The 144,179-nt window shown below is 42.4% G+C and overlaps 4 protein-coding genes across 10 annotated transcripts in view; 3 read left to right on the top strand and 1 right to left on the bottom strand.

Moving 5' to 3' along the window:
* Nucleotides 1-26,472: 26,472 nt before the first annotated feature.
* LOC306821985 (forkhead box protein N3-like) lies at nt 26,473-87,648 on the top strand. Of its 3 annotated transcripts, none has more exons than XM_079340662.1 (6): nt 26,473-26,946; nt 52,901-53,500; nt 66,874-67,025; nt 74,995-75,083; nt 82,380-82,488; nt 83,756-87,648. In XM_079340662.1, exons 2-6 carry the CDS (start codon nt 52,919-52,921, stop codon nt 84,303-84,305), a joined length of 1,482 nt encoding a protein of 493 aa, XP_079196788.1. In that variant the 5' UTR covers nt 26,473-26,946; nt 52,901-52,918; the 3' UTR covers nt 84,306-87,648. The 3 variants fall into 3 exon arrangements, with proteins under 3 accessions (XP_079196788.1, XP_079196790.1, XP_079196789.1); XM_079340664.1 differs by having other exon boundaries at nt 26,479-26,946; nt 74,995-75,053; XM_079340663.1 differs by lacking the exon at nt 26,473-26,946 and adding an exon at nt 37,388-37,514.
* Nucleotides 87,649-90,604: 2,956 nt separating this feature from the next.
* gtf2a1 (general transcription factor IIA, 1) lies at nt 90,605-98,493 on the top strand. Of its 2 annotated transcripts, none has more exons than XM_079340704.1 (10): nt 90,605-90,846; nt 92,476-92,577; nt 93,169-93,397; nt 93,664-93,728; nt 94,814-94,889; nt 95,071-95,195; nt 95,504-95,608; nt 95,825-96,109; nt 96,231-96,320; nt 96,807-98,493. In XM_079340704.1, the coding sequence occupies exons 1-10, from the start codon at nt 90,817-90,819 to the stop codon at nt 96,912-96,914; spliced, it is 1,215 nt and encodes a 404-aa protein (XP_079196830.1). In that variant the 5' UTR covers nt 90,605-90,816; the 3' UTR covers nt 96,915-98,493. The 2 variants fall into 2 exon arrangements, with proteins under 2 accessions (XP_079196830.1, XP_079196829.1); XM_079340703.1 differs by having other exon boundaries at nt 95,071-95,213.
* A 4,956-nt stretch (nt 98,494-103,449) lies between these two features.
* Nucleotides 103,450-126,814, bottom strand: tshr (thyroid stimulating hormone receptor). The gene is made up of 10 exons (XM_079340649.1): nt 126,373-126,814; nt 118,919-118,990; nt 117,767-117,841; nt 114,596-114,670; nt 113,889-113,963; nt 113,255-113,332; nt 112,592-112,660; nt 110,937-111,014; nt 106,838-107,026; nt 103,450-106,359 (listed from the first exon to the last, which is right to left on the bottom strand). Exons 1-10 carry the CDS (start codon nt 126,537-126,539, stop codon nt 104,922-104,924), a joined length of 2,316 nt encoding a protein of 771 aa, XP_079196775.1. The 5' UTR covers nt 126,540-126,814; the 3' UTR covers nt 103,450-104,921.
* A 417-nt stretch (nt 126,815-127,231) lies between these two features.
* cep128 (centrosomal protein 128) overlaps nt 127,232-144,179 on the top strand; it is a 43,883-nt gene continuing 26,935 nt past the window's right edge. Inside the window, exons 1-17 of one of the 4 annotated variants that reach the window (XM_079340617.1) lie at nt 127,233-127,644; nt 127,745-127,969; nt 128,189-128,275; nt 128,519-128,651; nt 128,869-128,990; nt 129,325-129,416; nt 130,335-130,407; nt 131,003-131,113; nt 134,415-134,501; nt 135,930-136,004; nt 136,179-136,326; nt 138,431-138,570; nt 139,768-139,839; nt 140,124-140,309; nt 140,481-140,534; nt 142,127-142,315; nt 142,642-143,091. In XM_079340617.1, coding sequence (XP_079196743.1) covers nt 127,817-127,969; nt 128,189-128,275; nt 128,519-128,651; nt 128,869-128,990; nt 129,325-129,416; nt 130,335-130,407; nt 131,003-131,113; nt 134,415-134,501; nt 135,930-136,004; nt 136,179-136,326; nt 138,431-138,570; nt 139,768-139,839; nt 140,124-140,309; nt 140,481-140,534; nt 142,127-142,315; nt 142,642-143,091 — 2,172 coding nt within the window. In that variant the 5' untranslated portion in view covers nt 127,233-127,644; nt 127,745-127,816. Of the gene's footprint in view, nt 127,970-128,188; nt 128,276-128,518; nt 128,652-128,868; nt 128,991-129,324; nt 129,417-130,334; nt 130,408-131,002; nt 131,114-134,414; nt 134,502-135,929; nt 136,005-136,178; nt 136,327-138,430; nt 138,571-139,767; nt 139,840-140,123; nt 140,310-140,480; nt 140,535-142,126; nt 142,316-142,641; nt 143,092-144,179 lie in introns of all 4 variants that reach the window. The other 3 variants (XM_079340618.1, XM_079340616.1, XM_079340619.1) reach the window with 3 other exon arrangements.

Below are 144,179 nucleotides of genomic sequence, written 5' to 3'. Positions count from 1 at the left end.
TGATATATTTCCAACTGATACAAAAAGGTGGATCTTCCAACATCCCAGTAGTCATTTTGCTATAATTTCTTACAAGGATGAGACAACTAAACCGATGAACTGAGGGGAAATTTGGGAGTTTAACCAAGCCTCATCAATCAAAAGCACATCTTGTTGTGTCCAAACAGCCCTGTCTGGAAACTTCCTTTCAAATGCACACATGCTGCATCACTTCTGGTCCTAATAATATGCTTTAACCACAGTCTGCATGCCATCTTACACAAAATAACTTTCCTCTGGGGTCAGCGTCTGTCTCTTTTGCTCTCTGTGTTGTAAGCTCTGTACACATTTGCTGTCATGTCTGACCCACTTTTTCCAGCCAGTACAAAAGATATTTAACATGTGTGAGCTTGTGCAAACAATCTCCTAGAGCCCTTAACCACCCTTTTTCAATTTTAGCGTGAATGCCCTTTTTCTTACATGTTGGTTTTGCTTATGGCTAAGTCTGATTTTGGTTTGTGATGGACACATTTTATTAATTGAATTCGTCATCCTACATCTGTTCAGCTACCAAAGAGGTTTTTCAGAATTTTTTTTATTTAATGTCACTTCTTCTAGCTTTAGCTTTTTTTCCTTTAATTGTGGTTTTGGCAAACTGCCTTGTGTCTTTCTCTGAGAGTTAACATAAGCAGTGATAAACAGGACTAGGCAAGTCTTACTATGTGCAGCGGTTTGCTGATGCCTGAAGTTGTTTTTCAGCACAGATTTCTTTTCCATGATAGTCTATTTAATATATAGAAAAGTGTATATATAATTATACCGCATTTTCATCCTCACTTGGCCTCTTACAGTGTTAAATGGATATTGCTTACACAAATGCCCATTGGAAGAATCTGCACACAGTAGCAAATATAGAACACTGCTGCATCTGGATTTAGCACAAAAGTGAAATCAATAGGATTCTGGACCCTCTACCCCCTCTCTCCCATTTTTGCGTGCGTCTGTCTCTCTTTCTCTCTCTCACACACACACACACACACACGTTTTCCTCTTTGCTCCTCTCCATCTTCCTCAATCCTCCCTTCTCACCCTCCTGTTGGAGGCAGACCATGCAGGCAGGCTCAGGTCCATGGGAGGGCCTCTCCACCGCAGATAATGGTCCATTCCACTCATTTTGGCTTCCTTTTATTTGTTCACATCAACATCAAAGCGTTGCACATTTCCCTCTGTTGCGGAGCAGGGCTTTAAGTCTTTGACTGATCTGCCTCGTTCACTCGTCGAGTTGCCCTTGTGGTGTCCATCCCTCATCGCAACACTCACATACAGAGGCTTTATGCGTACGTATGTTAAAACACACACACACAGGGGACAATGAGCTCTCAGATATAGAGGACATGCATGAAGGCTTACATACAAAAACCCACACACGCTTTTGAGTTAGGTTTTGCAGGATTTTTATGGAGGCATTGAAACACAAATCGGTACAGAATTCACAGCAGGGCCATCTCTTGGCCCTCTCCCATTTCATTATTCACCACACAAAACATCACATATACGCTTGTTATGTTGGTCTAAAGATGCCAAAGTTGCCTGATTTGTCTATTGTATTGTTTGAGTTGTCTGTGTAAATTGTAGATGGGTAAATGGACTTGAGCTTGTATAGCGCTTTTCTAGTCTTCTGACTACTCAAAGATTTTACACCGCAGGACACACCTAAACATTCACACCCATTCACACTGATGGCTGGTTATATGGCCCATCAAGTAAATAATTCTATTCATACACATTCACATGCCCCCGAACGCAGCAGCAATCCACTTCCTGCTGCATGTCAACACCAGTTTTCTTCCCCGATAGAGCATATAGTCTTTGTATATCTCCGACCTTCTTGGCCAGTTTGTCCAGTTTTCTTCTTAGTATTTACATCCTTTATTTTCGGACCCTTTCTGTAGTCTTTTTTTTTTTACCCTTTTGGACTCAGCCCTTTGCCTGATGTTTTGTATACATGTGATTTTAAATTGTTTGTACCGATGTTGATTTTAATTAAAGTGATTTTGAATTTACCAGTCACTTACTTTTAAAAGAGTATTACTTGGCTTCTTGAGAGTCCGGCATCTTGTTGGAATTGGAGTGCAATGAATGAGATATGTTATTGTGCTCAGTACATCCCTCTATAAAGTAGATACATTCATCTGCTGCATTTGCAAGAAGCTTCAAAATAGGACAGCCATCGACATGCCCCCGCCTGTGTTCCTTCCCTCCTGTGTTAGTTTGTTTCATCAAAATGTTTAATCTCGGTTCCTTCCTTTGTTCTTCACCTGTTTTGTCACACTGTTAGATGGATTTTTTTTTTCATTCATTTTCTTGCACAACACAAAAGTTTACAAAGTAAGCCATCATTTTTATTTGTATTAATAAGCGTCATTGTCTGCCTCTGGGTGCCCTCCGTTTTACAGAGGATTCTTGACAATTGTGAATAAAAGACATACTGAAACAATAGGACAAAAAGTACTCAGCACTTTGATTCTGAGCAAAATTTAGAATAACTGTAGAGCCTAAAATTAGGTTAACTAATTGGACAAATGGTTTTTGTTTAAGCTGACAATTTACATTTTTGCAAGACAACTACTACCTATCTAGGTCTGTCATACTTCATCTGTAATGATGCAATACACAGTATTTATTTAGATTTAACTTTGCCTCCTTCATGTATTCTCCATGCCTTTGCTATTATAAAGATGTTTAGAATTCATGCAGCATGTGCTTTAGTAGCACATTTCCATTATGAAATTTGTTTATGAAGCAGGAAATTCTTCTCATGCAAATTTGGGTCTATTGCAGATTTTTTTTTTTTCATTGTTCATCACATTAAGTACAACTACCAAAACCTGTTATCAGCCAACATGATGAAAATGGCTCATCCTAATGAAAGAAAAAAAGGACAGTAGCTTTGATTTTTGTTTTCTATTTTGTGGAGATTGTGGAGGTATCTAAAAACTGAACTAAGTGTTAGCTTTTCAGTTAGTCGGACCCCAAGTACAGAAACTGACACTCGATATCAAAAGGTTCAAAAAGGGTAGTTTAATGTTCCAAGAAACACAAAAAATAAGCAGGCAGAGAGGACAGGGAACTTTTGGAAAACAAAACTGAATCAAATCATCACACAAAGTTCCTGTTAAAATATTCCATTGAAAACAAGTTCTCCCATCAGCATTGTTGAATACAATTGTGATTACCCTCAAGCATTGGATTACACCTATAGCTTTTTTCCACATTAGGGCAGTTTAGGTCAGAACCTTCTTCAGTGGTGCCCCATTGCAGGGTGGTGGTCTTGCTCTGGAGTTCTTACATTGGGACAGAACGGTTAGTGCATGAAAGTTGGCATTTCCCGCTTAAGGGATAATTCATCCATTTGCATTAAGCTTCGTATCGTTAGAAACCTGTTAGCATTTTTGAATGGTCATGCAGCCATGACCTGCAGTGCTGTGCATTCTGGGAGTTGTTGTCTTTAAAGCCAAAAAGACACTTTCTGCTGTTTCTCAGTCAAGAAGGCACCAACTTTCAATGTTTTTCACATTTTCTAATACATATATGACCCAATGTCGAAACAGATTCAGGTTTCAATGGGTGAACTATCCCTTTCAGTAGTTTCCATTGTACAGTCTGATTTTAGCTCTTCTGGTCAAATTTACAAGTATTTCTTGAGGTCTATTTATAGTAACAGATTTTTCTACTGAACAGTAAATATTTCTGACTGATGTGCACTGGGAACATTCCTGTACTGGAAAGTGTTACTATGGCAACTATGAACTGCTATAAGAAGTCTAAGCTGTGTCATTACAGAGTTAAAAAAGTGTTTTGGTGCTTTCTATGCTCCTGGTTTTAAAGTACCCATTCATATTTCCCACTGATAATGATACATGACTCACAGTGGAAGCCCTTGTGGTTGGCTTTGAACCATCAATGAATCACCGGTAAAGAAGATGAAGAGCTATGTCAGAAAAGTGTCTGGCTCTTTGATAAAATGTCAAAGGTACAAGCTTGTTTACTTAAAACGTCAGGGGAGAAGTGAATCACGATGAAGATGCACTTAAGTTAAAAAAAAACAACCTCAGATCATAGACCTCCAAAACCGTATAGCCTATGTGCTCAGCTACCAGTGAGCCAGCGCTAAGATACATTAGGTTCATCTTAAATGGTGCCATGTTTTTTTCTAAACTTCTGATTTGTCTCCCCCCCCCCCCAAAAAAAAAAAAAAAACCGTTGAAGAAGATGCATGACATGAAAGCACCCTCAAAAGCGAAGCCAAAACATTTGTAGTTCCCCCTACTGGCCGACTGTAGTACAGGTTATAAGCCCCACGTCCTCCATGTTAACAGATGGGACATGCCTCCAACGAGAAGGTTAATACTATTCAAATACAGTTTTTCATAAGAAAACTCTGTCAAGTACATACAGCATTAGTTATCTGTTACTGTCATGAAGAAGAGCTCATCATAGGAATGAGTTTGCTAAACCCGTTCTCTCTTTAAGAAAATGTCTTCAGTAATGAAATGTTACCAGGAAACAAGGACGTTTCCTGGAGACAGTCAGCATAGCAAAATAATTTAACTTACATTTAAGAGTATGCTTGGTAAGCATGAGCAGTAGATAAAAAACGTGCTCCGCTTATTATCGTTTTCCATGTGCTTGTTCAGTTTCCCTCCAGAAAGTGCCGTCCGAGGGTTTAATGGTATGTTACGGAGGGTGTTGAGGCTCAAGCGCAGAACAGAGAACACGTAGAACCAAGTACAAAATAATAAATTTATTTATAAACACAAAATAAATTCCACAACAGAGGACGCTCAACCCTAAACAACAGGCGAGGAAAAAACAGGCTAACTGCTGAAAAACAAAAGAGCGACTAACAGCCGGAGATAAAATTAAAGCGTCGTGCTAACACGAGTTAAACTAAGTTACCCACAAAGCAGAGGCAAAGCCACGAACTCAAAACACGAGTCGAGTTGACGGACTAAAAACTAACACTAGCTGAGGTATACTCAAGGAGGGGGAAGCAAGGCTGGTGGTGATCCGAACTGCCGATGATCCGTCGTGCCAAATCAGGGGTTTAAGCAGAGTAGCTCCGTGCTGTAGTGAAGTCGAGCTCCGTGGCTGCAGGGGATCCAAGGTGACTAAACACGGTCCGGCACTGGACAGCAGGCTGGAGGCTCCTTAAATGCAGACTGCTGCAGCCACTAACTCTGCTCAGCTGCGTCTCATCTGCTGATCAGTGATTAGCCACACCTGATTGTCAACACACCACCAGCCGAGTGCACGCCCTCCTAAGAGCAAAGAGAGAGACAAGAGAAAGAGGAAGAGAACTGCCACTAACCACTGGCAGAGGTGGAGGGCGTGACAGTACCCCCCCCTCTACGTGCACCTCCTGGAGCACGTGCGCAGCGACCAGGATTCTCCCGATTGAAATCCCGGATGAGTGTAGCATCGACGATGTGGCGTCTTGGAACCCACATCCTCTCCTCTGGGCCATAACCCTCCCAGTCCACCAGATACTGGAATCCCCGCCCACGGCGCCGAGCATCCAGAATGCGACGGACGGTGTAAACAGGCCCGTTATCCACCATCCTAGGTGGAGGTGGGGGACGGACCGGGGGGGCTAGGTTACTCTCCTTCACAGGTCTTAGCTGCGAGACGTGAAAGGTAGGGTGAATTCTCATGGTCGCTGGTAGCTTCAAACGCACCGCACTGGGATTGATGATCCGATCTACTTCGAAAGGTCCGACAAACCGTGGTGCCAATTTCCTTGACTCCACCCTTAAGGGTAAATCCTTGGCCTTGAGCCAGACCTTCTGACCTGGGATGTAGGCAGGGGCGGGAATCCGACGACGATCTGCCTGTCTCTTCATCCTCAGAGAGGCTTTCGATAAAGATGCCCTGGCCCGCCTCCAAATCCGTTCACACCTCTTCATGAAGGAATTGAGCGAAGGAATGTTGATCTCCCGCTCCTGGGCTGGGAACATGGGTGGTTGGTATCCCAGGGAGCACTGGAAAGGAGATAATCCCGAAGATGAGTTAGGCAGAGAATTGTGCGCATACTCAACCCAAGGAAGCAGGCTACTCCAGGTGGTCTGGTTCTCCGCCGTCATGCACCGGAGGAATGTTTCTAACGACTGGTTAGTCCGTTCAGTCTGACCATTTGATTGCGGATGAAACCCAGACGAGAGACTGACGGTGGCCCCCAAGGCTGTGCAAAACCCCTTCCAGACTGCCGAAGTGAACTGTGGTCCACGGTCCGAAACGATGTCCGTAGGGATGCCGTGGAGACGAAACACATGATTAGTTAATAATTCCGACGTTTCATGAGCAGAGGGCAGTTTGGTTAATGCCACAAAGTGTGCAGCCTTGGAAAACCGGTCCACAATGGTGAGTATAGTGGTTTTACCCTGAGATTTTGGAAGTCCGGTGACGAAATCCACAGCAATGTGTGACCAAGGGCGATGAGGTACCGGCAGGGGTTGCAGGAGTCCGGAACTGGGCTGAGAAGAGTTCTTGTTCCTGGCGCAGATGGTACATGCAGCCACAAACTCCCTAGTGTCTTTTTCCAACGATGGCCACCAAAACCTCTGACGGATAACCTCCACCGTGCGTGCCACCCCAGGGTGACAGAAAACCTTGGAGGCATGGCCCCATGACAACACCTGAGGACGGACAGAGTCATGAACAAACAGATGATTTGGGGGCACGTTACCTGGAGCAGGATGTTGCTGCAGGGCCCGGATGACTTTGGCCTCAATGTCCCAAGTCACGGCAGCCACAACACGGTCCCTGGGAAGAATGGGCTCCAGTTCACCCGAGTCCTCCTGGACTGAAAACTGACGAGAGAGTGCGTCAGGCTTGACATTGCGGGACCCAGGGCGGTAAGTGAGGGCGAAGTTGAATCGACCAAAGAATAATGTCCACCGAGCTTGGCGAGCGTTGAGTCTCCTGGCTGAGCGAACATATTCCAGGTTGCGATGGTCGGTCCAAACAATAAACGGCTTCTCCGTGCCCTCCAACCAATGTCGCCACTCTTCCAAAGCAAGTTTAACTGCCAATAACTCCCGGTTTCCGACATCATAATTCCTCTCTGCTGGTGACAGACGTCGAGAAAAGAAGGCACACGGATGTATCTTCTGGTCGGAGGTGGAACGCTGGGAGAGGACAGCTCCTACGCCAGAATCAGAGGCATCAACCTCAACGATGAACTGTAGGGCAGGGTCGGGCTGGACCAGGATAGGAGCAGACACAAACCTCCGCTTGAGGTCCTGGAAGGCACGATCAGCTTCAGGGGTCCACTGGAAAACTAGTTTGATGGAGGTGAGTGATGTCAAGGGTGCCGCAACCTTGCTGTAGTTCCTGATGAAGCGTCTGTAGAAGTTAGCAAACCCGAGGAACCGTTGGAGCTGCTTGCGGTTCACAGGCACTGGCCAGTCCTGTACAGCAGATACCTTCTGGGGATCCATGCTCACCTCCCCAGCAGAGATGATGTAGCCCAGGAATCCCACAGTAGCAGCATGGAACTCGCATTTCTCCGCTTTAACGAAGAGGCGATTCTTCAAAAGGCGTTCCAGCACCTGATGCACATGACGGGTATGTTCCACTGCATTCCGTGAGTAGATGAGGATGTCATCGAGGTAGACAAAGACGAACCGCCCAATCATGTCTCTGAGAACGTCATTTATGAGGTTCTGGAAAACAGCAGGTGCATTGGTGAGCCCGAACGGCATCACCAGATACTCGAAGTGACCCAGGGGGGTGTTAAACGCCGTCTTCCATTCGTCCCCTTGTCGGATGCGTATGAGGTGGTAGGCGTTGCGCAGGTCCAGCTTGGTGAAGATGGATGCACCGTGAAGGGGAGTGAAGGCGGAGTTAATGAGCGGCAGAGGATAAGAATTCTTCACCGTGATGTCATTAAGACCCCGGAAGTCAATGCAGGGGCGAAGAGTCTTGTCCTTCTTGGCCACGAAAAAGAAACCTGCCCCCACTGGAGAAGATGATGGACGAATGATCCCAGCAGCGAGGGAGGTCCGGATGTACTCCTCCATAGCTGTGTGTTCTGGCTTAGACAGGTTATACAAGCGGCTGGTGGGCATTGTGGACCCAGGAATGAGATTGATGGCACAGTCATATGGTCGATGAGGGGGGAGTGAGAGAGCATCCTCTTTGCTAAACGCTGGTGCCAAGTCGTGGTACTCACGGGGAACCAAATCCAATTTGATGGTAGGTAAAACGGCGGTTGCAGATGGCGTGGCAGGGGTTAGAGCTGACTGGAGACAGGAAGCGTGGCAGGCAGGATCCCAGGAGATGATTCTTCTTCTCTTCCAGTCAATGTGGGGGTTGTGACACTGGAGCCAAGGAAATCCCAAAACCAACGGAGGGCAGGAATGCTCAATCACAAAAAATGAAATGGTTTCACAGTGATTTCCGGCCAGCAGGAGAGAAACAGGACTGGTTTTCAGAGAAATTTCAGAGAAGGGGAGGTCATTAAGGGCTCGAACCTTGAAAGGTCTCTCCAGGCGTTCCAGAGGAATCTTCAACCGAAGAGCGGTCTGATGGTCCATAAGGTTCTCCTCAGCCCCGGAATCAATCAAGGCCAGAATCTCAGATGTGCAGGATTGTTGACAAATAGATGCGGTTACCTGGAGACGTTGTGGGGAAGGAGCAGAATATGTGACTTGGCTCAACCGTACCTCCCCGCTTACGGATGAGCCCGTTCTTTTCCCAGCCGCTGGGTGCAGGTGGCCAGGACATGACCGCTCTTCCCGCAGTAAAGACAAGCATTAGTCTCCCGGCGGTGCTGTCTTTCCTGTGCCGATAACGATGCTCGTCCCAGCTGCATGGGTTCAGAGTCGGCCGGTAGAGAGTGCGACGAGGCCTGGAACATACGAGGGGAGAAGACTGCCGGATTGGTTTCAGCTCGTGACCCTCGTTCACGGCGTCTCTCTCGTATCCGGTTATCGATGTCGATCGCCAGGGTCACAAACTGATTAAAGCTGGAGCTCTCCTCCAACGTGGCCAGTTTGTCCTTTAATTCGTCGGAGAGTCCAATGTAGAACATGCTTTGGAGGGCTTTATCATTCCAACCACTTCCTGCGGCTAAGGTCCGGAACTCCACAGCGTAGGCAGCAACACTCCGTCCTCCTTGTTTTAGGCCTGCTAACCTGTGGCTAGCCTCCCGTCCCTTCACTGGATGATCAAACACTCGCTTCATTTCTGTGATGAAGGATGGGTAGGAGTTGCAGATGGGATCTTGTTGCTCCCAGACCGAGGTTCCCCACTCCCTAGCCTCTCCAGACAATAACCCGATTAAAAAGGCGATTTTAGCACTATCGGAAGAGTAGGACTGTGGCTGAAGTGTAAAGACTAACGACACCTGGGTTAGAAACGCCTTGCAGGTACCTAAATCTCCACTATAACGTTCAGGTAACGACGCTTTAGGTTCACGAGATGACGCATTAACCGGAACATTACCCAACAAACTGCCCGAGCTAGACGGAGCTAACTGAGCTAGTGCATTGGTCAGTTGTGCTACCTGTGCAGATAACTGATTGCACTGCGTGGTTAACAGTGTGACCTGGTTATTAAGTGTAGCATTATGTTCGATTAGTCTGCGAATATCGGTGTCATGCTGACCTAAAAGCGTACCTTGATTCGACAATGCGTGTTGAATAGCGCTACTCTCACGGGCTGTGTCCGACCCAGAGTCTCTGTCTGCTGAGCTCATCTTGGCCGGACCGTACTGTTACGGAGGGTGTTGAGGCTCAAGCGCAGAACAGAGAACACGTAGAACCAAGTACAAAATAATAAATTTATTTATAAACACAAAATAAATTCCACAACAGAGGACGCTCAACCCTAAACAACAGGCGAGGAAAAAACAGGCTAACTGCTGAAAAACAAAAGAGCGACTAACAGCCGGAGATAAAATTAAAGCGTCGTGCTAACACGAGTTAAACTAAGTTACCCACAAAGCAGAGGCAAAGCCACGAACTCAAAACACGAGTCGAGTTGACGGACTAAAAACTAACACTAGCTGAGGTATACTCAAGGAGGGGGAAGCAAGGCTGGTGGTGATCCGAACTGCCGATGATCCGTCGTGCCAAATCAGGGGTTTAAGCAGAGTAGCTCCGTGCTGTAGTGAAGTCGAGCTCCGTGGCTGCAGGGGATCCAAGGTGACTAAACACGGTCCGGCACTGGACAGCAGGCTGGAGGCTCCTTAAATGCAGACTGCTGCAGCCACTAACTCTGCTCAGCTGCGTCTCATCTGCTGATCAGTGATTAGCCACACCTGATTGTCAACACACCACCAGCCGAGTGCACGCCCTCCTAAGAGCAAAGAGAGAGACAAGAGAAAGAGGAAGAGAACTGCCACTAACCACTGGCAGAGGTGGAGGGCGTGACATGGTATGAGAGTCCCCCCCCCCCCCTACACACACACACACACACACAAACACACACACTCAAACACACACAGCCGCTCATATGGATGCAAAAGACACAATGGCAGAAGATCAATTACCGATCACAAGATAGTAGCTTCTTCTTTTTCTCTTTCTTTAGAAGTCAACCTCTGCAGTTCTCTCTTAATTGGCCCCTAATCTCTTCTTCTCCATATTCTCTTTCTTCCTGTCTCCTCCATTGGCTTTATTCTGTCCGTCTGAATATCTGTCCTGTTTCCGTCTTCCTCTCTTGGCCTGTGTCTCTCTGACCCTCGTCTGCCCCATTTCTCCCCCTGCCTCTCCTGACATTGCTCCTAATTACAAAACACACAGGGGCCATTAGCGCGGACCTCCAGCCGGCGTCTGTCCCTTTATCCATTCATCCCCTCCCCTCTGTCGCTATCTCTCCATCTCTGTCCTCCTTCTTTCTCCGTTGTTGGTCAAAAGTGGCTTTGTGTGGGACCCGTTGGGCGAACAAAGGCAGCGGGCTGCAGCGGTGCTCTGAAAGGTCACAGTGATGTAGGGCCCTTGGTGCTGCCGCCGGGGTCAGGTCTGTCTAAATGGGGATGCACTTAACGCTCACACAGCCAGCATCAGGGCATTTTGAAGGAAATACATTTTGTCTCTGTGGTGCTTAAAGGGGAAGACCACTCAATGTAAAGCATTTCTCATTGTCAACTTAGAAACATCAACAGCTTCTTACCAGAGCTCCCAACTATAAACTCCTCAAAGTGTCACTTTGAGCAGATTGAGTTTGTAAGTGTAACCACGCTCATCTGGCTGGTTCAATAAACCCCTCGACTCTGCGTTGTGTAAAGAGCGGGAGGCTTGGTTGTCTCTTCACACTGCAATTTATTGTCACGGCAAGTCCGTCTGAACGGGAACAAAATAAATGCCGATCATTCATTTGGCTCGCACACAGGCAGCACACACGGCACGTCTCTCAGAATGATACAAACTTATAAAAACATTTCTGCAAAAATATGACGTACCTGAACGGGAACAGAATAAATGCTGGTCATTCATTTGGCTCGCACACAGGCCGCACACTATAAAACAAATTCAACACGAGGTGAGTTAGCGAGCTTGTTGTCATGGTAACATGTTATCGCACAGAAAATACATTTAACAAACAATAATCTAATAAAAAAATATACATACACATCACAGTGTATTTATGAAACCACAAGTGCTACTAACGACATTAATACACAATATTTGTACATTGTGCTGCGCGCAGCCACATAGCATGGCACGTCTCTCAGAATGATACTCGCTACGGTTATGACTGTATATACTCAACCTGAGGGAGGGCGCTATTGAGCCAATGATAAAAATAAACAATCGCATATGTAAGTGGAATAACGCAATAAAAACTCTGTTACATAAGCTTATCAATAAATGTATGTTACCTTAAGAAGGTAAAATACATGCACATTTGAAATGTGTCATGAAGAGGAGAAACTATTCAATGTTCTGCGTCTGTCATATTCTCAATACTCTTCATGTATTTACAGTATTGGAAACGGTACAATAAGAAACAACTAATTTTTGCTTGTTCTCTGCTAATTACACTTTATTGGAAACAAGATTACTGCTCATGAAACTTTAACTTTCAAAGGTTTTTTTCATAAACAAAAGAAATGTAATTGTGTCTGTTTCGTCATGGTGCTTTTAATGGATCAGAACAATGTTGCCCAACTGTAAATGAAATGATTGTAGGAGTTAACATTTTCAAATACATGTTGCCATCTTTGCCAATCTTATTGATTATAACTATTACATACTCAGAGTTTTAAAACCTTGAAATTACATTACTCCCTTCTTCTGTATGCCTCAGTATTTATACTTGATTCATTATCAAACATTGTCTGATTCTGGATACATAAAATAATACAGAGACTTTTAAATTAGGGTTACCCATTACAACTGAAACGCCTCTTTCCAGAGAGAAAAGATTGATGGTTTAACGGATGGATGTAGAATTTGGTCTCAATCAGATACGATGATAGAGAATTAGCTTCTGATGCTTCAGATGTCACTGAAGCTGTTCATTGCGAATGGACTTGCAAATGTTGAACTTCTTTCTATTCTGACTTACAAGACAGACTTTCTCAGAGACACTGCTGGTGTGTAACCGAGCTGTGTTTCTCGGAAATTGAGCATCATGTAGGAAGACGAGCTGTTTAAACGACCTGCATTCATTGTCCTCTCTCTCTCTTGTGAATGACTCTCTGTGTTGTGTGCTCTGAGTGATATTTGTGTTAGGCTGTACGCCTTGTGTCAGGGACTCCGGAGGACCAAGAAAATTGAATCCCATTAGTGTTCTATTCAGCCCGCGTCTCTGGATGTGCACACAGCGCTATCTGAGCTCTGTGCCATGTGTTGTACTCTGCAAGCTCGTGCATGAGTAGCATGTCAAACTAGCCAGCTGTGCTCAAGTGGGCTCAGTTGCATTACCGTGCAGCCTTGACCCCGGGTGCGATGCGTGAGACGAACATCCGTCGAGCTCCTGTTGCAGATGCTGCAGCTCCCAATCATCTCAGCAATCGCAGGCTAGATTGATGCAACTGCCTGATGTTTCATGGCTTTATTACAGAAGATGAAAGTGAATCTCTGGAAGAGAGGGGGAGGGAGTGATAGAAGGAAAAAATTGTAAAAGCTGTATTCCTTTTTTATTAAATGAGAGCTTTCAGGAGCTCGTAATGAAAAAGAAAAATTACATGCAGCAACTGAGTGATTCTTTTTTTTTTTTTTTCCAAAAAAAACACATTTTTGAAATTGGCATGACTTAAATCAGGAAGAGTTAGAGGCTTAACAGAGATTGACCCCCCCCCCCTCCACACACACACACACACACACCACCACCCACCCATGAACATAACACACAAATCCACACACACAACCCCAATCCAAGCCCCACTTCATTTTACCCAGCTCGAAGCAGCAGATGGAAGGCGTCATTATTGCTGCAGCCCTGGGAATGACACACGCAATGTGAACACACACACGCAAACACAAACACACTCTGATGCGTCTAAAAATAAAAACATAAACCTGGGGTCATGAACTGCAAACTGTTCCCACAATTAAATATACCAGGAGAAGGAGACATGAAGCCTGTGATGTACAGTAGCACAATTATCCACAAACATACACACACCTCTGCACACACACACAAATACACACTCATATATACAGTATAAACACATGTGTAACCCATGCGAGACAGCCATCACTATGTCTCTTCAAAACCATAAGCTCGTTGGTTTTGTTTATTGTTTGTCTCCAGGCACTGGGAGGCCTTTTAACACACACACACACACACACACACACACACACACACACATACACACAAACACACACATTTACGCAGGCGCTCCAAATTGTTCGATTAAGTGGGTCATCCTCTCCTACAGTCTCTTGAAAAGAGAAAAGAGCTTTTTTTTGTGCGTTTCTAGCCGAGAGGCAATCGCACCCTTGCATGGTTTTGGCTGCACCTTTTAAGAGTATTTATGGAAATGACAGAACAGCACTCTGGAGGGCTGCACGCTGCTAGCTTGGTTAATGTGTGTTTGTGCGTCTGTGTTGCATGTGTATCCATGTGTGTGCGTGTGTGTGTGTGTGTGTGTGTGTGTGTGTGTGTGTGTGTGTGTGTGTGTGTGTGCGTGTGTGTTCACAGGGAGGATTTAAAAGCTCACTTGTGGGAATGTGAGCCGGTGTCTGCAGCTGCACACAACAAATGATACATCCACATGTATGGTGTTTCATGATGGATTTTTTTTATTCTTTATTTATTTTGGGGGTGATGAGCCAGGTTTGTATTACTCGAAAATTGGACTGAGATGTGACTCCGCTGCACATTCAGCGAGAGCGTACAGAAACCGACCTGTCACTGCAAATGAAAGCCAAATATCTTCGAGCCGATCCACTTTGGCTGTCTGAGTGAGAGACACTGATAGGGAAGGAGAAAGGGAGAGAGACAGGGCTGAAGAGTCCATCTCTTTCTCCCACGTCTGTCTCTTTGTGGCAGATCAGACTAACTATCTCTGAGTATTTGGACTCGCCTCAAACAGACACAGCTGCACAGGAACTGAGATACTGCTTGAAAATAAGCAACACTAAAAAATGGTTGATGATGGATAAATCATTTCCCATGTTTGGTCAGTGGAGGAAGTGAATCTGACAAAAACAACCAATACATGACCAAAGAAATCTATCTATCTATCTATCTATCTATCTATCTATCTATCTATCTATCTATCTATCTATCTATCTATCTATCTATCTATCTATCTATCTATCTATCTATCTATCTATCTATCTATCTATCTATCTATCTATCTATCAAACCCCCCTTACCGCGGTGGTGTCCCTTTACCAGCTGTGGGTGCGATTGAGAGCTGTTGAACCTATGAAGTTCTCAGCTGCTCTAAAAGTTGTGAAAAACTTTGGGAAAAAATTGGGGAGTGCAGAATACACTTGTAACACTTGAGGAAATGCAGTTTTCAGCACCTCAGTGTTGAAGAATCAACACTGAGGTGCCGAAAACTGCATTTGTCACTTGGATAAAACTCGACTTAACTCAACACCATTTATACAGCACTTCACACACAACACAGTTGATCCAAAGTTCTGAACAGCGTGATATAAAGAAAAACATAAAAACAAAGCAACAACAACATAATAAGACACCCTTTGAGTCCAGTGTAGCACAAGACTAACAGATCGATGGAATTTTGTTTGCTTGATGGGTTATTGAACGTTAAAAGAAAATGATTACAAGTATGTTTTAAGGCGTGTTTTGAAAACATCAATAGTGGGTGAAAGGTTGGAGGTAGAGAGCTCCATAGTTTTGGTCCTGCAATAGAGAAGGCACGATCTCCACTGAACTTTGTCCTTGATGTGGGTGTTGACAAAAGGTTTTGTGAAGATGATCTAAGATGTCTTACTGGCTGGTATAGAGAGACGAGTTCTGAGAGGTAAGCGAAGTTGAGACCATTTAATGCCTTAAACACCGAAAGAAGTACTTTAACATCAATTCTTAGTTTGACCAGTAGCCAGTATAATAAGGCAAGTACTGGAGTTATGTGGTCTCTCTTTTTTTGACCGTGTAAGGACTCTGGTTGCTGAATTTTGTATAAGCTGAAGACAGGATAAACATAAGTGAGATAAAACAAAATAAAGTGAATTACAGTAGTTGATGAGGGTGGATTTGAATGCATGAATAACTTTCTCCAGGTCAAAAAAACAGAGGATTGGTTTTTAGTTTGTCAGATTTCGGTACTGAGTCAAAAATGATGCCAAGATTTTTTTTACCTGAGATTTAATGGACTGGGACAGTGGGCCGAGATGAGGTGAAATTGAATCTGTCAAGTTCTGTGGACCAACCAAAATAACTTCTGTTTTATCGTTGTTGAGATGGAGAAAGTTTGTAGCCATCAAAGATTTTATGTCTTGAAGACAATTTGTGAGGTTTGTGAGTTTGTTGTGGTCATTTGGCTCGAGGGCGAGATAGATCTGTGAGTCATCAGCGTAACAGTGCTTAGATGTATTGTATTTTTGAAATATGTGGCCTAGTGGGAGTAATTATCAAGTATGGAACCTTGGGAAACACCAAAGGGATTGGGGAATTTGTGTTACACACATTATTTGATCATCAGTATTAAGATAATTGGGAGCAATTGTTCTTGTATAAGGTACAGTGTAAAATCACCTTAATGATTTTTTTCAGTTTTCTTTACTTTTTCACTTTTGGCCTAAAACTTTAAGAGAAATGTGTGTACTCTCTCTGAACATTAACACAATCCCAGAACAAGTCACCATGACGGACTTAAAGCTCCTTGTTTATTTTGTCAGTTATTGTAACCGTTGAACTGTTTGATTTACATTCCTCTCCGGAGCTTATAGCGTTGTTGCGAGTGATGCTGGGTTCAAAGGTGATTGATGCACATTTAACCAAGTTTTGGTTTGAAGTAGATTTTTCAGATTAGCTTTCCCATATAATGTGATTTGTGTTAAGCACAGTGTCCTCTGAACACTTAAACAAATAGTCATTTTTGGCTTTTTCCCAGAGTACATGTTGTTCTTTGAGGGTTCTTCAAACTCCTTTGTACAGGAAACCCAAACATTATTCACAGGAAACGTTATATTATAGTTATATTATCAGAGTTTCATGAGCTTTGTCATTTTGAAAACATCACTCCTCACAGCGACATAACAGATACGTTTCATACCAGTTTGTCCTAAGTAGACAACCATCCAGCTGGTACAGTGACAGAGATGTATGGGACCTCATGAGAAGATGGATGTATATTCAAGGGCTTTATGACTTTGTCACCTCTACTGTTGTGGAATATTTGGGCGACAGTCTTTTTTTTCTCACATATGAACGCCGGTTAATATCTAGATCATTTCAGGAGGACTGCTTCAGAAATATTCCCGATTTAGCTGTTCCCATATTCTCCCCACAGCTGTAGACAATTCGTGTTAAACAGATGGATTGCCTTTTTGAAAGCCACTTCATACGGTATGTGTAGATTTTAGAAATTTCCAATTTCATTTCGCCAGAGTTGGACTAAAACCTAAGACAGTAAATAACTGTAAAGCAAGTCTTACGAGTTTTTCAAACTTTTGAACGTTTCTGGCTGTGTGCAAATAAATGTAGCAATACACAGGTGTTGTGTGTTTCACAGCAGGTCAAATGTATTTCGCAGCAGGTGAAATATTTAGACAGTTGACTTTCAGGGAAACCTTACTGAGGATCCATAGGGGCTTAATGAGAGATACATTTAAATAAATTGATGTTCATTGATAAATGAACAGAATTAGGCTTGTTCTTACTAAAAGACCTTTGTGAACCATCCCGTAACATTGTGATCATGATTGTAGTGATAATGTGCAAATGCAATTTTGGCAGCCTCAGACATTATCATCATTATCATTATTATTATCATCCAATGAAACACGTTCTTAAATGTTTTTGTCAGAGCCTCATGAAACAGACAGCCTTTTTTAGCCGTCACAGTTTTTGTGTATCAACTTTCTCCCTCGACTCAGTTTTAAGATATTTTTTGAGGGCATTTTTGGCTCCATTGGAAAGGACAGTAAAAGAGAAACAGGAAACGCAGGCAGGAGAGAGCAGCGAATGACGTACAGCAGAAGGCCGAGGCGGGATTCAAACACACAGCCGCTGCAATGAGGAATAGCCTTATGGAGTGTGCAGTCTGTTCTATTGGCTATAATATAAAACAAATAATATTCGAACGAAGGACCGCACTATGTTGTTTTTAGAGGAAACGTAAAATAATTTGGGGAAAAATAACGAACGTTTTTTTTACCATAAATTGGGAAGTTAAAATTCTACGTATATTTTGTAATGTTATTCTCAGTTGAAAGACAAGATGTAAAATGGTCTCATAATTGTTAAAGCAGGAAGGAGATGTTGGTATAAGAGAAATGTCTCTCTGTTAGTTATAGCAACTGTAAACCATGTGGGTGACTTCTACAGTTGTCTCTCTATACTAGAAACAAATGTAGGTGGTCACACAGTAGGTGGTTTCATGTCATTATATAAAAAATGTTTTTCACAACAGTGAGGTGGAAAACAAGGACATCACCTGGACTGTGGAACAAGAATACTTCAACTACAACATCTCAGTATAAGACTTCTTTAAATCATGCATGGAGACACCTGAGTGAAGTTGTGTGTGTAGCCTACCTTTGCAGCATATGTCTGCACTCCAGCAGCAAGGTGGACATGAAGCTGAGAGGGAGTGTGAAGGGCACAGCACCTCAAGAGGAATGACACAACACATGCATGCACACACACACACACACACAAACACAAACACATATACGTACACATGAATACACCTCCTCTCCTTTCTTTTCTTCTCTCTCTTCGATGACTCATCCCACCAAGGGACAGCGGGGCGAGGGAGAGGGGGGCTGGGGGGTGAGGGAGGGAGGATAGAGAGAGGAGATGGATGGGAGAGAGTGAGGGAGTGCGACAGTGGAGGGAAAAGACACTTTTTGATTCACAGAGTAGCCATATGGCATAAAGTGCTTTCCTATTGACCTTTTATTTCAATGCTGTGCTAATCCGATTGTTGTACCAGTGGAGAAGTTATCCCCAGCCAACATGCTGCAGGATTCTCACCAGTCCCAAAAGATGTCTTGCAGAGGATTCCCTTTGCCGTGTCTTTACGTTTTAATCTCTTTGCATTGCAGCTCCTCAGCTAAAAACAACAGAAACCCTACAAACCAGCCTTACAACCCGCTGAGCTTTGCCTCAGTCTGCCCCGCTCTGCTCTCCTCATCTGATGCTATCTTTAAGAGAGATCCTAAACGTCCTCTGCGATCCAGGTCTGTATCTGAGTATCACAGACTGTAGACCCAATTCTTAACTCACCTCAAATCCCATAGTCTCTAATGTCTTTATCTTATGGTGTTAGGGTATTTGAGGAGGTAGATAGACTCCAGAGGAGCCGGGGATGTTGTCACAAGAGGTGATTATACGGCACTGAAGGAGGCATGCTATTGAGCTGGGTGTTTTGCAGGGGATAAGGGTGTATTGCTGAGGATATGTCTGTATTGCTGACGGCTGCAAAGCCTACTGATAGTTGAGTGGTCAGGTCCCATGTGCCTGGGGAGCAACATACAGCAGAAAACCCACTGCACCATCAGACTATCCTTGAACACTTTGAGGTTTCTCATCAGTTAGATAGGTTGTTATAGAAATGATCAAATCTTGACCATTGATTGGTAAGAGATTGGATAGATGATGTTCAGGCAGGTCCAGCAGTGAAAAAAAACCCCATTTCAAATTACTGTATATAGATGGAAGAGGCTTCTCCAATTCTTTCAACTGAACAAATGTGAGGCTGAAAACCCGTGCACTGACATAATGCACAGCAGAACAGATTCATGTGTTGGTTACAAGCAACTCTCACAGTGATGGAAAGTTCAATGACGGTCTTTTGTTCGTGTTTGTTATGTGTTCTTTTGCCCTTCATCTTCTCTCCGATAACCTGATGCACACTGCACCGCAGGACCTGCATGTGTCGCCAGAGCTGTCAATCATGGTATTTTACCCCTTTATTTTTATAGCATCAAATAACAAATTAAGACTAAACTTCTCATAAAAGAGAACAGTCAGAAGAATCCAGAAACAACGTTTGGTTGTATAACCATAACATCGAATAACTGTTTGAAACATGTTGTATCTGTTAACATGGAGGAGGAGGTGGAGCTTGTGACATACTGCAGCCAATTAGTAAGGGGAACTCTAACCTCCTGTCTCACCTCCTGTCCCCACTGAAGAGTACACAATCCTTATATCTGTCTCCCCAGACATGCTAAGCCTTCTTCACGTCGGTCTCCTTTTTGTTTACAGCTGCTCCCCAAGGAGATCACCTGAGTAGAGTATTAAATTGATTCAATGATTTTGAAGTGTAGAGTCTTTGAACCAAGGTGTGTTTGATGACCAGAATTTCCAATTTTTACATTTTAATCTGGTGTTATTGAGAGGAAGCAGAGAAATATCTTACCCAATATGCAACAGTTTACCCTTATTGTTGTGGTGCAACCTGATGTTTGAATTGGTTTGGAATTTAAGCGATGTAGTTTGAGCCAGACCTAATAATACACGTGATTTTATTATGGGATGTATGTCATAGAATTAGTGTGAAATATCCCAAATGGACCTCAATTTAAACCCTGGACTGCTCCTTGAGTGTTAAAGCAATAAGTACCTTAAATGGGTTCATGTTCACAAATCAATTTCCTCATCAGTGTTTACTGCAGCGTGTCAGTCCATGGCACGCAATTTTATGTTGAAAATGACCGTTTTTCAACTTTATGCTCCTTTTCCTGCTTTTGGTCATTTTTACTGCTCTCACTTTGCCCCGTAGAAATGGCAGCAGGATTCAAAGTGCTGCTAGATTGCCTCAGATAATGCAATGCTCTCAGGCGGAGCACAAGTGTATGTGTGTGTGTGTGTGTGTGTGTGTGTGTGTGTGTGTGTGTGTGTGTGTGTGTAGGGTGTGTGGGCCTGTCTGGCCACAGCTGAGGGTAACATTTCTGCCCAGAGATTTAAAATGATCCCCAAAAAAGTCAGACAGCAAGCCCAGTCAAGTCCTCACAGCGTGCTGCCAAGCTAACCCTCGAGAGATTCGTCTGTGCTTATTGGACAGCAATACAAATCATTTCCAGCTTCCTATCTGTAAATCTGTGCTCTAATTTTTTAATTATTTGCAGGAAAATGAGGTCCATCGCCATAAAATGACAAGGTCAAAAAACAGTTGTGATTATCTTCATAACTTGGTAATGATTAGATAACTTGCTTTGGTGCAATTACACCAGAAACTGGTACCAAAGAGTTAGCTAATGATGTAAAAAAAAAAAAAAACCTGAAGTTCGGCAACAGCTAATACTAACATCTTTCTTTTTTGGGAGGAAGGAGGAGCTTCTGTTTACCACCTCTGCAGTTTGTTTACAGGATTGTGCATCATCCAAGTATTCTTGAAAAGAGACCAAAGAGAACCTCTCCAGACTAACCTGATTTGTATGTTGCTGTCTGTTGCTGTTTTTTGTTGTTGTTTTTTTGCTCAATTTGACAGAAAACAAATTCAAAAATCAAAATGTTTCACTTTTTTTTAATAGACCTTTGTCTGATTTTTTTTTGTTAAGAATCCCTGATTTTTTGGGTAAAGGAAAAAAAAGTTCCCCTATGACTGTAGAATTATATATTCCTGGCAGGACCAGACCGCCAGCGGCTTGGAGTCAGCATACAGAGAGTTCCAGCCCAGCCAGCTGCTGAGAGCTGCCATCCCCAGAAACAGAGACCTTGGCAGGGGACAGTGTTGAGACACACTGGGTCCCTTCCTCCAGCCCGGAGCCCTGTGAGTCCTGCTCAGTGAAGGAGAGAAGAGAGCCCAGCCCAACAGGAGGCTTTGCTTGTAAGGCCCTGAGCGTTGCTGAGTGTGTACTTGTCAATGTGTGTATGTTTGTGTGTCACTTTGTCTGCAACAGTGCATGCGGTGTTGCGCCTTAAATGTGTGCGAGCGCAGCAGCAACTCCAGCATCAGCGAGATTTATAATGTGGCGCACGCGTGAGTGTGAACGTAGATTCTGTCACCCACCGGGCCTCACACACATTCCAAAATAAACGGCTCCCACCAGGATTACTATCGATCTGTGTGTAACACTTGGCTGCAATGGGAAAGAGAGCGAAAAGGAGAAACCTTACAACTTCCTCTCTCTCTTTTAACCTGGCACCTGAGGAATGTTATGTGTCTGCCTGTCTCCAGACAAAAATGTAAAGGATGATTTGGAAACACAGTCCACTAAACTGTTACAATGACAAACCACTGCTAGCTGTCTTTCTGATATGTCAGACAAAAGTGTAAGAGAGAAAAAGAGGAATGGTTAAAGTTGACAAGGAGACTCCCTCTCGCTTATTTTCCTTCTCTGAAGTCAGAAAAAATCTTTTGCTTGTCAGACTTGAGCGAGAGACAGGGTGGGGAAAAAAATGGTGAAAAGCAGAGAAATACACATTCGGAGACAGACTTGTGAGAAGTAAAGTGGCTGTTTGATTGACAGTCGATAGGTCTGCCTGTTTTCTGGCATAGACAGGATTGCTGACCCGCCCCCCTTTCTGATCGAGGCCTCTGGAGAGACAGGCCAAGAAGGAAGACCCATTTAAAGAATGAAGGATCATGAATAGATAGACACCTTCCAGGCCAATCACAACCTCTGATCAGTGTGTGTGTGTGTGTGTGTGTGTGTGTGTGTGTGTGTGTGTGTGTGTGTGTGTGTGTGTGTGTGTGTTTGTGTGTGTGCGTCTAAGTAATACATTATTGTATGTGTGCATGCCAATGTTACGTTTAGCATTTTACCCCGTTTCACCCTGCTACCATTAAACTTAATCTCTAAACCTTAATCCTACCAGAATGACCACTGCATTTTATTGGTTGTAGCATGTAATGTCCAGCTTGATCCTGGTGGAATAACTGGAACACAAGACTTTCATCATTTTAATCAAGTCTTTTTTTTTCTTGTGTGGATGTTGGTGTTATACGTTGCAGAATACAGCAACAAACAACAAAAAGTTAGTCACCCATATAGCAGATATTAAATGGCACATAGTAATGCTTTCGGTCAGTAATCTTTCATATCAATCAATCATTTTGTCAATAGTTTGACCCTATTTGCACCAGGTACTACAGTCTTTTTCTGTGTTATATAGATCGAGAAAATTGTTTCTGCAACCAAATAACATACTTCTCAAACTTCCTCTCCCCCTGTTGACTATGTCGTTGGCTGCACATCACCCCAGTGAGTGGCTGAGATCACAGATGTTCCAGCGAATAGTACCTCATAATCAGCGAAAAACAAAGGCATAAATAGTTGATCCTTTCACAGAAGTATCCTCATCCCTTCAGATTTTGTCCATGAATATAACAAAAAAAAAATCCATAGCTGCTTTCACACTTGCAAGAAACTCCCGAACAACTGGCTGAATTTATTTATTTTTTGTTACTCCTGCCAGCTCTCTTGTAGAATTTACTTTGTTACTCACCCTGTGTCTCATTTCAGGTCTGTCGGCTGCATGCCCTTCCTCCAGTGTTTCCCGGTCTGCTGATTACCTGATGTGTCTCACCTGCGTCTTGTTAACTCCACCCCCTGTTCAGTATTTAATGTCTGCCTTCCCCTCACGCTGTGCCAGTTCGTCTTGTTCTGTGTGTCAGCGGTCCAGCATTATTTTCTGTCTTGAAATCTGATCTGATCCTGTTAGTTTTTTGACCATGTCTTTTGCCCGGCGACTTTGTTACCTTTGCCTGGATTTTGGAATTTTGTGTACAGACCTTTGGACTGAATAAACGGATTGAAACTGCCTGCCAATGTTGAGTCGTTGCTTTTGGGTTTTCTGTGTCCATCCGTGACAACCAGTATCTTCTTCTTAGCTCTTTGGTTGACATTGTGGTTCTGTGAAACTACATTTGGTAATGAAATGAAGTCACATTTTCCTATAATAGCGTCGTACAGATAGATAGATACTTTATTTATCCCGAGGTAAATTCAAGATAGTACACTCTGTTACTTTTATTGCCACTTTCGTATCTTTCTCTAGCTGTGAGGTGCATACGTGAAAACCTATCAGGAGGATTTCATGGACACTCTAACTGAAATTCTCTAGAAATATTCAGGATTGCATAAGTAAGTCTTGTGATAAGGGACGTCCCTGGTCAAGGCTGTCATCGAGATTAAAAATGTTGGACTATGTGGTGAGTATAGGGACACCACTTGTACTTAACTTATTTAAGGACCAGATGGCTCAAAGACTGGACAAACAAGCTCTCATAACTCCCTGGTAACCTTGCAATTGCAAATTGCTCATCAACTGTCCCATGCCCAATGGATCCAACCAACAATTAGTTGTTGGAAAAAAAAAAAAATTCTTGTACCCCTTTCAAAAAACAAAAAAACATTGGATAACACCATTTGGATGTGTTCATTTGAGTTCATTGTGGTCTTCATCCAGATGCAGCCTAAATGTTAACATCAGGTGTAAACAGCAACTCATTGAGTGCTTAAGCACACAGTGTCAGAAAATAATTGTTTATATCAGCAACACAAGTAGACAGCACGTAGATTTGGCTCATTAAACACTGAAGACTGATAATTAAACAGCAAGACTCAGTAGTCACATGTACAGCACACACTTGACTTGGGAGGTTTAACCACAGTGAGCGCTAACTGGATCTGGAATTTAGCCAACTCTACAACATCAAAACCAAGCCAAATCTGCTACATCTGCACCTATACCTGAGGCAAAACACAAAGAAACACTCTGTAATTGCCTTGACAACATGTACAGACTTAAAACATGCAGATCACAAGAAAGGGGCCCTATTTCTTTGCATAATTTGTTTTGTTTTTTACATGAAAACACTGACCAGTTCACATATCTGTTACCACTTGTTGATTCAAAAAACATTACATATTTCTGAGGGTAACCTCCCTTTTAGGATTCTGCCTTTCTTTTTTAATTAGCTCGCTTTTCTCATCTTTTTCCATTCCCCCTCTCTTCTGCTCTTCTGTTCAAATTGTCAGAGATAAGATCTCTCCCAATCGCAAACTTTGGAAGACATCTTTAAGATCTCTATATCACTTCAGCTTAATTCAGCCCTCGAGGCTCTCAATACAAACACACAGAGACACACTCGTACACATACGGCCTCCCACTAATAACCCGGGCAGGGAGAACCTGCAGCCTTGATTTGAGAACTCGTAAACACGCTTCTTTCTCCCAACAATTCTCTTTGATCTTTGTCAAACACAAAGCTGTTTCCTTGGTGTATGTTGAGCTTCCTTCTCTCACCGTGAACATGCACCAATGCACTTTTCCCTCTTCGATCTCCCCACCCATAAATAAAATGAAAGCACATTTGGATTTCCTGACTGGAGGCTTTCAGTAGGGCGATCACTGCCACGTCTGTCAGATCCATTAATTCATGTGTGCAAGGACGTTCTGGTTAACTGTTTTTTCAGGCAACATGTTTACGTGTAAAAGTACGCAATTGTGCATATCCAATCAAATTGTTTTATTTTTGGCAACATGTTGGAGAGAAAACATGCTTTTGTTTAATGTATTTTAAGTGGTAAAATTGGTTTAACACAGCACTCAGCAAAACCTCCTCCTGAAAATTGATGCGCTGGATTTTTACCTAAAAATGAGATCAAGCTTTCGTCTTAAGGATTCCCTCTTCCTGTTCACAGTAAAAAAAAAAAAAAAAGTCCTGTCCTTCAGTTTCTGGATCCCATAGTCCATAATGATCTGATCTCTGTCTCCCATAGGCGGGCCGTTGCTATGGCAACCTGATGACGCTCTGAGGAAGGACAGGAGGGAGAAAAGGGAGGGAGGTGCAGGGAGATGAGGAAGAAGGTAGCTACACCAAAGATTGATTATGTTTGAAAAGATGACTCACTTAGTTGCGAAAAATGTATGCCATCTGTCATGTTTGCTGCAATTGCTTTAGACAGAAATGAAGTTGTGTGAAAAGTGAAAATACAGGGAATGTTAATGTAGCCTACTTTTGAGGGGGAATAATTAAAAATAGATTGTCCAACACAATACTATGAAATTTAAGACACAGCTTTGCAAGACCTTGCACAGACGAAAAAAATAGGATTTACTATCCAAACAAACAGAGTAGACAAAGCTCTGAAGTGATCATGTGCAGAGGACATGTCCCCTCCATCCTCCATCTACAATGGCACCTCCACCCTTGCATAGATATCCGCCTCTGCTTCTGCCTTACTGTTGCCATAGCGACCACTCTGGTTAAGACTCACAACAACTTACTGACAAAGAAAAACCCCTACATTTTACCCTTGGATATTAACCACTCAAAATAGATCCTATATGTTTTGAACAGCACCTTAATATATCATTAAACATTCATGTCTGTTTTCCAGCCAAATACAAACAATCAGATTTGTATGGTGTGCAAATGTTGACCTTGATATATTTTGCATTAAAAATCAGGTTTCTGCAATATGATACAGCCTAATACAATTAATTAATTATTAAAACACAATACTTAACATGGCTTGATTTACATGACTAATTTTATTCACTTTATCATACAATCTAAACATAATAGATACATCATTGGCTTTTTGTAGGATTGTCGGAGGGTGAGTGTGTTTATGCATGCAAAACACTCGTTTTTAATTAATTCCATCTCATTCAAATAAAGCCTAAACACTAGATTATTGTTTTATTTTTATTTTTTTTCTATTTACTCTTTATCTGAAATAATTCTATTTTCATGTTTTTTCTATTAATTTATTGTAGCTATGCTAATAAAAAAAAAAAACTGCAGAATTGTTCACAAAATGCGGGAGTCGACTCGTGTAAATCATAGACGATCTTTGGCTCTACCGTCCGTACACAATAGCATTCTTTCAGTGAACCGGGCTAGCGCTAGGACCCGGGTCGGGCACCGGGGGAAGTCCTCTGCTGCTAGCGGGGCAAGGCAGAGCGCACAAACACACTCATACACTTGCACTCACACGCACATAAACACACACGTGCACACGCGCTCACTGAGCTCTCCCCAACAGAGGAGAGAGAGCGCGAGCGCAGAGAGGGATAAACCGAGGGAGAGAGAGAGAGAGAGAGAGACCATAGGAACGCAGCGGCTCGTATGTGTGTGTGCGTGTGTGTGTGTGTTAGGTACGCTCGCTCGGAGGTAGAAACGACTCGCGGGGCGGATATGGAGGGGCTCGGGAAAAACGCTGGGAACTGACCGAGCACCGAGACGAAGAGAGGGAGAGAGAAGGGGAGAGAGAATAGAGAGAGAAAGAGAGGAAGGACGGACGGACAGCGCGGAAGGAAGGAAAGGAGGAGAGGAGGAGAGAAGTGTGACAGCGAGGAAGACTGTGAAGAAGGGGCTCGTCTGGAAAACAGAAGGATCCTAAGGTGACTTTATGGCGCTTTCATGGCTATACAGGTCTGGCAATATGGTGTGTGTGTGCGCGCGCGCGTGTGTGTGTGCGGGGTGTTGACATGTGCTGCATGGCTCTGCACTTAAAGGGAAGAGTGGAGGTGTGTGTGAGGAAGAGGGAGAGTTGAGGCATGTGTGTGTGTAGTCTATATATACATTTGTATCTGTGTGTGTGTGTGTATTCATTTTTCACAAGCTAAAAAGGTTGGCCAAAGTGTGTAAGCGAGCAGAGCTGACCGCTATAAACTGGAGTGAAGGGATCAAAAGGAGTGGATACTTTTCAGGGAAAAGTTTTCTTATTCATACACACAGACACACACACACACGCACGCACACACACACCTTAGTTACTTTAATTTGAGGCAAAGCAACAAAAAAAGGGGCCACACTTCGTCGTAATAAGGCAGTCATGAAACCTCTCTTTCCTTCCTTCCGTGTGTGTGTGTGTGTGTGTGTGTGTGTGTGTGTGTGTCTTAACAGAGTTTTTGTGTAGCATGGTAACAACACAGTGTTTGGTTGGAGACCACAAAGGCAGCACAGGATGAATTTAGTGTTTCCCAAAAGCTTGATTTGACACTGAAAGAGTCTTGATCTGTAGTAGCAGCTTCTTTTGTGTGTGTGTGTGTGTGTGTGTGTGTATTATAGGTGTTTGTGTGTGACAGCAGAGCGTGTGTGTGCCATAGAAGGCGAACAGGTTGAGGGGAGGCAGATCTGATCAGACGCACAGCAACAGAGGAGAGAGCGTGGCACAGGCTGAGCAGCAGCACATTGGATTACACACAGCCGAATACACACACACACACACACATTCACACAAGCTCAGTGGCCAGCAGAACAGCTGGGAGAATTGTGTGTGTGTGTGTGTGTGTGTGTGTGTGTGTCAGTGCCTGAGAGCGTTTTCACTTAGTGCATGCGGCTGCCTTTGCACGTGCAGGACTGTTTGCTTCTGTGTTATCTTTTGCTACTGTGTGTGTGTGTGTGTGTGTGTGTGTGTGTGTGTGTACCCGTCTGAGGCTGTGTAAATATGTATGTGCAGGGAAAGAATGTTCTGTCATCTCTTCAGACAGACGGCGTGTGTCTACCCAAACCCCCCCCCCCCCCCCTCCTCCTCCTCCTCCTCCTCCTCTTCGTTCCCCTGATCTGGAGTCAGGAGGTGGAGGAGGGTCGAGGAGGAGGAGGAGGACGGTCGTAGCGATCAGATGACTGAGAGAGAGGGAGATGAGGAGATTAATCTGGTGGCGAGAGATGAAACCGAGACAGAGAGGAAGGAAAGGAACGGTGGAGATTTGAGGACAGGAAGAGGAGGAGGAGGAGGAGAAAGCGGAGGAGATGGAGTGAAGGAGACGCGGGCTGACATGCTCTCACCGGGAGCGCTCATTCATAATTCACCTCCATGGCAAACGTTCATTCACATATTGACCCCCCATGGCTGCGCTCAATGGAGTTCTCGCCCCTCCACCTCTCGCCGTCTCTCAATGGACACCCCTGTGGAGCGACGTTCAGTTAGCCCGCTTCTTTTTCACTTTGGAGACAGTTGAGACTATGAGAGAGCGAGAGAGAAAAAAGGCTCTGTTTTTGTCCGTTACGGCTCCTTTGACACTTTTTTTCCGCCGTTGGAGGCTGTGATGTGAGATTGTGTAAATTGAATATTGAATCCAGACTCCACCCTAGACGCAGATAATTGGTATGGATGGCTCAGTGGGTTGTTGCTCTCAGTACAACTGTTGTTAGTCGGACTCCCTGAACGCAACTAAAACCATCCATAATGGATCCATAATTCATGTGTGAATGTGTTCAATAGTCTGCGTTTTGAATAAAAGCATCAGACGGCTTTCTTGTCTGCCAGCACATTTTAATGTCTGATTATATTAGCTTGCCTTTAGCAGGACTGTGACCCACCGCTGTGCACCGGTCAGCCGAGACCCATCAGCCATATGGCAGAGTGTCGAAAATGCACAGTCAGAAAAAAAAAAAAGAAAGTGTACCGCAGAGGTACATGAAGTTCTTATAAAGGTGAACGAATCAAAAGAGCAGGTTATCTGTGAAAGACGTAGGTATGAAGGACTGTTTGCTCAGAGGGGAAGAGAGAAGAGGAAGAAGTGTGGACAGGACGTCTTTGTAAATCAGTTTGTAGTGTTTGGATATATAATGCTGTACAAACTTCTATCTCAGAGACGAGGCCCATGCGCCGTGGTCCTGTCACTTCTGTGTGACTCACAACCAGTTAGCTACTTGCTAACTTTTTAAACAAGAGTCAACCCGGGTGTGATAGTGACGAGCTGAGCGGGGACATGTCGTAGCAGAGTTGGATATTCTTCCATCAATTCTCCCCTGTTGCTTGTCCGTGTCCTGGGAAAAGGACAGTGCTCTAATTAAAAGGCCAGCTGAGTATGTAAACTATAGGGCGGGTACCACCAGAGGCCCCAAGATACGATATTATCACGATACTTGAGTCCTGATACAAAAGGATGGAGATTTTTAAATATACTGAGAATATACATGAAATTGTGATATATATATTCTGTACTGTGATTTAACTTTTTGAACTGCGTATTGTGCCCCTGAAATGAAAACTAAATCAAGAGCTGTTTTGTAAAATCTTAAAAATGAAACTCTGAATCTGTTCATCAAAGTCAAAGGCTTCAAGCTCCTCACAATCTGAACAGTTTTATTTCAGTCTGATGGACGTACACTGGACACAAACATGTTTGGAAGTTCACTTTTAACAAATCAACTTCTTTAAATTGAACTGTGCAAACATTTCAGCTATAAAGAGTCTAAAAAAGCTCATTTTAAATAATGGAACTATCCATACTTAGCGGCCATCATATAATATTGCAACGTAAAATATCGCGATTCTATGCTGTGTTGATTTTTTTCTAATCTAAACTGAGTGATTGAGCTCTGAGGAAATACTGTAGGTGATGTTGTGTTTAGAGGAAATTTCCAGATAAAGCCCGATGACAAGAACAGGGTGTAACTTGAAAGCTGTTACTGAACTGTTATTTGCACAAACGCTGATGGAAAAGTGTCGCTGGAGTCCCTCCAAAAGGAGCAAAGCAAATGTGCACAGCGATGTATTATTCAACTTTTGGAAGGCGTTCCACTTGTTACACCATAAAAAAACGGAGTCCATGCAGGGTAACCTAATGGACTTCAGAAAACTAAGTGTAGCTGTGCTCCTTTTCTCCCTGTTCGCTTTTTATACCGTTTTTCAGACTCAATGTGAGGATCAAGTTTTGGGAGGAATTTGCAGCACTTGGTTAATTTCGTGTTCTGATTCATGCGATCAAACATCTGCAGAGTGGAAACACAGGCAGCCTAAGTGGCCGAGATGGCTGAGAAGAATAATGCTCCTCTGTATCCCCCAGGTTCTAATTGTCTTCAATAGGCCTCCTGCTGATTTGAAATGGACTCATTGTCCACAGTGCTGGGCACCTCTGCTCAATTAGCCTCTCTGTACTTAGTCGTGCTGAGCTATCGCTGGTTGCATCCTCACACACACACACACACACACACGCCACATAAAGTAAATGAGCACTGAAACACACAGGCATTAGAAAGACGTCAGTGGGTGTAAAAATAGAGCTAATAAATAGAGGAAAAACTGTTTTATGTTTACAAGGGCTGATGTCATGTTTGGTTTAGATCCATAGCGGAGGAATCGCTGGGCAGCTGTGGCGAGCGGCCGCTCCGTTCGCTGCTGTTTTCCTTCGCTGCTTTTCGAAGGAGCGGAGTTCACAGAGTTTAATTTTGTGTTTTTCTTTTGTCTACGTGTTTGTGCTTGTGTGTTGTTTTCATCGGCGGAGGCATGCACACAGTGACGCTGCTGTGGTTGCCAAGCAACACAGGAACGTGGGTGGAAGGATTTCCTGTCCCTAGGAAGCTTTGTTTATAAGTGAAGGGGGGAGAGAGAGAGAGAGTGTGTGTGTGTATGTATATGCAATGCACATGTGTGTAGATTTCCGTGTGCATTTCAGCAGTATGCTTGAGTGCTTGTGTTTTAATGCACTCTTTGTGCTACAGAAAAGTCACTCAAGACACACACTCTTCACACACACTGAAAAGGGAAAAAAAACCAAACCTCTTTCTAGTCTGTTGAGTTGGATTTGTGTTGCATAACTCCTTCAGCCAGGTCTGTCTCCTCCTCTTCTCCCCAAACACTCTCCCTCATGTCACAGCCGCCGTGCTCACGCCAGGCCGCCTCCCTGCTAATGATGTCATCACCATGCCTTATTTTATGTCTCCTCTCACACATGAGATTGCAATTATGTGTTCTTGCCCTGCATGCGATTACAAAAACACACACACACACACACACACACACACACACACACACAGCATGCCTGTCCTGCAGGCGTTGGACCCTGTGATTACGTAATTTGACATTGAGTGAATGGGATGACGTCAGCTTTGCTCACTCTGACTCGCCTGTCTTTCTGGCTAGCTACAGTGATGTCATAAGTGGATGCAGCCATACACAGTTAATGTGTGTGTGTGTGTTTGTTGGCATGTATAATTGTGTGCGAAGACAAAAATGACCTCAGGAACCATCTGATTTATATAATGTGATTACTCCTCCCCCTCTTTCCCCCTTTTTTATCCCTTAAAGTAGAAAGACTTCACAGCTAATAGATACTTTATTGTTCTGTGTTTTCTCAGCAGCGTGAGGTGTTTAAAGGTCATATTGTGAAAAATGCATTTTACCACAACCCCCCCAATTATAAATAGTCCATCCTCATGTTTTTGCCTGCTCCACTTTTTAGAAAAATGTGCTTAAACAGGCCGATTGGCGAGGTTCCTTTTATGACATCACAAGGGGAAGTCAACAATCCTCGAGATGAGTGACGGTCCCACAGTTAGGCGTTTGCTCTCCCCTCTCAGTCTGTTTTTCCACAGAGTAGAATAGGGCATAGTGCGAGAAAGCCCAAGCCACGTCTCCTTCTGGAGAGGGGGCGTGTTCATATACATCTCATTTGCATATTTAAAGCTACAGACACAGAAACAGCCTGTTCTAAACAGGGCCGATATAGAGGGGTTTATAGACCTATAATACAGGATCAGAGTGGATCTTTGAGAAAGACATTTCAAAGACATGTTTTTGGGTAACTCTGAGATGTATTTAAACTGGTTAAAAAATAATATAACATGTGACCTCTAACAACGCACACTTAACACATGCACTGCTGCAGCCTGTTGCTTTCCCAGAGAGCTACATCTATTTAACCAGTATCTCTATCGCCTTGTTGCCCTCCATCTGCGACTGTCTGACCTTTGTTGATTCTCAGTCTGAGACTTAGCAAACTATCGCAGGCAGGCAGTGAATGAAAGGAGAGAAGAGATCACGCCGGGTCGTCTCAACAGATACTGTACGTGCCAGCTCTTATTTTTACGAAACGAAAAACGCCGTGTCACGGAGAAAGAGAGGGAAGTGATTCGCTGGTTCTTTAGCTCCAGACAAAAATATCTGTTTTTAGCTCCGTGTATGAGAAGAAGAGTGCTCTATTTGTGTCTTGAGTTGAATAGACCGCCTGTTGCTTTTGCGGTTGAAGCTCTGAACATCAGCCAGCGTCGGATAGGAGAACTGGGAGTTTTTTTAGCAGACCTAAACGCACACACGTAGATGTATAAAAAACAATTTGCCTTTTTTTATTTTGTCCTCTCCGTCTTTCTCTCTCTAACCTCAAACCGCAACAAAATCCCACAAGACGGTGACTTTAAAACCGAGCACAAACACACATGCACGCATTTTGAACACACACACAACCACAGAGGCACGTAATATGCAGATTTTCCCAATAAACTGATTAGCATTAGCTCGGCCCCTTCTAAGACCAAACCACAAACGCTCTACTGTACATTCCTGTAACCAAAACAACGGCTTAACACTCCACTGGATGATTTGACACCACTGCACAAACTCACTGCACACACAAACGCAAGAAATAAACACAAAGACAAAAGTCACAGAAAACACGTTACACCACAAATGAATCATAGATGCAGCCCCGATGATATCAGCGTTCAATTCAAGACGTAACAGTTGGACAGTTGGCTGTACACAACTAAAGTAGTAATACACATCACACACTCGCACAAAACCATCAACACGCAGGCTAACCCCCATCCCCCTAGGAGTCTTAGGGCCTTAGTCAGCGTCTGTGTGTCCATGCGTGGGCCTGTTCCCTGGCAGAGTGAGAGGAAAAAATACCTTCCCATATGATGTAAACACCAATGTCCCTGTGTGTGTGCGTGTGTATTTGACTGGCATTCCCTGAGATAGGATTCGCTCTCTGTGACAGCTTTCCAAATTATTCCACAACACGGTGCACTTTCTTTTTAAAGATAAGTTTCGTTGCCATCTCTGCTTTGTTCCACTGCACACAGTGGAAAAGAGACGGAGCAGACAGAGCGGCGGACATGTGACATCACTGACTTCAGCAAGGAAGGGAGGTAAAAATGTGAAGAGAAAAAAAAAAAAGTAGGGGAGGGGCTGCTGCTTTTAACTCCATTTTTTAATTGTCTTTTATTGATTTTAATGTTTTTTTGAGCATGCAGAACAATGTGTAGAGTTATGCCAAACAAGTGAACTCTATTATTTCTGCCGTCTGATAGAAAATACAATTATTGAGTCTTCAGGAGGCCCAGCTCTCTTTTGAATTAATACATGACTCACATTTTCGATATGTTTGTGTGAGAGAAAATGTCAAATTGACTCATGAAAGGTCTCTCAGCTACAATACAATGAAACCCAGATGTACCGTTTACAGAGGAAAACTAAAGATGTGAAGACGATTTGATTAAAGAAATAATGAAATATTTACAGCTACTATAAATGCTGAAAGCAGATGCATAACCTTTTGCGAATTTCGTATCAGGCATGTGATGCAACAGCCTCCGTAGTCTGAATTTATTTTTTAAGGTCCAAAAGCAGTAGTTCCTACTTTTCCCACAATTCAACTCTACAGTATCAGTTCACCTTTGACCCTCTATGTCAGGAACAGGGTCATTGTTATTTTTTTGATGCAGTATCTTATTTTTTTTATGGCCAAAAACCCCCAGTTATCTAAAAAATAAAGTCAAGACTATATCAGCATTTTTCTCTTAAACGTGCAGTATGGGGAAGGGGAAGGGGGGGGGGGGTTAATCAAGAACAAAAGATGACTTTGAGTGAGGCGGGGAATCATGGGAGTGATTCTCTCTGCTACCCTCTTCCCTCTCCCCTGATGAAAACTCCCAGTTGACCAAAGTCAAGATGAACGGGTGAGACAGACCTGTTGTTGCTTCCTTATGCAGCCATCTTTGATGTAACATCTTTGGTTTCCATGGCAACAGTAAACATGTTTTGTCTGACATTGGCAGCCTGATTTTTATTTTCATTTTTTTAGGATTGAGACATATCGTGTTTACACAGAAAGCAGGAAATGAATGTCACTGTTCATTTTTCATCTGTTCAATCCAGTTTGTAGACCCTGCACACCAGTTGATATTTACAAACGATTGTAGTAAATCAGTTGTCGGCTTAATTAACAATGTCACTACGCAGACTGGCAGATAGTATATCTATCTATCTAGAAAAGATGTACTTGGATTGTGTGTGTGAATGCACTTAATAGACAAACCCCTGTTCTTGCAAGGTGAAGTTGAGTTATGTTGCTTGAAATTGTGAGCCTGCTCACAACGTCTGGCTGTACTAATGTGAGCTGTTTTTGATGCAGACCTCCGCATTGGCACCTCTGCTGCACAGGCTGACCGGCTTCAATCAAATAAATGAAAGGGCTGCATTTCACGCAGGGCTCAAGTCTGTCTGAACGCAGCCTTAAAGCAAGCTGTACAGGTGCACCTCCACCTCAGTCATGTTGAACACTGAGCTTCTACAGGAGCCAACGTTTTCTCTTCAGCTCTCTGTTGAGGGTCTGTGCACAAACGGGTAGATAATAGAGTGGTCAGTGATAACCTATAGAGAGGGATCACTACACAGATGGACTGTGCTCCCTGCAGACCTGATAAAACACACTTTTAGTTGGTTGTTTCAATGTCACTCTCCAGGTACTGAACGCTGTGTTTGGTTACGTGGTCCGCAGTAATGCACGAGAGTCCAATGATATGGCAAGACACGAGGGACAGAATTAAACCTGAATAAAGATGAATTAGTTCCAGGTTTTTGTCGACCCAGTTGAACTAAAGTTTGTTGTTAGAATGAGACCTGGTGTTGAATGAGTAAAGCAACAATGGGCAACTTTTCACTTGATACTTGAGTCATCCTGTTAGAAATAAAAATAGAAACAGAAAAGACACACTTTCCTGATAATGTGGATACTGTTACTACTTTAAACCTATGAACACAAAGGGCCACACATTTGAGCTAGAACATGTTTTTAAAGTGACAGAAACAACACGAACCCTGGGCACGCACATTTACTTTGAACAGATTTATCCTGACTACATGGAGAGCCGCTCATATAGGAGATCACAGTGGCAATGAAATGTACGGTAAGTTTGTTGCTTGGCAACTTTGTCACAATACCCCTGTGACCTTCCGACCCGGCCAAGTCTGGTGTTACTGCCCCCGTCTCACACTACTGTGTGTGTGTGTGTGTGCGTATGTGTGTGTTATCTGAGACGATGGTGCGACTGCCGCATAGCAACTGAGAACAGCTGTGATTTCTCTGTGTGTGTGTGTGTGTGTGTGTGTGTGTGTGTGTGTGTGTGTGTGTGTGTGTGTGTGTGTGTGTGTGTGTGTGTGTGTGTGTGTGTGTGTGTGTGTGTGTGTGTGTGTGTGTGTGTGTGTGTGTGTGTGTGTGTGTGTGTGTGTGTGTGTGTGTGTGGCAGTTTTATCTGTGTGCGTTTGTGTCCGCGTGAAGCCGCCGCCGTCACTGCTCATCTATGCAAACACCCACAACAACATAATATGGCACACTGTCAATTCCACAGCATGATAGACTCGTCGACTCAATCAGCCAAAAGGCACCCCCCCCCCACACACACACACCCCTACGCGCACACACACGCTCACACACAAAACCGAAAATAAAGAGCAGAGGGAGCGACGGAGCAGTCATTTCCCTGAGGATCCATTCATGTAAAATACTGTTATTCAAACCTCCCTCCCCCTTATTCAAAAGTCTTATTCATCTCTCTCTTGACTGTAAAACCAAACACGCCTTGTCTTCTGCTTCCCACTAAGAGCCTTTGTGCCTCCACACACACATACACACACACACACACACCAGCGCTCGCTTGTGTGTGTGTGTGTTTTCTCTGCTCTTCTCCATAAGAGGAATGTCCTTGGCCTGTCCGACCTGCACGCTCCCACTGAGCCCTCCGTCAAACACCTGGGGCGGGCTCTCCTGCCCCGCTCCGTCCAATCAGGAGATGCAGCAGTTAATGACATCAGTTAGCGGTGGATCTTTAGGACCGGCCCCTCGAGGTGATTCGTCTGAGTGAGAGAGAGAGAGAGAGAGAGAGAGAGTGCTCTTATTGTTATGATGATTAAGTGTTATATGAAGGGCTATCAGAGGAGAGCCCCTTAATGAAAGTGGAGCGCAGAGAGCAGAACAGCGACGGCACTGAGCTCCAGAGGAATGCAAGAGGAAAAAAAAAACAACAAAAAAACTGAGCTCGAACGAGAATCATATTGGAGCAAAAGGGGAAGGAAAAAAGCAGGACTTTGAGGTGGGGAGAAGAAGACAGAGATGCTGAGAGGAAGAGGGAGCGCTGGGCTGAATATTCAGCAGCTGTGTCCAGACTTGCTGACTCTGGGTGTTCATGCTCTGAATGTAGCATGAGAGGTAGACAGCGTGCACAGGAAACCGCTGTGAAAAAGAGCGAAAAGGAGAAGGAGAGAGGAAAAAAAGAGAACAAGTGTGTGTGTGTGTGGGAAAAGGCATCCAAATGTGCATGGCTCTGTCGACTCCTTTTTGTACGTCTCATGTGTTTATCTGTGCAGAAACGCAGGCGTTTGAGTGTGCGTTTGTGCAAGTGCGAATGCTGGAGTTTCCCCTTGCCATTTGGTAAAAGAGTGAAACGCCCTGCCTCAGAGGAAAATTCCATCTTGTCCTACGCTTTAGTAAATCATCAGACCGGGATGTCTGCATGCTGTTGTTTTTTTTTGAATACGCTGTTGTCATTTTCCTTCTTGTTGTATACTTCCCCTCACTCACTCTTGTCATCCTACATTTCCCAGAATGCCCCCTTGACATCCCTGCTCCCCACTACCCCCCCCCCCCCCCCCCCCCCACACACACACACACACACACACACACCTAAGAATGTGACTCAACTTGTTGATGTGCAGCAGCTGCTGGTGTGCAGATGTCAGTACGGAGAGTGAACACAACAATCATTTTCCAGCCTAGAAACAGCCAGTGTCCCCACTTTAAACTGATCATGTTTTTGTTTTTTTTTGCTTGCCTTGCATTACAGTCAACCACGAAAAACTGGAAATTCTGTGAAGTATGCCTGCTCTGTGATGGATTTCTCCCTGTGTGAATGCATGTCCTTGCAGTCTGGAGGCTCTAGAAAGCAGCTCTCATATATAAAGGTGCTTTTTTTTCTTTTTTCTGTATTTGAGTCGCTTCCAGCACACCTAAAAATATATTTCATTTGTATGGGTTCCACTGGAGGGCTGCGGCGTCTGAATCGCTTTCACAGGCTTTTGCACCCGGACAAGAACGTGATGATGGTGGAAACACAGGAGGACTTAGTTTTATTTGCCTGTCGAGGTTCGTCTTCATGCTTTGGTTCAGCTCTTTCCTCAGGACAAATGACTGATTTGAACTTTTTGACTTCTTACCTTGCCATGTGACATGAAAAAAATGTCCCAGCAGCCATGTTTCATACGCTCGCTACATCTTTGATCGTTGTTCTTTTTTTCCAGTTGTGTGTTTCAGAACCTGTTTCAGTGCAGTTTTAAGTGAATAATGAAGAAAGCATTCATCTCAAACCTAATTAAACCCCCAATGGAATTAAGTAAGCAGGCAAAAAGCCCAGTTTAGAATTTGAAATGATTTCTGATCTGGCAATTTTGTATCGCAAATTATATCCACCTCTGAACCAGTGTGTAGATTTGTATGATGCTGAAGATGCCTTTGTTTACACAGTACACATATTGGAATAAATCCTGTTTTGACATAGTGTGTGTAACAGAGTTATGAAACATATTTAAATCGTTCTGCTGAGGTTTCCTTCCATCAAATTTTCTTGCACTAGCCGTACGACAACAAAACAGGCAAGGCTCTCCTGTTGCGTCTTTAAACTCTCCCTGGACAGATGTTTCTATAGCCTAAATCCAAATGCAAACACTTAGCAACAACTGGCAGAGGCGTTGAGCAGAACAGAAGTCAGAGGGCTTCAGGCATCGACAGCGACCAGTTGGGTTCAGCGAGAGATTGATAAAAGATGTTGTCCTTGAGCTATTCATGAATACATGAATTGTTTCTGGTAAAGCGTTTCTACTTCTTTCTACCTCATGATGGGCATGTCAAAAGATTGAATCAAATAAAAAAATTAATAAAAAAAAATCCAGTAACATGACGCTCAGGTTTGAATGTTTGGACCAAGCGGCAACCTCCGGTCTTTAGAAACTGAGGCCAATACAGGTTGTTAGCAATCGTTTGTGTACGTGTAAAAACTTTAAACCTCACAAGCTAACGTAGTTTATCTCGTCTAGCAAAAAATCAACATCTCTTAAGCTTGTGTTAACCACAGACCTTGTTTCAGACGGCTTACCACAAACCCATTCAAAATCTCCATTGACTTTTAGAGTTTAGAACCCACTGCGCTAAAATGCTAACTCACTTCCAGGTTTTTGGACTCATTCCTGTGCCTGGCTATTGATTGTGTACAACCTGGAACACAGCAGCAGACATGAAGACAATATTTGAGCTTCCTCCCCTGAGTATTATGTCAAAAAACAACATGGCAGCTGTCTGAATCTGGTCTTTAGTACTGAGGCACCAACTAGGCCCTTTAGCATCTGCTAGTTAGCCAGCTGATTGTATTTCTTTGTGTCAGCAGTACCCGAGGCAGCACACACACCACCACGTAGCCTCCTTTTTGTTCAATCTTGTTGGCAACGCCCTCTTAGGTGTCTTTGAGTGGGCACGGTGTGTAGGGTTAATGTTTGAGTGGGCGTGCCTTTGAGTTAGTCTGTCGCCAACAGATGGAGCCTTCTCCGTTTATCCAACAAACGCTACTATCGCTGGTGTCGATTTGGCACAGAGCAGATGGAAACTTCAGACTTTGCTCCAGCGTCAGTGTCAGGCAGGGAAGGAGAAAGGAAAGCTGTAAGATGAGCTCTGAGTGCACAAAAAGAGGTTTGAAGTACCTCTTCAAGCTAAAAGAATATACAAGTGTTGCATCGAAGCTCAAGAAAGATTACGCTGTAGTCACGGGCTGAAGACGTGGGGGGGGGGGGGCAGATAAAGTATCAGTTGCCTTTGACCTTCCCCCTTAGAGATCTCCAGCCTAACCAGGAAGCCCCTTTGCCACACATTCAGAGCTGGCAGAGCGGACGCCGGCCCCTCCTCCCCCCACACACACATCACCCCTGGCTAAAGGAATGTGGCGGAAAAACAAGGGACTGGAGATAGAAGATCAGAGGCCTTAATACGACGCTCATTGTGTGTCGTTCTCCTGTTCCCCATCTCCTGTGTTTGCCGCATCAGGAGTGAAACAGGCCTTTGATTAATATCTACAAGGAGATTTGAGACTTATAAAGAGCGGCAATTTAGCCAGGTATGTTATCTTAAGCCTGGTAATTTGGGAATTCAATTCACCAGTTGGGGGAGTCGGGGGAGGCTGTAGTGTTTATCAGGCCGACCGGCATCAGGCCTGTTACACGGAAATAGACAGTTTCAGAGCTATCTAATCGTTGACTGACCACATCTTAAGACCGGGGTTATCTCTTATCCCTGTGGCTTTTCTACAATATCCTCTGCTTTCTATTGCATTTACGTATGTGAGTGTACTGTAACCACAGATCAGGTCCTGTCTTCCCCCCTGAGTTACACATCTAATCACGGCACCATCATCCCTCAACCCTAATTCTGTTGGCAGGGCCTGTCAAACAGCATACGCCGAAAGACGGGGTGACTTTGAAATGCTGCTAATGACCGTAGGATATAACTACCCTCTCTCTTTTACTCCCCCTCACTCTTTCTTTCTTGTCCACTGCTGTCATTTACACTCGCGGTCATCTTTTCTTTTTTTTTTTTTTCTCTTGTTAGCTGCTATTCTCTGCCTCCGCTCGATTGGAGGCCGATGGAGCTCGGGGCTTGGATGAGTCCAACCAGTTGCGGAGAGGCTGGTAAGCAAAGTCGTTAATATAAAGACGACGCTGCCATCCAAATGTGATTTAACTTTTATTTAAACTGGGCAGCACCGCAGATTACAAATCTCCTCCATCAAGGGAGGCCGGCCAAGACGCTGCATCCAGACAAACATTAAAGCCTCAGACGGAGGAGGAACACACAAACGCGAAAAAAACAAAAATCAAAAGAGGAGGTTCTGCTTTATAGGCACTCGAATGAGCAACGCTACAGCGTCAAACCAGCAGGCTGCTTGCCAAACCTTTTCAAATCTGGCCCCAACAAAGCAAAGACAGCTCCTTATTGAGTCTGCCACAAGAACCTTCATTAACCACAAGAAAGAAAGAAAAAACTCACCAGGAGAGCTTTCAGCTTAAAATCCTTATGCTGCCACTTTCACCAAGCGGGAGCTGAGTACATGAAGGCACTTCTGCCTCGTTCAGCTCTGACCTCCGGGACAGTGAACAGAAACAAATCCTGGGACTGCAAACCTACTTATTTTTCAAAATGTAAGAAAGCAGAATTAGCCGACCCAGATTGGACTTACATACTTCAATATAAAACTGTACCAGGGAGGAAGCTGAGCGGTGGACGAGGTGGCTGTCAGCTGGAGCGCAGAAGGTGACACTGACGAGAGGCAAAGGTTCAGTCAGTAATACAGCTCAGCGCTACAGCGGCTGTGACGAGAACAAGGTGATGCATGCGGTTATAAAACAACTTAATCAAGTGCTGGCACGGTAATAGGAGATAGCAGCAATCATTCTGCCGAGGCAAAGGGAAAAAATTGTTTTAGTGCGCTTGTTCCTTTGCAAAAGCTTTTCCTGCTTTCCACGCTGCCATTTTTCCCTTTCAGCTTCAACAGCGACAAAATCAAATTTGAAAGTTGCTTGAGATAGGCAATACATCACAGCGAGTCTCCCGGAGGGGGTTTATTTTTGTCGAACTTCATCTTTCACTCTTCATTTAAGTGGGATGCACGTCATCTTCTAGCGAACTCCCATGTTAACATTTGAAGAAGTCAGGGAATCAGATCCAAATTGACCCCGGTGCACAGTACGTCTGAGACGGGCCGTGACCCTCTGTGACCCTGGCTCCAGTCGTGCTCGGGAAGGTCAGGTTGGCGAAGTGCAATTTATCCTAGCTGTTTTGAAGTTTCTTCAACTCAGGTTAACTAATCTAAAGACGCTGACGTCTTACGGCCAACATATTTTTTTTTAAACTCGATCAAGATAAACGTACCTGTCAGATAAAAACAATTACATTCTGAAGTCTTTCCTTTCATGCTAAGTTATGTCTTTCATGCCAGGTGTAAAGATGTTCCCTGAACACCAACACAACAGAAAACAAAGCACTGACAACTGAGGTGAGCTGTAAACAGTATCGTGCCTCGAAAGTCGTCTCAACACGAATGACATCATAACCGCGCCCGGTCACTCAGCTGAATGTGGTTCACAAATCAACCTCTGAGTTTGCACAAATCGGCTCCTCAGGACTTGACACAGACAAAGTCCAGATAAAGTCGTGGGTCGTTTTGCAGTAATAAACATATTAGCAGACAGGAAATGTTCAGCAGAGGAGTGCATGTGTGAAAGGGGCTCAGCAGTCTGCTGTATGTGCAGAAGTCAGCCTTTAACATCATGTTTGGCTGATCGTTTCACCAACACTTTGCAGCGTCATCTTCACCTCTCAAACCTTGGTTCTCTTCGAACTAGAGTTTCCATCACTAAGCAACCCTAACGCCCAATGACCTTGAGGCAGGATTCCTCTGACCATTTTCACCAACAGTTTCCAGTGGCCCTGTCAGGAGTCGACAGATGGTTCAAAAACATCACCAAGACAAGGATAAGCAAGGAGTGGCTACAGGGTCAGAGAGCTGGAGTGTTTTCTTGAAATCCTAATCAGCAGCATGGACAGCCTTTGGTGTTTTTTTTTTTTTTCTGAACTGCCATCTTCAAAGTGAGGAGTGAAAAAAACCAAGGTCAGAGAGGTGTAGAGCGCTGTGACCGCATGTTGACCGGAGCCACATACACAATACTGCTGATGTAAACGCTCAGCCACACATCTTGTCTCAAGGTCACCAGAGGGGACGGTCACAGAGTGAAGGAAACTTTAGCCTTTGCACATTCGTAACGTTTTTGTCCTGCTCGAGGGCAGATTGTTTGGTTCATAAGTGAGCATGAAAGGAGCATCTTCATGCAGAGGATCATTCACTGTTCAACATCAGCAAGCTGCGACAGAAGTGTCAGACCTCAGTGTCTCCTGAGCATCGCTCCTCCAAAGATGAGTTAACCTAAAGATTCGACAATGCAGAACATGTGAGCGCTGTGTTTCATTTACATTTCCTCACAGCCCCCCTTCAGCGCTGTCACACTGCCATATAAAGGCAACACTGTCGTACACGTCAATGTCAGAAATGTCACAGACTCGACTCTGCAGCCTTCCTCGTGGCTCTTTGAGGCACAGTGGCGCTTTGAGCTAATTGCTAATGACAGCATGCTAACATGCGCAGCATGAAAGCGCCAATGTTTAACCCATGTGTTGGTTTACTACATTCAACATGTTGTAGGAGCTGACCTACCGTTTCTAATATCTGACATTTAAACTTCTTTTTTTTTCGTAGTTTTTTTCTAAACGCTCCTGAACTCAACAGCTACAGTAGATGCTAATCGCGCCTTATGAAGAGAAAAGCTTTTGAAACCCTATACTAGCATGATATTCTCATATCAGTTTTCTTCCTTTTGGCCCGTTTGTGAGTTTATACACAGCCAGAATTGTGTTTTGTCAGCATCCAGAACACGTTTCAGTTGACATAAGGTATCTTGTGTGGTGTTAAAAACAGCTTGTAGGAGTGGGAGGGAGGAGTGAAGGATGTAAGCAGAGTTGTATCATCAGCAGAAGTGTTGTAAGTATCGTCAGCAAAGGCAGGCCGGAGAGACGACTCTATAGGCTCTTGACAAACTGCTGCCTCACTCCTTTGTCCTTCACTCTTTACTATTATTTTTTTTCTTTCAAATTCCTCTCTCTCTCTCTCTCTCTTCTTATAAGATAACATTTTTCTTTTCTTACAGAAGTCGCCCTCTGCCAAAGGTGTTGTAATAAACTCTACGATCTTGATACGCCTCTCTGTCAGGCATGTGGCTGTGCCCTATCACCAAGTTTGAGCATATTTGCTTATTGATTCCAACCTTCCATTTCAGCCAAATTTTCAAAAAGCTCCAAGAGCACAGCTCGCTCAAAGAGCCAGAGAGGGCGGACCTTTGGAACCGGACGGGCTCTTCCAGTGGTTGTTGCCATGGCTTTTTGTTGTCGGGACAAACTGTCGGCCAGTGGCTGAGAGCCTGAGCTGCTGTTTGTTAAAGATAAGTGGAAAAGCCAGAGGGGGGGAAGAGAAAAAGAGAGACGGACAGACACAGAGAGGAGGGCCTGATTATTTTTATTTCTTGTTTTTTTTTTTTCTTTGACTGCAGGACATCCAGCTAAAACACACTCACAACCTCAAAGCTTCATCCAGCCGTCTCTCCCGTCCATGTGGGGTTCCCGATAGATCACGCTCCCCTCTTTAAAGAGTTCACCCAGCTTTTTTTCCTTAGGTTTCTCTGACCCACACCCCTCCCTGCCCACTATCAAAGCCCTGTTGGCTGTTCACTGGACGCTTTGATATTGTATAGTATTCCTGGCAGTCTCCCCCCTCTCTGTCTCTCTCTCTCTCTCTGTCTGTCTTTCTGTCTCACTCCTTTCCCACAGTATTGTAAAAGAGCACCGAGCGCCAGCAGGGACCTGCTCACTGTCAGGGAGAAAAGACAGGAGAGCCTTAGAGGGAGGAGAGGAGGGAAAGAGTAAGTGAGGGAGTGTTGTATATTATTTAACTCTTATTGTTGTCATCAGTGGTTCATTTCATCTCGTGTTATATCAGAAGCATTTCAAAATCCCTTCAGTGTTTTTCAGTTCAGCTTTCAACATTTCTTTGTTTACTTTTGTCCAACTTGTGAAGAACCCGTTTGTCCGGAGTGAAACAGTCAGCTGAAGGACTATTTTACAGTTTGGGAATCTGACGCTCATTTCAAGATTTAAATCATTTTCAATATTAAATTCCATCTGAGTATGGAGCTCAAGCTGGCGTGTGATTTTAGCATCAACGCCTGAAGACGGGGGAAAAGGATTTTAGCTGCTTAATGGAGTCAAAAGTCACAAACCAATCACTTTAGAGGTGTGACTACGACGGAATAAATCCACAACAGTGTTTCCCACTAATAGACTACAGCTGGGTACGTCACCTGGGTCCAGCTGAGTGTAATGGCCGAGCATTACTTCAGTGTTATTTGGATCTGTGCAGCATCACCACCACCATCAGATATCGGCTCTCGCTGCCTCATGCTCCTGTGCATGTGTTTGTAAGTAGTGTCTGCATGCTCTGCGACACATCAGCCCCATGTTACGCACATGCTAGGCTAACCTGCTGGCTCCAGTCGAGCACTGGTTGATCTTATATTTATCAGATTTGGTTTCATTTATCCTCCTAAAATCAAGCTGCAGACAACAAGCTGAAATGCTTTTGTGTCTTTCTCTAACAAATAATCCTTCGAGTACATTAACAAGACGAGTGCAGAGGGTTTTGTTTGGACCTTTTGGCTTAATTTCTCTGATTTTAAGTGACAAACAAATGGTGTTTTAGTGCCAGGGGGAAATGAGAAGCATGGGGCTGGCCCTTATGTTACATAGATGACTCAGTGCTGATAAAAAATAAATAAATCAGGGATAAACAAAGAAGTCAGTCGTATAACTTTTGGCCTCTGAGCTAATGAAATTCTGGGAAACTTAGCAGTGTGGGGGTCAAAAACCGAAAGCAGCCTTGTAAAGGATCATTTTCACGAACACACAGCGCTCGTTGAACGCCACGCCGTGAGAAGCCTTTTCGTTGACCTGAATGGAACGACTGACAACAGACTGAACTGACTCTACGAGCGAATAAAGCCAGCAAGTAACAGAGCGAGCGTGCACGGACGTGTGAGCGTGCACGGACGTGTGAGCGTGCACGGACGTGTGAGCGTGCATGGATGTGATTGCACACGGCCCCCTCTGTGTGTCATGATCATTACAGTAAAGTCTGGAGCCCTGGGCCCAGGCTTTTTTTAAGCTTGACCTGACGGTAGCAGTCAATCCGCCACAAATAAACACAAACACACAAACACACGCTCACTATCCCTTTATTCCACTGACAGACCTGCAGGCTGCAAAAACACACACACACACACACACACATATACACACACACACACACACACGCACACACACACACACACACACACACACACACACAAAGGAGTCACCTTCAAGTGTCCACAGTTACAACCTCAGTTTGCCTTTGTGTGTGTGTGCGTGTGTGTGTGTGTGTGTGTGTGTGTGATTGCTGGGTGTCCTCAGAGAGCGAGGCTGAGCCTGACTTCATGACCACCGGCTGCTGATGAATCCCAACAAACGTACTCGGTGTTTGCCTGATGCAAACGTCTGTTTACTTTCTCGGTTAGCTTTTTTTGAAACGATGGAGGTTGTGTATGTCGTGTGTGTGATGTTTTGAATTATTCACTGGCGTTATTTGGTTTTCCTCGCACACACACACACACACACACACACACACACACACACACACACACACACACACACACACACACACACACACACACACACACACACATTACTCCTCATGTGTTACCTGAGTATCTTCCTCCTCACGTACAGTGTGTACCGCTGCTTCTTTCATACTTTTCTTACAGCACAGGTAGCCAGTGGTCGCATTGATGTGTTCGGTGCTCTCATTTTTCACCATGAAAGTTGTGTGTCTCAGCTCTCTAAAGACACTGTGTATTATGTGCTTATTATCTGCTTAGTTGGTTTGCCGATGGAGTGAGTGTGTGATGTTTAATCCTGCAGCAGGACAGGCTGTACACAGTTAAAGGTGCAGAACAAGGCTTTGACCTTATTCACAACAAACAATAAAAACATTATCTGAATCACTTCCCTCCCTCAAAAAATATAAATCACTACAGGCACGTCACTTACCTTTATTTTCATTTAGAACTAATCCATCAGACAACCACACTGGACTGTGATTTTTTTTTATTTATTTCTTTATTTTGCAAATACAGACAGAAATTTCAAAGCGTTTATATTCCAGAGCTGATCTTGAGATCGCAGATAGCATACAACAGAGGAGAGTTGAAAAATCCTCCCACTTCAGAGACTGAAACTCAAACTACGGCGCCAGGGATCATGATGTTGGCAGACGACTTTGATCCAGTAGATGGTTGAGATAATGTAGAGGACTCATTTTTAACAATCGATCAGGCGTTATCACTGAAGACCTTTTCAGAACGTTTGGATTTAATTCCACCGTGACACATTTGTTTTTTCAGTGACACATCTTAACATGTGATGGATACAGGCTTATGATATTCAGTATAGATAGTATGATGCATGGAGCCAGGACAAATCCCGACTTGTGTGTCCACTTTATTTATTTATTTATATCCTACTCAGTAGGCTCTTTTTTTAAATGTTGCTTAGTGCTGAACTCATGATAGACTCATGTTAGGTCCTCGTAGGTCTTATATCACTGAGAAGGGTTTAAATGTGGGTGTTGATTGAACTGAAACATTTCACTCATTTCTGTCGATGACGTTGAATGAACAGCCTGCCCAGGGACTGCAAGTGGAAATTAGCGCTACAACCTGGTACAATGCATCTCTCCTTTTTGAGGTTAATGTATATTGTACACTGCCCCTGTTCAAATAAATAAATAAACAAACGTTGACATGGTGGAGTCGGGCCTCACAATCATTGCAAGTTCACGTTCCCCAAACAAAAATCGGTTCAATCTGAAAACCCTCAAAACCATGATAACTATGTCCTTATTCCTGACATTTTCTACTCCTTCTTTATAACAGTTTACCCTCCAAAGACTTTTGCGAATCTTTTTTCAACAAGACTTTTACAACAAAAAAATTCCCACTGTCTTCTTTTCAAGTATAAACAGGACCAGTGCTCCTCTGGTGAATCGTCGTCCCCTGCAGAGACTAAATCAAATCTCGGAGGGAAAGGCAAAAGAGTGTGTGTGTGTGTGTGTGTGTGTGTGTGTGTGTGTGTGTGTGTGTGTGTGTGTGTGTGTGTGTGTGTGTGTGTGTGTGTGTGTGTGTGTGTGTGTGAGTGTGAGTGTGTGTGTGTGTAAGTGATTGTCGGGAGTCGCCAGGCAGCCGAGAGCAGCAGCCGGGACCGAGGGGTCAGGAGCAGTCCTCTGGGACACCCTGACCCCTGACCTCTAGCCCATAACTCTTTGCTGCTGTGGCTGAGATACAAGGAGGACACAGTCAGACCTTATAGGATGTGATTGGTCCTGCTCTGCTTCCTCAAAGCCCTCTGGACCGCTGATATTTTGCCGTCAGGAAAAAGCAGGAAATGCAGAAACTTGGGGGGGGGAGGATGATTTCATGGGCTGAAAATGGAGAACATCACAAGGCTTCATCAGCCAGTGTTGACATATATGTAGCAGAAGTTATTATTTTCCAGTCTGTGAGAGAGTTCCCATTTCCCTCTTCTCCCTGTTGATCTCCCCCCCCCCCCCCCCCCCCCTCCCCTCCCCTTCCACCCATCCAGTATATATGTAGCCGGGATAAAGGTCGTCCTTTTGTCATCAAAACTCCAGATTAGTTTTGCCTCGGTGCATCTGACTCTCTGCTTTATCACTGTGGCCAGAGGAACCACAAGGTTCAGCTCGCCCTTCTGCAAAGTAATAACTCCTACCAGCGTCTGACCCATTCTTCGCCACTATCTCCTCCTGCATTACTATTACTCCTCCTTTTTGGGCTTGGTGTGTGTGTGTGTGTGTGTGGGGGGGGGGGGGGGGGGGATTATTTTCAAGCGCACTGGCTTTATTGGGCTGTATAGTGAAGAGTGACAGGAAAGCGAGCAGCAGGAGGATGTGACATGCAACGTGTGTCACGAGCTGCGATCAAACTGACAAAGTCGTAATAGTCGCTTCAGTCCGCCGAGGCCCAGCGCAGAGCATAAACGCGCTGCTGACAGCGTGTCATGAGCCTATCAGGGTTTTATTTTAATATTTCTGCTCTGATGTGGTTCTGGGGCTTCTGTTACTTGATGACTTAGGGATTTCTCTGGAAAGTCAGCTTGGCTAATATTGCAGCAGACTCCGTTACATGACACAGAAATGAAGTGCATTATTGAAATGTTTCCTCTTGCTTCGGCACAGAAAGTGTCTGCAAGTCAGACAGAAAAAAGCCGCCGACTGGGAACACGGATCTGCCGAGGATAACGTGAACGTGGCATGTGATTCAGGGTTTATAGACTCTGGTTATTTTTACAGACTGCAACAAAGTCTATCGATCCGTTGATTTAAAAAACAGTTGTTGAAATTTTGCGCCATTGTTAGCTGAGGCTCAATACATATCCATTTATCTAAATGTTCTCTAAATGAGTCTGTAAAAAATAATAAATTGTCAACACTTCAAACTGCATCCCACAGTGTTCATCCTCTGATTGGTTGTTAAAGCTTATTGGCTCTCATCCAGCTCCTGAAGAAATTGTTAGGCTGCTCAGGAAATGTTTTTGTGCTCACGGTTTGATGCTCACATCCATACCAGTTGAACGTCCGTGTAACACTCTTCACACGTACGGAAATCTCGTGGAAAAACTCCGGAGATGATATTTTCGCTCAGACTTCACCCCGAAGTTTCTCCTGTATCACACCCCTCGAGTCCCAGTGAGCTGATGTGAGACCTCAGCAGGATATTCTGCGGATGATTCGCCTCGAGCCCATAGGAGGGAGAGGGATGTTTATGCTCTGTGACTGCTGCACGACCGCTACGTTTTTTTGTGCAGCAGTTTTCTGTTCTTTTGTTGACGTTGACGTTGACGTTCGTTGCGTAGCTGACTCTGTTGCTTGGTCTGCTACTTCCGCTTTGTTGGCCACTAGATAGAATTTTTTTTTGAGAACCAGAGACACAGGGGGAAGTGGCTTTGTCATGTCTTACCTCAGGAGTGAAAGATTTGTAATATCGGTAACAGTGTTGTGTGTGTGTGTGTGTGTGTGCCTGTGTGTATGTGTGTGTGTGCAGGCCTTTTTGTGTATGTGGAGCTCCGGCTATATGCTCACACACCGTGCCTCTTGCACTCCTCTTGTAATGCATTGTGAGTTCAAACACTGGGACACTTACATTTCAGCGTTACAAATGCATGATGTAAATCCAGAGGTGTGATGGTGACAGAACTTTCTCCTCGCCTTCACGTACGTGAGGCGTGCACTGTCTCTGCGACAGCAAAATGTCATGTGAAAAAAAAAACAATATTAGGCTCGTGGGAAAAAAGAGCGATGCTCGCTGGGACAAAACATCAGTGAAAAGAAGGATTCAGTCTATATGTCGACTGGTCTTTTCCAAAATAGGAACATACTGAAACTTTTGAGTTAATAAAACGTGATGAGAAATCAATCTCAATAAAAAAAACAAAAAAAACAAGGCAAACTCTAATTTACTGCTGAAGACCATGCACTGTGGTAGACAGCTCTGTAACAAAGAAGTCTCCGGAACCAGTGAGACATCAGACCTCATACTGATGGAAACGTTTGACCAAAGCTCAATGATACTTCTCATTATTAATATGGAGGAAAAAAAGGGGAAATTCTCCCATTTGATATTTTAAAACCTAAAAAGAGCTGGCGTGATTTTCTTACATTTTTAAGCCACTTATCATTTAAGCTTTCCATTAGTGAAGACGACTGTGGCACTTTGAGGGAAGCCTGCATGTTCAGCTCAGTCTCTACGCTGATTTTCAGCCTTTGTTACCTGTCTGATTGTTATGAAACCTGTATTCACGGCAGCATGATAATAGAAACAATCTGACTAAAGTGTAACACCAAGCTCTCAGCACTCAAGTGTGCCGTTTAAAGTGGAGAAAGCCATTTATTCTAATTGAATGTTGTCTTTAAAGTCCATGTTCTCACAGAGCAGAGTGCACACAGAAGCAGTGTGGTACCGGGGCCGCAGCAGGCGCAGAGACACACCGTGCAGATTACAGCTGCTTTAAATCGCATCGGTATGCACAGACACTTGGATTGAGAGTGTAATTATAGTCTGACGCGCGCACACACACATACACACACACACACACACACACACACACACACACACACACACACACACGGTGGGGGGAAATAAAACACATGCACACACTAAGCCAAATGTGGACATGCCAAACAGAGATGAACACAAATCAAAACAAAGCATGCAAACACAAAAGAGATCCAGAGAACGAAGACGACAGAGAGAATAGCACAGTCCCATCTGTCAAACAAATGTGCGGACGCCTCTAACACACATTCAAACACACACTCCAACACACACACACACACACACGCAGCAGGCATCATTTAGTCTGAACTAGAGCGATATCTGCCTTTGTCCTTTAGCAGTGGGTCCTGAGGGGCGGCAGTAGAAGTTGCATGAAAGTTTGTTTAGAGCTGAGCAAGTGTGTTAAGCTTTATGAGAGCCCACGGGAGACATGGTGGCACACACACACACACACAAACACACAAACACACGCATATATTCACACACGCGCACACACACGCGCACACTTAGGCACGTGGCTTGGGCGGCAGCTCGCACTGGCCCCAACCAACAGTGAGGAGTTTGTTGTCATAGCAACAGTAAAATGAGATGACTTTACTGTCAGCCGTAATGTTTCATGGCCCCCTCGCCGCTATGGCAACATAACAAGGAGGAGGAAGAGGAGATGGAGAGAAAGAGAGCATCAGAGCCATCGCTACCTTCCAGAGGACTCCTACTAAGAAAAATACACTATGACTTCCTTTCTAAGACAAACACACATCATGACAAACCTGTCACACACATACATTGATACACACACACACACACACACACTTTAAAAAAGCCTGTCAAACACCCTCTCCACCTTGCCCATCCCTTTGATTATGCACCGACTATTTTCAGCTGCACTGTTATCATTGCCGGAGCAATTTGAATTCGTTACGCTCAATGTCAATATTGATGCAACAACGCTGTAGCTCAGACAGGTACAGCTTGTTGAATGAGCACGCAGGCTGTCGGGAGGTGTGAGGAGAGAAGAAGAAGAACTGGAGAGCAGATCAAAGACATCCAGCTCCATCCGTGGATGGATGAAGCAGCGGGGTGACTGTAGACGGGCCCACTGTACACGGAGCAACAGCGTAACAGCTATACATCTCATTTCTATTTTTATCTCTGTCCTACTACAGCACGTCACAACTATTAAGCAAGAGCTATCGGCACCGTTGGGAGAGAAAAAAGTGAGGAAAGAAAAGGAGCAGGGTGAGGGACAGGCGGAAGAGTGACAGACACCGAGGAAGAAGAAGAAGAGGAGATTGAGATCGAGAGTGGAGCTGAGTTGTTTTTGCTTAGTTGCCATGGTGACAAAGAGGCTGGAGCTGTAGCAAAGTGACAGTTGTCACGCCACAGCGGGTTGCCATGGGTGACAGCTGTCAGTCAATCGTGCAGAGTGCGGGGACAGATCGGCAGATGATCACCTTGGATTAGAGAGCGATCACACTACACAGAGGCCAGCCAGAACATATCTGGACTTAATCCCCATGCCCTAATGGTACTCTGATGAGTGTGTGTGTGTGTGTGTGTGTGTGTGTGTGCTTTCAGAAGGGTATGTGCATGCAAATTTGTTTTCTTGCATCTGTGTGTGTGTGTGAGTGCGAGTGTGAGAAAGGATGCTGTGTGATTTGTGTGCAGACTCCTGAAACGTGTTCTCAGGGTGAGTGCAGCAGATTACATTTAGCTGCTTCCCACAGCTGCGCGAGAGGACAATCAAAGGCCCACATGTGAGTCCTTCTGATTGTGGTGTGTGATACTCCGCCACAGTCCCCTACAATTACGCACACTCTGCCTGCGTCTAACGAGCACAGCATTGCTCTTATTTCAGGGGAGTAATGGTCTGATTAGAATAGGGGCGGATTTGAACTCACACTCTTAATTTGTTTTCTTTCTTTCTTTTTTTTTCTTTCTCCCCCCTCCCCGGCAAATGTCCCAATCTTGATCAGCTACCCTGCCGTGGAACAAAGTCTGATCACCGGACACTTAATTATTTGTTCTGTTGTAAATCCAGCAGTTAAAGTTCATTCGGCTGTAATCCATTCCTCCGTGCTTGTCTTGACAATGAAATTCTTCTCCTGCGGTCGAGATCACATCTCTCTGCCCCGACTGTTAGACCTTTAACAGCGTTCAGTATTTTATGACAGCAACCCCATGTAATGTCAATACTCTGCTGATACACTAGTAATTAGAGGGTGGTTGTACAAGACAAGATTTCCTCAGCCAATGAAGCACTAAATTTGCCATCCCGGTTAGGATTGGATAGAAAACCCTCAGAGCAAAATGATGGTGTGCTTCTCCCCTCTGATGTAACAGCCTAATTGGGATCGTGGTTCAAATCTTGTTGCGTGTCTCCACCCTTTGGCCTTTACAACATTTGATCTTTATGTGAAAAGCCAACTGAATTTGTGTCTTGTTTCCTATCCCTCATCTACTTTCCTTTTCCCCTCTTTTAGGAGTGAGCCCTGGGCTGGATGGGACCCACCATGCCCCCCAGTAAGAAGGCCCAGAGCCCCAGTAGTGGAGCCAGTGCCTCGCAGGGTATGAGCCCACCTTACAGACAGGGAGACGCCGCAACAGCAGCATCTGAGGCAGAGGCTGCTGACCTTTCCCTGTCCTTGTCTGCCTCCTTCTCCAAGGCCGAGGATGAAGAGCTCACCAGCCTCTCGTGGCTGCACGAGAGCACCGACCTCCTTAACAGCTTCAGCCACTCGGGGCTGCGTAGCGTCTCCCCCCTGCAGGACCCCGACGGTCAGCACCCTCGCTCGCCCTCTTCCTCGTCGCCCTCCCCAGATGACCCCTTGCTCGGGGATGCACACTCAGCGTACGACTTGGCCTCGGGGGCCAACAGAAAACCGCCGTACTCCTTCAGCTGTCTGATCTTCATGGCCATCGAGGATGCGCCAAACAAACGGCTGCCTGTGAAGGATATCTACGGCTGGATTCTGGAGCACTTCCCTTACTTTGCAAGCGCCCCCACGGGCTGGAAGAACTCAGTGCGCCATAATCTGTCACTCAACAAGTGCTTCAAGAAGGTGGATAAAGACCGGAGCCAGGTAAAGACAGCCACTCTGAGAAATGTTGAATTTCAATGACTTTGTCTCTTTTTCACAATTTGAATGTAATGAAGCATTCACATTTGACCAGTTAAAACCACATGGGTTTTTTTCGGACTGCAGGAACTGTTTGGAACCCTTTTCATTCATTCTGCACCGCAGGAACTATGAACTATTTTAGTTCCTTGAACCCTGTTTAGAGAAGCCTTTTTGAGCTCCTGGTTCGGAGGAGGTACCATGGTGGTGTGGAAAAAAAAGTCCCCATGTTGTGTAGTACTCTAGGCACCAGGACTCACTTGTAGATAGTCCTTCTTCAAAAAGTCCCCATGATCTGTTGGGTCCAGAAACAACTATTGTTTATTCATATAAAAGTCATTTATTATTCTCTGAATATTTCATGACCTAAAAATGAATTGGGGAAAAAATAATTACGTCTTATGACTGCTTGCATTTATTCAAAATGTAACCGGACTTCTTTATAAAAGCTGTATCAACAAAAAGGATTACATAAACATGTTTTGGTGATATTACCAATAGAGAAATTATTCACCGTAGTTATATTTTTAAAAAAAAGAGAGTAAAAAGTTCAAACATGAGACATTGTTTTTCTCAATTGTCCCCCATTACCCCGCTGGGGTAGTTGTTTCCTGCTGTCAAAAAATGTTAATTTGGTGATTTATTTATTGACCATAACTATCTGCATTATTCTGCTCAACAAGCTTTATGATTTAGACGCCCCTGGACTAAGATATATTGCCATAGATATAGATCAGTTAAAGATTTTATATAAAAACATTTGTCTTGATTTTAAAGAAGAATGGAAAGTTGTTTGGATTATTTATTTCACATTAGCATACTTAATATTTGAATATATTCATATATGAGTAACATTTAGAGTTGAGAAATATATGCGGCTTGTGTCATTTTCTATACTAAGTAACATCAAGGTAGCAAGTGAAAACTGCTGTCCTCCCTGTAAGGTCAATTTGGATGTCTTTTTTTTAAAGATAAAATGCAGTGTTGTCAAAGTAATTAGGGGATAGGATCATTACCAATCAACAAAACTCCAGGTTAGGAAAGGGAATCAATGCAGTTGCAGTTCCTCAAGTGTCCACTCGAGGACGGCTTCAAGAGCCCCATAAGTCACATACACAGCCATTCAAAAATGCCTGTTTGTACAGCAGAAATTAACATGTTTACAGCCTGGTTCAAAAAGTTAGTTATAATCTTTATTCACATTGTATGGTGGGAAGGTTCTTTTTTTTGTTGATTTTATGTTACTGTATGTTCATGGCTGAGGTTTGTTAAACCCACCTCAGCTCCAGCTCTTTGCCTGTCGTTGGTTTGACTGAAAGTCAGGCGGAGACGAGGTTTCCAGCCATCAGTGAGCCTCCAAAGCTCTCTGCACAAACGTCACTCAGGCTCTGTCAGTTAATGTTATTTATTCTATGGTCAGTACATGTAGGCTTAATTATCAGCTAGATTAGAGAAATAGCGTTTAATGTTAGCTAACGTGATGTCAGCACTACAACTGGATGCTACTATATTCCCTGTTAAACTGCCGTTCACTAACAAGCCTGCTTCCAAATGCTGGGTCTACAGTATGTATAGTTACAGTATAATAGTTTGACCTGATCCTTTTACAGTTTCCTGTAATCACTATTGTTCTTAAATACATTATGTGTAATACTATAGAAAAAAAGATTGATTTGACATTAGGTTAGCTAACATTAATCATGCAGTGCTCTGCTTTTATCCCTGGCTTGCTAATACAATGTGTCCATCAGTGTTCACCAGGCCAAGTGGAGAAAAGGTGGCTTCTTCCACTATGTGACATTAGCTTGTTTAGCCAACTTTAAGTTCACAGTCGCATCAAAGACTAACGTGGAATCACTAGTAAACACAAAGCTACTTTTGATATGAAAGACATGTTTTGAAAATAATGATGAAGCTTTAATTTAAGGAACCCTTGTGTGGCTAATTGAATCATTCCAGTAATAAGCACAGTGATATGAATTAAGGCAAGGTCAACAGAGGGTGTTCTCGTCTATTAGATCATTTCCTTCCAGACAATCTTTCCTCCAACACAGTCTCAGGAATTACCCCAGCCCCAGTCCATCCTATTGCAGGTTGTTTTTTAAATCACTTCTCATAAATACTTATCCGAATACCCAAAGTCTAAAATAACTGCAGCTACAAGGTAAATACCAAGTCCATTATCCTTTCTATCATGTGTTGTTATAACTTATTTCACAGCCAGGCAGTTATCAGCAGTTTGCAGGCATATCCAACTTGAAGTCAAACATATTCTGTATTTTGTCTACAGCTGTACCAGATTCAGCCTTATCAATAGTTGATGATCTATGCTTTCATAGTTCTCTTTCACTCAGACGCTCTGTGCTCCCCCAGTGGGAAGAGCGTTTCGCTTTTGATTTAAGTCTTGATACAGTCTTTTATACCGGCTTTCCTATCCACATTTCGCTCCATTAAAGACTTGGGGTAAACGGGGAATGAATCCCTCACTCAATTAGTGCTAAATTAATACTGGAGGATTTAATAACACAGATGCCAGCAGACTTTAGATTTCATCTCGCCCCAGGGTGTTGGGGGTGGGGGACAAACAGCCAGGATCAATGCTGGCTTCGCGTGTGTTTAGCTGCTTGAGATTATACTGGAGGATATCAGAGCTCTTTATGATTTCCTTGACCAGAGTGTGAACCTCAAACTCTGCTTTTGAGTCAGCTGCCTGTGTGTGTGTGTGTGTGTGTGTGTGTGTGTGTGTGTGTGTGTGTGTGTGTGTGTGTGTGTGTGTCTTGTGTGTGTCTGTCCTGTGTGTGTGTGTGTGTGTGTGTGTGTGTGTGTGTGTGTGTGTGTGTCCTGTGTGTGTGTGTCCTGTGTGTGTCTGTCCTGTGTGTGTGTGTGTGTGTGTGTGTCCTCTGTGTGTGTGTGTGTGTGTGTAATGTTATGCTGTCATCTGGCCCTTGACTACAACAGCGAAGAGTTTTTCTTGTATACGTATCTCCATAGTAACTAGGTTGCAGTTGACATAAAAGTATGCTGTTGCTGTAGCAACGGGAAAACTGATTTGGCTTTACTGACTTAGGCGTTAGTGTGTGTGCGCGTGTGCTTGTGTGTGCATAAAATTATGGGTTTGAGCGTCAGATGGGCACAGAGGTGCTGAGTGGGGGAGAATGAGTTTATGTCGAGTGTTATATGTATGGTGTGTGTGTGTGTGTGTGTGTGTGTGTGTGTGTGTGTGTGTGGAGCAGCATGTGTAGAGGTGATTTTGGCAAGGACAGCCTGTCTTGTCTTCCTGTCGCTGCACACCGTTTAAGACAGCGCACTAATTAACCCTTCAAACCTATTCCCCTCTCCCTCGTGTACACACACGCGCACACACACACACACACACACACACACACACACACACCTTCTAACATACCTTGGGCATGTCTGACACTCTAACAAACAAGCACACACACACACATACACACTCTCAAGCATGCATGAATGCATAAAAGGACCCACACACACACACAGGCGAGCTCAGTGTCTGTGTAGAAATGAGGGCACATCTCTGCAGACTCCTACTCTACCTGCCAAGTGCCGAGCTTTATCTGAAGCTGCAATTACACAATCTCTGTAATTTTAGTCCGACATCGCCATTCAACAGCTCTCAGTGAGAATATCTACATGTGAATTTTCCCCGGCTTTGCCTTTTTCTTCACCTGTTTATGTCTTTTTGAATGGAGCTTGCAATTACAGGGTCTGAGATATTTTCCTCTTTTATGTTGCATTATGTTTTACTCGCTGCTCGCTTGTGGAGAGAGAAGAAAGAGATTTGGTAAAGGGGAAGTCAGGCTAACGTCGTGTGGGATCGACAAAGGAGACGTAGAAGCGCACACGGAGGGGAAGAGAGAGGAAGCGGGGAGACATGGCTTACTGTGAACGCACCAAATCATATTTCCATCAATTTACAGAGGTGGAGATTAATATGACAGTGGCCTATTTGTTCCAGTGACTGTATTTCTGGGTCATATCCAGGCAGATGATAAGACGGGGCCTCGTATAGAGTAAGCCTGCTGCTCTATGTGTGTCTGCATGTGTGCGTGTGTGGCGTATGCGAGTGAGTGCAAACTCGTGAGAGAGGGAGCGTGAGACAGTGCGAGTCCCACGGTTGCCATGGCATTGTTTACAAACAGAATTCTTCACTGTGCTGAATGACATGCCTTAATAACAAGTGTCGTTGCCCTCAGACTTGTGGATCGGCGCTGGAGATCAGTGTTTTAACAGCACACACACACACACACACACACACACACTCAGAGCGATATTTTTCTCAAAGCCTCTTATGAAATCACAGCAGAGACAACAGGCATTTTTTTGGCATCCAAGGCTCTCGATGAAATCCCCTCTGTGTTGCACTTAAGTGTGTCACCTCTACCGTAACCTCACCCTGTTCAGATGAGAGCACCCTCATTCTTCACCCTGATTTCATTTGAAGCATCGAGAGCGAGTTTGCTTGAGGGGCCTTTTTGATGGTCATTTATCAGGAGGTAAAGCTGCCCCTGCTCTTTACTTGAATACATGTAAAAGAATCTTCTCTCAAATCATTAACTTTGTCATAATATATTTAAAGTCTCACTTTCCTATTTTAATTACTCTAGCAACTCAAAGATCCAACCTTTCAGCGAAGACAAAAATAAAATGGAGGTGTTCAAGAACGTAAGCTTTGCATGTAGAAATGAATGATTACTTTAATTGTTCCTCCTCCAGCATGTAGCTGTCCGTCACTGCTCTTTAAAGGTTGATCGTTAGCTTTTGTATTCCTTTATCAGAGAGACAGGAGACGGGTTGAGTCAGAAAATGATCCACAGGTTGGATTTGAACCGTGACAGCCCACTTCAAGGACATCAGCCACTGTACTGGACATGGGGCGCATGAACGAACCCCTAAACCACCGGCGCCCCCTTAACTGCTTTTTAGAGCTGCACATATCATATTCATATTGTGACAATTGTAATGGGTCAATTTGCTCTTGGCAACTGTAACATTAAACAGGCTCAATCATATTGGCCAAAAAATCCATCCCTATCTGATTTAGGGTTTCAACCTCACCTTTATTATGTAGCATTTAGCAGCTTTCAGTGAGTTTTCAACTAAAGTAGGGGACAGGCTTTGTTTAAAATAAACCAACTCTGTAGTCCTCTTTGCTAGCACAGAAAAAAAGCAAGCTAAGAAAGTTAGCTAGTATCTGGTAAACGTAGCGAAGCTACACTACAAGCAAGATGCATGACTCCAATAACCTGCTTTGAATATATCATGCCTGTGGATGTTTGTCGGTTGTACGCTAAGATGTCAGCCATATCAGCCTAACAAGATGATAATGGCACGTCAGTCATTGTGAGTCATGAGTAACAGGACAAGCCTTGTTGTCTTTTTTCATCAGATTACATTTATTCAGTTCAGCCTAAGGGAAGCAGTTTGAACATCCATAACATTGGTTGTTGGTTTTGTCCTCGGAGAGCGTCCATGGATGTCAAAATGATGTCTCTATGACGAGGAGGAGGACCACAAAGCCTGATGACATCACTAAAATGAAGGTGGGCTGGACGTTTCACTCTAAAGGAGGTTTGCTTGCATGTGGCAAGACAGTTTTTGCTGTTCCAGCAGTTTTCTTATCTGGAGAAGCTTCAGGAGCAATTATTGTTAAAGGCAAATTGAAATTGAACCCTTGTGTTAAGGGTATCGTGTTACAAATTATGAAATCATTTAATTGAACTACATCCTGCTTACGCTCTGCTAATGAAATGCGACCTTAATTCTCTAACCAGACTCTTCTCCTCTGTCGCCCCCCGGTGGTGAAACAAATTTCCAAACTCCTTTTGAGCCTCAGAGTCCATTACAGGATGGTTTCGCTGCTGATTGGAACTATCTACCTGTCAGCACCTGCAGATGGGACTTAAAGTTTGCACTGACCGAGCTCGTGTTGTACGTACTCTCTGATGTCTGACGTCCATTTGGACAAATGTGCTAACAGAGTTGTAGAACTGAGAACTGAATTGGACGCCAGGAGAATTAAATATTTCTGGAATCTGAAAATGTGTGATTGCAAACAACCTGTTTTCTGAAACAAGTAGAGAGGCATTGATTGTGAAAATCAAGGCTGATCCTAATGCAGACCTTTAAATTAACAATTTAGTCGATTGCCAATTCATTTCTACAAACGGCCGAGGACTCTCTCACAGATTCATATTTTCTTTCACGACCTTGAAACCAATGAGAGTTAGTCTAACAGGTGACTTTGTCTGCCCAATATAGAACCTCCTCTATATTGGGCAGACGGGTATATTATTCAATGGATGCAACTGAAGAGCTATGCATCAGTCCCTGATGACACATGTCACATTATGTGCTGGTTGGCCGATGTTTTTTCAACCAACTTCAACGGGGGATACACTGGTTGATGAACCCCTAAAAAGATGTCTTCCTAGTATTTATCTCTGAAGAGAAGCAAAATCAATGTTGTCTTTGACCGGATGGCTTAAGTGCATTATAAAAAGACATACAAGAGGTCTGAAAACCAGGCTAAGCTTTGGCTTAAATCAAAACCACATGAAGCAGGTTTGACCATCATGAGAAATTTACCCAAATTACCCTGCTCTGTTTTTCTATGTACCGTGTCTAACCAACATAAGACCCAACAGGGCCTCTTTGTCCCATATAGTCTCTCTGTTGTCCAGTGGCCTTCAACAAGAACAAAAAATGGCCTGTATCTAGCAACTTCATCAGTCGAAAAAATCCCCTCTTCCTCCTCTTTTCCCTTCTTCTGCCTCCGTCCTTCTCAACAGCTCTGTGTTCCTCTCTGTGTTTGAACATTTGCTGCCTCTGCTTCGTTTCTGAAAAACAGACCTCATATTGTTTTTCTTCAACTGTGCTGAATATCGTCATCAGTGTTCAGGCGTGAATGTGCTCCACGTTGTACTCGTCCAACACTTTTAAGCAGATGTTTATCTGTGTATGTACAGTAAGTAAAGATAGATCCGTGTGTCTCACTTTAATCAGGCTTAAACACATCCGGGGTTAATGCTCATACTCTGGCTGTGGATGTCCATCAAAAAATGTTTGCAGTCCTAATGCTTTAGATATGTGCCAAAGGTTAAGTCATATTGCGCATCAAAAAAAAAAAAAAAAAACACTGGACTACAAAGCCTCTTACCGATGGCTTGCATGTATCTCTGCACAGAGAGTCAGCTCTGTGCAGAGATACATCATACAACTTTGTTTTAATCTCATTTAGTAACTGAGTTGAAAACTAAATCACCTTTTCCTCTTGTGATAAAAAAAAGGTATAAACACCACTGAGCCGATGATTCCTTCTGAAAATGTAAACAGAGTTTTGAAGAAAATGGTCACAAATGAGAAGTTTGTTATTTTTAAAAATGAGGCTAACTTCGTTCCCAAAACTCTGTGCTGGTTTTTCTTTTTTCTTTTTGCAGACTTTGTTCAAACAGAAGGACGTTATGTGTTTGTGGGGACTATTTCCAGCTGTGGGCGCAGTGATATTTTCAGCACCAGGGCTGTGTGTGTGTCAGGTTGACTGAAAAAACAAACTGCATTGACCAACTTAGTAAAGTGTAGACCATGTCAACACACAGCAGCAATAATTCCCATTGACATGTTTCAATATGTTTTGTGCCAACCATTGAGCTCTGTGTCACCAAGGAGTCATAAAAATACATAAGGCCGCCATGTGCACACAAGCAACACTTATTTATACTGGTCTAACCCCCTCCTCCTTAATGAAAAACCCTGACTCACATGTGTGATGTTTTTAAACCAATCACATGTATTCTATGTAATTTAAGCAATTTTAACCTTAGACAGTAAAAAAAAATGTGACAGGACGAAGAAAAAGAAATTTCGACATATTTTAAAAGCTTTTTTACTTTTTCCTGACCCACTGAAAACCGGCCCGCGACCATCTTCTGGGTCCAGACCCACCAGTTGAGAACCATTGGTTCATAGCATTTATGTGCCTGTTGTTTTCATATCTTTTTAGTAAGAAATGTAGGGAACACGTTCAGCCCAATGAGGAGTGATTAACATCTGATTTTATTTAATGTGAGACAACACAGTGTAAATCCTCTGAGCTGTGACTGTAGACCAAAGATTGGAAACAGGGATACAAACACGAGAAGGTCACTTATCAAAACAACACTTTAACAGGTTTGCAGCAAAATGTTGTCACATGTTTACAAAGAAAAGCTTTTTTTCTCTTTTTTTATTTCTTTTTTAGCTTTTTATGTTTTTCTAAGATAACTGTCTGCTAGCTACAGCTCAACTCTTCTTCTCTTACTTTGAACAAGAAAACAAACAAGTGTAACCCCCAAACTGTCCAGCTATTATTACGCCTAAGAAAGTTCAAAAGTAAGGATTGGAAACAGGCTGGAGGTAGAAAGAAAAATGTAGAACTTTCTTGTTTATATTTATTGTGAACAGTCAAAAGCCAGTGAACAATCTGGGTGCTCCTCAGTTCCTGGTATGCACTATATGTGTTGTGTTCGGTGCTCGAGGTGAAGTGTGTGTGTGGAGATGATCGTGCAGATAGGAATGCAGTAGCAGTGGTATAGTGTTACTAGCGGGGTCATCGGCTTTTTAATATCTCCCATTTCCAAAGGAGACCAGCCCCCACAGCTTATATAACACAGGAAACAGATGTTGGCAACAATCATCTCTCTCTCTCTCTCTCTCTCTCTCTCTCTCTCTCTCTCTCTCTCTCTCTCTCTCTCTCTCTCTCTCACGCACTCTTTCTCTCCTGCCTTTGTCTCCTCTCTCTTCCCCTTTTGTCTTTTACTCACACCATGACGTGTTTCAGGCATGTTACAGTCCGTATGTTTTCTCCATCATGAACATACCTGTGCATGGCTCAGTTCTGTGCAGCTTTTCAACACAGAGGCGTAAGAAAAAAAAAAAAAAGCTGCTGCCTTCCCTTATTAAAACTACTGAAAACTGCCGTAGTGACACAGATACATATAATTAAATCTGTTTCTTCTCCGAGTAATGTCGCTTAAAGTTGCTATTTAAAAATCTAAATCAGTGCGTCGCCAGTTTCCTGTCGCTGGATGAGGTGTTTTCAGATGCAGGGGTTAAACCTTTTAGAGCTGTGGATTATTTGTTGTGTAATCCTGCAAACGGCACATTAATGTGAATATCTGTGCATGCAGAGAAATAAACACATCGTCGTGTAGAAAATAGTGCTCATTTGAGAGGCGTGTGACCAGGTGGGATCAAAGGATGGAGATCACGAACACTGTTTCAGGTGAATGTCAGGGCCACACTCCTCTCTTTTACTTTTTCAGATCCAGCCGTGTAAAGGAATGCTATTTTTAAAATCTCTATCAAAGTTGAACCTCAGTGAAAACTTAAAGCCAATCTTTGACCTGCAATACCTTCTGAGATAATCGATTTTGAGACATGCTGACTTCTTTTTTTTTCTTCTTCTTCTTCTTCTTTTTTTTTTTTCCTTTTCGAATTTGTCAGAAAATGAAAAGTCCGTTTTACCTCCTCTGGATTCCATGCTCAGATGATGCCTGTTGCCAAGGCGACCGCTATAACCCAGGTGACAGACCCTTCCTGTGAGCTGAGCCCTGTGATTGGCCTATCGACCGATAGGGGGGAGGGGGGGCGGCGGGGGGGTCTGGAGATGGAGCGTTTTGATTGGCTGGCTGCTTGGCAGAAGCATGGGCCAGGCAGACAGAGATTCTGTAGGGAGCATTGATTTAATCGGCTGGCAAGCGGGCAGACAGTAGGCGCACACTTACACACACACACACACACAAACGTGCGCGCACACACCCACACACATGCAAACGGCTGGCGGGCTGGAGGTGCAAGGGGAAATTTGGCCCAGTGGGGGTCACCTCTGTGGGAGCGAGCGTATGTGTGTGTAATATCATGCTCTCCAGGAGAGGCGTTGCTGGCAGTAATAGAAGCACTCCCAGGAGCAGACCATGCTGGGTAATATCACACTCCCCAGGGAACTCGACATACACACACTCAGTCCCAAACATACACACACACTCAGAGCAAAACATGGCACATATGGCCTGAGTTCAACAAGACTTCCATACTGATGCTACGATCCAGTCAGGAGGGACTCGAATCAACAGTGCACACACATCCTATTAGCGTCTTGCATTCTTACAAGGTCAGACTGTGTAGTGATGGCAGCAGAGATTCAGACAGATACACTGGACATGCTGGGAGCGGGAGACACACACAGGGCTTCCAAAGAGACTCTGCAGGCTCTTCACTCATTAGAAAAGACAGTTTTTAAAATGGTTCATCGAGAAAGTTCTAAAACAAATCCGACGTGAGCGTGAGGGTGAGTTGGAGGCTAAATGTGATGCTCGTTTCCAGGGATGTAACGATTCAAAAGGATAAAATGAAAAATGAGTGAAGATTCAACTTTGTGAAGAGCAATGAATGGTGCCTTTGTCTTCTCTTTGTTGAGGTCCTTCTCGTGCAGACGTAGCAGCAGCAGATGTATTTTTTTGCAGTGTTTGATACACCACCAGTCTTTTAAACTCATCCACAGTACCTTCATGGCAAACCGCTCAACATTTGGGGACATTTTAAGCCTTTTCCTTAATAATGCATGTGAGATTCTCATCCACTACCGATAAACTCGTGGACAGTCCATCTCTCTCTCTCTCTCTCTCTCTCTCTCTCTTGTTTCCTCTAGTGTGTGTTACTAGTCGTGTCTCCACACCTGTTTTGCAGACAACAGAGAGAAAAAAAGCGAGCTAACAAACGTTGTTGCGAGGACCTAAAAGCTTGTGCGTCTTCAGAGAGTGCAAATGCATCAGACATTTTCTACCGCTGGTGGTTCTTTCAGACGTTTCTGTTTACTCCTGTAACTTTTCAATTAGCAGATGGACCTTTTGTGTCTGTTCAAAAGCCATCAAAACAAGAAGTAAAGCAACATAGGTACGGTGTAAGGCAGCACAAAAGGCTAAATGAAAACATCACAATTAACAGTTGTATGAGCTCTTTCCATCCATCCGTCTACCTATCTATCCATCCATCCATCCATTCGTATATCTATCCATCCATCCATAATCCATCTATCTATCCATCCATCCATCCATCCATAATCTATCCATCCATCCATCCATTCGTATATCTATCTATCCATCCATCCATTCGTATATCTACCTATCTATCCATCCATCCATTCGTATATCTATCTATCTATCCATCCATCGTATTGTACTCAACATATTTCAGGTTTTCACGTTTAAGTTTTCTTAGTTTCTGCTTGAGATGTCACAACTGCAGAACTTAAATAAAACAAAAACTCAAACAATAAAGATCCCTTTATCTATACAGCCGAAGCCGATTAGAAGTCCTCGACACACAGTAATGGGGGTTTCTTGCATTTATAATAAACCCAAATCTGCAGATTCCCACCTTTCAAGCGTTGCCAATGTATTGGTTCAGTTTAGACGGTGCTCTGTCTCCGTCTCTCCGGGGACCCTTGGGTTTGAAATTGACTGTAGATCCATAGTTTCTTGAAGGCTTCAGAACTTTTCAATACGACTGATCGTTCAAGTCACAGAGATTGTTTCGTTTTAAAATGACTGGTGTCAAAAAAAGTATCTCGAACATTTTGTCAGCCTGAGTTCATGCTGCAGCGGCTGTACGAGCTGATCGAGCGCTCTCAAACATTGTCATCATAGATAGTTCTGTTACATGTTCTGCGTTGGTTGATCCCAATAAGGGCAAGGTTTCTCTTTTTGTTCTGACCTCAAACTTTGAAATAAATACTCTTTGTCTCAGTCTTTTACTGCAAAAAAAAAATACTTAATTACAAACGACCTCCCACAGAGAATCAGCAGAAGATAAACAGAGGAGATCACACCTCTTCATGTATCAACCACATTATATGCGAGCATTACACTGTTCACAGACATGAAGCAAATATGTGTTGTTTGCTGCAGGACAAATGATATTAAAAGCCCAATAAATAAATCTTGGGCTTTTTTTCAGTCCATCAGAAAAGTAAGAAAATGTTAAGTTTTACGGTCCTTGTGTCTGATTGGCTGATTCCTTGGTGCCTACTTCATCAATCATGTCATCACTCTAGCTCCCGTCTTCTCTCTTATTCTCACTCTTGGCTTTGTGCAGGAGCAAAAACACATCTTTGTACCCCTGAGTTCACTCTTCTGCTCATTAAATTTTTTAAGAAGTTTTTGCAAGATCTGAGTGGTCGCAAGACGATAAACATGAAACCAACGGGAAGCATAATGTGAGTTTCTTCTTGCAGAAGTTGCTGCAAAGGATTCATAAATAACTGAATTATTTACCAGAAAAACAGCCACTTGTCCTCCCAGAAATAGTGACACTCTTGTGAAGAGTTTTTTTATTTTTTCATTTTTTTTATTTGGAGGACGCTTCAAAGACTGGGATGCTGGAATATCCAGAGAAGTTCTGGTGAACATTTGACTTACCCATGGAGTCATGAAGTGTGTATTTCTCATCCATTTCAATACAAACTGCTCCTCAGGTTTTAGAATTTGTCTCCAATTAATCCTAACACGCTCTGGCATATCTGACATTTCCCGTTTAATAGATTCCTTGTGGTATTTGCAGAAATCAGAAGCCCACAAACTTGACATCTCCCCTCCCTGTAGCCTGTACCTGCATCACATCGCCGAGCACTACAAAGTGAGCTGAACACGGCGCTGGATGGGTTTTTTTTTTATTATTTTACATTTTTTTCCCTTTACTTGTTCTCTGTCTGTCGTACACAAACTCCCGATTTTGCCACCTTGAGATGACGCAGAAGATGAAAGCATCGAGAAGGCAGTGAGAGATAAAGACAGCGGCTGTTTTTTTCTTCCTCTTCTTCTGTATTTTCATGGCCAGATCCTTCCCTCCTCTATAATCTATAGGCTGCTTTCACTCAGATTGGGAGCAGACAGCTTCATTAGGTGGGGGTGGGTGGATGGGGGGGGGGGGGGGGGGACTGCTTTGATCTAAAAATACACACCATCATCGCCTCTGGAGTGGAAAAAGTTAAAGAGTCTCCCTGTGTCTTAATCAGTAAAAAGCCTGAAGAATTTTCTTCCAAGGAGAAGCAGAGGATTGGAAACTTCAGAGCGAGGACGCAATGAAGACGTTTTAAATCCGGCATCTCACGGGGTCAATACGGGAATCATTCTGTGTGTACAGGTGCTTATTATAAATACGAACCCTGAACCAAGTCTGGACTCGTCCTTTGGCTCATGTGAGCTTGCTGTGCTGCGTTCGTGTGCACTTCCTCTGACATCTTTCCTTCCTTTTTTTGTTTTGTTTTTGTTTTTCAGAGCATAGGTAAAGGCTCTCTGTGGTCCATAGATCCGGAGTACCGGCACAACCTGATCCAGGCGCTAAAGAAGACGCCGTACCATCCCTACTCACCCGGCTTGGCCACCCCCTCCACCTCCCCACCCACCCTGCCTCAGACATTTCACCACAGGTGAGCGAACAAGCTGATTGGTTGGTAAATTGCTGATGACACGTCTCTTCAATAATTGGTCAGTTACTTTATAAACCCTGATAGGATTGTTATTTTCATTAAAGGTGGGGACAGATGGATACACACACATGTGGTCTATGTTGATTCACACATTCTGCCGATGTTACAGGACATGACACGGGTTTGTTATAACTCCAATTTATGAGGCAAAGCTGAGCTGAAACATTGAGCCATGGTACATGTAAATGATTTTACATCTTTTTTTTTTTTCTTTTTTTTTGGTACAACAAAAACATGTATTTTTTTTGTGTTATGTCGTGATGGTGCAATTATAAAACTAATGAAAAGCATTTATCTTTATATTTATTTAAAGCAGTAGTTTCCCTCCTGGGTCATCTGCACCAGATGGTTTTAAAATAAATATCTACTATCACTTTTCTTGGCTAATCATTGTTTTATAGGCAAAATCCAGCTGAATGCCAAAGCAGCTGTACTATAGACTTTATATCAAGATGGATGGAGTAACAGTCGTCTGAGGGTGAAGCCAAAACACTGAGAGCTCCTCCTGCTGGCTGGCTGCGGTATAGGTCATAAACCCTGTCTCCTTTCTGTTAACAAAAATGAGGACATGGGTCATACTGAAAAGTTAAAACAAACCTGGATTCTGTTGTGAAAGGACATAATGACCATGCTGATTTCAGTCGAGTTAGGTGTTCATATTTCTGATGAGACTTGTTTCAATTAGTTTATAAAGAAGAACAGATGTTCGGATCAATGCGGCTCCTTTCAGCGTTCGAAATCAGTTCAGCAGAATGAAGGGGAAACAGAAAAAAAGTAGTTCTTGATCTTTCTATAACAGTGACTGTCTCCTCCGAACTGAAACAATAATCTCTGTCCTGCTGTGGACCGTACCCATCAGTGAGATGTTGTTTAATGTGTGCTGCAGTTCAGCAGAACGGGTGCAGCCTCACTTCGGCGGGTCACTCCATTCTCAGCAACACAAGATGTGAGTGCAGGTCATAGAGGTATTTTGGTTTTAATATTGTATAAATAAAAGTGATGGAGACGTGCTGTCCATATTAATATACAGTCAATGGTCTTTAACAACTTCGAACACGGCTATAGGTGTTTGGTTTTTGTCAGCTGACTGTCAGTGTAAGGAGTTACACTGGAGACCTTAGTTTATAAATGGCCTGGTTTACATATTATAGGAGAGCCGTGAATAAACAGATGTCTCTGTTTCTGTACATTAAACAAATGTTCATACGCACATTCAAAGTCTCACAAACACACACCTCCATGATGCAGGTCAAAAATGAATGCTTTATACAGCTTGGATAATTTACCTGATCAAACTTGGTGTTGTAGTACAAACAAATGTCATGAAATATATATACATATATATATATATATATATATATATATATATATATATATATATATATATTATGGAGAAACTCTGGTTGAAGTCTGACTGAAGAATGTGTTTGTTTGCGTTCACACGTACAGCTATCAGGAGTTGTTCAGCAGTTTTCTGCGAGTGTGAAAGCTTTACAAATCTGCATCTTTCCCTAGATTAAAAAAAAAAGTGCCGCCCTGTGGTTATTTTTTCAGAGTGGTGTTCTTGTGTACACTGACCTGCTTATTTAGTTCCACAATTAAAAAAAGGAGGGAAATGATTTTGCTCTTGAAGCAACTTAATACTTTAAAGAAGACAGTGGTGTTTACTTTTGGAGCAAAATAAAAAAAAATCCCACAATAGAGGCTCAGAGATGCTTTTATGGTGTATTCATGCTATAGGGGATGAGAATCAAATCCATTTACATCCATACAGATCTTTGTGAATCTAAATGGAATCAAATGGAGAAATCAGGGCTATTGTCCCGTCCTACAGACCATTGTAATTGAATTATCTTTGGGTTTTGGACCGTTTCTGACCACAGAAGTCGGCCCTGGCAAAGCCTTTACTCTCCTCTCTGATGTTTTATAGACTAAACGATTAATGAAAAAGATGATTAATACATAAAATGATAAAAAAGAATTGGTAGTTGCAGCCCTGAGGCACATACAACATAAAACATACACACTCCTCCACCTCTTCTTCTTCTCTCGCTTTCTTTCCATCTGTCTCCCTCTCCACCCACCTGGCCCCCGGCGTTCTGCAGCTGACCCGCCCCATCCGTTCCTTGAATCTTTTTGCCCGCTGCTTTCACTCCCATCCCTCCTTCCCGCCTCCTTCCTCCCTGAGGCACATCACAGGTAAAAGCGCTGGTTTTCACTCCCTCCGTCCATCCCCCTGCTCTGCCTCTCCTGCAGCTCCTCTGTTCTGCTCCTTTCTCTCTCTCTCTTGTCTCCTTTAATGTCCCACACCCCCTCCCGCTCATCCTCAGGCATACATTACAACCACTGCCCCCCCCCGTACTCCGTCTTCTTTATTTATCCCTGCTGTGATTTATCCTCTCTTTTCACTCTCTCTCCACCGCTTTATCATTCAATTAAATCCTCCTTTGTCTACATTCACTTCATTCTCCGACCCCTTGCGGCATCCACACACACACACACACACACACCTCTACGGCATCCACCTGTGTTGTTTCCTCCACCACTCTCCTCTCCTGACCTCTCCTCCACACTTCATCCTCTCCCTCCGCTAACTTCTCGGTTTCCGGCTCTTCCTGCCCCTCCCTGTGGAGGTGTCAGCGAGAGCTACTATTACTCGTCTCTTTTCCCTTGTTCTCCTTCTCCCTCCCTTTACAAATACCCGACCACATCACCACCACCACCACCTCCACCCACCACGCTCCCCAGTTGATCCGGGCAGGTTGGCTTGCAGAGCCAGCGGACTGTGTAAGACAGAATAATTGGTTCACCATAAAATGTAAAAGTGTCATTTTGAACAATGAGGTATGTGGAAGTGGAACAAATTGGAGGCCGGATTCGGAACACGAGGAGGACGGGGAGGTGGGGTGGTGTGAGGAGAAGGTTGGAGTATGGGAGGAGGGAGAGGAGAGGGAGGGTGTTCATTTTGCATTGTGACACACGGTGGGGAATGGGAGAGCTCCTGAGGAGAGGCAGCAACAAGAGAGCAAGCATGGTGCACATTTACACTGCATTAATGACCCATATTCATATTCTTACACTCTCATTTGTAAACTTGGTTATAGTGTTTGGATATTTGTACATTTTCTTTTTATATTATCTTTTGATACTTTGACATGGCATCTGTTGCACTGGATTGCTCCAGCAGCATTTTGTTGTACTTGTACAATGACAATAAAGATATCTTATATCTTATCTTACCAGACCCAATGTGGACTGTAAATGAATGCATTACATAAAGTACATTTAAAAGTTGTGTTGTCCGACAAAAAAATCCAAAACCCAAGGATATTTGAAAATGTCAAACCGGAGAATGTCTCAGTGAAGAAGAATCTTTGAACACATCATGAACATGGTGCATGGTTTGTTAGAATAAAAAAAGTAAGTTTTTTCGAATAGTTGCTTTTACTCCATCTGAGTAAAAATCTGTTTTTTTTTTCATTGACTTATTATCTCACAGGCTGTTTAAAACTGAAAACTAGCTTGACAAAAAAAAAAAATCAATAACAAGCAGTGAGTGAGCTGTTGAACGAAAAACTTTCAACGCAAGAAACAGCAACATTTACATTTGCCCTTTCATCGCGTTTGTATGATCCATTCAAAAACAAAATCCACACTCCCTGATGTAAGAGCATCCTTGAACATCCTTGAATCCTTGAAAAGAAACACTTTTAAAAAAAAAAGTCACTGCTTTCAACCACAACTTTCTCGAAACATGAAAAGGCTTCCGAGCCCTACTCATATTGGATATCAGGCTTCCTTCACGTCTCTGTAGTTACTATGGCATACATAGATTAATGGAAACCAGCAGCTGCCTGGAAAGTATAAAATCAATCTAAGAATTTATGGTGTGCTTTAGAAATTGGCCAGCAGCGACGCAGAGCACAGGCACAGCATGTACAGTATGCCCAATTTGTAGCTAATGTTCTAAAACATGAACACCACTTATATGCTTTTTTAACTCCTTCAGCACTACGCTGCTGCTCTATCACAAACTGAAGCAGCTAGATGCAAGTTTTCAAAGATATTTAACAAGTAAGGCTGAGAAAATAAAAGCTAATTCACTAGATACTGTAAAAACCCTGTCTGAATATCAATAAAACTTTGTTTTAAGTCTTTTACAGTTCATAAAATCCTATTTTTGGGGGGGTTTTTTTAGAGCCCAAGCAGGAGGAGGCAAACATGAGATTTTCTAATTCATCAGCAGCTAGTTAATTCAAGTGAGTAACTTGTGACAATCAGGCCACTAGATGGAACAGAACAGAACATGAACGTGTACAGCCTGGAGCTGTGAATCAAAATGCACATATAATGGCACACACGTTCACTTTGAACTGCTGTGAGCGTAGATTCACACTAAACTCAGCGTGCACTTATCATTGACACTCTTTCTACCTGTGTCACAGAGATGCAGATGTTAAAAATGTCATTTAAAAGCCTTTCCCTGTCGAGAGACGACTGCTAATGAGGACCATGTGAAGCGGCTGAAAAACCACACGGGGGACAAAACTATAAGAGGGACCTTGAGTTAGGACGGCTTTGTCAGAGGACGTCTTCCCGATCATTTGTCATCGTTGTAAAATTATTCATCACTTTCAATTATGCTTGCATATTATATTCATACAACTGCTGGTTGGCAGACTTTACATCTTAATAATGAAACGGATACCTTGTTACTGAAAAACATACACTCAAAGTGATTGAGTGTGTCGCCACAGTTGAAACTCCACGGCTGGTTAAAACTCCAGTGAGGAGTTTTTAACGCTGCTCTAATGAGGATATTAAGCATTGATATCAATGCTGTAGTTAGACAGAATCACAATCAATGAAAGAGGAGAACATAGAGGGGAGCAGAAAGCTTCATGAAGTTGTTTACTTCGATGCAAGGATATCGTAACAGTTGTACGCAGACAGTCTATAGTCTTGACCAACCACAGGGAATTAACGTCAAACGCCCCCCAACTTGTTTGAGGTAAATTCTTCTGATTGGATCCTGTCGCTTCTGACATCAACTCACTGGGACTTTCTGCTATTGGGTGTTGGCAGGAGAAACTCGGGTGCTGTTTGCATTTACACATACAGCTCACTCCGGAAAACTTCAGGAGTTTTGTGCCAGCGTGAACAAGGCTCTACTCTATAAATCTATTCGAATCCGGTTGAACAATGTAATATACAAAGGTCATGAATGTTCAAGGTTTTGCCAGCGTTAGAAGATATGCATGTTTTTTTGTGAGTCGTAGGTTCTGATTATAAATCTTAATTCAACCTTGTCAGGCGAACGTTAATCTAATCTGGTCTTTTGCAGGATATGTGATGACATATTAACCATTTCTTTAAAACATATCGATGAACTCCGGGGCTCCAATCAATGTAACACAATATCTCTCTCTCAAGAGCACTCACTCTGAAGAATATTATGTTATGAAGCGTAATGACTGCGAATGGCTGCACAGCATGTCTATTATGTGGAGGTCAAGGACTGTCTCGAGCAGCTCCACACAACTCGGAAGTGGAAGAAAAAACGAGGGGATGGAGATGTAGGTGGAGAGATATATTGGGTGGAGTGGATGGATGGAGACTAGAGGGGAGAGAGGGGGGGAGAGAGCCACGATGCTTCTTTGTCCTCTACTCTTTGTCGCTCACACCTCTTGGTTTTTCATGGAGCGTAATAACTCACAGCGCTACAGTCCACCCCCACCTGCCGACTGTGCATATGTGTGACTGTATCTGCATGTGTGTGTGTGTGTGTGTGTGTGTGTGTGTGTGTGAGAGAGAGAAAGGCAGTGCAGTTATGTGTTTCAATACAACTCTGTGTGTGTGTGTGTGTGTGTGTGTCCTATGCATGCATTAACAAATGTGTGTGAGTGGATGACATATGCACGTGCGTGAGGGTGTGTGTGGTGTGGAGGAGAGAGAGAGAGAGAGAGAGAGAGAGCATGCTGGTTAGGAGGTCAGCTCCATGGTGCATTCCTTCACACCCCATCAGCATCTGGATGAGAAGAGGGGGGGGGGGGGGGGGGGGGTAATATAGAACGGTTGGAAGAAGGGAAGGGTGTCTCAAGGGGGTTGGGGAGGAGCCCGTTCTCCCTCTTTTTCTTTCTATCCCACCCTCCCTCCAGCTCCGCCCCCTCCCTCAGAGAAAAAGAGCTGAGGTAAAATGTTGGGGTGGTGATGGGGGGGGGGTGCTTTTGCAATGCAGAATGAGCGTCTGCCACGAGTTTAGCCCCTCGCCCACTACATTAAATGCACAGGGTCTCCTTGGCAACGGGAACGCCGCCATGGCAACACATGTAGTATAAGGCAGGTGCTGTCGCCCTGTGAAGCCATTTGTTGAGAGAGAGAAAGAGCGAGACCGAGGGAAGGGAAAGAAAGAGAGAGGAGAATAAGAAAGGTAAAGAGAGAGAGATGGTGCTGTAGAAAGAGAGGAGAGAGAGAAGAGCGTGAGAACAGGGAGAGAAAAAAGGTAGAGAGAAAGAAAGAAAGAAAGAGATGAGGAAAAAGAGGAAAGGGAAGAGTAAGAAAGGGAAGGAGAGAGAGAGAGTGTGTGAAGGAAACGGAAAAAAGACTAGAAAAAGAGAGAAGAGAAGGGGGGATGAGATGGGCGGAGGGGGTGGGCTGGTAGGGAAAACAGACAGGCTGTTAGCGCAGGAAAAATATGTTATCGCCGTGGCAACGCAATGTGGCAACTCTCCATGGCAACAGCAGGTGGCTCAGGGCTGAAATTTGCGTTTGCTGCTTTTGCTTTTTTCGTATTGCTGTGTTTGTGTTTGTGCATGTACAGTGTGTGCGTGTGTGTGTGTGTGCGTGCGCACATCTGTTGAGGTGACAGCCACATCACAAGTGCAGACGTCCAAATCCTCTCATTGAGCAGCACATAAAACAAGACTCACATTACAAAGGAAACTCTCCTGATGAGTGGGAACAAGTGTGCTGCTTTTCTCAAGCGTTCACAGCGTCCTCAGGTGTTTTCTTTCCTGTTTGTCTGTTGTGTGTGTGTGTGTGTGCGTGTCTGTGTGTGTGTGTGAGTGTGTGTGTGTCTGTGTGCATATGACCAAGATCCATGTTGTCAGACACACAGTGACTGTGTTTGAGAACAGCCTGTCTGGCTTCAGAAAGAGAGCAGAGAGCAGTCAGACGTGTTGCCTAATGGAGAGCTAAAGACCACTCAACCTGTAAAAACTCTTTCAGCCTCTCACTCTCTCTCTCTCTCTCTCTGTCTCTCTTTTTCCCCTTTCCCCATCCCTCCATCCCCCTTCTGCCTTAAAATTATTGTTTCACCCGCAGCGCTGTCTCTATTGTCCTCCTGTGTGTGCATATGAGTGAAGATGTCTCCGTCTATGTGAGAAATGCCGTCATTACCTCCCTCATTAGTGGTGCAATGATCACCTAAACTGAGTCCCCGGCTTTGTGTGTTCATCTTTGTGTGTGTGCAGTGCAAGCGCAAGTGTGTTTTAATGCGCCACACTGTACGCGAGTCAGTCTGTCTTAAACATTTCCCTGTGACAAGAGCGCGTGTTAAATGTGTGTGCGCGCGCGCTGATGATTTTTTTTTTTTTTTTTTCCTTTTAAATGTGTGTAAATGGACTAGTGGCGGGCAGCGATGGGGGGTTGTCATGAGAAATTACCCCCATGGACTACAGCAGCGAGGCTGTAATTCTCCGAGGTAATCACAGGGAATAATGGCAACAGTGGGACACCCGGGAATCTAATCACTATAATCAGAAGCGCCGGCTTATGGGCTCAAATTCCTGCCTTGCTATCTGCCTTGTGATGAGGCCTGCTGCAGTTGGTTGGCTGCTGCAACATGATCAAATGATTGACCAGTTTTCTCTTCTTCTTTTTCTTCTTCTTCTTCTCTCCTTTTTTTTAGTCCTCCATTGTGGTCGGGGAGTCCCTTCTTCAGAAAGAACGGAGGAGTTCTCCTACAAGGTACCACTTCACCTCCACTAGGGATGCACTGTATGTATGTGATCTCCCGCCTCTTTTCTTTCTTTCTCTCTTTCTTTCTTTCTATGTCTCATCCTCTTCTTCTCCCTCCACCCTCTCCGTTGTGCCAACTCCAATCATCTCAATTCCAAATCCCTCTTTTTAGAAGCGCACCTTGAGAATACCAAGCGCTGAGTTCTGACACTTGGCTCACTGCCAGAGGAGGGATGCTTTTCCTAAGGAGGCATATTTGAAAGTTTCAGGATAAAAAAAAGAAAAGGCAAAAGGGATGGAGACACACAGCAAGAGAGAGAGCGAGAAAGATTGAGGGAGAGAAAATCTCAGCTTCAGAATCCGTGGCTGGGGAGTGATCCCCCTTGCCTCCTTTTCTTCATTCAACACAACATGCAGTTTCTCTCTTTAACTCTTACACACCTCCTTTTCCAAGTGCCTCCTATTATCCCTCTCATCTCCTCCCCTTTCTCTCCTCCCCCATCTCCTCGGCCTCCTCCCTGGTGGCTGGACAGCAGTTTAAATGGACATTCAATCCCAATCAGGGAGCACTCCGGTAGCTCGCTGGGCCGCCGAGTCCTAAATGGAGGGGGAAATGGATACATTAGGCGTCTGCGGCGCGCCCTCCATCGCCGCTGATAATGGAGTGGTAATGGTCAAGGAGCCGGGGTTGGAGAGTGTCTGAAAACCTGGACTCCCCCTAGACGCACACAGTCAGAGAGTGATGTGTCTGAGTGTCTGGACAGACAGACTGAAGGAAAGATAGACAACCACTCTGCGGACATTTTCCTTGGATGTCATGCTCAGTTTGGGAAACCTAAATGCTGCTTTAAAGTCATCCTGCTGTATTCAAAGTTGTGATTTTTAAAACTGTTGTCGAGCTCAAAAATTCTAAAAATATTTTTTCTGCTTTTGAATAATCTTCAGCTGAAAAGACAATGGAAATCTGGAGGTCTGTTGGCCCATATTTCATGTTTGAGCGACATCATTTGATAACCCATTAGCTTGATCACACACTCTAGCTAGTAGCTAAAAGCTCATGTCGTTTTGATAATAATGCTACAAAATACAATGGAAAAGTTGTAGATGCAGTTTATAGCTAACATTACATTAGCTAATAGACACTTACAAGGTATCATCTTAGCAAGGAATTTACTTTCAAGCCATGTATTAGCGATTAGCTGGAAGCCTACTTCCGTACTTCAACTATGCTAGCTTACTAGCTTATTTAAAGCTAAATTGATGTTGTCTACGGTAGTGATTTACTTGCTCACTAACATAATTACTTTAGTATTAAGAACATAATACTAAAATACTAAAGTAATGTAAGCTAGAAAGAGTTAAAATGAACACGTTAGCCAATGGTGGTTTAAAAACGATGTTTGACATTGAAATAAAGCCTAACATCAAACCAACAGACTTTTCAAACTTGAACCCAAATCAACATAGGGCTACATATCGGAGTGGAGATCAGTCATAAAAACTGCTGCACTCGGTCAGAACGCAAAAGGGAGGAAAGAGCTGGAGCACTGAAGGGACAGCTTTGTTTTGGTCTGAGTTTTAGATTTTCCCAACCTGGAATACTGCAATCCTATCACCAGAGCCAGGCATATGTTTGTTAGGCGTTAATTATCAGCTCTAATTTTTTATTTGCCATTTTTAAGATGGACCTTCATTTTGAAAACTGATTATTGAAACGTGTAGCCTCTGTTAAATTGGGTTTTTGTCAGCATCTAAACCCTGTTCTTACATGGAAATCCTGGTCCTGTTAAAAAAAAAAACATAAGCAAACACATACCGCCTTGTAAACTTTAAAGAGCTTATTGAATAACAAGCCAAAATGCCTGTTACTGCTCCTGTTAGTGCTCCAGTGTGGAGCACTGCAGATTTTTCAAAACAGACACGTGAGTAAGTAAGACTTAGTTTTCCAAGTCATCATGGCCTCTTAAGATCTCAACTTTGTACAAACAAATTAACAAAGTTAGATTTTTTATTAGCTGTGGCCATCTCTGACTTTCACTGCGTTTGAGCGACTCATTCTAAGCATGACATCAGAGGAGAATGGTTACAGTGTGTACATGGTGAATATAGGAAGACAGCTAGGAGGGCTGACTTTGAGTGCTCATGTGACAGGGAGAGACAGGAAAAAGAAAACTTTTTTAAATGTTAAATGTGTTTCTGAAAAGGGGGAAGAGTGCCCAATGGTCAGGCGTGACATCAAGCAGGAAAAAAAGGAAAAGTTGTGACAGACAGCCAGAGGCAAAGACGAAGAAAAGAGAAAGAGGGATTGGACTGCCAGAGAGAGTGAGTTTGGGGCTGTTAGTGCCCTCCGTTATTACTTCCATCTCCCATTCCCAGAGCTTTCAGAGCTGCTCCGCTCTGAGCTGATGTGGGCTGAAATCTGCCGCTCCCTGTGGCCCGGCACCAGCTCAGGATCAACACAAGGACAATGCCTGGCAGCTGTGTCCTTAATCCAACCCACTGTCCAAAGGTTCATCATTTAATAGCTCTAAAATATAGAGGATCGACTCTGTCTAAGTGTTCCTTTTTTATTTAAGTGCTTAGGTCATCGGATATCATTAATAAAATAACCTTATTTTAGCTGCAGTAATTTAAAAACCTGCTCAAAGGCTTTATTTACCTGTCAGCTGCCAAGAGAGAGTGTTTCCCAGATAACAGAAATCTATGTTCAATTTTAAATACAAAGACCTCTAGGTTGCAATGGACTGGTGTCATATTTATCATATTGTATCTTATAGTTACTGAAGTGTTTGATTACCTATTGTTTCAGTAGTGGATACAAAAGGATACCAGGGGATAGGGTAAAAAATAACATGCAGAAAAGTATACAGGGGTCAGAGAAGAACCCGGGCGGTCTGCTTTAAAGACGATAGCTTCCCTATGCGGAGCGAGCAAGCTGTCCGCTAGCCAGGGAAAACGAGCTCCTTCCAAAGCTACAGGAGATGTACAATAAACAGCTTTCTCTCAAACAGACACTATTTCTTTAATTGATGAGGAAACCCATCAACTTTCCCCAAATAACTGATGAAAAGATTTCATCTTTTAAATCATGTATACAGAAATAGACTTCAAACTCACAGGAAATCAAAAAATGTAGGCATTGAGCAAAGTGTATGTCCTGGTTAACCTTCAGCCTGGCGTGACCTGTGTTTGTCACTGTGTTTAAACAGCTGATTAAGTTACAGTAATTAAGTGTTGCTGTTATTTAGCCCCCCCCCCTCCCCATAAGTCATAGTCATAGCACGTCAGCCAGCCTCTTAGACTCTCAGCTGGAGTGTCAGATAGACAAGCTGATTAGCCATCAAGTTAAACTGCCAGCATACTCAGCCCACCAGCAAGCCAGCCAGCCAGCCAGCCAGTCAGTCAGTCAGTCAGTCAGTCAGTCAGACAACATTAGTATGTATCCTGCCCTCAAACTCTGTACTCAGTTCAACACACGGCAGCCAAGAAGGCACAGGACTGTGTGTGTGTGTGTGTGTGTGTGTGTGTGAGGAGGGGGGTGTTTTGACTGAGCGAGAGGCCACTTTCAAACAGTTGCGTTCTCAAGGTCTGCCGGGCTTGACCTTTGGACCTTTGGACTGCTTGTGGGACTTGGAGGGGTGTGTGTGTGTGTGTGTGTGTGTGTGTTTGTGTATGTGTGTGTGTGTACTTGGTGCCTGTCTGCCAGCCGTGCAGAGAGTGCAGCCTGCAGGGCCATGTGGAACTCATTTAACAGGAGAGCAGAGGAGTGCGTGTACGGCACATGAGAGGCAGAGGAGAGGGGAGGGAGGCTGAGGGCTCTGATTTGCCCTGGAAAACAGGCAGGCGGGCGGGCGAAGACGTAGGAAGCAGACAGAAAAGGCAGAGCAGCTGAGCAGACAGAAGCAAAAAAGGCAGACTAGAGGATATTTTCTCTCTAGGATAAAGGCTGAGATTCTGACAGACACCTTTTCCTTTTTCTATTTACATTTTTTCTGGAGCTCTTTCTGCTTTCTGCTACCCATCAGAGTTTTATTTTTTTTTACTGCTTTCAGCTTGTAAAATATATTGCTCAATCTTGGTGAGAGGGGACAGGCCTTGGAAGCTTTGCTGCCTGTTTTTCCCTCTTTAGTTTGTCACACCATCTCCTTAGCATATGTCCCTTGTTTTTTTTTACCTGCTCAGACAGCATGAATGCTCAGTTGGTGATATGAGTCACCACTATACATAGAACAACAGCACGATCAATAGAGAGGGGAAGAAATCAACAAGAGGGGACGGAATTAGAAAGACAAAGAGACGGGTTTGCTGAGACATTCAAACAGCTAAAAAAGACTTTAAAAAAAGAGATTGTGTGTGTGTGTGTGTGTCTGTGTGCCGGGTAAACAGTGTTGGTCAGGAGTGTGCCGCTGAGCTATGAGAGGCCTTGTCAAACAGAGCTCGGTATTTCCTTTCACCCTTCCCTCTCTCTCTCTTTCTCTCTCCCTCTCTCTATCACTTTCTCTGCTGATGCATGATCTACCACTCTGTGGCATGTGGAAGGGGAGGCGTTGCTATGGCAACCCAAAGCCTGACTGGAGCGAGGTGGGGGAAGAAGGGAGGGAGAGTTGTGTGCACTGCACATCAACCCGGGGAGACCTAATGCACTGCCAACACACACACACACGCGAGCATGCAGCGAGTGATCAAGATTATAAAAGAGACTCTGTACAGGGACCTACTTATAAGGTTATGGAGAGCAGAGCTGGAGATATCAGGGGCAGAGCCGCACTAACTGGAGTCAATAAGATTACTGTGGACACAGCCGGACTGGGAGAGGCTACAGAAACACTCTAACAATGACAGATGAAAAAAAAAACATATTTCATCTTTGTGTGCTAAAACATGAAGCGAATAAACATTCTGGGTTGGTTTTCTGGGGGGTTTGGCAAAAACGTGTATGTTTTAATGAGCTTGTGGTTCCCGGGGCCAGTTCTTCTCATGAAATCAGTCATACATTTACTAGGATTACAAACCAGATTTAAACAAGAACTTCAGTATAATGACGCAATGGTGAATAGTAGCTAGGATTCACTCCTTAGCAAATGCTTCTGCAGCAGATAAAGCAAACAGCAGGTCATCATTTGCGAAATGCAAACTGACCCTGGAGATGAGAGTGACAGCTGTTTTCGTGGAATAGCTGTGCTGAGCAGCGTTCCTTGAGTAATGAGAGCTTTTGGCTCATATGTATACATACACTCTTCTGTTATCTCTCTCTACTCTACAATACAAAGAACAGAGATGTAGATTCACAGCTGTCGCAGAAATGGAGCAAATACGTACAGTAGATCTTCCTTTTGCTTTTTCAGTCCATGCAGTAATAGCCAGCTTGTTGCACAAGGAGAAGACCATACAAGGCTGTGACCTTGATGAAAACTTAGTCTACAATAGAAAAAAAACTGGTTGTTTGGGTGTTCTTTATGTTTGGATTTTACACTAAAGTGTTTTTTGTTTTTTGAGATATTGTTAGTTCCGAACCAGAAAAGGTTCCAGTATTTTTAGAAATGCCGGTGGACACAGGGATGCATTGAATGAATTGCTTTCAATTGATTTTTTTGAAATTTAATTCTTAAAGCACATTTTTCCACTTGTCAACTCTAAAACCTAATTCATTATGATAAAGTGAAAAATAGGCCTATTCTCTGTCTTACTGAGAGTAAGTCAAGAAGAACGATACCTCTCATGCCAGTGCTATAGTCCTATAAGGCTTTAGCTAGCAGCCTGTTAGCTTAGCATAAGATAAAGAATCAATAAAGCTTAAAGTTAATTAGGCTGTATTCTGCACTTTAAAAGTAATTGTATCAATCTAACAAAAGAGCAGTAAAAATTAAACTTTGTTTCACTTTATAGTGGTAAGCTGTGACAAGCTGATATTTCCAACACAGATGAAAGAAATATAGATCTTTTTTTCTAAATCTCAACAAGAAAACATTCTAACATAAACAAATACTTTAAACATTTTCACAGTATGTTTAAGATGCACTGACATGGACCAAAGCTTTAAGTCAGATTGGAATATGAGTGGAGGTAAACCATGATCTTCATTTCTCCTCACAGATATTTTACTTTTGGCCACTCAGGAACATCAAGAGATTTGTTCTAAAGCCAGTCCATTATGCTAAAAGTGAGGAGGTGCAAGGCGTTGCCTTGCTTGGAGGGGGAATCTTTGCACCTTTCCGCGTCGATTTTGTCAAATACCCCGTTTCTGTTTGGCTGATTTTGTGTAAAGATGCTCAAAATCCTGCTTCAGAGCAGGGACACCAGGTGATAGCCAGGTGATAAGCAGCACCTGGTTATTGCCAGTTGAATTGCTTGGCTTTCAGACTCGAGGATTCAATTTCTGTCTCATTAGATCAGAGAAAGCACTATTTGCTAAACTCCAGGTGGGATGCCATATGCCTGTTTATTCAGAAGAGTAAATGGCACTTAGATGGAACGCCATAGAATATTTCTGATAGATTCTCAAGTTTTGATTCAAAATTGGTTAGCATGGTTATAAGGCTTCTTTTGCCACTCCGGTCATCATCAGCACTGTTTATTGTTGGCATGATTGACAACTTCTGGAGGAGTCTTAGTCATTCTAAACTTCTTACACTGAAGGTTGGAGCCCATTATGTTGCTGCAGCTTTGTAAACTTTGGCAATTTTTCTCCACTCTCACTCAAATCAGTGTCCTTGAAGGTTCACTGAGCGTTTCCCTTTGGTTTGATTCTTAACTGTGGGGTATGATTGAGACAGATGTGGGTTTGTTGAATTTATCTTCAGCTCACTTTCAAGTCTGAGCAGAAAAAGATTAAGGTTAAAGAAAATTAAATACAATACATTTTAGTGGAGCTTAATCAATTCTTTATTTTTCTTTGTAATTCAACCAAATATGCAGGTTGGACTTATTCTAACTTTCTAACTTCATAAAAGTCTTTAGAATAATCTACAGGAACAAGAAGAATATGTCATACAAACTTATAAAGTTGGTGGTATCTCCTTTTAAGGCCCAGCTGCCTGCTGTTCAGCCCACAACATCAAACAGGCTAGATTTAGCCGAGCCCAGCGGTCGTTGGTAATTGAATGATTCACAGCGGCCTTAACTCATTTATGACGCTTTCCCGCTCAATTTAACCTTGCCTTGCTCATCAATATTGCCCTGTTGGCCTCCTCAGACGCTCAGTGAAGTCTCATCGAGCTGCTCCCTGGTCTTATCGAGGTTTTGAAACTCTTCCTCTGCGTTTGCTTTGTACTATGAAACTGATGTGTGGACTGTTTGTGACTAACAGCAACTTGTGCCCTGTGTCCTCTCATTTAGTTCCCCGGGGTGTGATCCAAAATGGCGCCCGTGTCAGGAGCCAAGCACTCTTCCCTGTCATCAGACCCCTACCTGTAAGCCCTGTGGGGAGCAGAACCTCTGCCATCAGGTGGGTTAACGCTGCTCCTGTCCCTTTACCTTAACTCAGTATCAGCCAGGACTTTCCCTCACATACACTGACACACCCTCCTGCACACATACAGTAGCCTTGAAACAAACACAAAAAGCGAACACGCTAAAAAGACCTTGGATCAAATTTTCCACTACGAGTTTACATAACATCTTTATTGTGTCCAAAAGTCAGAGGCATTCACACGCTCCCCACTGCTCAGAACATTTTATCCAGGTGTGTTTATATAATGGTCTTACACGCACACACACACACACACACACATACACACACACACATGCGCGCACACACACAAACAGGTTTATTAGAGGGAGAGGCCTCATGATCCTTAGAACATTTGAAGCATGCATGGACATGCACATCCATGACAGGCGAGTAAAAGTATGATGTCCTGCTCTGCATAATGAATTAAACATACCCAAAGTCTTACCAAAGCTATGCGGTGAATATTTGATCACTGTAAGAGGTGCATGTTTTTCTTATAAGATATTAATATGCTGACCCTCTCATCTAAAGAGGGGGGCCGGTGTGTACAGGAGACAGGGCACACTGCTGAAGCTCTCTTTGATTTATTAGTTATCAGAATACACCTCTGCTCTTTCATGCCTAACAGAAGAAAGTGTCTGCGGACTAATAGAGCAAAATATGTGTTGCAACAAACTGCAGAAGCTGATGTATAGTGGACAGCGGTTAAAAGGCTTCGTTGCAGAATCCGAGTCGTTCTGAGGCGCTTTGACTTTAAAGCTTGCGAGGACCTTTATGTGCTGAGCAAGTTTCACAACCTCAGGGAGCATTAGAGCTGCTCAAAACGCAGTGTGTCATTTGAAAAATGCAAAGGTGGCAATGTGAAAATGAGTGTGCTCATTTCTGAACGTAAAGGCTGACTTTTTTTTCTGGAGATACGAGCTTTTAATCGGAGCGAAGAAATATGCACATTAGGCCCCGGAGGGAGCATTCAGGGTGATAGATGATCATGTTTTGTTTTGCTTTCAAGTCCAATGCAGATGTGCTAATGCTGCTGCAGTGGACACCTCGTATCAAGCTAATGCCATTTTATTTGTGTCACCGCTAATGGAGACATGCAGCTGAAAGTTCTTCACATACAAACGGAAAAAGAAGAAATGTGTCGCAAGACTAAAAAAAAATCTCAACAATGAACGACGAAATGTTAGAAATCAATAACTATATGAAGACAAATCATCAGTGTGACAGCAGAATACAATGTTCTCTCTCTGTTTTCTCACAGATCATCCCTGGGAGATTTTCTAAGCCGAGGACAGGATAGCCCATCCCGCTACTCTCCTCCGCTCTGCAGTGAGGACCTCCAAGACGACCATACCTACAGCACGGCCAAATCCCCCAGCAGGTTATGCCAGGATGACGACGCTTCCTCACCCCTGGACGACGACGACATCATAGCAGTGGAGATCGAATCAGACGTCAAACCTGAGCCAAGGGAGATCCCGCTGGATTCTCACGTCACCACTGCCGCAGCTACCTACATTTCACAGCAGCCCTTGCGCGGACAGAGACGTAGTTCAGGGGCGGGAGCTGGGACTCTGGCAGGAAGCAGTCTGCCTTGGACCAAAAACCGAGCAAGGGGCATCAGCGACACGCTGCCGCTGAAGAAGCGGCGTGCAGCGACAGTAGAAAAGCCCCCAGAAAGCGATGACGAGGAGATGAAGGAGGCGGCGGGGTCACTGCTCCACCTGGCTGGCGTCAGAGCCTGCCTCAACAACATCACAAACCGCACCGCCAAGGGCCAGAAAGAGCAGAAAGAGGCCCTGAGAAACTAAAAAGACACATGTAGAACAAGTACATAGTCATGCAAACATACACAGACGGTATACAGCTAAAAGCACGCACACACATTAACACACACTCGCATTTACGACACACAAATAGGTCAACAGGTATCGTTACTACAGCATAAGTCTCAACGGACATGTCTCATCTCCCTCTATCTATCTGCAGGGCATTAGGTGAATCCTACTTATTTGTGGCAATATCAAAAATCTATGTTTTCCTACATGTTCAGCAACACTAACATCAGTGGGTATTTCTCATGTGTCTTTGTTGTTTTTGTTGATTAAAAAGGGGATGAAAGCCATAAAAAAAAGCATGTTTTGTCACTAATTTGGACAAGTTGAACCACGACAAAACTGAATCACATTGAGAAGCGTACAGTACCTGAACACAGAGGATGGCTGTTTGTCTTACCTGTTTGTTTCAATGTGAATCTGTAGCAATCTAGCGGTGATGCCAGCGTCGGCGGCGGGAGGCGAAGAGAGGGGCCACAGTTTAACAAGAACGCTCTCTCTTGGGGCCTCTCGCTGGCATCACTCGCCTACATCCACGAGCACAAATGTGAGACTGTGCCAAAGACAAGCGACCAGGTTGCTTCATGTAGCCGATACGACAGCTGACAAAAAAAAAAAAATACACAGGAAAAAAAAAAAACCGAGAAGGCATAGTACTAAAGAGGAGAATGACCTTAAGTGTCAAAATAATTGTAAAACCCAATGTGATATATATTCATGCACTTAAGATTATTTAACGCCACTTATAATAGAAGCATCATGGGTAAAGACATGGTTTTATTTCAAGAGCACTCATAGTATTTAAGAATAGATATTTTAAAATAAAAAAATGGTCATGTTTATCACCATAGAGATGGATAGTGTGCCGGGTCTGAGGCAATATCTCCTTCATTTTGTTGTTGTTGTTGCATAATGTAAACGTCCCTAAAAACCTCCCCAGTATTTCTGTCCATAGACGTAGACACCTGGTATAGATATCATAGCTACCAGCAGCTACCACACCTTCCGTAACATTTGACAACGTCAAAGAACTATATACATGAACTGTGGGTTTAGATTTCTGTTTGTCTGTTTACCCTCACTCTACCCTCATAAAGATATAAGCAATTTGTCCCGTGTGGACAACTCTGTAAAAAGGTTAGAAAATATTTTATTTTTTTCCTTTCTTAATTGAAGCAATTTGACCTGCAGGACTTTCTCAGTTATATTGCATGGGTGCTTGTAAATAAGATAAAAAGCAAATCTTTTTTATTCAAAGATCATGTAAGATAAACGATGTATTTAGCATGAAGCATGACTTATTTTCATATAAACCTTGATCCTAGAGGAAAGAAAAAAAGTTTTGCCGCCAATTCTTATACCCGTGATTATATTGGAATTGTTTTGTTTTTTTGTTTTTGTTTCTTTGAATCTTTTGGGTTCCTTTATATTTTTCTGAGTGTGCTTTCAAAGACACGTCTTCAGGGAGGAATGTGGGAGATCACTCTGCAATTAGAGGCCCTTGGGTGCCACCCCTGGGCTTCGGGTTCAGGCTGGGTAGGCCGGCTGAATCTTCTCTTAGGGGTGGGCTTCCGTCTTCTTCTGCCTGTACAGTGATTTTTGGGTGTTCATTGTTAACCTCCGTGTTATTTCAGAACACATGTGTAGAGTGTGTGAGTTTGTGTGCCCAGGAACACACACCCTTTAACATTGTGCCTGCCTGCCTGCCCTAAGTACCTCTGTCGTCATGTCTCTGACATGCTTACATTATTTATAACAGTATTGTTTATTTTCTCTCCTGTGTGTAAATGTACATGTGTCCTTACTTTCCATCAGCATCGTTTTGTGTATTTGTGTGGATCAGATGGCATGGAAAACTTTGTAGGTGTCCTGAAAGAACCTCATATCTCCAAAAAAAAGGCTACTTGGGAGTTAAATTGAAAAGAGAAGAACGTAGGAGAGGGCTTTAATGATGAAAAAAAGATTTTTTTTTATTTACACTCAGTATTGTTTACCTTTGTTCAAAGGAATTACCTGCCAATATGGATATCATATTTTTCTCAATGGCCCAATCTGGAGATCCGAGGTTTTTATTTTTGTTTTGCCTTCCTATGAGGTGCTTGTGTATCTCACTTAGGGTCATGAAAACACTGACTTGATGATATTCACAGAGTTTTGACGTCTTTGCATTGAAAGTGATATGAACACTGCACTGCCATGATTCGGCATGCCTTTGCTGAAACGAGAATGCATTAAAGTGTTAATTTCCCGACACCACTCTGCAGAGTTGCAAAGTATTTAAGAGCAGCTTTTTAGGAGGAAACATAGGCCGGGTTTGTTTGTAGCAGCAGAGTCGGACACGGTTTGAGTTCAAAGCTGTTGTCAGAGAGCCACGAAGGAAAACAAGTGCATGTCCCATCCACTGGTACGGTCCTTTGCCACCTGTAGCATGCATCACCGACTTCGCATTTTGTATGGTATCCATGCCGACTTGTAAAAAAGGCTAAAGGAGAAGCTGTAAGTGTTCTTGTTGTGTGCCATCTGTCTCTCGTCTGATATCTGTCTGAGTGCCCCAGTGGCCCGGGTCAAGCACTCTGCTGTATTTGCGGTAACAATCCACTGTTGTGGTGACTAATAACGTGTTCAGCTGGCAAGAGGCATGTTGAGAGGGGAGGGTGTTGCCTTTGTAACCACCTTTTTTTCCCTCTGACTCACTCAGTGACATGCAGGAGAGATGAACTCCTGACCTCAGAGTCGTGAAAAAAACAGAGCAGCAGCACATAACTTGAACCTGGGACATTTTATAGCGTAAGAAATATACTTTACTGCCTGAGCAGCCCCTAAAACAAGAGTTTCTTCAGACCTGCCAAACATACAGCGGAAAAAAATGTCGCCATTCTTTTTTTATTATTATTTGCTGATGTTCTTATGCGCGTTTTCATTTTCTGTTTTGTTTTCTCTCTGACAAAAACTATCTACAATACTGCCATTTTTTTCTCTTCAGTGACTGTCTGAGCTAAATATTGGAAAGCCATAGGTTAGAGATGTCAAAATGCAAAACTGTTATTGATCTGTGAGATGTGATGCAGAGTACACCCAGGTGTTTTTTTTTTTCAGTAACTGTTCAACTCTCCTCTTTATTGTGCAATCATATTGCCAAAGAATGATTTCAAGACCTATTTCATCACTACATGTAAATATCAACGTTGTCCAATAACGTGGCAAAAAATATATAAATGTTGTTTTATTTTGTTTTCCATTTTCTGAAAAACTGCAATGATGTTTATGTGATGTATTGTCTTCCAGTTGGTTGCAATAATAAAAAATACAAGTTGCAGAAGAGTAGTACGGATGTTCCTTTTAGACTACGATCAAACATGAAAGCTGTAATCAAAGACAATAATACCCACATTGACTACTATGACACATTTAATAACAGCATCACTGATAGGGAGCGCACGTGGGCTAACCAAAGCAGCAATTTAACTATTTTTTTCCCTCTAAGAAATAATGGTTAAATTTAGAAGAAGGCTTAGAAGAAAGCACATCACCCTTTTTACGCCCCCTCCTTTTCACCACTTCAGCCTACAACACTAACCCCCCATTTGCTGTTAAAGTGGCTGCTTTGTGAGACTGGAGACTCTTTAATTTGCTCTCAAGACTGACCCCAATCATTAACCTCGCATATTCCCATCAACAAGGGTCTTATCATAACCGTGCTTCTTCCGCCAGTTAATTATTCATTTACTTATTCTAATCATTTAAGTTCAATACTTCTGATTAAAGTCAAACTCAGCTCCCCTCCTCAGGGGAAAGACGTGAAAGTGTACCAAAGAGTCCCTCCATGCCTTATCAATCTGAGCAGTGCCATTTTGGAGCCGTGTGGCAGTGGAAGACCATTCATAATTGAAGCCGAGACAGGCTTAATCTGGAGCCGGTGCCTTCCTGTGCAGCTTGCTTCCACCACCAACACAACTGGAGCTAGCAGCTCCTCTGTTGCTATGCAACTACAGCAAAGAAAGATGGTGGTGGTGGTGGGGGGGGTGCTTTCTCTAGATCTTTAGAGGGCATCATACCACTCAGTTACAGAGAGTGAGACTCAATGGTAGCGACAACACGCCTCGGATAACAAAGCTTTGTGTTTGATCACATCTCTTACTCTGACAGATACCTATCAGACCTGAAACACCAAAGTATATCTTACAACGCGTGTTTGTGTGTTAAACAACAAGGTTACAAGTCAATTCACGTGCATATTCTCACAAGGTGGAAGTGGGCCTTTAAATTCAATTAAATTATTATATGATGAATTAAATCAGTTTCCATCTTTGAGAAGACAGAAGTGTTCAGAGGATTGATTCACACAGAGCGGTGTGTGTTTCCTGGTCTATATCATCCATATCCACAGAATGACCACTGAGCAAGTTTCCATGGAGACAGAAGTGGAGGTAACATTCTCTTGTCAGCTCTCGTTTTCTACAAAACTTTATTGTTTTAGGAAATATACCCCTGCTGCTCTAGAAAAGTCTGTTTTGGATTAAGTAAATACAACCTAAAGATTTGACACAATTAAGCTCAATTCCCCCCCCCCCCCTTTTTTTTAAAAAATTGAACGACAACCACAGCAGTTGCATGCTGTGAAAGTAAATAGTGTGTGTGCGCCTGCGCGTGCGTCGTATGTGTGTACAGTATGTAGGTTCCTGTGCGTGTGCGTGCTCGCGTGCGTGCTTGCTCGCGTGTCAAGAGACAAAAAAAACCCAGCTTGTTTCCAGGAATTCAGAGATGAGGTGTGATCACACTCTTGTGGTGATTAAATGTTACTACAAAGAGCTCTGTTTAAAAAGAAATACATGATCTAAAGCATATTTGGGTATATAAAAAAGTGCTATATAAAATAAATGTATTATAATTATGATATGATTTATGGCATAAAAGCCATGTGTTCTCATGACTCCATCATGAGGCAAACAACTAAAGCTTTGGTCAGTATCCGAGTGCAGCTTAACATCATGTATCAGGTATGTCATCACACATCCTGCTTTTATTTCAGTAAAAGATAGCCAGCTTCGAATGGCATTCCAAAAGCAATATTATTAGTGATATTAACTTTTACAATGCAGGTGAAGGGCTGCCTTTTAATATCTTACTGAGATGTTTGCATTATACTGCTAGATGAGAGGCTTTTCATTTAGTTGATCTTCGTTGAGCTATTTTAACATCTTTATAATGTCCCTTGTGTGCCACACTATTTAATTGTTGTCTCATCTTTATAGATCAAAGATATCCAACTCATTATGTTTCTTTACATTTTAATCAGAAGAGTAGCCTAGACAGCAGTTTTCAATTGACTGTAGATTTATAAACAAGAATATATTGGTCAAGTACAAAACACCACATTACACTGAATGGAGCCTATAAGAAAATACAACAGAAAAATAGGCCTATACTATTATACAAACACAGCTGTTTTCCACATGTGGTCGCCAACATTCAAGAGACCAAGAAAAATATGAAACACTTAAAGGTTGTACAATTTTTTCAGACGTGTTAGTACAGAAACATCACTGTGTTGACAGGCCATGTGTCTGATATATATTTTGTTAAAAAAAGAAAAATGTTCTAGTATTTGTTTCTTTTGTAATGTGGTGCCATAGGTTAAATATTAGGAATAACATTATAATATTTTAAATATGTCATAATCTCATGTCACAATTCACATTGTGGAAATTCAGACCATTTAAATACAAATATTTAAATAAAATACATAAAATGTTTAAAAGGCCAGACTCCAGTCTTAATAGAAACTCACTACAATGGTATGGGGTTTGTAAAATCAAAACGGCCATTTCTGCGCTCTGTCATCACATTTTCTATCCATTTCCTCGTTTAAAACAATAATTTAAGTGGCTACATGTGCTAATAATGTGTTTTATTTTTTGAAATTGTTTTAATCTTTTTTGTCTTCAATGAAAAAAACAGTTTATTTTACTCTAAAAAAAACCATAAAGCCCTAGTAAAGACCAATGACCAACTACTGTGTGGTAACCTTGGCTCCTAGAGCATTAGGTAAATCATTTAAATAGTTCTTAATATTTACATTTGATCCAATTCAATAAACAAGATCACTGAGCAATATGAAGCTAATGCAATCTGTTCACATTTATTTACCATTCAGTTTACCACATTTAAACTACATTTACCAGTAGCAGGCGAATTGATTAGTCATCATACGCCACTCGAAGTCTCGCGATACGACCGGTTTGACCCTGCCCTATGTCTCGCGCACTCGCAGCTCCATCGCTCAGTATATAAAGCAGGACAACGACGGAGGAAGGACGGCTGGGGAGTCGCAGCCCGGGATTGTAAATAAGACCGTATAAACTGTGTTTTATTTACAAAAGTTATGCCGGCTGTTTTAGAATACCGTTCCCAGTTGTTTTAAGTCGTTTTTCGTAATTTTTGGCTCTATTTCTCGCCTATTTCCGTGTGGTTTTACACTACGCGTATAATGGCGAGCTCGGCAAACTCGAACCCAGTGGTAAGGATCAATCTCTAAGGATTGTCAGCGGGGGAAAATGGGGTAAAGATAAATGAAAGCTGTCGAAGAGCTGTTTTTTTATTTACTTCAGTTCAACGAATCTGCTTTAACAATCACTTCACTGACATTTGAAATAAAACACTTAAGTTCAGTCAATCGGCCATTTTCATGAGTTTTTAAACGAGATTGTTCTCTGAGAGAACCGTCCGGTTGCTAAGGGACGAAGAAGAGCCGTTTTTGTGATAAATGAAGCAAAGGGAGCTTTTTGAATGATGAAAAATGCATTTAATGGTGTTAATAATTGGCTCCTTTCGTGGTTTTAGCTTACATCAGTTGGTTGGTTTTATGATAGTGTTTCTTGGGCTTTTGAAATTTGGTTTCAAGTTCTGGGTGAATTTATTATAAAATGGATTTTTCGGTCTTTGGTGATCATGCCGTGACTGGTTGAAAGTCAAAGCGTTGCATTTGGATTACAGAATGAGTTTAAAAAAAAGATACGCTTATTTTTTAAGTTTGAAATTCAAACGTATGTACGCCAAGCACCTTAGCATCAATGAATTGTGCTTATTTTTTTTATTAAAACTAAAAAAAATAAACGATCCGATAGTCGTCCACGTTGAGTTTAAACGCCTCATCATTGTCCACCATTCCACGACCAGGAGGCAGGTCGTCGTCCCAAACCACCACTTTACCCCACATCATGTCGACTCTGCCCCTCTTCCCACCGACTATTTACAACGTGTAGCTTTCAAAGCAGAGCACTTCTTCGATAAAACACCGAGATATCCTTTTACATTCCGGCACATAAAAAACCCCCATAAAGTACGGGGCTGTCGAGCGCGCAGTTTGCCGCTCCGTAAAATGGCCTCCACGTCGCCCCTCGCTCCGGTTCTGGCCCTCCTCCTCGCTGCTGCCTCGTTTTATACAGCCATATTGGCTCTCTAATATAGACTGCCCGGGATGGGAAGGTGCTACTCGACGCTACGTCACTGGCTCTACATATAAACACCAGACGGAGCTTTAAATAGTGGAGGAGCAGACAGGCCGAGGGGGAGGAAGGAGAGACCGAGGTCTGTGCTGCGGACACCGGGGACAACGTTAGCGCAGTGCGATGACGACCTGAGCCTGCGTGTCTGTCACTTTTAGCTGTTCATTGTATCGTATCTTCCGCTTGTGAATGCCGCTGTTGTGACGTTTGTAGACGTTTTCTGTTTGTTGTTATGCGCCATATATGTCAGGGGACCCTGAGGGTCTCTGCTGTTTACCCAGCCGAGACAGACAAACACGTACAGACCTGTTTCATATGGATCAGTGTAACACCACACAGTGTCGTGAATACTTTATAACTAAATCCCAGGGATTATTTAGCAGTGACAAGTTGATACTCCAAATTACAAAAGCTATTGACCAGATATTATAATATAACACTAATGTCAGAGGGAAATTAAATGTTTCGTGATACAGCCTGTTTTACATGCTGCTAGAGCTCTTACACATTTAATTTAAAAGGAGGGATATATTATTAAACATTGATAATACCAGTGTTTTTACTTCTGTTTTTTTACTTCTGTTTTTTTTTTTAATTCTAAAAAGTCAATAAAATGTGTTCTCTGTCTTACTTCCTTTAAGCCTAAACTTTATAGGTCAGTGATCGAGGATGTGATCAGCGAGGTGCGAGAGCTGTTCCTGGATGAAGGAGTGGATGAACAAGTGCTTTTGGAACTGAAAACGGTAACAGTACCTAACAATCACTTCAATAGAAATATCACTATTAGAGACATGTGAGGTGTGTTTCGGGCCCTGTCTTTTCATGAGCTCCTGTTTGTCAATTAATGTCGAAATCAAAACGTAAAATACAAAATTAAGGTTCAGATGACTGACTGTTTTGCTGTGACTGTTATTATTTTACAGCAGTAAATAAAGTAATTTTAAATAGTCATTTATGTACATGTGTACCTGTATTTATTATAGTCCGCTTGTATTAAGAGTTATGTATGACTGAATTCTTGACTGAGATTAAAAATAAGAAGTACCCTCTGCAGTTTTCTAAATGACCCTTAGGGGCTCTAGTGCTCCCATTTTAGAAACGCTGCTCTACTTCACTGTATAGTTGGAGCTGTTTTTTTTAACTTTCAGGTTATCCTCAGTACAGCAATAGTTGGATGGGTCAGAATTTTTAAACATTCAAACTGGAGACAAAGATTAGGACCAATATTACGACATATCTCTAAAGTGCCTGCTGACTTTTGATTACTCCTTGCTTCACTCACACTCAATGACTGATGTCGTCTCTCTGTTCTTTCCTCTGCCGGGGACATTCAGCTATGGGAAAACAAGCTGTTGCAGTCGAAGGCAGTGGAGGGCTTCCATACGGAAGAGCAGGTTGCCCTGCATGCCGCTCAGCAGCAGCAGCAGCAGCAACAACAACAGCAACAACAGCAGCAGCAGCAGCAGCAGCAGCACCACCACGTTCAGCAGATCCAACAGGTCCAGCAGGTCGCTCAGCCAGCACAGACACAGCAAGTCATCCTGCCTCCTCAGCAGCAGCAAGGTGCGTCACACTTTGAGAGCAGAGAACGTGTCTCTTCTACACAATACGAACATGTGCATGTGTCTCACACAGCAGAAGAGCTCCAAGTGTAAAAGAACAAAGGCTTTATTAAAAGGGGTTTGTTTGAATTAATTATTTATAGATTACAATTAAAAGCCCGGAGTGGATTCAATAAATGGATTAGATCAAACCCCATGTTCATCTCATGATGCTGGTTTTCATTAGAGCTGTCTTATGGTTTGACTCGAGCGTGTTTCTCCCCACAGCTCCCCAGCAGCAAGTCATTGTTCAGGATTCAAAGATTCTACAGCACATGAGCGCGACAGGGATGGTGAGTATCAAATCAACAGAAAGTAACAGTTTGGACGTGATCGTTTCCAAGTGAGCTTCATATCAAATGAAATGTGTCCCTCAAGTCTAAATCCCACTCCAGATGTTCCTAGTCTTGAAGTTTATGTATCTTCAGACTTTTCTGTACATCAGTATATAAAATGACCCCACCTTTATTCAGGACAGGCTTCACTAAGAGATGGACCTTTGGGTCACACACTCCTCAGGGCAGAGCGTTTTCCTGTTTGGTCACATCTCTGTCATTTGGTCTGTGAGGAAAGGTTACATTTCCACCACTCTATTATTGTTTTCATTGTAAGATAAACTTCCAGGACTTTCTTTCACTCGGTTGGTGAAATATTTGTATTGAGGGGAAACGGCAAAAAGCGGAGTCTCAACAGGAAGAATAGGATCCGTTTGTGTTTGCAGACTTCCCAGGCTTTTCACAGAACAGGATGACTGTTGAAGTGATGGACAGAGGAAGTGGCCGAGGGACATCCAATGCTAGAATAGATAGAGGAAGGACATTCAGACAGTTGTCTAGAGGTTTGGATTACAGTAGAGAGCAAGCCGGGTAAAATACAGTACATCCTTCTGTGTGTCTCTCACGCACGCACACACACACCCTTCTCCTGCATTTCCCTTAAACAGAGCCTCCTTATCACCCCTACTTTACCGACACGCGTGTTCTACAAACAATCTGTAAATGTGCAGGCTTTCGTCTGCATTGTTGCAAGTTTTATTTTGTTCATTCTTAAAGACCTTTCTAAGCTTCATCTTTTATCACCAAGCCTGGGTGAGCAAACGGATAAATGCAAACACTTCTATCAGGACAGAAGAGAGAAAGTTAAGTCACGATGAGGACGTGCTGTATTTCATAAATCTTCAAATCTCAGTCGAGAAATGTTCTTAAGAAACTGAATCAAACATGTGTTGTGCCTGGTGTGTGGATTCTTTTTTTTGTGTGTGTGTTTAGTTGTTTTCCGCCTTCTTGAACAGTAAAACCTTGTTTTGATTTCCTCTTTTCTGTTTGAGTGCCTCACTGCTCGGTTTCAGCAACTGGTGTGTTCTCCTTCTCTCCTCTAGAGTGCAGCAGCGACTGCAGCAACCCTCGCTCTGCCCACAGGGGTCACCCCATACCAACAGCTCATCACCAGCCAAGGTGAAAAACTCGCGCAACATTATCCGTGCATCATGTTACAGACAAACACTACGGCACAATGCACAATTAGGGTTTTTTTTTAAATTCCAGTTTAGGGCTTCAACTTGCCATCACACCTTTTAATCAAATGCTGAGCGTCCTTTCTCAGCTCTCATGCCTCCTCTGTTTGTTGGTCTCTCAGGTCAGATTCTGCAGGTGGTGCGTGCTCCCAATGGGGCTCAGTACATCATCCAGCAGCCTCAGCAGCAGATCCTCCTGCAGCAGCAGATGCAGCCTGGCGGCGTGCAGGCTCCGGTCATACAGCAGGTACGCCCCATTACACAGGTAGGAACACCCTGACCCGATGAACTGAATGCCTTTGAATACAAATGTTATGTGGGTTCAACCACAAACGTTGTCTTCCTATTTCATGTTGGATCTTTGGTAGAGGATAATTTATAACCGCTTATGTATTTAACCCTTCACATCCTGTTTGGGTCCTTAACATATGTTGTGCAATAACCGTCAATGTTTGGCAATGAAATAGTTAAGAAACAAAGATGTCACTCTCTCAAAGGGAACACACCAGCGTCCTTCAGTAAAATGTCAGCTCTTCCTGTTTCCTCTCTCTCCAGGTTCTGGCTCCTCTGCAGGGAGGCCTGCCACAGCAAACAGGAGTCATCATCCAGCCGCAGCAGATAGTGTTAGCTTCAGGAAAACAAGTCCAAGGCAATGCACAGGTCAGCACTTCTCCTTCACTTCTTCACCCTCCTCTCAAGAAGTTTGCTGTGCACTTGTCAGTATTTGCTGTTATGGTTGTTTTGTTGCTGCATATAGTTCGAGTATTGAAAGACATCGTAGTCTACTTTGTTCTAAAAGACTTTCTGATTACATTCCAGTTATGTTTGTATCAACGATCTACTGAGGCGAATGCGTTTTTTTCTCTCCTCGTCCAGGTGATGCAGGCAGCAGGTATGGCGCAGCAGCCCGGTCAGGCAGCTTTAGTGCAGCAGCTTCAGCAGGCCCAGGGTGCAGCTGCACCGCAGGCCCAAGCTCAGCCCCAGGCCCAGCAGCAAGCTCAGGCTCAACAGCCTCAGAATCAGCAGCCTCCCATGATGCTGCAGGTGGACGGCGCCGGAGACACCTCCTCGGAAGAGGACGAGGATGAGGAAGAGGAGTACGACGAGGACGACGATGAGGAGAAGGACAAGGATGGGGGAGAGGACGGGCAGGTTGAAGAGGTATGCGAGGGATGAAACAAAACGTGACCTTAAAATGATGAATTACCCTTTTTAGAGGACGAGTGTTCTGGACAGTGACGATTCAGAGAAACGAAACTTGTTGGTTTGCTCTCACCACCAGGAGCCACTGAACAGCGGGGATGATGTCAGTGACGAGGAGGACCAGGAGCTGTTTGATACAGAGAACGTAGTGGTGTGCCAGTATGACAAGGTAAGAAGATCTTATTTGAGCGAAAACTTCCCAGCCACATCCGACCAACTGAAGCTGCTAACAGCTTCTGCATTAGAGCTACTATGAGCCCTCCCTTTGGAAAATATTGGACCTTATCAATCTGCAGATTTTGTTCTTTGCTTTTTGGTTGTTAAAAAAAAAAAAAAAAATAGTGAAATATATCACTCATTTGGGAAAAACTGGGAGAGGAAAAGACGGCTGTTATTATAGCGAGCCGTCACACCTCACCTGCGGCGGTAGTGTCAGGCATTAGAAATAGTCAATCGTTTTAGTTTAGAGATGTGTAGTTTAAGCCCATGTGGTACTAATTCAGAGCTTATAAAGAACATTTGGCAGTGCATGCGTCTGGCTGAGTCCTCTGCATGCATGGGTTAAAGACATTAGAGAGTGCGTCCACTGTAAGATGAAACGGTGTCCATCTGTCCCCGACGCCCACACCATTCATTTCCTCTCTTTATTGTGCAGATTCACAGGAGTAAGAACAAATGGAAATTCCACCTGAAGGACGGGATTATGAATCTAAACGGGAGAGACTATGTCTTCTCCAAAGCCATTGGTGATGCCGAATGGTGAAGTAGAAAGAAAAGAGAGGGGGAAAAAGAAAAAAGCGACAGCAGGAGCAGGAACTCTAAAACTCCCTTCGGTCCAGTCAACAGACACTTCAATATATCCTTCCATATCCTGTGACTGGACTCGTTTCAGGAAATCTTTTTTTTTCTGAGACTTTGAGAACTCTGGTAAACCCAAAGGACTGTGAGGTACCGTCAAAATATGGGTGTCATCAAAAACACTCCACTAGCCTTGCAGGATGAGAAACCTATGGTGGGGGGAGGGAAGTCCTGTGAACAGAGTGTTCTTGTGATCTCTTTTTTTTTTTGATTTTCAGGCTTCTCTTACCTTTTTTTTTTTCCTGAGAATTCACTTTTGGAAAGTAAGCGTTTCACATCGTACAGGTGTAGTGGACCAGGGTGACCTGACCCGCCCTGTTTCAGGAGGTCGGACGTCATTCATTTTGAACCCTGTAGATGAGCAACACGTTCACGATGCACTGTAGTTGCTTGATTGGATTGACATGTGTTTACATGTAAGTCCAAATGTAGTGCCACCAGTCGAGATCGCTGCCTTTAGAAGGGCCTGAATCATCCTTTTGGCTTCTCAATTTTCATTCTTGGATCATCAATTCTGTCACGATTCATGTTCATGACAGCGGTGCTCCAGAAGGTTTTATGTAGTTAACGACATGTTCTTGTTTTAAACATTATTTTAAATGTGTTTCATATAGGGTTAAGACAACAAAGGTAACTTTACATTTATCCTAACAAATTACTAATAGTAGTTTTGAAGGCATTTTTTTAATCTTTTAAGGAGCGCTGAATCCCCCTAAAAAAAAAATGTACTATTGATTTCCACACCGGCTTCTCTGGAGCTTCATTCCATCAGTTTCCCGAAATGTAATGAAAAAAGGAAGATCCAACTCTGAACTCATTGAAGAAATGTACAAAATGTTTGAAAGTGTGTCCTCGGTGTATCTTCTTCGCTCTTATTTTAGTTCTCTGCAGCCGTCTGAAGATTTGCACTGTCAGTTTATCAATGTGTTGTGAATTCAGTCAGTTGCGTTAATCAATAGCCACAGCGTGCTCTATTTGTATGAGTGTGAGTGTGTGTGATTGTTCACGTTTGTATGCTGAGGTGTGTTGACACAGCTTTGTTTGTATGTTTTAGTTTAATCACTTGCACACCCCAAAATCTCAAAATTAGAGATTTCCCTTTTTTTTTTTCCATTTTTCTGTGGTGGTGATGGGAGGGAAAGATGAAGTCCCCCCCACCCCTTTTTTTTATTTATACCTGAAAGTTAACATGTTTTTTTTTTTTTTTTTTTTTTTTTTTGGAGAAGTTGGAAAAGCCGCACCAAACTGTGCTCTTATAATCAAATAAGTGTTCCTTTTCTTCTGTTGGCTGGACAAAGCTACTCTGCTGAGTTCCAAATCATTTCGTCCACCATATGTTCTCCTGTGCTTTCATTTTATTCATAACTTTTAAATGAAAATATTTTCTATCCAAGTGAGTTGAACTCGGGGCACCGTGTGTTTCTCTGCAGTTTGTTTTTAGTGCCCCTGTTGCAGCAATTTGAAATAAAGTCTGTGTTTTTTGACTGTTGTGTTGACTTGGTTGATGGTTGGATCTCTACAATAATAGTTCATCATCAAACTCCCCACATAGACACAGATATAGAATGTGATCTGTCTGATCTCTTTACATAATTAATGTAACCTGAATCAAATGATCATTTCAGGTTTTTACTCTGCTTTAAAGCAATTGTATGAATCTTTGTTTTGAATTTTCTTTATTAACGCTGTCCCCATTCAATTTTAAATTATGACATTAAGTAAATAAATTGCCCAAGAGGATTGTTTTTAACATAAACTAAGTGAAATGTGTGCTAGATTAACTCAGCAAAAATCCTACCCTTTAAGGACGGGTGCATTCAGTAGCTCTAAATTATATTCAGCACCTATAGAAACTGTTTTCTGTTGGGTTAAACTATAATTATTCAATGTTGTGTGCCTTTTGAACTCTATTTCTATTTCACTTTCCCTGCATTTAAACATGCGGTTGTGTTCTAGCTGCTTTTCAGATCATGAAGAATTGTAATGTTCATACACATTTAAAGGCAGGGTTGGTTATTTTTCCGATTTTAAAAGTAACATTTTGTGCTCCCTCAAAAGCCACGCCCCTCACTTAGATGCACTATTGCCATTGGTCCAGAAGCAGCTTGTGCTTTGAATGTGGGCTTGTGCATGCGTGAGGTTGAGAACGAGCAGGGAGACGGGGAGGCATGATTAGTTTGTAAAACTTGTACCGAGTGCAGACATTAGTCGAAGTGTTTACTGCTACAGATTTTCTTTTCAGAGCACAAGTAAATTAATTTCTGTCAGAACTTAAAGACAATTTAAACTAAAATCTTAAAGTGTATCTGGAGGAAATGACCTGCCCTACCTTTTAATGTTATTCATTAGAACACATTTGGAGGACATCACAGAAATGCAATGTATGTATTTTATTTTTGATTAAAAAAAATAATAAATTAGCACATTCAACATGAATTGAATCGGTGGGACCTCTTTTTTAAGCAGCTATTAAAGTCTTAATCCCATTTCTGTATTACCATACAAAATTCACATCCTACTATTGTGGCTGCTGTCAGCTCTTATATTACGACTTGTTTGACTAACTCCACAAACAAAAGGGGTTTAGTTTTTTCTTTTACATTTTTTAAGAGTGCAGGAAATTTAACAATGGTCCTATTAAAGCCATTATTTTTTTCACACAATGAGGAGCCAATGTGTCAGTAGATACAAGTGGATTTTAATACGTGAATTAAAGAGTCATAGAGGCCAAACATTTCATCATTTTTTTTGTAAGACTACTGTGTATGTGTCCTCTATTTCAATTTAATTTCCATTTTCCCCATTTTTTTCCATGATTTAGTCAATTAAGCCATCCTTTATTGTTGTTAGCAAATGAAACCAATATGCTATAAGCTAATTATTTCAACTCTTTCTTTCTATTGCTTTTACCAAATTTCACATTTTATTACTCTAAGCTAATTATAAAACTTATCGGCTGTATCCAATACTCTAACCCATCTTAATACAGTAGTTATCAAAAACATTTTGTGAAGTACCAGCTGTATATTAACTCAGCTACTTTACATAGGGTACTTAGGCTAACCCTGGCTTGGCTAACTTTTTAACCAATACTTTTGAATAAATTATAATTCATATTACATTTGGTGTTTAGATCCCTTGGCTAATCTAAACATCTGTTTAGCATTCTATAATCCATCACTTGTAGATAGCTGTATTTTTAGGTATATTTACCCAAATATTGTTTTTCTGCGTTCTAATTCTTTGGTCTTTAAAAACTAAAATGCATCAGAAGTTTTATAGCTGACCTTGTTGTTCGTAGGCTATAATGACATTTTTAATATATATTTGTTTATCTTAGAACACTGGAGACAAGAGAGAGCTGGAAGTCATGGAGATGCGGAGTGGGGAACCACAGGCCGGATTCAAACCTGTGCCGCCTGCTTGAAGCGCCATAGCTTTCATACAGTATATAATGCGCAAACCACTACTCTACCACTATACTCTACCCCTTAAATAATTTTTTGAAGATTATTTATAAAATTCAAAATATCTGTATAAGTCTAAAGCCAATGTACCTCCTAGGGTACACAACTTGAGGTCACCTTTTGAAACACTTCCTCACTACATCTAATGCAACATGGACATGTGAGACCTAAAATTCCACTACTCGAGCCGTGTAATCCAGAGTCTGGATGGCTGTCAGGGTATTCACAACATGGGCGTTCTCCCTGTCTTTCCTGTAATTCCTACTCAAACTGATACAATCCTGGTGTATTTCCTTGCAGGTAATTATGAGATAAAGGTGTGGTGCTGTCTGGGATTAAAGCTGAACCAGAAACTACATGGAGATTTTTGCCCCTGATTGTAAATGGATTTGAGGCAGGCTGTCACTTCAACAACATATCAGGCTTCACAAAGACTTATTCAGCCCTGAACAGACCTAGTGGAGTAAGAATGTATTCCTGGCTGCTTCTGATGAAATGGGCCCTGTTGCTACTTCTGGGCACTCAGACATAAGAGTCTGAGCTGCTGGAGAATGAGGCTTATAATGAGACCCTGGAGATGTTGAGCTAAGACTATATAGCTTTCTCTACTTACCAGATAACTGATGCTGACTGCCATTCAGCTGCATGGTCAAAAAGTGTCTGGATGCTTCATTCAGATGTGGTAGCCAGGCTTGTTGGCTAGAAGGCAAGTTACCCTACACTGAAAATGTCAAGCTCTTTTGGACAAAAAGTCCCTGTTCAATTTTAATGGAGATTCTGCCTTTTCTGGTTTCCCTTCATTCTGTCACACCTTTTGTCGTGTCAATACAGTGAGTACAGACGAAGAAGAACTTCAGGAGAAGGATGGTTTTTGTCTGTCTGCTAGTATGCTCTGCTAAACACACCTTTCCTTACAGCTTGGCCTTTTCTATACAATTTAAAGTGGAAAGAGTGAATCTGCTACTGTTTCAAAGTCCTGGTATATAATGCATGCTGGTTCAGCATGCTGATTGATGGAAAGTAAATCTCATCACAAAAGTGTAGAGCTATGATTCACTCACTGTCTAATCATAGATTTGTTTTTTAGAGTACCATGGCTAGATAGATAGATCACTATCTAGTCACCTAGATAGATAGATAGATAGATAGATAGATAGATAGATAGATAGATAGATAGATAGATAGATACTTTATTGATCCAGAGGGAAATTCAAGTAGTGGTAGAGTAGTATCATTTGTGTTCTCATTAAAGTAGATTTGCTTGTAATTCGGTCCAGTCCAAATGTAGCACGATTTGCTTAAGCTGAAGTGCTTGCTGGATGGTCAAGAAGAATCTGAATCATCCTTTCCCAACCGCTGGAAAAGGATGCAAACTTTGGTGAACTGGTAAATTCAAAAAGTAACCTCTTTGAAGGTAGAAAAGAAACAGCACTGTGCATGCTTTAAACACTCAAAGTGTGGACGTTGAACACGTCTATTGTGTGATTTGAGAACACACTCACAAGCTATGAAGGGAAAAGATGACGTGCAGAAATCTGGATATGACTGGGTATCTTTTGCAAAGAGCAACAGTTCAAACAGTATAAATATTGAGATGCAAACTAAACAAATACTTAGCACTTCTCAGTTGCTTGAGGCAAAAACAGCAAGAACAGTGCTTTGCAAGCATCAGTGCCCAAGTAATTAGCCACTAATTGCTACCGGGAAAGTTGGCACACTTAAGTGACTGAAATACTTTATTTTTAGGCTGTTGGCCAGGTTTTCCTCCAATGCCTATTTAATGAACAATATGGCATTCTGATTAAGTCATTTTAGTTGCATGCATACACGACACCTGGGCAATACCAATGAGCTGGCTTGGAAATCCACACATGAAACTTAGAACATGAAACATCTTGAAATCCAATAGTTCTTTCTCTTTTGTTAATGAACCAGCTATGTTGTAGTGAAATGGTTGTTGACAGTTGAAAATGAAACATTCTCATCCTTAATTTTAGGAGAAGAAACACTTTCAGAACAGGGAGTAATGTTTTCATTGACATGGACTCTGTGATTTGGTCGAGTTGTCATTAAAGAGTTTTCCGCATAAGAGAAAACCTTGAATCTTTAAGAGGACCATCCATGCCTATTGGTCCGTGCAGTACAGCAAGTAGTGACGTCATAAATGCAGAGATTTTTTTAATTCCAAGAACAAGATCTGACCGGATAGTCGTTGACTTTGACCTCCTCTGAGAAGCAGAGGCTTTTTCGATTGTCCTAACGGAAACTCTGTTGAGTCATTCCCATGATTCCTTTCCCACCATATTTGACTCGAGCAACCTTATCTGGTGCGAGCGAGGTGAGGTGCATTATCTGGCCCTGCCCTGCTTATTTGAGGAATGGCTCAGGGATGAGTTTATTTGAAATACCGGGAAAGGAATGATCAGGCAGTCCTGAGAATCAGCTACATAATGAATGTGAAAATAAATCCTGTCCTTGTCTCTATCAGTTTGTTCAGCCTTTTCTGACTATTGGTTAGATTGAAAACCTATGTGCTTTAACCTTTCTTATGCTGTTGGCTTTGAAACAAACTTTGATCATTTCATGAATTCTAAATGGAGTATCAGTCTTGGACGCCCCTGCCAGTATGTCACCACCCCCAGTGTTCTCTTTGTGTTTACCAAGTATCTCACGTAAGTATGCAGTGATTTTGATTTTTATCAAACTTGACATCCAAACACTTGTGAAACAAGCATGAACTTTGAGTTAAGATTAACTGGCAGTGGAAGTGGAGGGGATCTTACAAATGCAGCCAGCCACATCATACTCAAAGTCTGTGTGCTTAGCGTCTGAAGGGTCACCACTGGATTGTTGTAGATGCGTGATTGAAAGAGATAGACACAAAGCTGTGGAAAACATTCAGCTGAAAATAATGTCCTGTTAGTCTGGTAAGAATTTACAGAGTGAGTCAAGTCTGGAACACAGCAAGCGGATGCCATTTTTAATATTTTAAACTTTCACGTAGAAGTTCTTACATTCTTGAGGTTTCCCCCATTTCAAATTGGCTGATGCTATGAGAGTGCATTATTGTGATATGGATTTGGGAATATTTTACCCGTTGTTAACACCAAGTCAAACTGTCTAGCAGGCTGGTCAAATATCTTCTTGACAGATTTGGAAGAAAATTTTGAAAAAAGGTCTGAAATTATCCCTTTTTCCTGGAAAGTCTCTCTAGTTCATCTGTACGTTGCCTTGAAAAATGTCACCCAGCAGATGAAATGCTAACCAGATGTTAAGCTGCCATTGGAAGAGGGTGTCCTTTAACTCATAATAGCTCAATATTGCACAAGTCAAAGTGGTGCTACTCACACGTGCCTTACTTGTATTTGCTTTAAGCTCTCCTTGTGAATGCAAAGCTATCTCTGCTGATTGTATTAGTCACTTGTTTCCGTGAGAGGATGGAAAAATATCACGATCATGCAAGAAAAACAACCATGACATTCCAGAGGAAAGACAGAATATATTTGCAATTATCATGCCTGTCTGTAATTTGTAGAAAATTGCTAAAAATCTAAATATTTATTGTGTTTACTTTTGTAATTGGATCATATGCTCTCAGGAGATCAGGACAGTACCTTTTTAAACTGTTTTTTTTTAAACAATAACAAACAAACTCAAGTACACTTTTTTTATATTGCCCAGAAAGTAATACATCAATATCGTGAAGGTATACACAATATAATAGTCCAATTTGCACCATAAAAACACTGTTTCTCAGCGTCACATACCCTGCTATATTGTTTAAATCAAAAAGAAAATTACATACAAACAAACCACAACCCTACATTGAATAGTACCATTTTTGTCCATAAATCACCAAACACTACTGTGTATTTACAAAGCATAAAGAGTATGGAAGTGCAGTGTTTTTATCCATCCATATATTTGATAAAGTTTCCACCATGAACGCACTGAGCCAGCAGGCTGTCCTTAAACACAATAACCAAGTATAAATATGGCTCCTTCTCCAAAGCCATAAAAAGTCTGTTATATTTCCTTTTGTATCAATTCAATATTGTGTCGTGATAATTAAAGATAACGTTTATCATTTAATTAAAGATACTGAAGAGATTGATGATATTCCTACTTATGTTCCTACATCTGAGTTTTTATCTTAAGAATTTGTCCTCTAAATAGTTTTATTCTAGCCAGACCCTGCAAATAGAAAGGATCATAAGTTAGTTGAAGTCGGGCATATATATTTCAGAAAATTGAACAACTGTGACCATAAAATCGTCACAGCTCAAATTGTGAAAACAGCTGAACTTGGCCTGAAAGTTTAAGCAGATACAGAATACTGGACGTCCCTGTTAAATATCCTAACAGGTCCGTCCACAAACACTTCAAGGCCTCTCCTCTCCCACCTGGACCTGTCATGCTTCAGCTACCTCAGGCTGGTGTTTTGCTTATGTGTTCAGCCTCTGGTTCTCTTCATGGCTGGTATTCTGGCAGACGGGTTGGTGGTAGGTATGTCCACAGCACTTCCTCAGGTTGATGGGCACTTCTTCCTGACTTCCTCTTCCACTTTTTCTAAACTTATCCTTGTCGCTGCTGCCCTTTGAGGAGACTGTCTGGCCTCTGAACAGCTGTGCTCGCTGCTGACAAAGACCAATCTTACTGAGGAGGATGAATATGTCCCCCCTGAAAGCCTTGGTGAAGATGGCGTAGAGGAATGGGTTGGCACAGGAATTTAGCGGGTAGAAGAGCACCAGTAGTATCTTGGAGTTGGACACTGTGATTAGTGGCCGGTCCAGAACAGCTGACATGGCGTAAAAGGAGATAGGAGCCATACACAGAAAGTCAGTAAATATGAGGACAGCCATGCGCTTGGCGATGTTGGTATCCTTGGATCCAGATCGATAGTGAGGGTTGTGCACTGCACAATAGATCTTGATGTAACAAGCACAGATCACCAGAAAGGCAAGGATGTTGAGGACTAAAACTGATAAGATGTAAACCTGGGCCGCCGTGGACTGGGTGTCCATTGGGAGGCAGATGCTAACCCTCTGGTAACTGCTCACCCCGACCAAAGGTAGCAAAGCCAGGAGAAGGCAGAAGACCCAGCCACCAAGCATTACTGCTGCCGCATGGTGCAGACGTAGCTTGCGATCCAGTCGCATAGCAAAGGTGATCGCGTACCACCTCTCCACGGTGATCACTGTCAACGTGTAGACTGAAAGCTCACTGGCGAACACCGTGAAAAACCCAGCAAGTCCACAGCCAGGGCCTGTCTGCCAGTCTATAGCGTGGTTGAAGTATTCAGATCGTGTGTGGAGGTCTACAGAGGCAATAAGTAGCAGATAAATACCCATGCACAGATCTGCAAATGCCAAGTGACACATCAGGAAGCGGGAGACTGATAGCTTGTAGTGGCTGGTAAGCAGCACCAACAGCACCACAACATTTCCCAGAACAGCCAGCAGACTCACAAACCACACAGAAACTCGCAGGAAGCCAAAACCCATTATGTCCTCACAAGGATTGAACTCATCGGGGACTGGTGCACACGCCACCTCCTCTCCCTCATCACACACCACATAATCGAGTAAGCGACTGTTAAAATCTTGGCTGGTGTCCTCCTGGGGGTTCTTGAGGGTCTCTCCAAAACCCACATCCTCATCTGGCAGGCCCCCGAAGTAAGCCTGGTAATGGAGGCTGCCATGGTAGTCACCTCTCCTCCTGGTTTGCTGGGACTCTTTGTGGCCTTCTTCGTTTTGCTCATCGTCTGGGACTGTTTCCACCATGCTGTCCCCTTGGAGGGAAGTCACGCTGAGGGGTCCCACTGAGCGCTTGTGATGCTGGTCTTGGAAAACGGACAGGTTACACACTTTGTAATCCCAAAAGCTGAAGAAAAAAAACAGCTTCCATAAGAATACACGGAAGATTGAGTCCATTTATTCGACTTTCTGAGACAAAAAGCCACCTGGCTTCTTCCTCGTCAGTGCTTAATGTCAAAGCAAATAAATAACACATCTAGTTGAGGAAGAGAGATTTCTTTTTTGAGAGTCATTATTAGTGGGGCTCAACCTTCTTCCTAAAATAACAACATTGACTGACACTAATTATGGCAGTACTGAAAGGAGTTATAGGTAAACAGGGCAAAGAGTTAATCCAATCCCTGCCAAAATCCACATCATTCAAGTGCAGCTACTCGGTCACTTAGGTAGTTTGTTCAAATATAATGAAAACACAGACTACAAGAGCTTTCTATTTGACTCAGTTTGACTTTCACTAACACTTCTTGTATTGCTTCCTCTTGACTTTCATGAGTCTCAAGTACCTTTGAGAAATACAAAAGGCCGAATTAAATTAAAAAGCTTACCTTCGTTTCTTCTTGAGGTTTTTGAAGCCACAGCAGTGACTTGGATATGTGAGGTTGGCGGTAGTCAGGTGTTTGAATGTTTTGATGGGAGGCAGTTTCTTGAGGGCCCAAGCATTGCGCGCCTTCAGCTCTCTCAGAGAGTTCATGCCTGTGGTTGGCAGGGAGGTGACCCCTGTGACGGATACGTCTCTAAGACAGAGAGGGAATACAATCATTTCAGAGGCTATAAAAAGTAAGCATTAATTGGCTTCAGACTGATGGCCTTGACAATCTGAAGGGTTTGAGATTTTATGACTGTATAGTTTACTCCATGACTGAGTCTTATAAGCATGTTTTTCTCCCGTTGTCCATCAGCATGTTGAATTCTTTCTGTTCTGCCGGATGGAAAAAATGTCTAAACTAATGATGAAATGTAAAACTTTCTCAGACTGCATTGCTTCACTCTTCTCGGTGCCGCTGTGGCTCAGAAGTAGAAGTTGGTCATCTTAGCTCATGTCAAGCCTAAATTGATCCTGAAGGCATTGGTGTGTTTAGATCCTTCTTCAGCACTTTGCAAAGCATCCTCTTCTGTCAGTGTGTGTAAAACTGGAAATGCTGACAAGAAGAGTAGAAAGGTTTGGAGAGGCCAAATGACCATAGTACCAAGCAACATGCATCATCACTCGCACATTTATATTCATTGTCATGCGATCAGTCATTTCCTGTTGATTTTCTCAAGATCCCGACTTACTGCTGTCATTATCTCCAGAATACATAACAAAGCTGGCTTTCCCATTATAACATATGGATTTATTGCGTTATCTCAAGATCACAAAGCTACTCTTCTTATGATGACAGGTTTATTTTGGGCCATCTACAAAACAAACAACAGGCTTGTCACTGTGTGTGGTCAGATGAAGACATGCATCACCCACACTGATGAGGTAAGTAAAGTCAATTTGGTTTGTTTTGTGCTTTTGCAACTCTGGAGGTACAAAATAATTAAGTTGAGATCTCAAGAAAATAACTGGAAATGACTCACTAGCCCAGGAAAATTGAGTAAAGTCTTTACAAAAGCCAGAAAAGTGCTGTATGAATGCAGACCATTTGCAACGTACATCTTTGCAGCTATGAATGTTATACTGCAGGCCTTGGCATTGGTCAGTGTAGTTCCTGTGGTTAAATGTTGAATTGTAATATTGGTGCTGCTTCTTGTGAACATTTTATCTTTCATGGCAGACAGATAAGGTCTATGTGATCCCAAGAGTACCGTTCATGGTGTTGTCTTGATGTAAGGATTATTATGTGACTGATTGTGATGTGTATGGATTACTGAGGCAAATGAATCTAAACCAGCTCCCTGAAACAGCTAATCTTCAGATTCTTTCTTTACACTAATGATTATACTTGAGAGGTATACCATGAGAAGTAAACCAAAACTTTGAAACAAAGACTCTTGAACAAATGGCAGCCTCTGGTGTTGAAACATGATGCTGTGAGTCCTAGTTTTGCCGCATTTTTATAGCAGAAATTAAAAATTGAAAGCCTAGTTCAAACACAGGGTTATATCTTATCTCTTTATCGGTCAAAGCTGTAAAGGGGTCTAATAGAGGCAATATGGTAGAGTTGTTAGAATTGGTGTTGTCAATACCTGGCTAAGTCGTGTAAACAAAGCCTGGGTTGGTTGAAGATGGTGTGCTGTTGAGGTATGTACTTAACTAAGGAACATGTCACACATGGGCATATACTTGAGATGATGGTTTTTTTTCTCAAAGCACTTTCCTTTGATGAGGGGACAAGTATCTTGAGTTTATTTCAAATAAACCAAAAGTAAGATAGAGCTAGCCTTTCCAATATGGTGACTGTCAACATAGAGCTTTATAACACGTCTTCAGAAGCCAATGGTTGATACCACTGAGATTATGTCAGTGTGTCACATACAGCGTATGCTCTGCATACAACATCAGCAAACCGTTATTGAGAGGTATGACACGATGAGACCTGAGAGTTCATAGATGGATTAAATAACACCTTCCATCTGTTTCCTACAGTGAGATCCTCACTCTTCCTTCATCTTTAAACAATTACATTTGGTATTTCTTGCATTAGACTCTCATGCGAAGGCCAGTTCAACCTCATCGGGACAAAGATATGCAGGGGATCGACAATCTCACCAACATCCTGTGTGATTTTGTTATCAGGACATTCTGTCGATCCCCCCTTCCAGGGGCCAAGCAGAGGTCATGTTTTTTTTTTGTCTTTTTGTTTAGTTTTCTAACCCATTAAAACTCTTAGTCATAGCATCTGCAGATTAATTTGATTAAATAAGAGAAACATAAGCCAAACAATCCAAAATTTGCCAAGAACTCCAATTGCTCTTTTTTAGTCCCATTTGCTTTCCTCACTTCTCTGTCCTCTGCCTTTCACCCCTCTCACAGGGCACATTGTGTAAGGCAGTTAAAAAAAAAAGCAAAAAAAAAAAAGCAACTGAAAGTCTGAGTGTGAGTCTGATTTAGTAATTCGCAGATGTTTAGCCCATGACCTCATGGAGGTGACCTAACTCAGGACAGGTTGCTCAGAGGAAGAAGTCCTGCACACACACATTCACCAAACCTGACGCTTAATGGCTACATCAGAGTCTTCACGGCAACTAGATAGCCGTGGTAGAAGGTTTTAGCTTCAAACACCTGTAAAAACGGGAAGTCAGCTTTGAAATCCTTAAGCGCATTAAAGAAAGACGACAGTATCAAAGAAATGTCCCTCACACACTTGCACACAATGTGTTTCAGGTTTCCTGGTCAAAGACACAGCTGCGGCTGAATCATTTCAGCCCTTTCATGATAAACAAGTTATGCAATCTGCGTTCTGAGTTTTTAAATTAGAATTAACTCTATAATACTTTGCGTTCTTGCTTAGAGTAAGATAAGACGATTGATACTGCTTTAATATGTGTCTGGTGAAGAAAAGCAAAAGCAAGCCCCCTAATAAGCTTAACATGGATAACACAAAGACTCGACACAAATACTATTCAGACAAAAAAAATTCCAGTTTGCCGTAGAAGTTGTACATCTGCTATGAACCATCGCTACCAACCACTGCAGCTCAGTTAAAACCCATTGACTCCCTCCTTGGAGATAAAGAAGTGAGTCTGAGTCTTCATGGTGGGTAGGAACCCACTATTTCAAAGAGGGCTCCGACTCGCCCTGTGGGGGTTCCATTCCCCTCACCACCTGCTCAGCACATTGCCCCGTTTTTTTTGCATGGTCACTTAAAGGAAGAATGTCTGACATTTTACATATTTACAACAGTAATCAAGTATATCCCCACTAAATGCCTCTCTGTGTCATGACTGTGTACAGTGAGTTGAGAAGCACGAGTCCCGCCAGCTGTACTGTTGTCGATGCCTTATTTACGTCATGTATAAAGCTGATTTAGTCAAGGATTTGCTCATTAGGATGTCACATAAGTGTATTCAGATCACGCTAATTCTGTTTCCATTTATCTGCAAAATGAAGCTAGAGTTAACTAAAGTGTGCTATTAGCAGGCCATGGGCAGCTGCAAAGGACAATCCCGTCTGCCGCTTGAGCTTAATGGAGCTTAATTATGCTGCGTTTTAATTCATAACTAGTTCTTGTGAAATCATCAGTTGGAATATACAGGCGTTGTATTCATAGCAACAGTTAACACCGCAGGCTTAAAAAAATGAGCTACAATAACTTTCATTACTCACATAAAATGTTGACAAGATCTTTATGGAACGGCTCAACACCTGACTGAGTTTATGTCTCTGTGTGTGTCTAATCATTCTTGGGTCGGTTGATTTTATTTTTTTGTATTCACCAGTCTGTAAAAACATTGCTGCATCCCATTAGCATGCTCTGTTGCACTTTTACTTCATGTGCCATCTTCAGTTTTGGGGATTTTTCTTTCATAGCCTGCAGTTTTAGCATCTTTAAACCTCTCTCCTCAGTCGCTATCCTCTCCTATCTCTTTTTTTCCCTCAGTGAACAGACTCAAGTCAAATTAACTGCACTTCTTTTCGCGAATTGATATAGATAGATATAGATAGATAGATAGATAGATAGATAGATAATAGATTTAAACCCTCTATGTACTTACAGTAGCAGAGGGCCGCTGATGGTGTCTGCAAAAGCCCTGTCATCCATCTTGGTAAGATATTTATTCCTGTGAAGGTAACTGAAGAAGAAAAAAGTTCAGTTTATTAGGAGAGAAGCTATTCTTCATATTTCAGTCTGACTGACAGAGGGGAGGCATGGCATGATATTTTACTGACCCCTCATCACTGCACATTTCTCTGTTTATTTTTCCTCATTTCAGTGGTGAAACATGACAGAAAAAGATCTCAACCAGGTTGTTGATTTAAATTATACAGTGTGGCCTACGCGGTGGCCTACTCCTTTAACACAATGCTCCCTCACTACACAACTCCCTGAATCCCTTAAATCTAATAAGGATAATAGACCCGTAAGGGGTGTATTTTTCTTGGTCAGACTGAACTGGGATCAGTTCTCTCCTCAGAGCAGGGCAGGCGCCAGCATAAACATCAATGTGCGAAGTCTCACTAGTCACAGAGCAATGGCTAAATTAGACTCTTAAAACGATGTGTGGTGGTGTTGCAGAAGAATAAAAGTAATACCATTAATATCTCATATCCTGAATATGTAGGATACTGGACCAGAACCAGACAAGAAAAAGGAAAACATGTTGCATCAAAAGATGGAAGGCAAGAAATTCTTACCCTTCTCTCTTAATTTATCCCACTGAGGTAATTGAATACGAGTGTGAAATTGATTTCTTCAAATCTGACACAGATTGAGGGTCCAGTGTCACCGAGTGTAGTCAAACTCATAATGCAGACTTCCTCATACCCACTATCGGAAACATTTTTCCCATGAGAATTCCAGCTCACTAATCAAGAGTTGGGTTTGAGCCGTTTTAGAGAACATATGAGACGGCATAGACCCAATAGTGTTCCTGCTGCTTTAGTAAAGTAACTTTGGACAAAGAAAAACACATGCCAGATGTCAGAAACGATTCAATCCAGGCAGTATGCAGAGCGGCCACATTTTTTGAGAAATGTATGACCTCTTAATCAACTGATTTTGGTGACCTATAATACTGGATACACTAGACAAAAAAGTAAATCCACTTTAAAAAATATATTTACAAAGAAACACTACTTCAGAAGAGGAACAAATGAAATGAAAAATATTCACATAGCCTACTGCTTCTATAACAAGGCTAATATTAAACAGTATATCAGATTTTTAATTAGTAAGCACTTGTCTGAAATTAGTGATCACTGTAGTTCAGAAAATGTTTTAATGCTAATGTACACGTTTGCTTTTTTTTGCTGAGAATGAGATGATGCTAGGTGTATGCTAAATATGAAGCTAGAGTAAGCAGCGTGTTTACTTAGCTTAAAAAGAACACTGGAAACAGAGGGAAACCTGTACCTGGCAAAACCACAACTTGATAATTGAAACATTATGTGGTTAGATGCCTCAGTAAGTCAGTATAACAAGTGCTGTAAGTTAGTTTTTGTTTAGATTGAGCAAGGCTTGCTGTTTCCTGCTGTTTAAGTTTTCAAGCTAGGCGAGGCTAAACAGCTTTATACAGCTTTAAGCAATCTGTGGTATTAGCCCTTTCATCAAATCCTCAATTAGACGGTAAACATATTATTTGATAATGCTTTATATATAAAGTTAATTGATTGAGGTGTTAATTTTGTCCATATAACAACAAATACTTACACTTGATCTAGCCTTGTTCCATTAAAGGCATGATGTTGGATTTCTCTGAAACCATTTCCATACAACATCCTGGAACAAAATTAAAATGTAGAATGTATTAATAAGAAATCATCACTGATTAGCATCACTCTATAAGGGTTTGCGAAGGTTTATGTACCAATCGGCTGATATTTCTCCATGTGCCTCATCATTTCTACCTAATGACAAAAATAAAGACCTCCTTATTTCCCATTCTAAAATGAGGTTTTATCTGTCTGTGTAATTTTGCGGTCTATAACCCAATGTTTCCTTTAACATGCCATTTTAGGGATTAAAGTTGTAAACCCTCTTCCCTTCAAATCCCTCTTCCCTCAAACCCAAACCTAAATGCAACACAATGATTACATGTTGTGTATGCGTCTCTGTGAACTTTTTTTTTTTGCAATCTCTGGCAGATTCAAGTTCAGAGTGGAGACATACTTTTAAAGTGAGGTCATCTTGGCCAATCCCCATTTGGCTATTTTAGGCTTTGAGTTAAATTTAGGGATAAGGCACAATATTGATGTTATAGCACTCACTATTTACTGTTCATTTTCAAAACATTTCACATTTTTGCATAAATTGTATTGCAGAAATATACTGTATGTCTGTATGTAGATGAATGAGGCTTTGCTGATTACTTACACCGTCAGCACATCGCTTGTGATGCCACGAAATGAGTTTGCGGGAATCTCAGTGATATATGGATGATCAGCAATTTCCCTGCAAAAAAATCACCATATACATTATTAAATTAAGTGGTTTTGTACATTAACAAGATTAAGGGGATAATACAAAGATGTGGCGATGGAGTAAGCTACACAAGGAAGATGCTAACTGACTAAAAACAAAGATGAAAACACAAAGAGACACACAACGTACAAATGGGCTGATTTGACATGTTGTAGACAAGTTAGACAATTTCAAATGGAAAGTAGTTGTTTGTGGTGGCATTTCTTAAAATTGTGATTTTTACAAACACTACTTTAACAAATCCCTTTTTATTCTTTTTGACATTGCAAAAAAAGATAAAAACCGAAAATCTCTCTTCGGCATAGAACACCCATCCATCACTCTGTTCCTTAAACAGTACACAATGTAGATCATGAAAATCATGGCTCATCATCTTACTGACAGTCTTCCTGGTTTATGATAGTCAGAGTAATGGCTCTGAATTAATATGGCGATTAATTGCTGACATTAAACTGCGACAAGTTGTGGCTTCAGCATGGATGAAAACTGACTTATGTGATTAAAATTAAAAGCTACAGCAACTCACAGCATGAAGTTCTGGTCATTAGAGCGGATGTTGCTCAAGTCAGGGAAGAAAGTGAGACCCGTATTGAAAATTCCCCTGAAAATAAGAGTATGTAATCAGTCAGTGCATTTGGATACAAAAATTATTCTTTTTAAGCTGCATTACACATGGCAAAATACTGGATTTTTTTTGGGTAATAAATGAAGGTTAATAACAGTGAATTTGTGGTATCATATCAAAGACGCAAAATTCAAAAATACCTTCAATAACCTTGACATCATTTAAAAGTGACTCCCTTTTTTTATTGGTATATTTAGTTGTGATTGGTGTCTTTAGTTGCGAGTTGTCTTCCAAGCCTCAGATTCTTTTAGGACTTTTAAGTAACTATGAGATTGGGCTAAAGTATACAGCTGTGGACTACATTAAGGAAACAACAACCTATCATTTTGTAGCAGAGTCAAAAATCTACAGCTGACCGACAACTTTCCGTCACAGGCCAAGCACGTCAAATTTCTTTTGAGTTATACAGAGTGCATTCAGTTTTCTGAAGTTGACCTGTATTACACTCAAATGAAGCACAGCTCAGTCCTTCCTGCACAATGCTATGAGAATATCGCAGTGTCTAAATTATTGCCAGACTAAAGCATTTTAAGCATAAACCACTCATCTTTTTGGATTACTATAATGGTGTCAGTATGTGGAATTCAATGAGAAAAAAAAATACTCACAGGTACTTGAGGTTTGGGAGATTTTTGAAGGCTTCTGGGTCAACATAGGTCAGACTTTTTGCATTGCGTAGCTCTCTGAAAAAAAAGATACAAGGAAAAATTGACAATAAATGCACGTCCACATGAACACATGTAAAAGGCTCATTTAGTAACATAAACTGTGTTGAAACCTGCTGACAGCACAAGACAAGGTGCATGCCAGCAAGCAAGAAGGGAAACTTGGTGTAGACAGCCAGGGCCGGAAGTACAGTCCAATTAGTGTTTCATTAGTGTGTTTACTCTGGTCCGCCCTGGGCTGAACACCTCTCTCTGCTGTCTGAAGACATGTGGTTCTCTGGAACGCGTTTGTTGGCACTTCTTCACACACCTGGCAAACCACACTGAGCCTAGCAGACGGACGTCAATGTAAGTCTCTGAGTGGGAGAGGTTCATCATCCTCGAGCTGCTATAAAAATGCTGGAGCTACACTAAAACGTCAAGGGCTGAATTTATATTTGCTAATAAAACCATTACATAGTTTGTCAAGCAAACTGCAAAACTGGCAGAGTGGCAGCACATGAGGTAAGGCAAAGAGTTCAAATATTTGTCACAACTCTAACATTTTAAACTTATGGTCGGTCAAAGAGTGCTGATTGATAAAGTTTGAGTTTTTACGAGTGATGGGGGGGGGGGGTATTTTTTCTTGAGCAAAGATTTCTTTGGCTGCTCATTTGATCTAATCAAACAAAAGAAGTTTGTATTCTTGAGGCTTGTCTTTTTGAATTGCTACATCAGTGTCATGTAGACAATATTAACAGTGCCATCATCTCTTTTTTAAACCTGTGGACAGGCCTGTTTTCCACATCATTTTTTTTTACAAGATAGCTATATTGTTAGTGATTTTTTTTTGTTAAAGGGGGTAGTGAAATAAACTAACGACCACAACATGTCATACACTAAAAAGTTGTTAAAAAGTAAATAATGAGGACAAAAAAAAAAATAGTCAAGTATAGTAACATCTGTGTCAAAGAAAGGAAACAAGTGTTATTAACTGCAGTTCCACGACTGGCTATTTGAGCCTGACTCCAAAATGAGTCAATCCCCAATTAAATCCATGTTAAATGCATAGACTTTGCATATAGATAGATAGATAGATAGATAGATACTTTATTGATCCCGAGGGAAATTCAAGTATAGACACTTTGCTATAAATGTTACCACACTTCCATCATACCTATGGTCTGGAAAACTGCTACCATAATCCCTGTACCCAAAAAAACGAGGCTCACTGAACCCTAACCCTAAATCCTCCCCTCATGAGTGTGGTCCTCAGTGAAAGGCTGTGAGAAGTGCGAGTGGGTATGACCACATCACAGTCACTAATGCCGGAGCACCACAGGGATGTGTACTGAGCCCTTTTCTGTCGACATATTACACCTATGACTACACTGATCTTTCACCAACTATTACTGGGATGACATGCTTGATCCTTACAAATACTGTGTCCTGAACTACCACAACACCTTTGCACACTTCACTCAGTAGGGTAACTGTCTTCATCTCAATATCACTAAGACAAAGATATTAATACCCCCGCCCCTTCGCCCCCTTTCTCAATAAGGTGATCGTTTCAAATCTTGGAGTGACATTAGACAAACAACTCAGTTTGGATCAGCACATCAGTGAGATCCAAAAAGGAGCCATCAAAGACTGTCAGCCAGCCACAAACTGAAGGGACTTTATGTTGCCCCCCATTTTCTCTTGCTGAAGTACCAGAGCATGATCCAGCCTATCTACTGTTCCACTCGCTTCTTCCACGTTATCTGTTAAAAACAGGGCCGAACTCACACCCATAACAAACACAGCTATAATGTATATCCTGCAGGCTACATGACTTTAACTTAATTCTGTTGTTGCTGGTAAGATAAAATACACATAGAAAGATTACTTTTCCCACAGATGATCAATGATGTAAAAATAATTCCCATATAATAAGGATTCATAATATTCCCCCATGTGTATGCCTAGATATTACTAAATTGAAGACTAGGCAAGTTAAACTGTCAGTTGTTTTGCTTCCCAGTAAAAAGAAAGACCAGAACTCCTGACATTGGTGGTTTCTTGATGCTGGCATGATCCAACCTTCACCCAGCCCCCTCTGAATTCTGCTCTGACTGCAGTCCCTGAACCACAGCTGCTGTCAGCCTCAAGCAGCCAACAGGAAGCCCAGCATTAATTTGTGTCTGACCCTGAAGGAAACCGGAGAGAGATGCCATTATCTGCTGTATGGCACTGCACCATACCAATCAGAAGCAAATGGGCCCCGGAGATCCAAAATACACCACTAAGACAAAGATAAAACCCTCAGCGAGCAGCATGAATGATTGTTTCTGTCTGTATTTGGATGTCTGGAATTCAGTAGCTAATAAGAAAAGAAGCATGAAGCATAATTTAGATTAAAAAGAGGGCCAAGTAATGTTTACACGTTCATTAAGTCATGTCAAATTAATTCTTAAAGATGTAAATTATAGCTTCTGTCTTAAACTGCTACCCGCTCCCACATTTTATGCTGTAATAAAAGTGGAAACAAACTGCTAACACACAAACTGCTACATTACAAGATGCTGGAACACATCTTTCACATAGTTAGGTAGCTTTTACAGTAATATATGAAGTGCTAGAAGGTTCTCTGCTGGAAAATGTGTGGTCCACCCGGAGTCTCAGACATAAATCTCTATCCCATAATTGAGAATGGAGTGCACCTTGCTCTGATTTTTCCCCCTGAGCTGACTTAACGAGAGCTGCAGTATAAAAAGTCGAAGAGAGAGGCCAAATGCTGACTGTAACACACACATTCTGTGAGTGTCTGATTAACACAGGCATGGTGATAATGGGCCTAATCAATAAGTTGTATCTTGAATGGAAGTGTTTCTTATCTCTTATCTCACTTTCATGTTGTAACCTTACAACAGGGTGCTGAATTGTCTGTGAGGTTAAACTTCTCTTAACCCTTTTGAATCGAAGCAGTAAGCGGCGAGGTGGGAGAGAAACGCTTTTAATGTGTTTCTTCAATTTTATTTGCTTTGGTCAAGGTTTAAAACATAAGCTTTTTCTTTTTCCCCAGTGGGCAAATGGAACACATTAATCAATAATGGTCGATAGAGAGCGTGCCCTGTTCCTTGAGTTACTTACATGTTCGTGATTTTCTTCAGGCTGTAGAACGAATGCCTCTCAAGCCTCTGCAGCGTCACATCCACCGATATATGGCTACAAGAAACACACAGCTTATTCAGAATCTAATGTACAAATTGCCTTTTCATATAAAATAAATATATTTTTTACCATGTGCAAAGCAGTGTGCCAACAAAACATGACACTTGTTTTTTTTAAGTGTCTTTAAAAATGATCCTTAGTCTGCAACCATTTCCTGAATTTATCAACCCACCTTGTTCTTAAGCCTCAAAAGTCGTGGGTTATTTTACAGGTACACACCCCACATATACATTACACAGTCATCAGTCACTCTGCTCTCATTTATTTTTACTTGGTAAGAACTACGCTGTTTAAATAAACTATGATCATAGCTCTCGAGCAAAGTTAAAAAGGACTTACTCATATATATTCTGTATTCTCGTGGCTGTTACTCAGCATTTAATAAAGCCAGTTCCTAAAGGCAAAGCATCAGCCTGTGTTTGAGAGTCTGACAGATATTTTGCCGATTTTCAACCATGCAGTATTGCATTATTTTATCTGCAGAACTACATTAACAGTAAAGTAATAGGAAATACTGTGGCTTACAGACAATTTCTAATCTACCTCTGTCCACCTTCATGTATGACTTGGACGCAGAAGTCCAACTCTACCGGTCACAGATCAAGTGTATATTTGACATACACAGAGAATTCAACTGTACTGTGAATCTAAAATCTCCACACACACACACACACACACACACACACACACATACACAGATAGACAGACACACCTACACACACACACACACACACACACACGCACATAAAGCTCTGCTAGGATACCTCGTCAATGTTTAAGCCCAGCTGCGGTTAAATGACCAACATTCCTATTGAAGGAATGCATTTAGTGCTTCCAGCTGTGATTAGGAGCTGGTGGTGATACTAAACAGAGAGTAAATCATCTGCTTGGGTGGGAGACAGAAAGGAAAGGGTGGGCAGTTTGAAAATGTTATGGGTTTCTACTACTTTCTGGCACAGCAATTGAAAGAAAGCAGGTGGATTTAAGAAAATGAGGGGATTTGTCTTTAAAATCCTGACCTTGTGTACTGAGCTTGAGTTGATTATTACCACTGTATACATTGCTACTCACATCCTTGAAATGTTGACCATGTTGGCAAAGGCATCTGCAGGCACGGAGGAGAGACGAGTCTCCAAAAGCCACCTGGTTAGACAAAAAGGGTTACAGACAACATTTTACTGGTATTCTTCAACTATTTATTTAGAAGGTTGTTCAGTACCTTTTAAGCATTAGCTGAATGTTTTAGGACCTGAGAGGTTAATATTTTTACTTTTTTGCCAATGGTTAGATAAGCATCCATACCACTGATACCACTCTCAAATCTGGAATCAGCTGAGTATGAAGCTTACAACATTCCTCTAACAGCTCTATTATTAAAACTCGTAGAGCTTGTTTGCAAGTTAAAAACAAATTGTACTTTTATGAAGGGTTATGTAAGAGTCTATTTCCTGTTTGGGACTAATCACTGCTGGTTCCCTGGCATTTGCTCTCCAGAAACTGTCATATAACCCCGTTTGAAAAATAAATTGTTGTTACTTCGCCTACCTAATGTCACTTAAATTGTTACTTACGGACTAAACAAATAACAAGTAATGTAATTATATATTGAGTTATAGAAATGTTGAGAATTGTCTGGGTTTTTTTTCAAATCCCTTTAATTGTGAAATTATTGCAGACACTAAGGGAGAGAAGAGGCAAAGAAAAGATCAAAAAAGAGAAAAAGCGGAAAGAGTTAAATCTCAGCATAAGATAAAAGGTGTTTTTTCTAAATGATATAGGTAAAACAGACCCCTGTTCTAGAAACGAGGGGGGGAAAAAAACAAAGGCTGGGATCAGACTGGACCTGAGCAGATAGCCAAGAACAACAATGTCTGTGCCTGTTTAGAACAATGGTCCAGATAGTAAAGTTAGGCCCTAAACAGGTGACTTAAATAAAGGGTGTGTGTGTGCGCACGCGCACACACACACACACACACACACACACAAAGATTAGGAAAAAGTATAACCCACTGTCACATATTCACTGTAAATACCACAGGTTTTATTGCCATGGATATAACCTTTTCAATCATGTATTTATTCTGACTTTATACCTCTTGTAGCCTGTTGTAAGTTACGGTCAATGGTTGCCTTCTTGCTAAGAGCTAGATGAGAACAGATGAGAAGGTAGAGGGAATATATCTTGCTGATTCAAATATTGTCTTATCTTTGTGTAATCTGCTAAATATAAGCATGAACAAGTCAAACCTTTGTGTTTAGCTTGAAATAAGAGAAAATATTTGAGAATATATTTGTTTTATCTTCCAGAGAAGAAGAGGCCAACAAAGATCTGTAGCCAGGAGCAAGCTAGCTTAACTTAGCATACATATCCTAAAAAAGCAGACTTTAGCCTGAAACTGGAGATACAAAATTCAAACTATCCCCACTCTTTTGGAATATACCAATGTGAGGTTTTATCTTTAACGTTCATCTTTAAAATAAAATAAAATAAAATTGGGGATGAATCTTTTAGCTAGTTGAAATTATTCAGAGAAAGGAAGAGAAGCTGTTCAAAATTATTTGTCAAATAATAAAATGAGGGTTAACATTTTTGTGTGTAGTTTGTTGCTCTTTTCCTTTTGTTCAGAGCGGGATGATAAAACATGATGAATCATAACTCTTTGAAACAGAGATGCTTGGCTAAGTTTAGCTTAGCAAAGCCTAAACACAAAAACTAGTCTGTCTCTGCTTAAAGGTAAAATATTACACGTTCCAACCATAGACTGTAAAAATAATGTGCATTACTAATCCATTATCACGTAGGCCAATATCGTTTCAAGAATCCCTTTAAAAACAAGTTGTTGTTTTACAAAGATTAATGCTTTGACCGAACATTTTAGATAACGCCGACCGCCTGGCAATTGTTGTTTATACCCAATAAGATGACAAAATGATTTGGTTGACCAAACAAGATCAAATGTACTAAAAATTCAATTCATTTCTAACTCAAGCTAGCAAGCTAACGGCTGTTTATTCATAATTAGTATGTGATGTGAGCAGTGATATTTATCTCATCATCTAACTCCTGTCATTAAAAGATAATTAGAGAATCTCCAAAAATATCTGCCTATATTTAAAACGGTCAGTGTTGGTTCTTGTACCTCAAAACTTAAATGTGTTATTATCATGTTTCAGATTTTGTTGTGGTGGATTTATAAATCACACCATGATATAGATGTTATGAGACTACATAGTCTACAGAGATAAAGAGGAAAGCCACATGTGAGGTTGTCATTTTGAATTTAAGGGCCACCCTGCAGCAGGATACACATCTAGAGTTTGTTTCACTGCATCTTTTTTCTACTTTTAACAGCATCTGTATCCTTTGTTAAAAATGATAGAAGAGTGGCTAAGCTACCATCCTTATGCATCATCAGTTTCTCAGGGGAACAATAGACTAATTCAGAGGCTGAGATCTGACCCTTGAGTCTAAATACCATTCATACTGTATGTTGGGGGGGGGGGGGGTCACTCAGTCGGGAGACACAGGAGCACAGGACCCTGCACACACTCTGACAAAGTCAAACAAACAAAGGGAGACAGAGCAGACCCTGATACCAAACACCCTTTGTGAAGTGCCGCATTTCTCCGCCACGCTCAAACCCAAATAACCAGCAGACATTTTCTCTCAGGAGCATGCGGAGAAGACCAATGAGTCAATCTCAGAGGTTTAAAGAGAAAAGTACTCCTCCAATTTGTCCTTTTGGAAAGAAACCTTTGAAAACAAACAGGTTGGATATTGAGTTTGAAGTGGGAAGAAACCACATAATTGATAATATTCACTGTCAGCACAACGTAACTGTGTTTACTACGGGCTCAGTCACATTTGGATTTGTAATGGTCTGTGGTGACTAGTAGAAAGGGTCAGTTACATATTATGCAGCATGTTTCAACTTTCTCAAGTATCATTCTGTGTGACATAAAGAAATGAATAAAGAAAACTGATAAGAAACTATGTCTGTAGGATGTTTGGATATGTGAAACACTGTTACTTTTTTTCTTAATGTTTTGTTTCTGATCTCACATTCTATGAAAGAATAAAGAAAAAGTGGTAAAACAAGTGTTGATGCACAATGCTTTATCGTTAAGTTTTTTAATCATAGGTTATAATCCGATAAAATCCGATTGTTTTCTCAAAAGAGATATTTATTGGAGAGTGTCAAGGAAGAGGAATAATTCCCATTACACGACACATTTTACATCGATAGCTGGAAAACTGTCATTATTTCCAATAATTTCAGCTTCATCTCATGATATCCAACATCCACTTTCTTTTTGTACAATTAATCCCAATCTTTAGCCAATCAGAAAGCAGCATTAGGATTTCACTCATCAGTCGATTTTAAGAGACGTGAGGTCAGGATACACCAACTAACACGACTTATCACATGTTTAAACAGCGGTCCAAGAACTCTGAGGTTTCTAAAAGACTAGAACCGCTGCATATGTTCCCTCCTTGCCTTGAAGTCTTTTTTCCCTCTTAATTATTCTCAAATGGAACTCTCCGGGTGTTTGAGAAATGTGCTGTAAAAGGTAAATATTGTATTTGAATGCAACGTCCAGACGCAGTCACGAGTCACGCTACACAGGCTTTTTAAGCATGTCTGTGCTTTCCTTTCCACCTCCCTGACTCCCAGTGACACACGGAGTAACCTGCACAAGTACACACACACACACACACACACACACACAAAGGACTCCAAATGCTAAGTGTCCACATATGTGCACTCAAACAGACACGCACGTCTGCTTTGCATTCACTTTTGACTTTTGTTAACCCATATTTTTACTACAAAAAAAGGTCCCTCTGCACATTATCTTACTCCAATAACAAAATTAGATTTGTTGTGTTTTTTTTTCCAGTTACATTTAAATGTGTAAATTATTGTATTAAAATGGGTTTGAAAGCAAATCAGAAGCACAAAAAGAAGCTCCAAAGGCATCACTTGAGAAAAATGCACTGAATTATTTTCTGGCAGAGAGTTAGATGAGGAAGATTGAAACCACATATATCTGAGAGTAGTATTGATCTTTACGTAGAAATGAGATTATATTTCCAGAAACGTTTCTCCTCCTATATGACCGTCAGACAAAGTTCCTATCAACTGGATTTTGAGTTCAGTTTGGCCTTATCAAAAATATCTATTTCTCTTTGTATGGTTCTACATCAATCCATTACACGTCATTGTCCCATTTGAACTTCATGGAAGAGATAGAAGAAAATAAATGGCAAAAAACAAGCTGATATTCTAATATCACAAATGAGCGCTCAGCAGGACCTGCTGCTTTGCATCAGCCTGACGGGGGCAGCAGGGTCATTCATTCCTCTGTGTGTGTTCAGCAAAATCCTTAACTCCTCATGCCTCGTCTGCCCTGACATCTCACTCAATACAAAGCCTATTTCAGGCTTATTAGGCAGATTTTTTTTAGGGATGACAATCCAGTGTTTGGTGGCATGCTTTCATCTCTCTGTATCCTCCTGCAGGGCTTTAGGTAAACTTTGGGCAGGAATGTTGGTTAATATTTTAGAGCACAGAGGGCACGTGGATCGGGGCGGTGATCAAAAGCTAATGTTATGTGATGGGTGCTGTTGGAGGTGATGCAAAGAGGTGATAAAAGGGTGGTCTAATAAAGTCTGAGAAAGAAAGGAAAAATATCATTTCATTGCGTGTGACCTTCAACTTATCCTGAATATTTCATTAATAATCCAAAAACCTGTGCAAGTGAAGATGTCTGTGAAAGACTAACAAGTGCCAATATTGTAATCCACTTGATAATTTTGGAATTAAACTCTTATTATTATAAGAGCACTCCCTCTTAATCACAAGATAGCACTGCTGCTACAGCTTCCAGCTTCTAAAAGCTAACATCAGCATGCTGAAATACTTGCATCGACAAGGAATACACTTTAACCAGATACACTTTTTGATTCATAGTTTGTTAGCTTCCTAAAATGTGTCAACTAAAAAAAAAGAACCTAGGATTAAGTGGTATAGTAAATGATGTTAAAAACTAAAGTATGGTATAGATAGACCTGCTCTGAATGTTAACTGTCATCAGAAAAGTTTTGATTTGATTTAGCACTTAATAATTAAGAATCTGTTGACTCATGACTTAAACTAGAACTAAACACAGTGTGAAGCTGATGCTGATGGGAATATTATTTGTGAAACCCAAGTACTGGACAAATTGAAAATTTAATGTGATAATCAATATGAATATATTAGACATTAGATTAGCATTGATCAAAGAACTGGACTGATTGCCCAGCAGATGAATAAACCTATATCATTGGAAGAAAAGAAAAAATATGAATCCATCTATGCCAGATATTCCATTCCCCTTCGAAACTGGTGAAGCATTGCTTTAACAATAACATCTGTAGTTAAGACAAGACTTCATGACTGTCCCACAAGCACGAGCCCCCTTTAAGACTGTGCAACGTAATACATCTGGCTCTCCTTCTGTAACAACTACAACATTCTGGGGCATTTTGGGCGGCAGTAGCTCAGTCCGTAGGGACTAGTGTTGGGCACCGTCGCTGGTTCGAGTCCCGGTGCTGACCTAATATGGACATTTGTATGGTAGCTGGAGAGGTGCCACTTCCTTAGCACTGCCGGAGTGCCTGCCGGTGGCAGCTCCCTCAATCTGAAATCTCTCTGTCAGTGCATGTCTATAGTCCATAAGATCCTGTGCATAAGTATGCCTGTGTGTTGCGTGTCCAACAGAGTGAAAACACCTAATTTCCCCATAGAGGATCAACAGAAGAAAATAGAATAAAAATAAATAAAAATAAACATATTTACGGTAAAATGCTTAAAAGGTGTGATTAAGGAAAATTGTGTTATTTCTCCAATAACCTCACCAAAGGTTCATGTTAAACAATGACACAGCATTGTTCTGAGTTCCTATCCAAGAATGTTAGATTTGATTAAATGTCTTCTAACTCTTCCATTTCTATGTTTCATCCCATGCCACTGTGTCCCCTTGAAGGGCATGTGTTTCCATCACTCAAGGCAAGAGAAAACTGGTCGCACTCTGTTGCGTAATTTTCACACCGTACTTAAGCAATTTAGGATATGTAAAATCGCTGCTACATTTTTCAGACGTGACCCTGACATATTACATCATGTCTGCTCCCAGGACTCTTCAGAGATTCCTTGGTGCCTCAAGACGACAGATGCACACAGATCAGACGTTTTGGTTGAGTCCTTTTTTTTAAAACACGTTTGTTTAAGTTCCCTAAACTTAAGGATTCAAAAAACAAAATAGCCTCTACTGCACTCTAAGAGTATTAACAATGTTTTTATTTTTGATCCACAATTTATCATCTGTGCAGAACATGAGAGAAAGAAGATGTAACGTCCTGCTGCTTTTACTGCATTTGTAGAATACATCTTTGAATTTTAGGGGACTTGTCAGAGAAAATGTGTCACGTAAAGATGTCACCTTGGGCTTTTTTCCGAAATCATTTGGGCTTTTTCACAATATTCTGACATTTTATAGACTAAGTAAGCAGATATTTAAAAAATACTGAATGTCAAGTCAATCATAAAAATAATCATCGGTTGCAGCCTTGATATATACAGAATGATGAAAAAAAAGGATTTCAAAGCAAGTGAAGATTATGCATTAGAAGACAAATAAGGTAAGACATTTGAATAACATTCATCAATGTTATCTTTTCTGTTAGTTAAGAGAACATTAATAAATATGTAAGCAGGTTTGTTTTATTAAACGTAAGACAAAGGAAGCAATACCTTTTCATTAACTGAACAGCATTGTATCTATGTATTAAAGTAGTGCATCGTCATTATGGACACTGGCATGAATGAATACTCATACAATATTTTACTTTTCCAACTTCCAAATTGGAGGTCTGTTTTCTAAGTTTGCCAACAAATTATCTGAATCACTATCACTGTCTTTCCATTATTTTGATGTATAACACTTAATCAACAATTGCATGACTTGGTGACAATAATAGACTAACTCTGGGCAATATTGGGTCTATTAGATAGCTATACTATTTAAAAAAATATATTATTATGAGATTAATGTTTGAAAAAAGTTGAGCTTTTCCTCCGATTAGTCAGGCCTGTAAGTTTACATAATGATGGATATATTTTAAAGTGGTCTCTTACCAGTTATATAGCTATAATAAATCATTATGTCATTAAAACAACATGTCAATATTAACGATTATATGTAAATGTAGAGTTCCTCACTCTAAATCTGGAATACAAGTCACACTGACAACTGGGACACAGCTTGTTAGTAATACTGTAATAGAGGAAAATAATACCTTGAAATGGAATAACTACTTAACATCACAGACAGCCTTGGTCCCCCTGGGAGCACTTTGAAGTAATATTCATGAGATTATAATGATTTTTCCTCGGGGTTAAGAGCCATTTTACATTCAAAATGCATGAAAAACACCCAGCAGAATCGTTTTTACAGATGCGTCCTGTACGCCTACTTACAGTGTCTCCATGCTTGCTGGAAACCTGGGGAGAATATCAATATCCATGCAGAAGATCGTGAGAGTCGTCCACTCGCACTTGCAGCCCTTGGGGCAGAAATCAGCCTCCGACTCGGCACTGACAGGGAGGGCGAGGAGCGTAAACATCGCACAGGCGATCACCTGCATGCTGCAGAGCTGCTCGCTGGGTCGGCTCAGTCCCCTAATACCTCAGTCTCAACTCTTAATAGTAAAACAATTTGCTTCACAATCAGGATGTCTGGACTGAGATGTTTCTGGTTTGTAATCCGCAGGTAGCCTAGATGTAGTAAGGCAGCACTTGAGTGTTGTGCTTGGTTTTCTCTGCAGGGCCTCAGAAGCGTGTGAGAGGTTGTGAAGGTGTGGATGCTGTAGGACGGTCAGCTGCAGCTCTGTTGTGGGTTTGGAGCCTAAGTTTGGAGGTGGTCTTCAACTCGGAGGGAGGGTTGACTTCTGAGGCACTCTTGTGTTAGACTCGAGAACAGTTTTTGTCCATTTCCAATCATAAACCATGTTTTTCATTGTAGCGACGTTACATAGTGCATTGTACTTTTTAAACTACAGGTCTCACAACGTGTTAGGCCCACTATTTTTTAAATTTTATTTTATTATGTAGGCTAGGCTTTATCTACAAATGTTCGGTGGACACAAACTATTTCAGAGAATATTGTAATTACCCCACTCTTACACCAAACTTCTTTATCCCCCCCTTAAAAAAATAATTGTTCACCCTTTTACTAAAGTAATTGTAGAATAGTTTACATTAGATTTCTAACTTAAAAGCGGCAGCACTGGCGCAAACACACGCTTTGGACAATGTAGTTCACAAATAACACATTGTAACGCTGCGGGGTTACTGGGAGCATACACTTCCCGGCGTCCTTTGCGCGCTCTGTGATCCGTTGTTTTCCTGCTCAGACGCGGCGAGTTTGAGTTGCCATAGCACGGTGCAGCCTCTCATAGCTGCTACTCTTAACGCGGAAAGCAAACACCTGTCGCTCAAAGTGGACATACCTGGTGTGTGTTTTTATTTTATTGGACTTTATAGTTTGTTTCTGTCGGTAATGTCACGAGGCTAAAAGAGTTGGCTAACCTTTTGGTTAGCTAGCTAACGTTAACAGTAGTTTCCACTTGTTGCTAGCTGGGAGAGCATCAGCCTCAACAATGCCCAGCACTGTGATTTATATAGAAGAGGACAGTTTAAATGGTTGTGTTGTTATGGTCAGGTAGCTGTCTCTCTTCACGGACTGTTAAGGTAACAATGAACCGTTTTCCGTCCCTATTAACGATGACTAAAGTATCCATCGGTGTTCAGAAGCAGCCCAGTCTGATCGGTAATCTGATTAACGTTTCAGTTATCAGTTAGTGCTGGTCACTCATCGGCTGGTTTGCCTGCTCAGTCGTAAAAACCTTCCTTGTTCAAAAGCATGGATACGTCCAGCGAGTCGGATTCTTTCGAGCTGACGTACGAGGGACACAGACCTCGCAGACCGGGTCGAGACAGGACCAGAGCCAGTGGGAGAGATGGGAGAGCAGGAGACATAAGCGAGAAGATCACCACTCTGGCGAATACTTTACAGGTACTATATTCTGTTTTATAAGACGGACACTAAGCCTGCATGAGTACAGATTTGTTATACACACACACACACACACACACAATATATATATAATGTTGAATTTCCCCCTGGATCAATAAAGTTAATATCTATCTCTTTTCCACATTTTTGGTGTGCAAGCTTCCAGTAATATTTTTGAGTCCCGATCATTGTCAACTTACATGTGCTTTTCTTCGGCAGGACACCAGCAGGAACTTGACCAAAGTGGACCGGATGCTGGGCCAGTACAGGGACCATACAGACGATCAAGCTGAAGCCATGGCAGTGGTTAGACATATTTTATATGTTTTAATAACTCCACATCATCAGTGTATTCATAACAGTTAAAGGACCAACATATACAAACATGAGTGCTTTGTGATGGCATACCGTTATTCCCTTATTTCTCTGTCTCCAGATCGTTTCGGAATGCGTGAATCTTTGTTCGGATGTTTGATCTTCCTCTTCTCCAGCAGTTTTTCTTTCTTTCTCTTTAATTGTCTTTTTCCACTTTGTGTTCTGCTGCACCAGCTCAGGGACAACCTGGAGGAGTCAATAAGTCAGCTGCAGACACAGAGGCTGAGCAGATCCAATGGGGCCAGAAGTGCTTCTGCTTCGGCCTCCACTCTGCAAACAAGTGACCTGGAGGTCTGCTCGGGATCAGGTTGGAAAGAATAGAAAGATACTGAACACTTTTTTTAACGTCTGCTGTCCTCTCATTGTAGGCTTAATCTGGATAGACATAAAACACAAAGACTGCTGACATTTTTGCACATTATATCTTTGTTATCAAACACAAAAAAATCTGTTACATCTTAAAACAGCGTGTAATCACCCTACAGAAGCTCTGGCTCTCTCTTAAAACAAATCTGTTATTTCAGAGGGCCAGCGTTTCTGTCCTACTACTTCTCCACTGAGGGACTATACAAGCACTCCAAGAAGAACAAGGCGGTCACAGTCTGCCGGCGTGCGCTTCAGGGAAGCTGGCCTGACAGGAGAGGATGTAAGGAAAGGAGAAAAATCTACTTGTAAATCTGTGCCACTTGTTTTGGTAAAAATAGTTACATAAAGTTTCCACAAGAGGGCCTAGTGAGGCAGCGTTCCACAGTCCATAGAAACTTTGTCACGCTAATCTAAAAGGGTTCTCTTTCAGATTGAATTGACATCAGATAAACGATTGTTATAAACATATTACAGGAGTCTATATTTATTTTTGACTTTACTCTCTATGGTGCCTTCAATGATGAGCATCTCTGTAGAAGAAGATTAATCTTTGTGGTGCTTGTACAGTCTATATTGCTACGTATTCTCTGTGCATCTTTGGCTGTCACTTATAGATTCACTCAATGCACCAATCCTTGAGGGATCTGCGCTGTGACCAGCAGAGACTGTCTGATGACCTGGATCGAGAAATCCTCCAGAGGAATAGGTACGAGAAAGAGGAGGGGCAAAGTCTGAAAATCCAAATCAGAACAAATTGAACTGAATACACAGTTCTATTGTGAACAGTTTATTTTTTTCGAGATGAACTGAGTCTCCTAATAGTGTATCATAACTTGTTTTTCTAACACATAGCATGCACAGCTACTAAAACAACACACCATGAGAAATGCAAATCCAAATCTGCCAGATTTGCAAAGCTTGTGAAATAAACGAAAGGATAGTTATAAAACATTTTACAAATGGTCACAGTAGGTGTACACAGACAGAAATGTTTGTCAACATGTTTGTTTTGTTTAACTGCCCAAAAAATCTGCCTGAAAAACTCATTGGATAAATCTAGATTTCATTTAATCAATATAGTGAGCAGTGTTTGACCATTGGACTCTCGAGATGTATTCATGTGTTTTTCAGTTTCACATCAGTCTTTATTCATATTTAGTTCACAAGTATTTCAGGCAGTGTGTTGAATGTCTGCAGACAGCGTTAGTAAATTGGCTCTTTCTCATTTAGTAGTCGACATCTTTGTAAAACAGTTTTTTTGTGTGTTTTTTTTTAACTTTAGTCTGTAGTCTTCTTCCAGAAATGTCGTTGATGAGAAAATAGAAAAGATGTTCTTTCAAATTTAAAGAGACAGTACCGTGAATTGGAGTCAAAGGGCAGATGACAAAGGGCAGATTCTTTCCGTGGGAGTTAGAAGGTGATATTTTCACGTTATTGAAAAATTCTCTCCCTCCTACTGATGCTGACGAGACTGAGTTCACACGCCACATTTTAACATCTGAAGCTGCATTATAATTCTTACTGAGTTCACATTTTTGAACATCAACGATGTCCTTGGATGAGAAGATGAAGAAGTCTGCTGAATAAATGTTTTCGATCCGCTGTATTTCCTTCGTTTTAATAGGTGTGATATTGAAACCAGGCGAGCGATGGAGAGCCTCACAGGGCACTTGACAACATCCCAGAGACAGGCCTCAGTGAGTAATAGCTGAGTGTTTCTCCATCAATACTTAAAGTGGGTCTTCCAGCTCTGTGGGTTATGGAAGATAAAGTGAATGCATCCTGGATTTAAAGCTGTCAAATCACTGTTACAGATAAATCAAAACAGTTGTATAAAGCATGGAATATACAAATCTTTCTTTCCTTCTTAGAACAGCTACAGACGTGTGGTATCCACTTTTAAACATTTTACTTATCTGAAGTTGAACTTCAGTTAATGATTTAGCATCATATTGGGGCACATGACTCTTCACTGCACTGTCACTGCTGTGATAAATATGCAGCTCTGAACGACAGCCGGCATGTTTTCATTTTTTTTTTTATCTTGTCTTGTCTGTGGACGCAACGACATGAAGGTATGAGCTGTCTCCCACAGGTAGCTGTGATACTTCCTGATTAGTCTGCGAAGTCGTGCATCCTAAATGTAATACTTCCTGACAGCTCTGAAAAGATATTTTTGTCATCCGCCCTTTTAATTTCCTGGTGTCTCCATTTATCATATCTCGCCACCACCATTCCCGCCTCTGCGATGTTTGCGTGACCTCAGGGTGCTCTCTGTCTCCCTGTCTGCAGGTGGCGTCTCGTGTGGAGCGCCGTCTGCAGGAGCTGGATAGAGGGACGCACGCTGAGGAGAGAGAGAGGAGGAACGACCACCGGGCGGCCACGCCTGATGAGGTGCAGCAGGTGACTGTCCTCTCCCACCGACAATCACCTGCTGTGATAACACCATCCAAACACCTCCCTGATTTCACTCTGGTGCACTCTCACACTCACAGAGGAGACTGAAAAACACACTGATGGTTTAATCGAGAGATGATGGAGGAGAGACATGAAAATATGAAAACTCTTTACTCACCATGTGACAGAGTACATTAAGTCATATCAACCTGATTTAAATGTGACAGCTTAAATCCACAAGGTGATATTCATAATCAGTCCTTGAGCAAAAAAAAAAAAAGAAGACTGATCAACAGAAAAGTGTCAATAATCTAAGAGAAATAAAATGTAGTCAAAGAAATGCCTGGAAGTAGAAAGTGCAACCAGAAGCTAATGGAAGACTGTGCAACATTTAACACATAAATACAGCTGAAATCAAGAATATCCATCTGAATGAACAGGACGGCCTTGTGTATTAAGCTGTTTTAGTGAAGAATTAGAGAGAAGAAGAATTACAGCCTTCTCGCTGCTTATTTGGATGTCACGTACGTGTCTTTAGATCACGGTCATGCCGTGTCAGTTTATGTGCAATACGAAGCTATGAGGTAACTAAAGTGCTAACACTACAGGCTACTGCCTGTAATGTTGCAGTGAGGGGGGGGGGAGGACAGTTTTGTCTGCTGTAGTGGTGTTAATTATGGTGCATTAACGTGACTCCTCTCCATCTACTGGATCACGATGTCACATGTTTTAACTTTAATGACGCGACAGCTCACAAACAAGTATGAACGATGGTTGAAGCTCACACGAAAAACACGCTTTCCCTGTTCTTTTTCGAAAAGGTTCGTTTTTTGACCTCCGTACGAGGATGAAGTCAGTCAAAATAATGATCTCCAGAGTGCAATAAAAGGCTTAGGGGAAACTTCCCTGCTGGTCTGAAGCAGACATCTTCGTGCTCCTCTGTGGAAAAACTGCTCAATCTACCACCAGTCCACTGGGCTATTTGGGTTGTTACTCCCTCCATTAGAAATCATGTTCTCGTCAAATGTAGCAGAACAAAAGAGCAATTGGCTGTGTCTTATAAGGATAGGAAAAAAAAAACTGCTGAGCTGAAAAGATGAGAAAGAGGCTATAGAGTCAAGGTGTAGCAGCTATAACCGCTGAGCTCTCTGGACATGTTGAGGGTTTATCCATGAAACATCAAAGAAGGAGGGTGCACACCTGACTGCTTGGAGGACGTACCTACCGTCCTTTTCAGTCAAGACTGCCTGTTTACCACGAGGATTGGCAACCAGCAAAACATCTCTATTGGCTGTTGACATTTAAATGTGAACTCCTTTATGATTGCTCATTTAGAAAAATCAAAATAAAATATCACGCGCACGTCTTGTTGACAGCTCCGTGTGAAGAAAAATGAAAGCGGAGACGTTAAGTGATCTCTGCAGAATAATTACCGTACACCTTTAAAAAGAGAAGTTGGGAAAGAGCAAAAGCTGCTATCTGTAATTGCTGTGTAGTTATCTTCCACATAATTACAAACCCTAGAATATTTGCGTTTGTCAAAGCGCTGTCAAGTGATGTCCATCAAAGGTTTTTGCAAATAACAATGTAACTTTTTGAAGGGTTTTCTCTTCACAGTGCACACCTTTTCTGCTTTGGTAAAGTGCTGCGTCTCCTCGCCCATCTGCTCCGCTTTCATCAGGCTGTTAAAAAGCCCGGCAGTCACTTTTATGCTGTGAAAACGGTTGCTAAGCAAGTCGTTACTAGTTTTCTGTTCTTTATGCCAATCATTTTTATTTTCATTTTTCATCCATGCATTTGTGTTAAAGCACTCATTCGCTGAGAGCTTTCGTTCGGTGCACTTCAGTGTTAGCCGATTCATCACTAGATAGGTGTGTCGTAGTGCTCCAAATCGGTCTTGTTCTCATCTCGGAATCAAAAAAAACAAAAAAAAAGCATTTTTACTCCATCTTGTCTTGGTCTCAGAGTGGGCAGACTCGAAACAACCACTGATCACTAGGGATGTAATTGTAAGGGAATTAAAAATGGAGTCAAAGGTGTCACGGTTCAAATCGGTTCTGAGAACAAATGAATGGCAGTAGTATGGTGACGCGTCAGCAGCTGTAGAGCAGAGAACGGTTGGTTGTAATACGCAGAAAATAAAAGACAAAAACTGTGTTCAACTATTACAACGAGACAGAGACCTTCACAAACAGCACAACCAACATGATGCAGCATTTAATCGACAGCACCATGAGAAGCTCCCATCACCTCCAGATCCTCTTTATATAAATCGTAGAGAGAATCGTATTGTATTCGTGAGTTGAGTGAATTGTTACAACCCTACTGATCAGTTCTTCTTTCACGACATTACGAGGATCAGAAAGATCCACCGATCACGGCCACAACCTTCCCAGTGTTGCAGTCTAAGTGAGTGACACACCTGCACACAAGTTGATGATTTTTCATCGATATTAATGGTCTCAGTCTGGTCTTGGTCTCAGAGCACTCCGGTCTCGGTTAGTGTTGCCTTGACGACAGCACTAGATGCACTCATGCTCAGACTGAAGAAGATTTAGCTCCCTTACCGACTGTATGTTGCTGTAGCACCCATGTTTCTGTTGGCTCATCTATAATAATAACTGCCTGTTTATTCCGTGGTTACTCTGCTTGGAGATGTGGATTTGTTCGAGCTGATCATTGTCATGACACCAGTCCCTTTAAAATCAGCAGTTCATCAGAAGACCACAGAGGGGCACTGTGTAGCTGCATCCAGACTGATGTGCTTTTTTTTTTCTCTGAGAGCCTTTTCTTTTTCTCATCATACTGTGTAATAGTAGCTACCCATTCATTTGCATCCCTCTCTTCCGTAGTACCCTAATGGGACACCAGCAGGGCCCGGGGCGATGGGAAATAACGCATTTGTCCAAAAATTAAGGGTAAATAAACAAGCATAAGGAAATGAAGAGGAAAATAATCTCTTTTACTACTAAAGAGTGGGAGAGGAGGGAGAGCAGAGGGCACATTTATTCCCCACCGATGGGCCCGCTGTGATCTGAATCAAATAGATGATGAGTCACTTGGGTAGATGTTATTGCTAGCAGCCGGTAATTCATCACCACAGCCTGCTCGGAATGAGTGGGATCTAAGCTCCTGAACAAAATCCACTGCCTTGCCATCATGCCAGTGACTTGTTCTGAGAAGAGGGGATGGCAGATGCTGTGACATAATGGCACCTCTCCTGCTTCATTACGATGCTACTTTCATGTGTGTGTGTTCTTATAACGATGCATGCTGAGGCCTGTGTTTTCTGTTCTTTTGCTTTCAGACTTCAGGGAGATGTAAAGTTCAATCCCATGAGAGAGAGGAGGCCATGACGGATAGGTTACTGAAAGCAGAGAGGGAGAAGTTCAAGGTAAAAATATGAAGTCCTGAAGTTATGTTTTCTATTTAAGAAGAAGTACATGGGGTTCATTATTGTACAGACAGTAAAAACAATTACCCGTCTATTTTATGTTACAGAAATGTCTAAGAAGGATGAAAAAAACTTTAGTCTGACCTACAGACTAAATAGTATAGGGGGGGGAAATGAAAAATGTGAAAATCAAGATTTTTTTTCTTTGAAGATTTAAAGTCGATTCATAACTTCCAAAAATCGAATTTAAAACAATGAATACATTTGGGGCTTATCAGTCACTCCCTGCTACATGCTAAAGCTAGCTCTTTAACTCAGTAGAATGCCAAATAGAGCAGTAAGAAATTCAGACGTCTCACAGATGTCTGGAGTAGATCAGGAAGTTTGGACTTTGACTCCATGGATCCAAAACGGTTTTGAAATTAAATCGGTGAGACACCCTAAAATTTCCAGCCCTACTAACTAAATATATATAATATATTGTTTTGAGCCCCGTTTCCACATAGCGGTACGGTATGGATCAGTACAGTTTGGTACGGTTTGATCCTGTCACGCTACGTAATAGTGTCACATTAGAGCAGCGCGACACAGTGTAGCCTACAAAGCTAATAAATTCAAGAAAGGAGAATAACATGACACAGTCAGCAATTCATCTCTTTTGTCATTACAGTGTTTCTCCTCTATATGCGTTTAACAGCGGCGGGGCATCTCTCCAGAAATATGACTTTTTATATATTTAAGAGAGACGATCGAAGAAACGAAAGGAGAAGAGAAACAACTTCATAATATTTTGACACATTTGACTTTGATATATTAACACACCATTGGCATGTGGCTCTTTGTTACAAAACTCAATCAGCTTTGTTTCAGAGAAGACGGTGTGCCGCAAGGAAGAATACAGACAAATAAACAATCGACTGTGTTTAAACACGGCAAGGTTGTGTTTGTATTTTAATGCCGCTGTCGTACAGGACCAATCAACGGACTGTGTTTAGCTCCACCTTTTAGGGTCGGAGTGATATACTTGGCACCCCAACAAAAAAGGATACCAAGAAAGTAGGACGGTACAGGTCGGTAATTTGGGAATCTTTCCCGGCTGTTCAACACAGTCACTGGTGACATATGAAGTAAGTTCATTATAAGTTCCTCCACCGTTAAATATGTTTTTAAGGGGATTTTTTTGTGGTGCATACTTAAGCCGAAACAAAACGGAACTGTTTTTTTTTTTTTTTTTTTCTCTTCCTACGTGTCCGTGTGTTTGAACACTTGTGGAGGGAGAAGTCTTCAAAGAACCATCAGATATTACCTCCTGATTATCATCCCATCCTTGAACCTTCACAGACATCACACCAAGCTCCTGCTGCTTCCACAGCAGTTTCTGCAGCTCACGTTGACCATGTATCTTCTGTGTATTTTTCCTCTTCTCAGATGGATCAGGAACTGGAGAGGGCTAGAAGACTCCTCGAAGAGTCTGAGGAGAGCAGGGAGTCTCTCGCTCAACAGGTTTGTTTGTGTCTGTACTGAATTTACCCAATTGGACATTTAGATGTTCAGTTAACCTCAGGAGACAAAGCAATAATCAGCGCAGCCACTTCTAAGAGCACTTCAGAGCCACTTCGCCCGCCCTCAGTCAGTTTGATGTCTTTCTTGTGTGTCACCTCGGCTGACTGTCCCCAGGTGGAGGATATTCGCGGCGAGCTGCTGAGGACGAGGAAGGAGAAGAACGAGCTGCACAGGGCTCGGCTGGAGACGTCTCAGCCCGCTGCTCGGCCACATGGCGGCCACGCTGACAGAGAGGAGGGGAGAGGTGGACAGGGAGGCTCAGGTACGGAATACAGTTGGAGATAAACGGGTGCGGAGAAGGCAGAGAGGATTTGGATGCAGGTCAAACGGGCGGGGTCAAAAGTTTTTCTCTGCCAAACTCTGTAACCATAGATAAAAACAGATACTCTTGGCTATTTATGTGCATCAATTCCTGCTCCAAGAAAAAGCTCCAGACAGCACGCTTGCTCTCCAAATGCTGGATCGAATTACCTTTTTAAGCGCAGGAGAATGAGTGAACGCAGGGCGTGCAGTGGGGAGAGAGAATCTTGAGATCAAGCTTCAGAGAAAACAAGTGAAATGTTTGAGAGCGCGCGTCATTGATTGGACTATAGCAAAGCGAGTGAGAGGGGAAACGTAATGTCAAATATGTGATCTCAAAAGGGAGAAAGAAAGTGAGTGCAGTGTACCTAGACATAATCTTCTGTTCTTTTGCTATGGTAGAGACGGGGCAGTGAAAGTTTGAAGATGACAAATTCTTATAAAAGTCTCTGATCCGGTCGAGTGTAGGTTAATAGAGAATATGTCACTGAACTGATCGAGATTCTTTTTTTGAGTTTGACTCTCTCCAAGGTAAAAAGGAGTGGAACGATTCATAAAGACATCTACATCACCGATAGTGCCTTGTGTACACCAGCGTCTTTGTTTCTGCTTCATTCACATTGTGTTCACGTCGATCAGCTCTTGGTCTGCCCTAAAAGAGAAACAGGAGACTGACAGTGAGTGTAACATATGAGCCGCTAACACACTCTGTAAAGAGGTAAACAGAAGTTTAGAGTAGGCAGGTATATCGTGATCCAAAAGTGGCTCGCTCCTGTTTGGCCACATTTCCACTGCATGGTTCGAGTAGACTCATAGAGCTGTTGGAACCAGGTGTTTCTTCAAGTTTCTTTTCCCTCCGATACAGAGTCGACCTCCTCCGTGTCCTGGCCGAGCCTCTTTGGGGAATCTGACCCATCTGCACCCAGCCAAACAACCGCAATCCTGTCATTGTTTGACATTCACGTCGAGTCAGTCTAAGGCCCTAAAACACGTGATGTGTTCTCTCTAACTCGCGATGTACTGATCCAAATGTTTAAGCTCCCACTCTCATCCAATAGCTGGGCTTTGGGCATCTGCTGATATCAAGTACCGATCTGCTACCAGTTTGAAGTGAATAACCTGCATGTCTCACTGTGAGGGGAAGACTGGGAAGCATCTGTTTCTTCAATCTTCTGTGTGAGGCAGCATTGAGATTTGATCACTTTGTAAAAAGAAAATGAAATCCATAAATCTGCATCAGCCAACAAAGTGAAGTGCTGTGTTTACTTTTCTTCATTTGCCTGAACTCTTCCCTCTACAGTAACTCCTCCACACATTAGCTTTGCAGATGTTGCTGTCGTTGTTCGCCCCCTCTATGCTATGTTGACTCGTCCTAGCAAAATCCACAGGTCTACTGATGCACTGATAAACAACGTGCGTATACATTCTTACTGTAAACCCAGAAAAGCGTATAGATTGGCCTCATGGATCAGCACATTGTCACCTACACCCTGTTTGAGTCAGGATTGGTGTATCTCTAGTTGTCATGATAACAACGTTTTTAACCGACATATGATACTCGCAAAACTCATAAGATGTACAGAGACTTGTTTTATTACCATGGCAACAACAAATAAGTCCTAGACACCCAATATTGCAATTTCGACAGTGTTCCCTCTCCTTCACCTGCAGCAGCAGGTCAAAACTAAATGAAGACCATATTATTTTGTTTCTATCCCTGGTCCTTTTAATGCTATCAATCACTCACCTAAAGGAGCTTGTGATGTTTAAAACACTTGGTATCCATGACGTAAGCAACACTTCTTGACTACCCTACCATGCGGCTTCACAATTCCTTCTGGCCAATCACTGGTTTGCAGTGTTTACATCTATCTCTTAATATCAGGCTGCCTTGCTTTGAACCTAAACTGAGATTATAACATTAAAGATGCAGGTATGATTCAACAGTTCTAAACAATCTAGGTCAAACTCCACCGTGCTGTCCCCGTGTTCTTTCTTCTGTCCACACGTTAAAATCAATCCTAACAAGTCGTTTATTTCCTGCCCGTATGTTTCCATGTGTGTAGATCGCCTGAGTCTGGAAAAGGAGGTGGCAGAGTTGCGAGTCCAGCTCAGCAGGGCCTCAGTCCTCAGTGAGGTGGAAGAACTGAGAAGGGCTCTGGATCGCAAAGAGAAGGAGAGAGTCCAACTCAGCTCCCAGGTGGAGGTGTGTATCACAACACAGCAGCTGTGCTTATTTCTGTAAAAGGAAACGTGCTTATTAGAACAGTGGTGCAGAGAAGACTTTACATGCCAGTCCGCAGGCATCTAAATCGGCTGTCTTTCCAGCACAGTCTAAAGCTCGAATAGGAAATATTAAAGATCTCTGACCCTTTCATAATCTGAACGGTTTACAGATGTTTGTCGCTCCTCTGTCATCCGTGGTCGCCATTCTCCACCAGCTCTACCCCACTTTATCCTCTTTAACATGTCAGATGAGGTGACAGTTGGAATAGGATATCAGAAGTCAAACCAGAAATCCTTTATGCTTTTCAAACCGGTGCGATTTGTCACTTCTGTCCGGGTAACGAGACATGAAAATGGGAAATAAAAACTCGCTAAATTCTCGTAAGTTTACCAGGGGAATTCAAGGCTCTGGTGGGTATCAATAAAAAACGTTAGTAGAAATAGCTGCACTTAAAGCACATTCCTCTAATCTCTGATGTTTCTTTCACCGGCTGGTTTTTGAAACTCCCACGCTTCCCTCATTGCAGAGTATGTGTGAAGAGATGAAGTCGGTGTTTGCATGTATTACCTGGGGCACCTCTTACGGTTTTCATGTCAAGATCAAACTAGACGTCGGAAGTGTTTCTTTTTTTAACAGTAAACGAGCAAAGATGAAGTATAATGAGGAGAAGAGGCCGGAAGATTCAATTTCTCAGTGACTGAATTTAAACTCGAGTGTACGAGGTGTATGACTAATCAGTCTGTGTCTAATTACTGCTGACTGACAGCCACATTCACTGTACCTACACTGCAGCCGACTAACCTCACGTGCCCTTTCTTTCCACTTCAATCTTCAAACTTCAGAGGATGAAGCGAATCCAGTGGAACTCTCCTTTCAGACTGTTTTTTTTCTTTTTCAGACTTCATAGTGAGCTTATAAACCAAGTCCCAACCTTCTTTGACCTTTCCGTCTTTACCTTTTCTCCTCATCTTTGTTTGCTACACCTGCCCTTTTTTTCCCCCCGAAAATCTGCTCTTTCCCTCCATCCTTTGAAAAAAACAAAAAAAAACTCCATCCATCTTTCTTTCCCATACCTTCACATTCCACCCCTCCCTCGATGTCTCTGTCCTCCCATTAGCAGTAGAAGCAACTTCAAACACACACACGTCCTTGACCTTTCTCTCTTTTATACACCAGGAATTGTCGTCAGACTTGGCGCGGCGGGAGCAACAGCAGCTACAAATGCTGGAACAGTTGAGGGACATACAGGTATTGTATTATTGGTTATTACATCCCACTGTTATTTTTCCGTTGTTATTTTTTTCTTCCAAGGACTCCAGACAGGGGGTGCTTTTTCAATTTCAATTTGGACAGCACATTATGTGTGACTTTACAATAATGCTGTGTTAAGACTTGAGAAATAAAGCTGCAGTAATGATAGTCCACAGAATTTGGTCTACAAGACATTTAAGGATCCGTCCTGTGGTTTTAAATACACCGATTGAGATTATGAAGAATGAAACTCTGACTCACTTCTGTACTCATCCTCTCAGAGCCGAGGGCAGGCGGAGAGGAGGGAGACAGAGGCATTACTACTGGAAAGCACAAAGAGCAGAGATGAATTGAAGAACAGAGCCCAAGAGGCTGTGCGCCAGTGGAGGGCAAAGTGCAGGAGGCTGCAGAAGGAGCTGGAGGGGGAGAGAGGCCAGGCTCAGTTTCATACAGACAAGGCCTCGCAGGTCAGTTAACACACATGCATTCATTAGCATTGATAATGTTTTTTCAGTGACCGTATTTAAAGGTTCCTTATTAGCCTCCTTCTCCACCAGTTTCGATAAGTCTCAGAGGTCACCACAACATGTCTGTGAAGTTTCTTGTTATAAATCCACTCTGACTCTCTATTTGATCAGGCGAATAAAGGGCCAGACACACCGAGGAGGTCGTCGGTCCTAATTGCTCCATCGGTGAGCTGTCTTCACTCTAGTTGTTGCTGTGTGTCCGACTCCGTCACAGCCCATCAGCCCCTCCCAGCTTTTTATTCCGTTTAAAGACAATTAGACACAAGAGGTGACACGGCTACAAACACTTAATAAGAACAATCTTTTTCACTGTCACAGTGCTGTGATGTCAGCAGCCAGAAACCACATTCTTTACAAGCCATTGTCTGCTATTTCTGTTTATTTATTGTCTGTACATTTTCCAAATATGCATTCAACCCACAGAATAATCATACAAACAACATATTGTTGTGTTTTTGTTTTTGTGCATTAGACTGTAAATGAGATTGTCTCTCTGCCAGGATACCAACCTAACCGCTGAGTGCTTTTCTATTATTTCTATTTCTACGAGCTATTTTCATGTTTCTGTTGGCAGCGGTTGTTATTTTGGCTTATCTTTTGTCTACAAAGTAAAAGTTCTAAGTTGTTGCAAAGAATCCAGCCAAACTAAAAGAGACATTGTGGGGTAACAGTGGAGCTTATTGAGAAGTTATCAGCTGGCACTGTTTGGTACCTGAAGCTCAAATACATGTCAACTCTAGTCATTGGTTCCTTGCAAGCCTGTCTCAAACAATCTGTGTGCTGCTGCTGGGCTGGGCTAGTGGCCAGCCAGCTGGCAGCACTGTTAACAACAGATGACTGTTTTGGTCGAGTTTTTTCCGTGGACTTTGGATCATTCTTTGCCGCTTTGACTTTGACAGTTTGTTCTTAAAATTAATCAAGAACATCTGAAACCAAAATGTATCGTGTGTGTTTATGGTTTGTCGGCACGCCTAAGGCAGCAGGACGGCTAAACTTCTCAGATGTTAGAGTATGAAGCCTCCTCAAGAAAACAGAGCTGAAGGATTGGATACTTGTGCGTTCTTTACTCTGTATATTTGAATCCCGACTTAACTGTGGGAAAACAGCTCAGAGAGTTCTGTATCATTCATATCAAAACTCCAAACTGTAACTGCATAATAAAGTAACCAAAGCTGAATACCTCCTAAGTTACAGCAGTTATTCCTCGTCGTGTACCTACTATTAGCATCTGCTTAAAAAGTTACCTCCCGCTCATTTCTATCCATTTGAACTGAGTGAGTCACCTCCAAACTCTCAGTCAGCAGCCTCCCTCCTCACACACACAGAGACAGACCCACTCCCACCTGGCATACTCAACGTGACGCGAATTAATTACAAAATCATTTCTGCCCTCTTAATGAATTAGGGGAGAGAATCAAGTGCTCAATTAAATGATTAGGTTCTGAGCTACAGCAAAGTCTTTGCAAATTCCAGTCAAAGCCAGAGTATTAGAAGCAATCTGCCTTGAACAGACCTGACCATTGTCCCTTATCAGAGAGCTGAGTGCCAGCATTTTCCTATCAGTGCGAGAGCTGGTTCTGCATATGTTCCTCTCCCTCTGTCTCTCTGTCACTCTTTCTCTTCCTCTCATCATTATTGTTACAGCTCCATTTTTTTTTTTTTTTTTTACACCATCTTCCGCCTCCTCTTCATTTGTCATTCTTCATTTCCCCTTCTCCTTTCTAACCCGCCCCCTCCCCACTCCTTCTACCCTCCAGGCAGTCAGAGAAAAGGAGAGCTCTCAGGCCCAGCTCAAGGCGCTGAGCCAGCAGACTGAGGCGGCCCACAGGGAGCTCGCTGAAATCTTAGGCCGTTTGGCCCAGAGAGAAGAAGAACTCCACCGCAAGGACGTAGAGATGTCTGAGACCCGCCAGCGCCAGTTGTCACTGGAGCAGGAAATGCGGGAGGTGAGAGGGGGGGGGGTCACCTATCCAGAAATAGAAAACTGTCTCTCAAGTCAGTAGGGACAAAAAATGATTTAAATTAGAATCCATATGGCCTTACGAGAAGACCATTTTAATGGCCTTTTCAGGAATAATGTCTGTCAGCACTAATGATGAATTTATCACAATAAAAACTAGTGTTATGTTTGATTTGGATGTAAGTGTTGTTGTTGTAAGTTAACAGGTTCTGAGATGCTTCTTAGTGGTTAAAGTATTTGAGTGCTCAAAGCTTTTGAAGTAAAACGGTGAAGTGTCCGTTGAAGAGCTTTGATCATCTAACTTAACCCTAGGTGAGGGAGGCCTCAGCTGCCCTGGAGGAGGAGACTCGCCACCAGACTCTGGTCCAGTCCAGACTGAAAGAAGAGAACCAGAGGCTGGAAGAAAGAGCCCAAACACAAGTCCGTCGTTGTCAGAGAGACCAGGACGCACACGCCGAGCTCCAAGCTGCCCTGAAGCAGATGACCTCAGCACACGCACAGCTAGCACAGCGGCTAGCAGAGGAAGACGCCTTCAAGAAGGAGCTCCAGAAGAGCATGTCGGAGCTGCAGGCCAAGCTGTCGGCAGTACAAGAGGAGCGCGCCGCTCTGGGTCAGCAGCTGCATCTGGAGAGAGAAGTGCATCAGAAAGAACTGGACAGCGTGAAGAAGAGGATGGAGGACAGCAGGACGAAGACGGACAGAGAGGTGCAGGACTTACTCAGGGAGCGCGATGAAATGCGAGCCCATCTAAATGAGGTTAAGGTAATAGTCACTGACCGAGTTTCACATATCACAGCACTTACTCACCATGTGGCACAAAATCATGTCTGTTTGGTGTGCAGCTCGTAATATGTGGAGGAAAAAAAAGGTTTGAAAGAGCTCGCTCGCCAAAGTCTGTACAGCTCGTCCCTGGCAGGAAATAATCTATCACACGAACACTTGAGTGAACAAAACAACATACAACTCATTTATTTAAGGGCTTTAGATGTGCTTCTACAGTAAGTGTCCCCATGAGGAATGTTCCTAGAGACTCGTATCCCTGGGCCTAAAATAGAAGAGAAACTCTGACTGCTTTACTACTCTGAGGGTGAGGAAAACATGCCTGTTTTAAATGTGTGGCATGGCTTTACTCTGCAGGTAAACAACATCAAATCGGTTTGCCGAGTGTACCTACAGTTAACTCAGCTTGAAGCACCAGCGTTCAGTCGTCCGTGAGGATCGACATCCATAAAGGATAGGCCTTGTTGCGCAGCCAGACGCAAAAATCCAGATTTATTCATTTGTTCGTTTGTTCGCGCTCGTGCTCTTGCTCAGTGTTCAAACCTGAGCAGCTCCTGAATATGCCATCTGTCTCTCAGTGCTGATTTAAATGATGGCAGCAGAGTAAGGAGAGAAGGCCCATTTAGACCCGATTAGACAGATTTATTTATCCCAGAGGACAGTTTGATTCCACAGTCCACCCAGACCCATGGCATGCATCCATTTACAAACAAACAACAGCAGGAGATTAATCAGAGACAACAACCAAATCAGTGTTTGACAAAGGTGAGTGTTTGCCCGTTGATACCCTCCTGTGGTCTCTCCGAGCAGTGACACCCACAAGGGCCCGACAAAAAGCACAGCGTGAGATTAACAGTGATAAATACAAAAGCAAGACAGTCAAAGACGCTCCACGGTCACTCTGTGGACTACACTCAGGTGATGTACCCACAGAGTAGAAGTCACAGGAACAAAGCGCTTATCGTTGAGCTGGTGGCTGGTGGATGCATTACAGCCAGGACACAGCATACATCAATACAAACATATGAATAACTAGTTTAACTGTAGTCATTCTGCTGAAGGGAAACACC

Source organism: Symphodus melops (genome assembly GCF_947650265.1).
Source record: "Symphodus melops genome assembly, chromosome: 1".
In the NCBI taxonomy this organism is placed as follows: domain Eukaryota; kingdom Metazoa; phylum Chordata; class Actinopteri; order Labriformes; family Labridae; genus Symphodus; species Symphodus melops.
The sequence above is the reverse complement of the archived record's forward strand: the minus strand, read 5'-3'. Positions and strand labels throughout refer to the sequence as shown.

Excerpts from the sequence above, each read along its gene's own strand:
- LOC306821985 (XM_079340662.1), top strand. The coding sequence starts at position 52,919 with ATGGGACCCACCATGCCCCCCAGTAAGAAGGCCCAGAGCCCCAGTAGT. Across the intron at positions 53,501-66,873 it reads TGGATAAAGACCGGAGCCAG|AGCATAGGTAAAGGCTCTCT; the intron begins GTAAAGACAGCC and ends TTTGTTTTTCAG. Across the intron at positions 75,084-82,379 it reads ACCTCCACTAGGGATGCACT|TTCCCCGGGGTGTGATCCAA; the intron begins GTATGTATGTGA and ends CCTCTCATTTAG.
- gtf2a1 (XM_079340703.1), top strand. The coding sequence starts at position 90,817 with ATGGCGAGCTCGGCAAACTCGAACCCAGTG. Across the intron at positions 95,609-95,824 it reads AAGTCCAAGGCAATGCACAG|GTGATGCAGGCAGCAGGTAT; the intron begins GTCAGCACTTCT and ends CTCCTCGTCCAG. Across the intron at positions 96,321-96,806 it reads TGGTGTGCCAGTATGACAAG|ATTCACAGGAGTAAGAACAA; the intron begins GTAAGAAGATCT and ends TTTATTGTGCAG.
- tshr (XM_079340649.1), bottom strand. The coding sequence starts at position 126,539 with ATGCAGGTGATCGCCTGTGCGATGTTTACGCTCCTCGCCCTCCCTGTC. Across the intron at positions 113,333-113,888 it reads AATGACCAGAACTTCATGCT|GGAAATTGCTGATCATCCAT; the intron begins GTGAGTTGCTGT and ends ATTTTTTTGCAG. Across the intron at positions 111,015-112,591 it reads GGAACAAGGCTAGATCAAGT|TTACCTTCACAGGAATAAAT; the intron begins GTAAGTATTTGT and ends TTTCTTCTTCAG.